At 40.8% G+C, this 144179-nt stretch overlaps 1 protein-coding gene across 6 annotated transcripts; it reads left to right on the top strand.

Moving 5' to 3' along the window:
- Nucleotides 1-63583: 63583 nt before the first annotated feature.
- FLNC (filamin C) lies at nt 63584-143874 on the top strand. 6 transcript variants are annotated; one of them, XM_077472862.1, is made up of 49 exons: nt 63585-64524; nt 103023-103271; nt 111551-111648; nt 112382-112532; nt 115087-115205; nt 115724-115801; nt 116840-117002; nt 117194-117394; nt 119210-119335; nt 121365-121502; nt 122329-122455; nt 122782-122918; nt 123026-123219; nt 124274-124387; nt 124601-124744; nt 124947-125070; nt 125154-125314; nt 125676-125766; nt 126368-126537; nt 126696-126813; nt 126971-127233; nt 128904-129501; nt 129958-130131; nt 130645-130807; nt 130926-131086; nt 131198-131365; nt 131453-131576; nt 131674-131830; nt 133814-134003; nt 134115-134138; nt 134310-134557; nt 134665-134760; nt 135424-135523; nt 136073-136213; nt 137020-137148; nt 137259-137432; nt 137686-137847; nt 138051-138254; nt 138353-138505; nt 139138-139260; nt 139483-139722; nt 139810-140079; nt 140179-140316; nt 140533-140648; nt 140920-141052; nt 141140-141316; nt 141710-141928; nt 142084-142293; nt 143564-143874. In XM_077472862.1, the coding sequence occupies exons 1-49, from the start codon at nt 64173-64175 to the stop codon at nt 143749-143751; spliced, it is 8298 nt and encodes a 2765-aa protein (XP_077328988.1). In that variant the 5' UTR covers nt 63585-64172; the 3' UTR covers nt 143752-143874. The 6 variants fall into 6 exon arrangements, with proteins under 6 accessions (XP_077328992.1, XP_077328988.1, XP_077328991.1 ...); XM_077472866.1 differs by lacking the exon at nt 141710-141928 and having other exon boundaries at nt 63584-64524; XM_077472865.1 differs by lacking the exon at nt 119210-119335.
- The last annotated feature ends 305 nt before the right edge of the window (nt 143875-144179 follow it).

Raw genomic sequence — 144179 nt, 5'->3', positions numbered from 1 at the left:
AGAGAGGGGGAATACAGTATACAGAGAGGGGGAATACAGTATACACAGACAGGGGGGTTACAGTATACAGAGGGGGGTGTTAAAATATACAGAGAGGGGGTTATAGTATACAGAGGGGGGTTGCGGTATATATAGAGAGAGGGGGGTACAGTATATACTGAAAGAGAGAGAGGGGTACAGTATATACAGAGAGAGGAGGTACAGTATATACAGAGAGAGAGAGGGGGGGGTACAATATGTACAGACAGAGGGGTTACAGAATGTACAGAGAGGGGGGTACAGTATATACAGAGAGGGGGTACAGTATATACAGAGAGAGAGGGGGTACAGTATATACAGAAAGAGAGTTAGAGAGAAGGGGTACAGTATATACAGAGAGAGGGGGTAAAGTATGTACAGAGAGGGGGTACAGTATATACAGAGAGAGAGATGGGGTACAGTATATAAAGAGAGAGGGGGGTTACAGTGTATACAGAGAGATAGAGGGGGTACAGTATATACCGAGAGAGAGGGGTTCAGTATATACACAGAGAGGGGGGTACAGTATATACAGAGAGAGAGGGGATACAGTATATAAAGACAGAGGGGGGTTACAGTGTATACAGAGAGAGAGGGGGTACAGTATATACAGAGAGAGGGGGTTACAGTATATACAGAGAGCGAGAGAGGGGGAGATACAGTATATACAGAGAGAGAAGATACAGTATACAGAGAGGGGGAATAGAGTATATACATAGAGAGGGGGAGATACAGTATATACAGAGCGAGAGGATACAGTATATACAGAGAGATGGGTTACAGTATATACAGTGAGAGAGGGGTACAGTATATACAGAGAGAGGGGGCTACAGTATATACACAGATAGAGAGAGAGGGGGTACAGTATATAAAGAGAGAGGGGGGTTACAGTATATACAGAGAGAGGGGGGGGGTACAGTATATACAGAGAGAGGAGGTACAGTATATACAGAGAGAGATGGGGTACAGTATATACAGAGAGAGAGGGTACAGTATATACAGGGAGAGATATGGGGTACAGTATATACAGAGAGAGAAGGGGTACAGTATATACAGCGAGGGGGGTACAGTATATACAGAGAGAGGGGGTTCAGTATATACACATAGAGGGGGTACAGTATATACAGAAAGAGAGAGAGGGGGTACAGTATATAAAGAGAGAGAGAGAGAGGAGTTACGGTATATACAGAGAGAGAGGGGTACAGTATATACAGAAAGAGGGGGTACAGTATATACAGAGAGAGAGGGGGTACAGTATATAAAGAGAGAGGGGGTTACAGTATATACAGAGAGAGAGAGAGGGGGGTACAGTATATATAGAGAGAGGGGGTACAGTATATGCAGAGAGAGAGAGGGTACAGTATATACAGAGAGCAAGAGAGGGGGTACAATATATACAGAGTGAGGTGGGTACAGTATATAAAGAGAGAGAGAGAGAGGGTACAGTTTATAAAGAGAGAGGGGGTTACAGTATATACAGTGAGAGAGAGAGAGAGGGTACAGTATATACAGAGAGCAAGAGAGGGTACAGTTTATAAAGAGAGAGGGGGGTTACACTATATACAGCGAGAGAGAGAGAGAGGGTACAGTATATACAGAGAGATGAGGGTACAGTATATACACAGAGAGAGGGGGTACAGTATGTACAGATATGGGGTACAGTATATACAGAAAGGGGGTACAGTATATACAGAGGGAGAGAGATGGGGCACAGTATATACAGAGAGAGAGGGTACAGTATATACAGGGAGAGAGATGGGGTACAGTATATACAGAGAGAGAGGGGGTACAGTATATACAGCAAGAGGGGGGTATAGTATATAGAGAGAGAGGGGGTTCAGTATATACATAGAGAGGGGGGTACAGTATATACACAGATAGAGAGAGGGGGGGTACAGTATATAAAGAGAGAGGGGGTTACAGTATATACAGAGAGAGGGGGTACAGTATATACAGAGAGAGAGAGAGGGGGTACAGTATATAAAGAGAGAGGGGGTTACAGTATATACAGAGAGAGATGGGGTACAGTATATGCAGAGAGAGAGGGTACAGTATATACAGAGAGAGATGGGGTACAGTATATACAAAGAGAGAGGGTACAGTATATACAGGGAGAGAGATGGGGTACAGTATATACAGAGAGAAAGGGTATAGTATATGCAGGGAGAGAGATGGGGGTACAGTATATACAGAGAGAGAGGGGGTACAGTATATACAGCGAGGGGGGTACAGAATATACAGAGAGAGGGGGTTCAGTATATACACAGAGAGGGGGTACAGTATATACAGAAAGAGAGAGAGGGGGTACAGTATATAAAGAGAGAGAGAGGAGTTACGGTATATATACAGAGAGAGAGGGGTACAGTATACACAGAGAGAGGGGGTACAGTATATACAGAGAGAGAGGGGGTACAGTATATAAAGAGAGAGGGGTTGCAGTATATACAGAGAGAGAGAGAGAGAAGGGGTCCAGTATATAGAGAGAGAGGGGGTACAGTATATGCAGAGAGAGAGGGTACAGTATATACAGAGAGCGAGAGAGGGGGTACAGTATATACAGAGAGAGGTGGGTACAGTATATAAAGAGAGAGAGAGGGTACAGTTTATAAAGAGAGAGGGGGGTTACAGTATATACAGTGAGAGAGAGAGGGTACAGTATATACAGAGAGCAAGAGAGGGTACAGTTTATAAAGAGAGAGGGGGGTTACACTATATACAGCGAGAGAGAGAGAGAGAGGGTACAGTATATACAGAGAGATGAGGGTACAGTATATACACAGAGAGAGGGGGTACAGTATGTACAGATAGGGGGTACAGTATATACAGAGAGGGGGTGCAGTATATACAGAGGGAGAGAGATGGGGGTACAGTATATACAGAGATAGAGGGTACAGTATATACAGGGAGAGAGATGGGGTACAGTATATACAGAGATAGAGGGGGTACAGTATATACAGCAAGAGGGGGTATAGTATATACAGAGAGAGGGGGTTCAGTATATACACAGAGAGGGGGTACAGTATATACACAGAGAGAGAGAGGGGGGTACAGTATATAAAGAGAGAGGGGGGTTACAGTATATACAGAGAGAGAGGGGATACAGTATATAAAGAGAGGGAGGGTTACAGTATATGCAGAGAGAGGGTACAGTATATACAGAGAGATGGGGGTACAGTATATATACAGATGGGTACAGTATATAAAGAGAGCAAGATAGGGGGTACAGTATATACAGAGAGAGAGGGTACAGTATATACAGAGAGAGAGGGTACAGTATATACAGAGGGAGAGAGATGGGGTACAGTATATACAGAGAGAGAGGGTACAGTATATACAGGGAGAGAGATGGGGTACAGTATATACAGAGAGAGAGGGGGTACAGTATATACAGCAAGAGGGAGCACAGTATATACAGAGAGAGGGGGTTCAGTATATACACAGAGAGGGGGTACAGTATAAACAGAGAGATAGGGGGTACAGTATATAAACAGAGAGGGGGGTTACAGTATATACAGAGAGAGAGGGGGTACAGTATATACAGAAAGAGGGGGTGCAGTATATACATAGAGAGAGAGGGGGGGAAGTATATAAAGAGAGAGAGAGAGGGGGTCCAGTATATATAGAGAGAGGAGATACAGTATATGCAGAGAGAGGGGGGTACAGTATATAAAGAGAGAGAGAAAGGGTACAGTTTATTAAGAGAGAGGGGGTACAGTATATACAGAGAGCGAGAGAGAGAGGGCACAGAATATACAGAGAGATGGGGGTACAGTATATACACAGAGAGAGGGGGTACAGTATCGTCTTAACATTTGGTAGTCATATCCCAAAAAATTCTAAAAAGTATTTTTTTTTTTTAAATCTCATGGACAAAATGTGAGAAATGTATATATCATACAATCATTCCATAAACATATACCACATACAATGCATATATAATTTGAGGAAAATATGCTTATAAAATAGTTTACCATTTGCCAATAAAAATTTTTTAAAAATATGTCGCCAATCATTGCCACCTATGAATGCCCATTATTGCTGCATTTCAGTGCCGCCTATCAGTGCCCATCATTGCCGCATATTAGTACTGCCTATTAGTGCCCATCTTTGCCGCATATTAGTGCCCATCATTTCCACCTATTTCCACCTATCAGTGCCCATTAGTGCCGCCTATCAGTGCCCATAATTGCCGCATATCAGTGCTGCCTATCGGTGCCCATCATTGCTGTCTATCAGTGCCCATCATTGCCACATATCAGTGCTGCCTATTAGTGCCCATCATTGCCTCCTATCAGTGCCCATTATTGCCACTTATCAGTGCGGCCTATCAGTGCCCATCTTTGCTGCCTGCCAATGCCCATAAATGCCATCTATCAATGCCAATCAGTGCCACATATTAGTGTTGCCTATCAGTGCCCATCATTGCCGGCTATCAGTTACCATAATTGCAGCATAGATATCAGTGCTGCCTATCAGTGCCAATCATTGCCACCTATCGGTGCCCATCATTGCCACATATCAGTGCTGCTTATCAGTTCCCATCATTGCCGCCTATCAGTGCCCATTATTGTCGCATATCAGTGCCGCCTATCAATCCCCATCGTTGCCGCATATCAGCGCCACCTATCAGTCCCCATCATTGCCGCATATTAGTGCTGCCCATCATTGCCGCCTATCTGTGCCCATCATTGGCACATATCAGTGCCCATCATTGCCACCTATCTGGGCCCATCATTGGCACCTATCAGTGCCCATCATTGCCGCATATCAGTGCAGCCTCATCAGCGCAGATCAGTGAAGGAGAAAATGACTCATTTACAAAAAAATTTAACAGAAACGAAGAAAAACGTTTTTCTTCTTACATTTTTGGTCTTTTTTTGTTTGTTTAGCAAAAAATAAAAAACCCAGTGGCAATTAAATACCACCAAAAGAAAGCTCTGTTTGTGTGAAAAAAAATGTAAAAATGTCATATGGGTACGTGTTGTTGTTGCAATCTTTTACTTTTCTGAATTGTTATTTTATATTGTTATTGTTGAAACAAAATACTTTGTTAAGAATAAAATATAAAATATGCATTGAATTTTTTTTTCTCTATCTTATCTTCTTAACATCTGGTAGTCATATACTAAAAAAATTCTAAGAAATATCTTCTTTTTTTTTAATCTCATGGAAGAAATGTGAGAAATATCATATATATCATACAATCATTCCATAAACACATACCATATACACTGCATATATAATTTAGGAAAATATACTTATAAAAATAGTTTACCATTTGCCAATAATAAAAAAAAAAATATGTCCTCGGTTTTTATTTTAAAAATCTGGTCATCTTATCTTAGGGCCCTTATAAAAGGGACAAGACAAATAGCAGAAAAAAATTGTAGTGGATTACACGCCATGGAAAGCGAGCCTCAACTGTGCCTCTTCTGTCTCTGCCTCGAACTGACCCTGGTCACTAGAAAAAATATAGAGGGTGAATCTATTCATCAAGGACATACTGTACAATAGGTGTTTCAACCCTCTCCCACTTTATCCATAATTAGAAAAAACGTTTTACTTTTAAATATACTGTAACAGCTTAATTATCAATCTAACCCTCTGTACAGTAGTTTACACCCTTATAGACTTCTACAAAATTTCTTCCATAAAAAATGAATACTTATTTTAATATATTACAATACATGTTAAAGCTGGATAGATGCAGCAAAGTGATCCCTCACTAGTCAGTGATTAAGATACATACACTTTTAGATTTCTACATTCATGCTAACAGCATTGATGGATGCATCCCTCCTGCTGGGCTATTGTATTTTGGCACTGGGTGCCAACGGGCAAACCTGAAGTTTGTTTTACATTTAGAGTTGATATAATAATGAAAGCTCACTGCCAAACGTAATTTATATTCTACATTATTTTACACCAAAAGTAGACATGTGCACTACCAAAAAATGTTTTTAGTTTCTTTTTTGTTTCATTCACATTCGTAAACTTCGGATGCATTTATATTCGTTCCGTTCCATTTGTTTAAATGCGGCATTCGTTACTTCAGATGATTTATAACTTCGGATGCATTAGTATTCGTTTTATTCCATTCGTTTAGATGCGGCATTTGTCACTTTGGATGATTTGTAACTTAGGATGCATTCATATTCGTTACTTTCACTAACTTTAGCCAAATTTGAAAGGAAATTTCAATGAAAATTTAAATCTAATCTATCCCAAATCAACCGCTATAGAGCAGAGACCTGAATAGAAGAATTACTGACTTCAGCTATTTTACCTATAATTGAATCGTTTATAATAAATAATAATAATAATAAAAAAAAACTATAATAACAGTTAATAATTTAATATATAATAGAAAATATGAAAGCCCAAATTGTCCAAATGTATTCGTTAAACTCGTAGGTTGAATAATTTTTCGTTCTTTCGGGTTTTTGTATTTTCATTCTTTTGGATTTTCACTCTTTCGGATTTTTGTTCTTTATTATATTTTGTTTCATATGCATTCATCAAAACAGTCTTTCGTTCCTTCGGATGCTTCCAAATGAACGAATATGCCGGATTTTGTCCAAAAATGAATTAGTGACTAAACGAAATTACAATATCTAACCAAAAGTACTCCAAGGTCATGTGGCACAAATTCATAGGTCTGGGAAAAACAAAATCTGCCCTGACTAGATATATGTTCCAGAGTTATACTTGGCATCCAAACGTTATCACTTCCTGAACTACTAACACCCCATAACCCTTCTATCTAGTTGGATTACAAAGTTTCTGGTATTGTGGAAAAATCTGGACGATAAATTGCTGGGCTACTAGATTGCACAAGGATAGTGAAGGATAGTGAATCTGCACATTCCGTCTGAGTCTACAGCCCTCCATTTTCCGAGCATGATTATTTTCCTGGCACTTCCCTTCCTCTGAAATACGAGCTGTATGACCTAATGACACTGATATGTTTAATGAGTTAAAAGGTCTGTCCCTCTGGGGACTAAAGTGACGTCATGAAGCACTAGCTTAATGTGTGAAAGGGTCAGTCCCATGTGGCGGTGAAGTGATGTAATAACAGTGGCATTTCTCGAGTACTGTAAATCATTCTTTATGACTTGCTTGCAAAGGAACAGTGTGCATAATATAAAACAAGGATCCAACTCCAATGAAACTTTCTCTTTCTTAGCCTTGACTGTACAGCCATTGTGACTGGAAATAAAAAGGAGAGAGATAACACTGAAAGAAAACAATAACTCATGTGATTGATGTTTACATTTCTGTTCCATTGGGTAGCTGAGCTATGATGGCTTCCCTCATTTAGAACATTTCCAATATCTCAAGTACAGAACAACAAGACATCCACAGCCAGGATAAAACTTTAGACAAATACAAAAATCTCTATCAGCACAAATATTCTTGATAATTTCCCTTTTGGTTTAGCCAGCAGTGGAAGTAAAACATTTTTATTTCTTAGGCCCAACAATGCTACTTTTTTGTTGTGGTATTCTCCACCAGAGGCCATGTTGAATAAATTTTTTTCTTTATCATAAATGGGTTTACAAAAAATGACAGACTATGCTACAAACCAAAATACTTTCAGGATCAGCATTGGGGCATAGTGCTTAGCAACGTCAATGATTTGAGTCAGTCTACTGCTCTTTATACTACTATAGAAATATATAACACTTAATTCTAAGAATTGGGAGAAATTGAGAATGTGTTTCCCATAAATCTTGGAAAAAATAAGAGGATTTAAAGAGAGGCTCCTTCAGATAAAATTATAAGTCAGTAGCTAGAAATACTGTAGCTGCTTTTAAGAATCGGACACTTACCTGTCGAGGAATCCAGCGGTGTCTTCATCTGAGTCAGTTTTTCAATCGGCTATCTGGTGCTTCCGCTGCCAACTCCACCAGAAACCAGCATTGAAGCCTTGCGTCCCTTACTGGGCATGCGCAAAGCACGCTGCGCTCTGTGCATGGGCCAGCTGCCAAGGAAGGAGGAGAGGGGGGCAGATTTTAGCTTCAGTTTGCTGAGTCAAAACTAGGCAACTGCTCCCCCTCCCCCCCCCCCCAAAAGGTGGCAAATGTGGCAGCGGATGGGGGAAGGAGGTAGACAAGCGGAGCTTCCCCTTTTGTTAGATGTCAACCATTTTTGGTAAAACATATTCGAGTCAATGCGGAATGTGAAATGAAGGTGGTTTTTGATAGTTTTGAAGTTAGCAATGGGCCTTATATGGCTCATGAGAGTTATAGAAGCTCATTTCAATTATTCTGGACTTTAAAAAAAAAATTCACAGAAAGTAAAAAATACACAGTAAGAAAGGTCAAATAAAAACTTAAAACTGACAATACACAAGTGTACACAAAAAAAGGAATAAAACACAATTACAAAGAACATTAAAGTAAATAAAATAAACAACCTAACTCAACCTAAACTACCCTAAATACCCCCCAACCAAAAAAAAAAAAAAAAAACACAAAAAAACACACCCCCAAATAAAGAAAAAAAAGGGGGCTCGTGGGAGAAATTTATAGTTTCCACAGTGAAATGTAGTACTTTTGCGGTAAAATATATTCCACCAAAATCAGTCAGCTCATCCTTCCTCATCTCTGTTGATTGAAATATACTGTAATCTCACATGTATATAATCAAGTTATAACATAATACGTGAACATGTTTCTAAAAGTTACTGTTTTATGCATTTTGGTCTGCAGATGTCTGACTACATAGAAGAATATTCCTAGAAGAAGATACACAGAATACCAGAAGATATATAGAAGATAAAGGTACTCACACCTTTCTTACTCAGTCATAAAAATTATGACAGAATAAAAAATCGGAAGTGATGTCATGTGTTGTAATGCATTTGTATTGCATTTTTGAACGACAGCTGTACTGATTAAATGGAAATCGCATGATCTGGCATCGTACGGAAAAAATTTCTGCGCATGTCCAATAGAATAATATCGGATGAACTGTCCTGATCGGCTCTCGAAAGCTCTGTACTAACGATCCAATTATCGTATTATCGATTCGAAAGCGGAATTTTCGGACCGTGTGTACGGGGCTTAAGGCTTTGTTCACATTTCTACGCTGATGATTTAAAAAGATCTAATTTCAACAATAAGGTATCCTAGCAGCTCACATTGAACTCTATCTAAAGCAAAATTAAACTTCTTAGGGAAGGATATGGGTGCACATTGTCATACTGCATAAATAACCACAGGTGTCTGAATAGTACCATTCCCTACAATGGGCTAAACAGCCCCCTACAATGTTATAATGTTAAAGAATAGTGGCCACCAAATTGTGGGTCAGATTCAGTCTTTTGCTTGCCTTTATCTAGCCCTTGGGACACTATTCCTCCCACTGACACCAACAACGAGGCACCATTCCTCCTACTGACACCAATATCGAGGCACTATTCCTTACACTGGCATCAATGATGAGCAGTATTTTCTCCCACTGATATTCAGGAACCTAATGGGGCTGGTTTACTAAAAATGGAAAGTGCAAATCTGGAGCAGCTGTGTATGGTAGCTAATCAGCTTCTAACTTTAGCTTGTTCAAATAAGCTTTGACAAAAAACCTGGAAGCTGATCGGTTTTTTGGCAGAGCTGCACCAGATTTTGGACTCTCCAGTTTTAGAAGATCAACTGCACAAGGGGCAGTAGTTTCAATATGAAACCAAAATCAAGAACACGGGACATGACCTCAAACTAACTGGAGGAAAGTTTAAAACTAATCTTAGAAAGTATTATTAAAGGGTAGTTGGTGCTTGGAATAGACTTCCAGCAGATTTAGTGAGTCAGTCAACAGGAAGTGGTTTCAAACATGTTTGGGACAAATATAGATCTAAAAAAAAGAAAAAGCAGGCAGACTCAATGGACCACTAGGTCTTTTTTCTGCCGTCACCTTTCTATTCTTTCTTTTCTATTTTCTATACAAATGATAAAACACTATTCCTCCCGCTGACTGACTTTAAAGATGGGGCATGATTCATGTCACTGATACCACCGATGGTGCACTCTATTTTTCACTGACACCAACGTGGAGCACTATTTAATCCACTGACACCAACGTGGAGCACTATTTAATCCACTGACACCAACGTGGAGCACTATTTAATCCACTGATACCAACGTCGGGCCACTATTCCTTCCACTGACAGCAATGATAAGCAATATTCCTTTCACTGATTCCAGCAATGAAACACTATTCCTCTCACTGATATAAATAATAGAACAATATTCCTCCCACTAACACCAATGATAGGGTACTATTTGTGCCACTGGCACCAACAATGAGGCACTATTCATCCCACTGATACCAATGGAGGGCACTATGCCTCCCACTTATACCACACGATGAGGCACTATGCCTCCCACTGACAACAGCAACTATTTCTTCTGCTGACACCAATGATGGGGCACTATTTCTTCCACTAATACCAATATGATGGGACACTATTCACCCTCCAACTGACCACAGGCATTATGTCATTTTTTACCCCCACTGATCACCAAACCTGAAGCATTATTTAATTACACTTAGTATTTTCTATTCCAATTGGTCGCAGTTCAGCCCTCTTAAAATCGAAAGGTCCAGAAGCTCGCTCTTTGTTTACAAAGTTTGGAGAGCCTTGCATAGAATAATGCTCCCGATATGAGAGCGGACAATCCTTTTTTTTTCCTCATGCTTCAAATGAAATGTCTTCATGCAATAACCAATTCTACCGTGGAGTTCTGTTGACTTTCTAAACAAGCACATTCAATACTGCCAGATTAGCTACTTTCCTTGGAGGGGACAATGCCACAAGAAAAGTATGGGGGTTGCCATTGCTGCCATGGTTCTGAACTAGATCTAGATGCCGGCTGTGTTTATGTAAAGAGTTTTTCGATCACAGACTCAGAGCAAGCACACTGTAAATGAATGTCAGCAGTACCTTAGTGCTTGTTCCAGGCCAGGGACTCAGCACTGAAGTCAAAGCATCAGAATGGAAGCCAGGGAACTAGCAATTTCAAAAGGACAATTCAGGAATTGCAGCTCCCATCGATCTCTCATGTCAGGTTGCCTTTTAACCACTTCAGCCCCGGACCAATAAACACCTTAAGGACCAGAGGTCTTTTTCCAATTTCGCACTGCGCTGCTTTAACTGGTAATTGCGTGGTTATGCAATATTGCACCGAAACGAAATTTGCGTCCTTTTCTTCCCACAAATAGAGCTTTCTTTTGATGGTATTTGATTGCCTCTGCGATTTTTATTTTTTGCGATATAAATGGGAAAAGAGCGAAAATTTGGAAAAAAAAAAGATATTTTCTTCTTTTTGTTATAAGAAAAATCGAATAAACTAAATTTTAGTCATACATTGAGGGCAAAATTTATTCAGCCATATGTTTTTAGTAAAAAAAATGTCAATAAGGGTATATTTTTTGGTTTGCGCAAAAGTTATAGAGTCTACAAACTAGAGTACATTTTCTGGAATTTACACAGCTTTTAATTTATGACTGCCTATCTCATTTCTTGAGGTGCTAAAATGGCAGGGCAGTACAAACCCCCCCCAAATGACCCCATTTTGGAAAGTAGACACCCCAAGCTATTTGCTGAGGGCCATGTTGAGACCATTGAATTTTTTTTTTTTGTCCCAAGGGATTGAATAATGACAAAAAACAACAAAAAGTTGTCACTAAATGATATATTGCTCACACATGCCATGGTTATATGTGGAATTGCACCCCAAAATATATTCCGCTACTTCTCCCGAGTATGGGGATACCACATGTGGGGGACTTTTTGGGAGTCTAGTCACGCACGGCACCCCGAAAACCAATCACCATCTTCAGGATTTCTAAGGGTGCATATTTTTGATTTCACTCCTCACTACCTATCACAGTTTCGAAGGCCATAAAATGCCAAAATAGCACAAAACCCCCCAAAATGACCCCATTTTGGAAAGTAGACACCCCAAGCTATTTACTGAGAGGCATGTTGAGTCCATGGAATATTTTATATTTTGCCACAAGTTGCGGGAATATTACAAACTTTTTTTTTTTTGCACAAAGTTGTCACTAAATGATATATTGCTCACACATGCTATGGGCATATGTAAAATGACACCCCAAAATACATTCTGCAGCTTCTCCTGAGTACAGGGATACCACATGTGTGGGACTTTTTGGGAGCCTAGCCGCGTACGGGACCCCGAAATCCAAGCACCGCCTTCAGGATTTCTAAGGGCATACATTTTTTATTTTACTCCTTACTACCTATCACTACCTATCACAGTTTTGAAGGCCATAAAATGCCAAGATGGCACAAAACCCCCCCAAATGACCCCATTTTGGAAAGTAGACACCCCAAGCTATTTGCTGAGGGGCACGTTGAGACCATTGAATATTTTTTTTTTGTCCCAAGGGATTGAATAATGACAAAAAAAAAAAAAATTTTTTTTACAAAAAGTTGTCACTAAATGATATATTGCTCACACATGCCATCGTTATATGTGGAATTGCACCCCAAAATATATTCCGCTGCTTCTCCCGAGTATGGGGATACCACATGTGTGGGACTTTTTGGGAGTCTAGTCGCGCACGGCACCCCGAAAACCAAACACCACCTTCAGGATTTCTAAGGGTGCAAATTTTTGATTTCACTCCTCACTACCTATCACAGTTTCGAAGGCCATAAAATGCCAAAATAGCACAAAACCCCCCAAAATGACCCCATTTTGGAAAGTAGACACGCCAAGCTATTTACTGAGAGGCATGTTGAGTCCATGGAATATTTTATATTTTGCCACAAGTTGCGGGAATATTACAAACTTTTTTTTTTTGCACAAAGTTGTCAGTAAATGATATATTGCTCACACATGCTAAGGGCATAAGTCAAATTACACCCCAAAATAAATTTTGCTGCTTCTCCCGAGTACGGGGATACCACATGTGGGGGACTTTTTGGGAGCCTAGCCACATACGGCACCCCGAAAACCAAGCACTGCCTTCCGGATTTAAATATAAAATGCTACCAAAAAAACTGTTAGCGATCGCAGGGATCAGGCCTGACTCTGCGATCGCTGCAGTTATGTGTTTAGTGTTTTGTAAGTGACAGTGATCGATCGATACTGCACTTGGGTGGGCTGGGCAGAGGGGCAAAACGCAGGTGCTAGCAGGTATCTGGGCTGATCCCGCTAACAATGCGTTTTTTGGAACCCTAAACTGCTGGGGACGCTAGTATAGATCTGATCAGATAAGATATTGATCTGTTCAGATTCTATACCACTACGGGAGGTTTATGCTTTGCGTGTGGGTGTTAGCGGTACTGGCACTAACCTAGCGCTGCCTGGGGCGACGCAGACCCTGACCCTAAAACCTAATTGATATCACCCGCCGGGTGATCAGGGGGTTAAACCTTTATTGGGTAATAAATGGTGGGTGCCCTGATGCTATAAAAAGCAAACTAACCAGAGTCACCCGTAACACTTATACGGTGATCAGTGGTGAAAGGGTTAACTAGGGGCAATCAGGGGGTTTACATTTTTATTAGGTAGTATATGGGGGTCCCTGGCGCTATATAAAAACCTGACGGGGAACCTAAATAACTAACTGGCTAACCAGCGTCACCAGTGACACTTATACTGTGATCGCTGGTGAAAGGGTTAACTAGGGGCAATCAGGGGGTTAAAACCATTATTGGGTAGTATATGGGGGTACCTAACGCTATAAAAACCTGGCGGTGAACCTAAAAAAATAACTAGCTACCTAACGACACTAGTGACACTAATGCAGCGATCAGAAAAACGATTGCTTAGTGACACTGGCAAAAGGGGGTGAAAGAGTTAACTAGGGGCAATCAGGGGGTTAAAACCATTATTGGGTAGTATATCGGGGTACCTAGCGCTATAAAAACCTGGCGGTGAACCTAAAAAAAACTAGCTACCTAGCGGCACTAGCGACACTAATGCAGCGATCAGAAAAACGATCGCTTAGTGACACTGGCAAAAGGGGGTGAAAGGGTTAACTAGGGGCAATCAGGGGGTTAAAACCATTATTGGGTAGTATATCGGGGTACCTAGCGCTATAAAAACCAGGCGGTGAACCTAAAAAAATAACTAGCTACCTAGCGACAATAGCGACACTAATGCAGCGATCAGAAAAATTATCGCTTAGTGACACTGGCAAAAGGGGGTGAAAGGGTTAACTAGGGGCAATCAGGGGGTTAAAACCATTATTGGGTAGTATATCGGGGTACCTAGCACTATAAAAACCTGGCGGTGAACCTAAAAAAATAACTAGCTACCTAGCGACAGTAGCGACACTAATGCAGCGATCAGAAAAATGATCGCTTAGTGACACTGGCAAAAGGGGGTGAAAGGGTTAACTAGGGGCAATCAGGGGGTTAAAATCATTATTGGGTAGTATATCGGGGTACCTAGCGATATAAAAACCTGGCGGTGAACCTAAAAAAATAACTAGCTACCTAGCGACACTAGCGACACTACTGCAGCGATCAGAAAAATTATCGCTTAGTGACACTGGCAAAAGGGGGTGAAAGGGTTAACTCTAGGGGCAATCAGGGGGTTAAATCTTTATTGGGGGGTGATAGGGGGCTATCCTGGACCTAACACTAACTGCCCTGACAGTTTTTACTTTTACAACTGACACTGAATGCAGTGATCAGTAAAGAAATGATCAATGCAATCAGTGACACTGTCACTGGGGGGGGAGGGGGGGCGGGGGGGGAATCGGGGGGCGATCGGGGGGGATCGGGGGGGTGGGTTTGTGTGCCTGTGTGTACCTACATGTCAGTGTAGTGTTGGTGCACACTTACTTTGTGTCTTCTCCTCGTAGTCCGGTCAAAAAGACCGCCCCGAGGAGAATGACATCACTTCCTCCTTCCTGTGTAAACAATACACAGTGGGAGGAAGCTTGTCATTGGCTAGGAGCGATCTAGAGGGGGTGGCCAGAAACCAACGGCCATCCCCTCATCACGGATCGCTCCTGGAGCGAACCGGACCGCCGTATCCAGCAGGAGAGGGTCTGATCGGATCCCCCACCCGCTGGAAGGCAGGCACGTACATGTACGTGCTTGTGCCTGCCTGTGCCATTGTGATGACGTACAATGGCAATACGGCGGTCCTTAAGTGGTTAAAAAGTGTCAGTAAAATATTTTGTTTATTAGGTTCTTGTTTAGACGATCTTTCTTATTGGTACAGTAATATAATTATCAAGTGGAATGATACTTTATTATGATTTATAATTATACGATAAAATCAGTTTTACTGTTGTACAAAACATGCAAGGTGAGTATGCTGAATGGAAATCTTTCTTTATTTATTTGTAATACACAAAATGATTACTATAAGGAGGATTATTTAGTCACAATGCAACCATTAGGAAACAAATTATTTTTCTTAGTACATATGCCATGAATAGATATTAACTCAGCAGCCTTTCCAGATTCTTCCTATGAATATGATATGTCCGCCTGAGTCAGAGAGTATGAAAGAACCACATATGAATATATCTGGTTACAATCCTGACACAACATCTTACCAAATATTTACCCCATGATGGATCTAAGGCAGCCTGCATTTGTAGGTAGAATTCTAACATTACTTATAAAATAAACATATATACTTATAATTATAAAAATAATACATAATCATCTGTATGTGAAATGTATCCCCTACTCTATTCCCTACTCTTGCTATCTTCAGGCGATCCCTGAAAATCATCTCTTCAGGAAAGCCTATCACGTCTCCAACTAATCTTCTACCACTTTCATCAGCTCATTCCCCAGTTACAACCTTTTGTACCACCTGCTCCACCCTGTTAGATTGTAAGCTCTTCTGAGCAGGGCCCTCTTAATCCTCTTGTATTTTATTGTATTATAACTGTATTGTCTCTTTTTATATTGTAAAGCTCTGCGTAAACTGTTGGCGCTATATAAATCCTGTATAATAATAATAATAAAATGTATCTAAACTTACAAGTCCTCAGATGTTGTGACTACATTAGGCTTCTACATTTTCAATGATCCTGTAAGTAAAACACTTTGGAGACCCTGCTAAGATATTGCTCTGTAGGTGCAGGGCTGATAACACTGCTTGAAATAACACTGTTGAGTGCACAGAATGGCACTGGATTTATGGCAGGATTGAAATTTTTTTCACATTAATTGATAAGAAATCACAAAATGATTTAAATAATATATTTAATAGACCAAAGGAAATGAATAAACAAGGTGGCATTTACTGAACATGCAGGCACAGCGGTCGAGCCTCTTCAGTGACACAGAGACTGTTAAAAGTGCAGTATCATTTTTAGCACATGCATGCACATGGCGAAAGACAGAGATATCTGAAAACAGAGCTATAAGGTCCCTTTCTCAATTATCCACTGCCCTTTCCCCATGCAGGTGCAGCGCAGGGTACCCATGGTTTTCGTGCGGGTTGGTGCATACCAATACCACCCAATCTAATGGAAGTCTATGGCAAAGTGCTGGTAACCCTCACAAAAAACGCGGGGAAACCGCAGCAGATCAGTGTGAAAGGGCCTAAATCAATTTGTGCAAATTTGGGATTGTGTTTCTTTAGGACTAGACTAGACTTAACTAGATTGAAAAAGACAAATGTGAATTACCGTATATACTCGAGTATAGGTCGATCCGAATATAAGCCGAGGCCCCTAATTTACCACAAAAAACTGGGAAAACTTATTGACTCGTGTATAAGCCGAGGGTGAGACATGCAGCAGCTACTGTTACATCCCTGTGTCCCGTCCATCCCTGTGTCCCGTCCATGCCTGTGTCCCGTCCATGCGTCCATGCCTGTGTCCCGTCCATGCCTGTGTCCCGTCCATGCGTCCATGCCTGTGTCCCGTCCTAGCCTGTGTCCCGTCCATGCCTGTGTCCTGTCCATGCGTCCATGCCTGTGTCCCGTCCATGCCTGTGTCCGGTCCATGCCTGTGTCCCGTCCATGCCTGTGTCCCGTCCATGCGTCCATGCCTGTGTCCCGTCCATGCCTGTGTCCCGTCCATGCCTGTGTCCCGTCCATGCGTCCATGCCTGTGTCCCGTCCATGCGTCCATGCCTGTGTCCTGTCCATGCCTGTGTCCCGTCCATGCCTGTGTCCTGTCCATGCCTGTGTCCCGTCCATGCCTGTGTCCCGTCCATGCCTGTGTCCCGTCCCTCCCTGTGTCCATCGCAGCCTACCTGTCTCTTTGCCTTCTGCAGCCTCTGTGTGCCATGCCGCGCCGCACCTCTCCTCCTCGTCTGACAGACGGCGGCCATTCCACTGTTCAAAAGCCGCGCCTCTCTGTCTGTGATAGGCAGAACACTCAATTTCCCAGCAGTCAGTGTTCCGCCTATCACGGACATCCTCTCATCCTCGTCCATAGTATGAGAATGAGCGGATGTCCGTGATAGGCGGAACACTGACTGCTGGGAAATTGAGTGTTCCGCCTATCACAGACAGGGAGGCGCGGCTTTTGAATAGTGGAATGGTCGCCGATCTGCGTGACTCGAGTATAAGCCGAGGGGGGCACTTTCAGCCTAAAAAAAGGGGCTGAAAATCTCGGCTTATACTCGAGTATATACGGTATGTCTTTTTTTGTCTAATATTGTTTAGTGCAGGGGTCTTCAAACTTTCTAAACAGAGGACCAGTTTATTGCCCTTCAGACATTCGGGGGGCCTAGACTATGGTCATTGGGAATAGAAAAGGTCCTGATGTCAGTAGGAACAAACAATGCACAATCTTTGGTGTCATTGGTAGGAATGTTGCCTCAATGTTGGTGTCATTTGGAAAAATTGTGTCCCATCACTGGGGTCAGTGCAGGGGTAATTATGCCGCATTGTTGGTATCAGTGGATAAAATAGTTCCCCAAGGGCAAGATAAAAGCAAGCAAAGGCCCAGATCTGGCCCACGGCCACAGTTTGGACACCACTGGTTTAGCTGTGATTAGTCAGTGATCAGTCTTTGTTTTAAATCCTGTTATGATTTTGTTATTAGGCAGTCATGCGGTAGGGCATTCCACAGACTAACCACAAAATTGCTTTTTTTTTATATATATATTCTATAAATAGGTATAAGAGATCCATTAGAAGGAGGAATCATGCTTTGGTCATGACACTTAGCACTATTTATGTTTGGGTATATATTCAGTGAATTCTCATTAACTCAGAAGCCTTTCCAGATTTTTCTTATGAGTTTGCAATTGCTTAAATCCGAAAGCATGTAAGAACTGTACATGAATACATCCGATTAGGATGCTTACCTAACATGAAACCAAGCACTTACCTCATTATAGAGCCAAACTCCTATTAATTTCTGTAAACAACCCCCATTTACAATAATTGTAATCCTCATTCCTCATATACTAATGTTCCCCTAACCTTAGTACAGTAATTTGAATAATATGTCCATCTGTCAAATGCTTATATATTAAGTTTTGATATATTTATAACTATTCAGTGGATCTATATTACATTTTTTTAAATCAAATTAAATAAGCCCAGTTTTTAGGTCTGACCTCCAATTTCTCTTGTTAATTTAGCTGCCTGCCTGGGAGCCCTGTCCAAAAAACATCCGTTCCTCGTTTTTATGGTGCTGAAAAAATTCACAAAACTGTTTAAGATGTGGCCATACAAGAGATTAAGCGAAGAGCAATACTATCTTTGTATTGTATGTTTTTACCTTGCTTTAAAAATTGAAATGTGTATAAGAATCTAAATGGGGGACCAGGGGATGTAGGTAGGTAGGTAGGTAGGTAGGAAGGTTGGAAATAGGGAGAAAGGGGAAGAGGGAATAGGTAAGGATGCAGCTTTCCTGATATCGTGCTTAATATTCTTAAACTCTCCATAGGATTCTATAGAGAGAGCGACATGCATGTATCAGCCTGGCAGAAGAATTTTTAAAAAGAGGTGTTGTCCCGACCCGGCCACACAGCACATATCTTGCCCAATCAGGGACAGGTCAGAATAAGACTGGGCTGGGGGATAGTCAATTAAAGTTTAGCTGCACTAAGCTTCTTCTTAATGTGCATGTAAACCCAAAAATAAAAAATTATTTTAATGCAGTTTGCCAGTCCTTCAATGAGGTAGCTGCACTAGTTTTCTTTTTCCAGGCTTTTTTTAACCTTTATTTTTAAATGTTCATGATAGGAATAACACACTTCATCTCCCTGCAGGGCTATGCTCACACCTTCACTCTATCTATATAGGGAGCAATAGTTATCAGGCTAGGTTTCAGGCGTGTTAGCTTTTGTTAATTTTCATTATATGAGGATGATAGGATTAGGGGGGTATGAGCAACATGTATAAATACATAAGTGGTCCATATAGTGAACTTGGTGGTGAGTTATTCACTTTAAGGTCATCACAGAGGACAATGGGGCACTCTTTATGTTGGGAGGAAAAGAGATTTCATCTACAAATACAGAAAGGGTCTTCACAGTTAGCCCTTGTACACATGGTCGGAGATTCCGATAACCAAATCCGTCTGAGTAATTCCGACGGATTAACTCCGGAAGAGGTCCGGAAGTGATGTTGCATACACACAGTCAGATTAAGTTGTCGGAAAATCCAATTGTACATAACGTGATGATGTTATTTCGTTACGACGGGACTACGTTCAGGCTAGTAGCCAATAGCTTTGGTCTAGGAATTTGATCTGAGCATGCGTGGCACTTTGTCCGTCGGAGTAGGCTACACATGATCGGAGTATGTCCGATCGGAGCATTTTGTCGGAAAATTTTACCGGCAAGTTGGAAAAGTTGGTCCGTCAGATATTCCGACGGAAACAATCCCATGGAGACCACACACAGTCGGAATATCCGACAAAACGGTCCGATAGGACACATTCCGTCGGAATCTCCGACCGTGTGTACAAGGGCTAAGAGATGTGAAAATGTGGAATAGATTCCCTCAAGGGCTGGTTCTGGCCAGCTCAGTAGGTTGTTTTAAGAGAGGCCTGGATTCTTTCCTAGGTACACATAAAATAACTGGATAATAATATTTATAAGTAGATCCAGGAAATATCTGCCTCTTGGGGGATCAGGAAGGATTTTTTTCCCCTGCTGGAGCAAACTGGATCATGCTTTATAGGGGGGTTTTGCTTTTCTCTGTATCAACAGTGGGTATCTATCTATCTATCTATCTATCTATCTATCTATCTATCTATCTCTCTCTCTCTCTATATATATATATATATACAGTGGTGTGAAAAAGTGTTTGCCCCCTTCCTCATTTCCTGTTCCTTTGCATGTTTGTCACACTTAAGTGTTTCGGAACATCAAACCAATTTAAACAATAGTCAAGGACAACACAAGTAAACACAAAATGCAATTTGTAAATGAAGGTGTTTATTATTAAAGGTGAAAAAAAATCCAAACCATCATGGCCCTGTGTGAAAAAGTGATTGCCCCCTAAACCTAATAACTGGTTGGGCCACCCTTAGCAGCAACAACTGCAACCAAGCGTTTGCGATAACGTGCAATGAGGCTTTTACAGCATCCTGGAGAAATTTTGGCCCACTCATCTTTGCAGAATTGTCCTAATTCAGTTACATTAGAGGGTTTTCGAGCATGAACGGCCTTTTTAAGGTCATACCACAACATCTTAATAGGATTCAGGTCAGGACTTTGGCTAGGCCACTCCAAAGTCTTCATTTTGTTTTTCTTCAGCCATTCGGTGGTGGACTTGCTGGTGTGTTTAGGATCATTGTCCTGCTGCAGAACCCAAGTTCGTTTCAGCTTGAGTACACGAACAGATGGTCGGACATTCTCCTTCAGGATCTCTTGGTAGACAGCAGAATTCATAGTTCCTTTTATCACGGCAAGTCTTCCAGGTCCTGAAGCAGCAAAACAGCCCCAGACCATCACACTACCACCACCATATTTTACTGTTGGTATAATGTTCTTTTTATGAAATGCAGTGTTCCTTCTACGCCAGATATACTTGGACACACACCTTCCAAAGAGTTCCACTTTTGTCTCATCGGTCCACAGAATGTTGTCCCAAAAGTCTTGGGGATCATCAAGATGTGTTGTGGAGAAATTGAGACGAGCTTTGATGTTCTTTTTGCTCAGCAGTGGTTTTCTCCTTGGAACTCTGCCATGCAGGCCATTTTTGCCCAGTCTTTTCCTGATGGTGGAGGCATGAACGCTGACCTTAACTGAGGCAAGTGAGCCCTGCAGTTCCTTGGACGTTGTTGTGGGGTCTTTTGTGACCTCTTGGATGAGTCGTCGCTGCGCTCTTGGGGTAATTTTGGGCGGCCGGCCACTCCTGGGAAGGTTCACCACTGTTCCATGTCTTCGCCATTTGTGGATAATGGCTCTCACTGTGGTTCGCTGGATTCCCAAAGCTTTGGAAATGGCTTTATAACCCTTTCCAGACTGATAGATCTCAATTACTTTCTTTCTCAATTGTTCCTGAATTTCTTGGGGTCTCGGCATGATGTGTAGCTTTTAAGGATCTTCTGGTGGACCTTACTGTGTCAAGCAGCTCCTATTTAAGTGATGCCTTGATTGTGAACAGGTGTGGCAATAATCAGGCCTGGGTGTGGCTAGAGAAATTGAACTCAGGTGTGGACAACCACAGTTATAGTATGTTTTAACAAGGGGGGCAATCACTTTTTCACACAGGGCCATGATGGTTTGGATTTTTTTTCACCTTTAATAATAAACACCTTCATTTACAAATTGCATTTTGTGTTTACTTGTGTTGTCCTTGACTATTGTTTAAATTGGTTTGATGTTCCGAAACACTTAAGTGTGCCAAACATGCAAAGGAACAGGAAATGAGGAAGGGGGCAAACACTTTTTCACACCACTGTATATATATATATATATATATATATATATATGCAGTGGGAGTTATTTATGAAAGGCAAATCCACTAACTAACTACAAGTGCAAAGTGCACTTCAAATTTCACTGAAAGTGCACTTGGAAGTGCAGTTGCTGTAGATCAGAGGGGGGCATGCAAGGAAGATAAAAAACAGCATTTTAGCTTGCACATGATTGGATGATAAAATCAGCAGAGCTTCCCCTCATTTCAGATCTACCCCTCAGATTTACAGCAACTGCACTTCCAAGTACACTTTCAGTGCAATTTCAAGTGCACTTTGCACTTGTAGTTTGCATTTGTAGTGCAAAGTGGATTTGCCTTTTGCAAATAACCCCCAGTATCTCACAAAAGTGAGTACACCCCTCACATTTTTGTAAATATTTTATTATATCTTTTCATGTGACAACACTGAAGAAATGATACTTTGCTACAATGTAAAGTAGTGAGTGTACAGCTTGTATAACAGTGTAAATTTGCTGTCCCCTTAAAATAACTCAACACACAGCCATTAATGTCTAAATCGCTTGCAACAAAAGTGAATACACCTCTAAGTGTAAATTAACAAATTGGACTGAGTTAGCCATTTTCCCTCCCCGGTGTCATGTGACTCGTTAGTGTTACAGGGTCTCAGGTGTGAATGGGGAGCAGGTGTGTTAAATTTGGTGTCATCGCTCCTACTCTCTCATACTGGTCACTGGAAGTTCAACATGGCACCTCATGGCAAAGAAAAAATAATTGTGGCTCTACATAAAGATGGCATAGGCTATAGGAAGATTTCCAAGACCCTGAAACTGAGCTGCAGCATGGTGGCCAAGACCATATAGCTATTTAACAGAACAGGCTCCACTCAGAACAGGCCTCGCCATGGTCCACCAAAGAAGTTGAGTGCACGTGCTCAGCGTCATATCCAGAGGTTGTCTTTGGGAAATAGACGTATGAGTGCTGCCTGCATTGCTGCAGAGGTTGAAGGGGTGGGGGGTCAGCCTGTCAGTGCTCAGACCATACGCCGCACACTGCATCAAATTGGTCTGCATGGCTGTCATCCCAGAAGGAAGCCTCTTCTAAAAATGATGCACAAGAAAGGCCGCAAACAATTTGCTGAAGACAAGCGGACTAAGGACATGTATTACTGGAACCATGTTCTGTGGTCTGATAAGACCAAGAAAAATGTATTTGGTTCAGATGATGTCAAGCTTGTGTGCTGGAAACCAGATGAGGAGTACAAAGACAAGTGTGTCTTGCCTACAGTCAAGCATGGTGGTGGGAGTGTCATGGTCTGGGGCTGCATGAGTGCTGCCGGCACTGGGGAGCTAAAGTTCATTGAGGGAACCATGAATGCCAATATGTACTGTGACATACTGAAGCAGAGCATGATTCTCTCCCTTCAGAGACTGGACCACAAGGCAGTATTGCAACATAATAACGACCCCAAACACACCTCCAAGACCACCACTGCCTTGCTAAAGAAGATGAGGGTAAAGGTGACGGACTGGCCAAGCATGTCTCCAGACCTAAACCCTATTGAGCATCTGTGGGGCATCCTGAAACTGAAGGTGGAGGAGCGCAAGGTCTCTAACATCCACCAGCTCTGTGATGTCTTCATGGAGGAGTGGAAGAGGACTCCAGTGGCAACCTGTGAAGCTCTGGTGAACTCCATGCCCACGAGGGTTAAGGCAGTGCTGGAAAATAATGGTGGCCACACAAAATATTGACACTTTGGGCCCAATTTGGACATTTTAACTGAGGGGTGTACTCATTTTTGTTGCCAGCGGTTCAGACATTAATGGCTATGCGTTGAGTTATTTTGAGGGGAAAGCAAAGGGGTGTACACATGGGATGGATATCAGACGGTTGGTTGGTTAAAAAAAAACTGGCCGACATTTGGCCCGTGTGAAAGGTAGCTGGTCCGTTCAGATGAGTCCTGACCTCAACCCGATAGAATACCTAGATAGATGAATTTGAGCAGAGACTGCAAGCCAAGCCTTCCCATCCAACATCAGTGTCTGACCTCACAAATTTGCTTCTGGAAGAATGGCCATAGACACATTCCTAAGGAAAGTCTTCCCAGAAGAGTTGAAGCTGTTATAGCTGCAAAGGGTGGGCAAACTCAATATTGAACCCCATGGACTAAGACTGGGATTAAAGTTCATGTGTGTAAATGCATGTGTCCCAATACTTTTGACAATATAGTGTATGAGTTTACCTTTCAATCACACTTGTTTGCAGAAATGTCTACCTCCTTATTAAAATGGAACTGGAACAAGAAAAAGGTTATTTTCCCTCTGTTCTCCACATTTGACACCGGACAATGGCTTTATGTTTTTTATTTGCACAGCAACACTATTCTGCCACTGTTACAGAGGACAAAAAAAATGGTAGATCCATCTCTAAACAAGTGCACCCAGCAAACTGTTACTACATCAATTTCTAGTTTTAACCGGAGATTGTTTGTTTGAGCTACAGAATGTAATCAATATTTTGAAAAATTCCTAAATGTATACCAACCAATAGTTTGATCCCTGCTCTGATCATAACTAATTTATGAAGCACTGACCTAAAACACAGAACACAAAGATCCATTGAAATCACTATGCATCAAAGGAGCTTGAAGTCTAATATTATCAAAAAAGGAGCAGTGTGGGAGAATGCCAGCAAACCTGCCACTTGGCTTGTGGGAGAAAATACAAACTCATTGCATATAATGTGCCAAGTGGGATTCAAAACTGAGACCCAGAGCAACAGCAAGCAGTACTAACTTCCATGCTATGTGCCTAGCCAAATACCGGAGCACATAACCTATCTATTATTAGTTTTCTATTTTTATTTATAACTGTATGACATTAAAGTAATACTAAAGTCTCATTTTTTTTTCATTTAAAAATAATAAACGTTATACTTACCTGCTCTGTGTAATATTTTTTCACACAGTAGCCCAGATCCTCCTCTTCTCGCGTCCCCCACCGGCGGTCCTGGCTTTTCCGTCCTGCCAAGTGCCTCCGCAGTAAGCAGCTTGCTATGGGGGCTCCATTGAGACACAGAGCAGCAGCTTGGGCCCGCTCCCTCTCTCTCCTCATTGACTCACTGACTTTGATTGACAGCAGCGGGAGCCAATGGCGCCCGGCTACTGTCTCAGCCAATGAGGAGGGAGAGCTTCCCAGACAGCCGAGACTCTTGTGCAACATCGCTGGATTGAGATGGGGCTCAAGTAAGTATTAGGGGGCTGAGGGGGGCTGCTGCACACAGAATGCATAAAGATATATTCTGTTCCAAGGACTTAACAGAATACATGTAACAAAATACATTTGACCTAAGTTTATTTTAGAAATTAGAAGTGTGATTTTATTGGATATGTTTTATAACAGAAAGTAGAAAGTATTGTTTTGTTTTTTTTAAAGATTTTGGTCTTTTTTCGTCCTTATAATAAAAAAAAGAAAAAAAAAAGAAAACAGTCAAAAAAATTATCAATTTAATTTGTGTACAGTGTCTCACAACTGAGCAATTTCCAGTTAACGTAGCACAGTGCTAAATGGCAAAAAAATTACATATAGTTGCATCCCCGCTGATACCACTGCTTGTGTAAGAGAATTCCACACACCGCTCTCACTGTAAAGAACCCTCTACGCAGTTTAAGGTTAAACTGCTTCTCTTCTAATTTTAGTGAATGGCTGCGTGTCTTTTTAAATTCCCTTTCAGTAAAAAAAAAGTTTTCCCTATGTTAGGGTCACCAGTATGGTATTTGTACATTGATATCATATCCCCTCTCAAGCATCTCCTCTCCAGAGAGAATAAGTTCAATGCTTGTAGTCTTTCCCCATAGCTGAGATCCATCAGTCCCTTAAAGTGGTTGTATACTCAATTTATTAACTTTTACCTACAGGAAAGCCTATAATAAGGCTTACCTGTAGGTAAAAAAAAATCTCCTAAACCTGTACGGTTTAGGAGATATTCCCCTCGGTATGCGCCGCTGACTGCAGTGGCGCATGCGCACAAGGAGATTCTCGGCCTGAAAATCCGGCAGTGGCCGGCCGGCCGGAATGAAATCTCCCGCGCGCATGCGCGGGAGTGACGATATCGCGGCTCCGGCCACTCACAGCGCCGGAGCCGCGATACCCGGAAGAAACGCCGAGGGAGCATGTCAGCTCCCTCGGCGTGGATCGGGCCAGATGTCGGGGCCTCGTTCTAAGGTAAGTATTTCATAATGAGCTAGTATGCGGGGCATACTAGCTCATTATGCCTTTTGCTTTGCAGGTTTAAAAAAATAAATAAAAAATGTGCGGGTTTACTACCGCTTTAATTAGTTTTGTTGCCCTTCTCTGGACCCTCTCCAGTTCCAGCACATCTCTCCTGAGGACTTGTGCCCAGAACAGGATGGCATACTCCAGATGCGGCCGGACCAAAGTCTTGTAGAGCAGGAGAATTATCTTTTTATCTCTGGAGTTAATCCCCTTTTTAATGCCAATATTCTGTTGGCTTTGCTTGCAGCAGGTTGGTCGGATGTCTAAAGCTCTATTGAATGTGCATGCGATAATGCCATCACTGTATCAATACTTGTTACCAAATTATCGACATATTATTGATCGATAACAACATAATTGGTACATTTTTCGTTGATCAATAACACAACTTGGGGTTACATTTTAACACACCCATGTGCTGTAGATTTTTTTCTGTTTTCAATCAATTCCACAAGTAATGTTTAGAAAATTGATCATTTAGGCTCAAAAAATCTGCCATAAAACGTTGCACTTCAATATTCGAAATAAGCCCACTAACATTTAAAAAGTTAAAAGATCGAGCGCATCAAAAACTTTTTTGAACGATTTTCTAAACGTTTATGGCCAGCATAACTCATGCAGCAGCTGTCAGTGCTGTACACTATTTCTTTTCATAATACTTACCTGCATATAATAAAATGCAGAGCCCAAATTATTTTTCTCTATAATACATTACATGACTCAATACATTGCAACAAAATAAAGTGCAGCATGGAGCATGGAGCATGGACCTAACAATATCTGTGAGTGAAGATGAAATCTATACAAAAACGCATGTGAAAGACACTGACAGGAACAGTTTTTTGCCCAAAAATAGATGTCACCACCTGAAAAGGGTGGAAAACATTGCTAAGGGGCAAATAATTAGAATGATGAGGAACTGTAACCTGGAAAAAGATTTTGATGAACAAAGCAATAAAGTGATCAAAAGGTTCACTAAGAAGGGATATAAAAAGAATAGATTAATGCAAATGAATCACTTGCGGTCCGCCCTATAGCACTTTTACTGCTACAGGGCATCATCTGTGTGTCGGATTATGTATATATACGTAATTCTGGACTTCCTCCTGCAGGGGGCGCTGCCGGCGGGCCCCTTCTGCTGTGATAATGATGTCTTCCGGCACCCAGCGGTCATCGGTAAGACACAGAGAACTTTGATATATAAACAAGGCCTATCACAGTTCGGACAGGGGGTGAAGGGATCAATTCTGTGTTCCTGCTTTGACTAGAATCAATCTCTTCCTCTAGTGAAAACATCACACTGTGTACACAAAAATACTGGTTAGGCACACATTGAACACTTTGCTTGCCCTAGATGTTTAACCCTTTCCCAGCCAGTGTCATTAGTACAGTAACAGTGCATATTTTTAGCACTGATCACTGTATTAGTGTTACTGGTTCCCGCAAACTGTCAATAGTGTCATTTTGTGTCCGATTGTCCGCTGCAAAATTACGGTAGTCGCTGATGAGCACCATTACTAATATATAAAAAATAAAACTAAATGTGTAAATATATCCTAGAATTTGTAGATGCTATAACATTTGCGTAAACCCAATCAATATATGCATATTGGGATTTTTGTTTATCAAAAACATGTAGCAGAATACATATTGGCCATGTTTTATAGCAGAAAGTAAAAAATATTGTTTTTTTTTCTAAAATTGGCGGTCTTGTTTTGTTTATAGTACAAAAAAATAAAAAAAACTGTGGTGATCAAATACCACCAAAAGAAAGAAAAACTTGTGGGGAAAAAATGACATAAATTGAATTTATGTACAGTGACACACGACCGCGCAATTGTCAGTTAAAGTAACGCAGTGCCGTATCGCAAAAAAACGGCCTGGTCATGAAGGGGGGTAAATTTTCTGGAGGTCAAGTGGGAAACTCTAATGCCCCGTCGGATTTTCCGACGGGTATATGTTTGATGGGAGCTTTTTGACGTAAATTTCCGACGGTGTGTTGGCTCCATCGGACATTTTCCATCGGAATTTCCGTCACACAAAATTTGAGATCTGGTTCTCAAATTTTCCGCAAACAAAATCCGTTGTGGGAAATACCGATCGTGTGTACACAATTCCGATGCACAAACTTCCATGCATGCTCGGAATCAAGCAGAAGAGCAGCACTGGCTATTAAATTTCATTTTTCTCAGCTCGTCGTATGTGTTGTACGTCACCACGTTCTTGACATTCGCAATTTCCGACCAACTTTGTGTGACCGTGTGTATGCAAGACAAGTTTGAGCCAACATCCGTTGGAAAAAAAATCCATGAATTTTGTTTGTCGGAATGTCCGATCAATGTCAGATCGTGTGTACGCTGCATAACTCTAAGCTAAAAAGCAAAGGTTAAGCTTGAAAGATGAAATCCAAGATGTATTTTCATACGAAGAAGCAGTATGCTATAATTGCAAATGTGATGGAGAGGGCATAACATCAATGAGCAGATCACGGTATGACAGTGACGCTAAAGCTATGATTGGGAAGAGGGAATTCTGGGAGAATTGAGTACAGAGGGCGGTTAGCTTGGAGGTAGTGTCCCAGACATGATGAGCTGCATGCTTCCTGCTCAGTGACCACACACATCATCTGCTATTCTAGGAGCAGCATCACAGGAGAAATATGAGACTCCCCTCCCCACTTTGTTTCTCTCTCTTTCTAGTTCTTTATTAGTCTGTCCTTTTCTTTCCAGCCCTTTGGCCTTCTATCTATCAGTCTATTCTAATAAACACCAACATGTACAGTAACCATACACTGTATCACCACCATGATCTGTATTATAAAGTTGCCAATGACCTATTTCTTACAGGCACCCTATCAGTGCCCATTGTATACATTCACTCTTTTTATTTGGGGTACTTATTTTTCTGTGTTTATGGTGTTTTAAAAAATAACTGCATGATTCTTTTAGTCATACAAGGGTTGATTTACTAAAACTGGAGCAATCAGAATCTGGTGCAGCTGGTAGCCAATCAGCTTCTAACTTTAGCTTGTTCAGTTAGGCTTTGACAATAACCTGGAAGCTGATTGGTTTCTGTACAGAGCTGTACCAGATTTGACACTCCAGTTTTAGTAAATCTCCTCCATTGAATGTAGAAGCTATTGGATTAACAAAGGTTTTTGGTCGAGGTTCATTTCAATGCATATAAATGCTCACCAAAGCATACAATACGAGTAATATCAAATCAGTAGCAGTCAAGTTGAACTATTTGAAGAAATATTCCAACTCACTTGATTTACTTTTGTTAGCATTTTTGGTTTTAGTAAATCTTTTTCGTTTTCATGTTTTTCTCCTCTGTGATATTTGTGATGTTTGTAGAGATTATGTGTTTGCTGTATAGGTCGGCTAGTTATATGTAAGGACTGTTGTTTTTTCCTAAAATGTAGTATTATTTGTACATTTTACCTGGTTACTGCTACACTTGGGAGAATATTTAAAAAGCAGTGAATTTGACATTCACCAAACATTCACTGCAGGTAAATCTTCCTGATGCATGTTTTTAAATCACATTGATTAATCTAGCAAATGTTTGGTGAAAATCTAATTGACTGCTTTTATAAATATACCCCTTGAAATTCAAGTTTACTTTTATGTTTAAAAACCTATATGGGTTGGCCCATCTGCCATTCATGTAATATGCGCCCCCCCGTGAACCATACCAGGCGTTTGCCCTCAACATGGGAGGGTGCTTTGATGATGGGGACAAGGGCCTTTTCCCGACAACTCTAGCCCCAGATCCCCCCCCCCCCCCCCATGTGAATGGGTATCGGGTACATCATACCACAATTTTTGACAAATCTTTTATTAGAAAAAAAAAGAAGTGTCCCGCATGTAAATCCACCCTCAATCGCACTGCCCGACAGATCCAAAAAATTGCGAAAATGAAAACGCTCCGCCTCCATGGGAGGCCCCCCACCGACTGCTGTCGCTTCGCTTTGACAGCTCTTAAATAGGCAAGGGCAGGGCCACCTGGTGACGTAACTGGGTGACCCCATCCCCTACGGACGTCATGTGATGTCACATGATGTCAGAAGGGCGGGGTCACCTGGTTCCATCACAGAGTGGCCCCGCCCTTGCCTACTTAAGAGCTGTCAAAGCGAAGGGACAGCAGTTGGCGGAATGCCACCCATTGAGGCGAAGCATTTTCATTTTTGCTATTTTTCGGGTCCGTCCGGTGGTGTGATGGATGATGGATTTATATCGCGGGACACTTTTTTTTTTTCTTCTTTAAAAAAGGATTTGTCAAAACTGTCTCTTGCGGTTTTTACTTTTTTGGTGAATGGGTAGGGGTATGATGTACTGGATACCCATTCACATGGGGAGGGTGCGGGATCTGGGGGCCCCCTTTAACAAGGTTAAATCAGATTTGGATAAGCCCCCCCCCGCCCACAGACCCTGACAATCACTGGCCAGGGTTGTGGGGAAGATGCCCTTGCTCACTCAACCCTCCCCCTTTTTTGGCCTGCCAGGCTGTTTGCTCGGATAAGGGTCTGGTATTGATTTGGGGGAGGACCTATGCCAATTTTTTTTTACATTTTGGTGTGGCGTTACTCTTAATATCTATACCAGACCCAAAGGGCTCGGTGTGGATTTTGGGGGGACCCCATGCCGCTTTTTTCTTAACTCTGTCATAGGGTTCGCCTTAACCACTTCAATACACTGTATTATATAATCTGCACTGCACTATATACCCTGCACTGCGCTATATACAATACACTTACTGCACCATATATACTCTGCACTGTATTATATATACTACACTGACTGCACCAGATGCTCTGCACTGCGTTATATACACTACACTGACTGCACTATAAACTCTGCACTGCGTTATATTCACTACACTGACTGCTTTATATACTCAGCATGGCATTATGTACACTACACTGACTGCACTATATACTCTACACTGTATGATTATTTACACTACACTGACTGCACGCTCCAGTAACTAACCTGCCTAATCTCTCTCCATTCATAAACACTATACATGGCCACTGTGTAGGCAGTCATATATAGCGTGGGCCCCTGAGCCATGATTGGCCAAAGGCACCCTGCCTTTGGTCAATCATGGCTCTCATGGCACATCGTGCTGTTATTGGCCAAAGCATACAGGTCATGTGCATGGTTTGGCCAATCAGCAGCAGGGCCGATCCTAGAGTCACAGACGCCTGGGTGCAGAAATATTTTGGGCACCCCACATGGGCGTGGTCATCTTACTAACTCCTCCCCTTTGCAAATGTTTCTATGGCAATGACTCAAACACAGATATGCTCCTATAAGGAATCTTTGTTAACCTGGGATCTTCCCATGATCTCGTAACAATAAAGAGAACGAGATGGTCAGAGACTGCAAACATAGTACAAGAGATGGTCAGAGACTGCAGACATGATATAAGAAATGGTCAGAGACTGCAAACATAATACAAGAGATGGTCAGAGCCTGAAGACTTAATACAAGAGATGGTCAGAGACTGCAGACATAGTACAAGAGATGGTGTGAGACTGCAGACATAGTAGAGAGATGGTGTGAGACTGCAAACATAGTACAAGAGATGGTGTGAGACTGCAGACATAGAGAGATGGTGTGAGACTGCAAACATAGTACAAGAGATGGTCAAATACTGCAGACGTAGTACAAGAGATGGTCAGAGACTGCAAACATACTACATAAGATGGTCAGAGACTGCAGATATGATACAATAAATTCTCAGAGACTGCAGACATAGTACAAGAGATGGTCAGAGACTGCAAACATAGAACAAGAGCTGGTCAGAGATTGCGGACATACTACAGAAGATGGTCATAGACTGCAGATATGATACAAGAGATGGTCAGAGACTGCAGACATACTACAGAAGATGGTCAGAGACTGCAGACATGATATAAGAGATGGTCAGAGACTGCAGATATGATACATAAGATGGTCAGAGGCTGCAGTTATGATACAAAAAATTATCTGAGACTGCAGACATAGTACAAGAGATGGTCAGAGACTGAAGACATAGTACAAGAGATGGTCAGAGACTGCATACATAGTACAATAGATTGTCAGAGATAGCATCCATAGTACATAGTACAGAAGATGGTCAGAGGCTGCAGTTATGATACAAAAAATGGTCAGAGACTGCAGAGATGATACAATAAATGGTCAGAGACTGCAGACATAATACAAGAGATGATCAGAGACTGCAGACATAGTACAAGAGATGATCAAAGACTGCAGAAATACTACAGGAGATGGTCAGAGACTGCAAACATACTATAGGAGATGGTCAAAGACTGCAAACATGATACAAGAGTTGGTCAGAGACTGCAGACATGATACAGGAAATGGTGGGAGCCTGCCCGATCAGTGCCCATTAGTGCCACCTCACTAGTGCCCATCAATGCAGACTGATGTGGGGGGTCAGCTGTGTCAGGGTGTCTCACCTCAGCGATGTCAGCTCAGCAGGTCCTTGCACAGCCTCCTGGGGGGGCTGATGCTCCTGGTCCTGGGGTCAAGTTGTTACAAACCAGCATTTAGCCCCACAAACTGAGACAGTCACGTGCCCTGCCTCTGCCTGCCTCCAAGACTCTGGGAGTTTCCTCTGTGCTGATTTCAGTTCTCCACCCCCTCCCATTCTGCACAACTCCCCCTAGTCAGTTCAATCCCTCTTACCACCCAGTCTGCACCCCCCCATCTGCCCAATCCCCCGTACCCCTAGTCTGCACAAGCCCACCTCCCCCAGTCTGCACAATTACCCCCCTCCGCTAGTCTGCACAATCCCCCCTTCCGCCAGTCTGCACAATCCCCCCACCCCCCAGTTTGCACAATCCCCCCTTCCCTAATCTGCTCAATTACCCCCCCAGTCTGCACAATCCCCCCTTCCCCAGCCTGCACAATTACCCCCTCCCCCATCTGCTCAACCCCCCCTTCCTCCAGTCTGCACAATTACCCCCCAGTCTGCACAACCCCCCTTCCCCCATTCTGCATAATTACCCCCCCCCCCAGTCTGCACAATCCCCCCTTCCCCCAGTCTGCACAACCCACCTTACCCCAGTCTGCACAATTACCCACCTTACCCCAGTCTGCACAATTACCCCCCCAGTCTGCACAATTACCCCCCCCCCCCCAGTCAGCACCCCCCCAGTTTGCACATAGGGAGTAATAAATGAGAGAGAAGTAGAAGCAAAGCAAATAGAATTCAGGGGAGAGAGGGAGTTGTGCAGATAGCTCACGTAGCTTCCCATTGAGGCTAGTCTCCACAGTTGCCCATGCAAAAGGCTGGAGTGTGGGCTGGGTTTGACGGAAACAAATGGGAGGAGGAATGTCGGATTGGACAGGCGGCCGGGTGGGGGAGGAGCTAGGAAGACAGTGGTGACGGGTGACAAGCAGATACAGCCCGACTCGTGTGTTTGTGTGTGAAACAAACAAGGAGAGGGAGGATGGAAGGGAGCATTCTGGCACTTTGGCGCCCCCACTTCTGCAGCGTTGGGGTGCACTGCACCCCATTCCCCCCGCCTCGGACCGGCCCTGATCAGCAGCCTTCAATGCACTGCGATGGAAAAAAATGAAAGAACATGGATGTCTATATCTTTACACATAATTAGAAAAATAAGCTAAGAAAAACCATACATCCTTCCTGGTTTATTACAACCAACACTAACTATAAAAAAATAATAAGACAGTAACCTTATTTTAACTGTGCTTGACTTTGACATCTTGAAAAGCCCCTTTCCAATGGTAGCTGGACACATAAAGTCCCTTTCTACAAAACATCAATACTATATACATATGTGCAATGTGTGCTTTCTAAATAAACCAAGCAAATTGCTTTAACTAGAAATGGTAGCCTTTTGCCTTGCAGTTTTATAATATTAGTATGTTATTTTATCTTTTTTTTTTGGTTGTAGTGGAACCACTGACAGCCTCACCTGTTAATACTGTGCAATTAATACAATAACATTTTTAATAGATGCGGATGAGCCATAGTACCATGCAAGGTACATATAGGGGTTGATTTACTTAAACTGGTGAGTGCAAAATCTGCTGCAGCTGCCCATGGTGGCCAATCAGCTTCTAAGTTCAGCTTGTTTAATTAAGCTTTGAAAAAAAAAAAAAAAAAAAATTGAAGGCTGATTGGATTCTATGCAGAGCTGCACCAGATTTTGCACTCTCCAGATTTAGAGGTCTAGGAAGCTGTTCTTCGAAACACTGCTTTTCCATGCTTGATCATGCTTTAACCTTCCTAGCGGTAATCCCGAGTCTGGCTCGGGTTGGGATTTTACTAACACGAGTGGTAACCCCGAACCAGACTCGGGATCGCACCGCTGGATGCAGGGAGGACACAGGGAGAGTTACTTACCTTGTCCCCTGGATCCAGCGATGTCCTTCGCGCTGTGTGATCGAGCTGTCCTCCACTCAGTTCACAGTGCTGAATGCCGCCGAGCTCCGTTCCCTGCGACGTTACGGCACACGGGAGCGGAGATCGACGGCAAATTCAAAAAAGTAAAAAGACACAAAACACACACAGTACTGTAATCTTACAGATTACAGTACTGTATAAAAAAATTACACACCCCCTTTGTCCCTTGTGGTCTGTGCAGTGCTCTGCATGCACTTTTATATTATAAATACTGTTTTTTCTGCCTGAAATTTGGAGCTTGTCCATAGCAACCAAAAAGTGTCCCTTTTTCAGTGTTTTAGGATTTGATTACATTATTGAATAATTTTTATTATTCTTTATTATATTATAAACTTTATCATACCCGGAATGTCTAAAAGACTCTGGTTTGAACAGATTTAAGAGAGTTATTCCTAAGAATTACAGGACTACAATATAAAACACCAAATTTCCATGCAAAATAATTGCTTTCAGCACCTAAAACCAGAATGAATCATACCGCCAGGGAGGTTAAAGCACTTTGAGAATCTATTTAGTGACCTTTTGAAAAACACAATTTACAGAAATGTATGGAATACATTTTCACATCTGTCTTGTTTTCTTAACAGAAACATATGTTTTGTATGTGTGTATGTGGTCGTACATATGAATTAACAAGATAACTCAGAAACATCTTTATAAAGATTAAAGACAAGTCCGTTTGTAGATTTTTTGCTAAAGCATTTTTTCTACAGGCAAAAACTTTTCATTTAATATAGTTCCTTGTAAAAAGAGAAACAGCTGTACTTTCTGTGCTTTTATTTGAATGGTTTTATTCTCCTCCTCCTGATGTGATCTCATGCACTCTTCCTCATCAGCCTTCAGTAAGTGTCTTTCTGTGCCAAGAAACATCCGAGCCAGATCAGTCTCTTGGAGATCACTTGTGTCCTAGAAATGATGGAAGCACTTGGTGATTTTTCATCTGACTATAACGAAGACATAATTTGGTGTGGAAACATTTAGTAAATCGCAATATTCAGTTACAGCACAGTGTGTTTACAAAAAGCATGTCATTTTTTTATTATCTGATGATAAATCAAGACTTCTACATCATGTTTGCTATGTTCCAGAACTTTAAAAAGAGAATGCATACTTAAAGCAAACCTCCAAACGATGTATTTATAAAAGAGAATCTAGCATAGTGACAGAGTCTCTTGCTAGCCCACCTACCTGACCCACATATTTGCACCATTCCTGTGCTCTCCCTATGCGCTGCTGAAACATCTACAAATACCCGGAGCTTCCTGATATGTAAGAGCTCATGATCTCCTCCCAGGATGCTGTGCTCAGGTCTGAGTGGCCAATTTCTAGACCCAAACTCCATTGTCTGAGGAGGAGGACAATTTCATCTACCTTGTGCATGCTCCCAAACTATCCAACATGTTTATAGACGTTGACTCCTGGAGTCAAGACAGGGAATACTGTAACTGTTCCTTTGTCTGCCGCTTGCCTTTTTTGGGCACAGCTTCCATAGCACAAGCCCTCTTGTAGGAAGGTTTGCGATTGTACAAACTCAACAGGGATTCTCATAATATGACCTGTTTGTATGTACAGTATATGCTCCAAATTCCAGATTGTCTAGGACGGACCAGAAATTGGCAGATATCTCTCAAAGAATGAGCTTAGGAAATCAGAGGAAGCTCTGCCAATTTCCATTATCCAATCATGTGCAAAAAAGGAGATTGAGTATTTTTTGCAAAGTGAAGCTTTACCTCATTTACTAACCTCTGGAGCAACTGTACTTGCAGAGTTTGTCTTTGTTAGTAAATTACTCTCATAGTGTCTGCCCATTCTTGAATCACTGGGACCTGCTGGAATCCTTACCCTACATGGGACATTGCCTACTGGTACTTTGATTCAGTCATAGCATAACACATACTAGATCCTCTCTCATAACACATTACTCAATGTTTGATCCATATATGACCGGCCACCCTAATAAATAAAATGAATGAAATTAAGATAAAAAATTTAAATAAGCCAATTTCCATATTTACTAAATACTTTGCTTGCTATTGCTTACCCCTTTATTTGATAAGGACAATGCCAACTCTATAGATATATTTATTTACGAAAATGTCATTTATAGTTCAACCCAAGGTCAGACACACGGAAAAAAATTTTTTTTTCACAAAAAGATTTTGATGTTTGTTCTATAATGAAGTAGTAAATGTAGTAGAAAATACAGCACCATTAAATTGTTCAGCATACATATATTCAGCAAAGCTAATCATATAACAGAAGGCAGCTGGAAAAACAGCCATGATACAACCACTCACATTTTTTATTCTGAATATAACAAAAAATGTGTATTGTTTCAACATAAATTTTTATGGCTATAGGAGAAGTGGGTGGCACAGAAAGACATCTCTGGCATTGAGTTACCTTGGGAAAAGTAATAGTGACTCTCTGAAGAAATTCGACATGGTCTATTTTACTCCAAAAATAGACAACTTAATATGCTGTGGAAGTCTGCTAGTACCCATAGACATGAGGATTGTTACTCGGTGAAGCCAAAACCAACCAAATTGGCTGGTAATAATCTCATATTTACAAACCTGATTCAAAAAATTTTTTACATCTAGATAAAAACTGAATACATTGATTGATCTCATAAACCCATATTTTATTAGTGTAGGGATATCCCCTAAAGAAGCTGCTTTGTTTCTTCAGTCTGTTACTCTGCCTCTTAACCCTAATAACAGCTTCAGCCCCCTCTGGCACACCTGGCAATAGTGTAAGTGCAATGACCAATGAGAAACCCATGTGTTATGATAAAACACAGAAATTTTCTTTACTGCAATATTTCTGTGGAAGAATAACAATATAAATTCAAGTAATCAACTAGAGAGCAATAACTGAGATTTAAGAGCAATATAGCTCTCAATCCTATATTAAAGCTGCTTTCAGGGGATTCCAAACCTGAGAATGTCCCCAAGAGCAGAGGCACACTTAAATGGTAAATAAAGCACAATATGACACTTTGAATTGGATTGGTTACCTTTACTCAGGTTGGCTCTATGAGTCCAGGCAGGAGGAGAGCAGAGGAACGACTTCCTTTGTGTCAGGCCACTCTCTTCTGTCCCCTGACACCACAGGCCCAACTTTAAGCACTTTATTCAAATCAACATGCAATGGCTTAACCTCCTAGATAAGCTGTCCCACACACCCACTGCATATAGAGAGCCCTGAATATGTGTGTGCGGATCCGTATGGAACTAGTAGCTTCTGTCCTTTTGAAAAAAATATAAGATTTGGTGTCTTCAGCTCCTGGATAGCAAGGCCAAACAACAACAGGCAGAATCTTTCTCAGCAAGGTGAGAGGACAATGATGTATGTATACAGTGTCCCAGAAATGGATAGTCTTATTCTTTATCCCAGTGGAACTACAAATGGTAGCAAGATAACTACCAGCAACGATGTCTGTATACAGTGTTCATACTCCTTCTACGATGCTGTGTCTCTGTTTCCTGAAAATTGGCAAAAAGCCCCCTCACTCAATCCTGCGATCAAGGCCCAAGCAAACGTCCTGGAACAGGCAGGATTTCCTGGTGACCCAACTGGTCACCTCACACTGCAACGCTTCACCGTCGGTGCAGGTGCGTCTGGATGTGCACCTGGCATCCCCCTCTCTCAGGCTGGATATCCTGACTAGTGACGGAGGCCTGAATTGCATGGTGAAGTCATCTGAGAGACAACATTTCTCCCTCAGGTCTGATCTCTATCACTGCCTCATGCTGACTGACTCTTCAGGAATTAAAATGGAATCTTTTACTTTTCTGCCCATAGAGAGTGCTGGTCTTGGTAGTTTCTGTCGCTATACAAGGCTATGGGGCCGCTCTGTGTTGAAACATCATATTCCAGAGTCCTTTGCAGCTACTTCCTGCGGCTTGTTAAAGCCCCTTTGATTGGCTCCTGTAACTGCTCCTTTAATTGGCTTTCTTCCTCCTGCCAATAGAGACACAGAGGAGGCTGCAGAATGAACAGCAGTTCTATGTAAGTCATCTCATATTACATTAGATTCAGTCAGTGAAACAGAAAGAAGGAGGGAGGAGGGAAGAAATTCCCTGTAGACATGGTAGGCAGCTCTCTCCCTCTTTCAGGCTGGAAAGCCTCTGTACATCGTTCCAGCCAGCGTGACGGGATCACAGGAGAAATGAGACACCTGCTACATTCACAATAGAAAATAAAGAACATACCAAATGTAAATACAGTATATCATCATCTACAGTACATGATATCATTAAAAGATTAAGAGAATCTGGATAAATCTCTGTGCATAAGGTATGAGGCTGAAACGCAATATTGGATGCCCATGATATTCGGACCCTTGGATGGGCCTGAATTAAAAAACATGATTCTGTGATGGACATCACTGCATGGGCCTAGGAATACTCCCAAAAATCACTGTGAACCCAGTTCACTGTGATATCCATAACTGCAAGGCAAAGCTCTATCATGCAAAGAAGCCATATCTCAACATGATCCAGAAACAATGTCATCTTCTCTGAGCCAAAGCTCATTTAAAATGGTATTTTGCAAAGTGGAAAACTGTTCTGTAGTCAAATGAATCAAAGTTTGACATTCTTTTTGACAACCATGGGTGCTGCTTCTCTTGGACTAAAGAGGGGAGGGACCTTTCGGCTTGTTATCATTGCTCAGTTCAAAAGCCTGCATCTCTGATGGTATGGGGGTGCATTAGTGTGTAGGGAATGGGCAGCTTGCACATCGGGAAAGGCACCATCAATGCCGAAAGGTATATCCAGGTTTTAGAGCAGCTACACCATGGTAAACATAGCCCTGTTACAACTTTTTTGAGAGGTGTTGCTGCTATCAGTTTTACTTAAATTACCTTATTTATTTTTCTAAAATGGTACATTTTCTCATTTTAAGCAGTTGATATATTTTCTATTGTGAATACAATATGGGTTTATGAGATTTGCAAATCATTGATTTCTGTTTTTATGTAGATCTACACAGCATCCTAACTTTTTGGGAATTGGAGTTGTATAAGCACCTTGCCTTTTGGAGAAGCACTGCCTAACTTATAACAACTCTCTTTTGCATGCTTTACAGCTTAGTTTGGTAAGAGATATTTTATAAGGCTAAGACCCTAGTAAGGTCTCTGTAGCATCCTGTTTTCATTTGCCATTTATGTCCCTTTTTGCTTGCATGCCAATACATGTATCAGAGCTTAAACAAATATCTTTTCCAGAGGTTTGTGTTCCAGGAAAATGCAGAATAATAAAAAAAGGAAGTGCAAAAGGTGTATGGCTGCTTCCAAAACCAAAGACTGTTCCAAACGTTACACGTGGTCAGTCAATGTTCTTTACTCTATACTGTAATAAACATGCATACATCAATCATTCAGTGTTATGGCTACAAATGGCTGTCACCTAATAGTGATAAGCAAATTGGCTTGTATGTTTTATTGCTTTTTTTTCCTAATGGGTTATTAATAGAATATTAATATAGCCAACTCTAAGCTTCAGTTGGAGGCAGAGTTGATAAACAAATATTCACAGTAGCTCAAAAAAGTGAGTACATCCCTTACATTTTTGTAAATATTTTATTACGAATTTTCATGTGAAGAAATTACACTTTGCTATAATGTAAAGTAGTGAGTGTACAGCTTATATAACAGTGTAAATTTGCTGTCCCCTCAAAATAACTCAACACACAGCCATTAATGTCTAAACCACTGGCAACAAAAGTGAGTACACCCCTAAGTGAAAATTTCCAAATTGGGCCCAAAGTGTCAATATTTTGTGGGGCCACCATTTTTTTTACAGCACTGCCTTAACCTTCTAGGACATGGAGTTCACCAGAGCTTCACTGGTTGCCACTGGAGTCCTCTTCCATGCCTCTATGATGACATCACGTTGCTGGTGGAAGTTAGAGACCTTGCGCTACTCCACCTTCCTTGTGAGGATGCCCCACAGATGCTCAATAGTGTTTAGGTCTGGAGACACGCTTGATCTTTAGCTTATTTAGCAAGTCAGTGGTCATCTTGGATGTGTGTTTAGGGTCTCTGATGGGAGGGGATCATGCTCTGCTTCAGTATGTCACAGTGCATGTTGGCATTCATGCTTCCCTCAATGAACTGTAGCTCCCCAGTGCTGGCGGCACTCATGCAGCCCTAAACCATGACACTCCCACCACCATGCTTGACTGTAGGCAAGACACACTTGCCTTTGTACTCCTAACCTGGTTGCCGCCACACACGCTTAACACCATCTGAACCAAATAAGTTTATCTTGGTCTCATCAGACCACAGGACATGGTTCCAGTAATCCATGTCCTTAGTCAGCTTGTCTTCAGCAAAATTTTTGCGGCCTTTCTTGTGCATCATCTTTAGAAGAGGATTCCTTCTTGGATGAAAGCAATGCAGACCAATTTGATGCAGTATATGACTTATGGTCTGAGCACTGACAGGCTGACCCCCCCATGCCTTCAACCTCTGCAGCAATGCTGGCAGCACTCATACGTCTATTTCTCAAAGACAATGTCTGGATATGACTCTGAGCATGTGCACTCAACTTGTTTAGTCGACCATGGCAAGGCCTGTTCTGAGTGGAACCTGTCCTGTTAAACTGTTGTATGGTCTTGGCCCCCCTGCTGCAGCTCAGTTTCAGGGTCTTGGCAATCTTCTTTTAGCCTTGACCAGCCCTCAAAAATTCCACTTGCCTGCTTGCATTCTGCAAGTGGATTTTGAGGGATGGCGAGGAAGCGCTGCCTTGGAGCGGGGGGGGGGGGTGAGCACTGCTGGCAGGCGGGTTGTATGGGGGAGTCCTTCTCCCACTGCTCGCGGTAGAGAAGAGATAAGAGCAGACAGCCGGATCACCAGAGTGTGGGGAGCATCACTAACGGCTTTCATTTCAATAGCAGAGTGTTTCCCACACTCACTATCACACACAGCCTTGCCCCCTGGTCCTGGGACTTTGATAGACAGATCACTCGGGATGAGGGACGTGTATCAAAGTTCCCCGCCCATGGGGTGGGGCTGTATGTGATGCCGAATGGCGGGAACACACTGCTATTGAAATGAAAGCTGTTCCAGCAGTGTTCCTCGATGCTCTGATCACCCAGTTGGCAATCCTCTCCTCTGTTCTCCTGCATGGGGGGCAAAGGGAGGCTGCATTAGTGGACATGGGCTGGCTACATTGGTGGACACAGGCAGGCTGCATTGGTGGACAGGGGCAGGCTGCATTGGTGGACAGGGGCAGGCTGCATTGGTGAACAAAGGCTGCATTGGTGAACACAGGCAGGCTGCATTGTTGACATGGGCAGGCTGCATTGGTGGACAAGAGCAGGCTGCATTGATGAGCACAGGTGAGGCTGCACTGATGGGCACGCATAAAGTTGTTGTTAATATTTATGTAGCACTTACCCCCGAAGGAGCGGCTGAATTTTTCTGGGCTTACAGATTACCTCCACCAGCTCGTACTCTTGTCCTTGTCTAGGGGTTCCCAGGGTTAATAACCCAGTAATTGTAAAGACCGACACTTGAATTCCTTGTTAGGATTTTTATTTTGCATAAGACAGTTGAGCAAACTCAGTCTCTAAGTTGGGAATAGAGGGCATCAGGATAAAGTTTAGCTCAAGTGCTCGAAACTGCTGACTTCAATAAAAGTCTCTCTCTGTACATAATCCAGGGAATAGCTACTCGCAACTGGACTCTTTAACTGTTGGATAAATCCTTGAGCTTGGATTTTGCAGCCAACAGGTAATTCTAGCTTTGCAAAGTCTCTTACACAGACTTGGTTGAAAAATCTAGTTGTAACCGGGAAGGATAGAAGTAGGAACTTTTCTTACTGTACCAGAATCTTTCAGCCGGTCTGGGGATACCGTACGAATTGTGGATTCAATCAATGTCAATGGCAGCTCAGCTTCCAGACCCTTACTGAGCAGCCAGCCTTGTGCGTGGCTCTCTTACTGAAGAGTCTTCCCCTGGTTGCATGTAGAGTTTCTGGGCCTCTCCAAACCCGAGACAGCACCGGAACACCTTAGAATCCTCCTTCCGGTTACTGCACCTCAGACTAGCCAGTTCTGAGGCTCAGAAACAGATGGATCTGCACCCCAGCCCATGAGGGCCCCAGGGGGCTGGTCAGGAGGACCAGGACCACGGAGTCAGCAACAACTTCTGGATCGGAACCCAGAACCATGTGACTTCAGCACCTTAAGTACTTAAATACACAGCGAGACAAACTCCCACTGATTGGCTCAGAGAGAGAGAGATTGGTACCTAATGCGTCCAACCAGACTGCGTTGTAAGGCCTCTCACAGGTGCGAACCCCACCTATGATCAGGCAGAACCTTAATACAGCCCAGCCAAACTGATGCCAAAGCACAATTTAGGACAATTAACCCCAAAACTCAACTACAGTTTTGGGAAAAAAATAGATTTGCAGACGTAGCGCTACATTTATTTTTATAACTTAATTCTGCATAAAACCTTTAAGTGTAATTTCGTAAGATAATTTATGAGGGCGTGTTTAGGGGCAGAATTAAGGGTAGGGCAGAGTAGGGGTTGGGTGGGGCAACTGGTGGCGAGTAACCCTTGAGGCCCTTGTAGCGCAAATTAGGTGCATTTCTCGCTTGAGCGTTAACTTCAATGCCAAGAATAAATGATTATTCTGCCCAATGAGAGGAATTAATGCTCAAGTGTTTGATGTGCATAAACATGGCTAAATGCAACTAAATGTGTCCACAAAAATGTGGGTTTAGGTGTGTTTTTGACATTGCTTTTTTGCTGTCAGGAGAAAGGTTTTCAGAAGAGCTGAGCAAATGCCCGGTGTGCATGGGGCCTTATACATATGGCCCTCACATTTGATGTAACTTATTATATAAACAAAACTATGGATGATGTGTGGAAATGTAATAACTAGATATACACCAGAGATGTGTTAAGATACTAAGAACAAAAACTGCTTAGGATCTCAGAAATCCAACTAACATACTTCTTCAATGTCACTCATCTGTAAAACTGATGCTTCACTTCAGAGAGATGCCTAGAACATGCATCAATAATTCACATATCCTTATTCGGTTGTATCACCATCTGAGAGGAGTATTGACTTACTTTAGTTGTTAGCTCTTCCTGATTTGTAGAAACTGTCCCAAGTTTTGATCCAGATCATCTCTTGTCCAGTATTCCCTATTATTATTATCAGGGCTTTTTTTTCTCAATGGGTGCTGGAACTCAACCACAACCCCCCTAAAACACCTCCCCCCCTCACACACCCCAAATCACATCAAATAGTGGGTGTGTTCATATTTCACAAACAGTCGAAGGGTCTTAAAGGGGGCATTAAATATCAAGATTGCATTACATACAGAGTGCAGAGTGCACAGGGGTTACACATAGAGTGCAGAGCTGTCACTTGTAAACACAGAAACCAGACTTCTGTGTTTATAAGTGATTGTGGTGAGCAGGCACCAAAGGGTCTGAGCCAGAGGTGGTGGAACTGAGTTCCACCAAGTTCCCCCTGAAAAAAAGCCCTGATTATTATTATTATTATTGTAACGTCAACAGTTTGCACAACACTTTACAACGTTAGGGCAAACAGTACAGTTACTACACAATTCAATACAGGAGGAATCAGAGGGCCCTTCTCACTATAGCAATATATTTTTGGGTATTTGAATGCAAGTTTTTGCTTTATTCCATACATTCATAATGTATATTTTTTTCTTACATTTTGGATAAAATAGGGAATGACTAAATCCCTGTTATCTTTTTTTTTTTTTTTGCCATCTGTGCCCCATTGAGTATATTTCCCTTCATTTGCTCCCAGCATTGTTTGCAAGGAAAATAGAGAAACAGCAAACCTCCCTAACAGGAAGAGAGACAGAAATACTGTATAAATCTGACAAAGATTCTAAGGCTAGCTATAGACATTACTTTAGTAAAACAGTCCTAAACAATGTGGATAGAGGAATCTGACCTGCCAGTCACTGTATTCTGACAGCCACTCTTCTTGAGTCCTTCGGCTGTCAGAATACCCAAACAGTGACTCATTTGATTGGCTGAAGTCACTGAGTCAGTGTTCGGCTGAGCATTTTCCACCTGACTCCTTCAAAGTCTGTTGAACCAAGTAGTGGTCAGCATGTGGGTGGGTGCAGCATGGTGCAGCGGTAGAAAATCACTCTAGGGTTGATTTCTAAAGGCAAATTTTCAAGTGCAGTTGCTACAGAGCTTAGTAACTGAAGTTTGCCAATACAGAACAGGCCCAGTGGGAAGGCAACCTGGCCAGGAGCACTCACAGCATGAAACAGCAATTTGTCAGTAGAGGTAGGCCTCAAGTGTGCCCACAACATCTGTTACAAGGAGTAGAATGAGGCCTAGCCAGTTTGGAGGCTTCCAGATAAATTGGTGTGTCCTTGCACTTTCCCAACTCCTTAGGAACCTCTTCCTGATTCTGATGCCAAGCACTTTCCCTGCCAGACACATGACCTTTCCCTACTCTAGCCACACGTGAAATGTGTGCCAAGACTGGGAGCCAGGGTTTTAAATAGTCTCTGCCGTATCGAAGGCCTCCAAGAGTCACATGGGGCTCAGGAAACCATAGAGGAATTAAGTTCCTCTAGACTTCCTCTCCCTCTGCAATGCTGCTGCAGTTGAGTGCCACCTGTAGTGGAGAAAGCAGACTGCATCTGCCTACATGTATAACCATTTTCCACCAAACGAAACAACACATTTTGGCTTTAGATACCTACAAAGTTAACCTAAAAGTGTTTAGATATACATATAAAGCAAAAGCTATGTAAATTTGCAAAATATATAGCCATACACAACCAGATATAATCAAGTTCAATGCCCCAAATCAATGGGGCATTTTATGTGTTTGTGTTGACCTGGTCATGTAGGGGTTCACTCCCAAGAGGTAACTGCAGCTACAAGCTTGAGATGAATTCACCCTTACAGAGTTTCCCAGTACAGTGTAAAATATTCATGAGGTTGTTTGTCAGTTTTTGCCATTCTTATGGAGAAAAGGGAAATTAAGTGTTTACTGAGTGTTCACCATAAAATACATTGGATGAGTTGAGTAGAAGTGGGTCCTAGTGGTGGAGTATTCACTGTGATTTAAAATGAGAAATCTCTGAATGGAGGGGACAGAGCTATCAATCATCCACCTATCCCCCTTTCAGAGATGCTGTGTCATTCACAGAAACTGTAGTATGACTTATGGGAATAGTAAATATGGCAGGATAGTCAGGCACTCTTGATAAGAGCCTGTGATAGCCTTTTAGCTGCATTAACTAGTAAGCAGCTATGCCGGTGACCATAGACTGGGTCACTTGCCCTGCACATGGGGTACCTTTACTCGTGTTGTGCTCATCAATGCCCTGGGAAAAGGTGGAGGCTGCTCTTGGAGATAACTCAACCCTATGGTGAACATCTTAGAGATGGTCGTATACTGTGTACACTTAAACAAATAAACTGGACTCCATGCATGCACTTAGTTAACTCTTCCTTTTACCGTACCTGTGCACAGGCTGGGGACCTCTGTGACACTGATCTGCTCCCGTTGCTACGGAAGATGGACCTGCTCATGGAGAGAGTGCAATAACAACTCCTCCTGCAAGAGGCTATCCCACCTGCCAGATGTACACACTTGCGACAAACTGTTACAGAAACCTTTGTTACCTTTGGTAATCTCTTGTGTCTTCACCTAGAGGCGATTCAGTTCGCATTGTGCGCTATATAAGTATTTCATTCATTCATTCATTCATTCATTCATTCACACCATATTAACTCCTACACTGTTGACTTCATACTCCAATGTGCTAAACTATGTGTGCCAGTTACTTGCATTACACTCCTTGAGTAACTTGAGACCAGGCAAGTACAAAGTTTCTAAAGCTTTACTGGAAACTGGATAACAGTTTTAAAACAAAATGCAGTCTTTTCTCTAAACAAATGCCTAACGCAGGCTTGTGGCTGCCTCAGCAATCAGTACGGAAAAGAAGAAAGGTAACAGCGCTCTCTGCAGAGACAACTCAATCCATACACCAGGTCCACTCACAGGTGCCGAGGCTCAATGTGTCCCAACACACTCCAATGCAACAGTAGTAAGACGAGCCAGCAACACTGTAATCTTTGAAGTGTCGTTTATTGGTACATTAGAGTGACAGAAAAACAATAAACTGACGCGTTTTGGCAATACCAGCTACGACTAAGGCTATTGCCAAAACGCGTCAGTTTTTTGTTTTACTGTCACTCTGATGTACGAATAAACGACACTTCAAGGTTTACAGTGTTGCCGGCTCTTCTTACTACTCAGCAATCAGTATACCTGCACAGGCAAGAGTGCTCACAAAGCAGGGTCCACAGTGGCAGATCTCCAGAACTAGTGGATGTGACAGCAGGCAGGCTTGCTCTCTGAGGTGGAACTGCCCCCCCCCTGTTCTCTTCTCAGTAAGCAGCCGAAGGTTACATGCTGTGGCTTATCTGTGTCTTACCTACCCATGCAGACTGTGTGACTGGGCAGAGCCCTCACCCCTTATATTATCAGCACAAGGAAAGAGCAGAAATTTAATTAACTAGCATTTCAACCTGCCTTCAAACTGCCGCTGCAACAGCAGATTACAGCGTCTGGGTGGGAGGGGTAGGATAGGGGAAGGTTTCTACTAAAAGGATCGACACAAGGACCACATCATACTGACTGTAAGTTATGCCCCTTGTGCTGATTTTTCAGTTTTTATATTTTATATTAACTTAGACTTGATTTTTTTTTTCTCAAATAAAGTTTTTATTGTAACAAAAACAAATAAAAATTGTACAGTTTACATAGAAAAAAACAGTAACTGTCCTTACATTCAATACAGAAATATATCATCAATCGACTTGAAATCAAGGCATATGTGGTTCCATACTGCAATCCGTGTCACTCAGTGTTCATTAGGATTGGTTACAGGTCACTGTTTGCCCCAAACGTCTCCATTGCCCTATCACTACTCATGAGGTCTGCCTCCCACACCCCAAGCAGCACAGCACCCCTCCTAATGCCTGCCTTCACTTCTAGGTTGCTTAAACAAATTATAACAACATCCTGTCCATTACCAGGTCAATAGGTGAAATATCGGGGGTGTCCAACCAGGGCAACCATAGTTTATCAAATTTATTTGGGCGTCCCCTATGTTGATGTATGTATTTCGCCAGCCAGAGTGTGTCCCCCATCTGTGTCAGCCTTTCCTTCAACGCTGGAGGGTCAGACGCCCTCCAGTGCCTAAGGATCAGTTTGCGGGCCTGAAACAATGCTCTGGCAATAGCCTGCCTCTGGTCGTCTCCTGTAGGGATGTCGTCCACAATCCCCAGCAGACAGGCTTTTGGGTCTAACGGTACTGTGACCTGGAAGGCATTATTTTTCGTGGACACAACCCCTGTCCTAAACCTATGTAGTCTGGGACAACGCCATAGCAGATGTATAAGGTAAGCGTGGTCACTCACACATCTGGAGCAGAGTGAGTCCGTCCTCATCCCCATTTTAAACAGTCTGGCCTGTATATAGTGAACTCTAAGGACAATATACAGCTGGGACAGTTTTTGGGCGACATTGAGGAGCACAGTTGTACTGCCTATAGAGCCTCCTCCCACTGTTGCTCCTCGAAGGTGGCCACATCCCTTTCGCACCTGCTCGCCGCCCCCCTGGGGGAAGCCCTCCAGGGGTGTGAAGGATCATGGCATAGTATCTGGATATGAAGCCCCTGAATAACGACACCTCTGTCATGTAGTGGAATACAGATGTTGAAGAAAGAACCCACGGAGCCCCGACAGGCTGCGCCCGCACTGTGTGTTGCAGCTGCATGTAATAAAAAAGCATTGGGGAGGCCAAACTGCTCCCTCAATGCAGAATATGGCCGCAACTTCCCATTAGTAAAAATATGCTTTAGGAGCATGACCCCATGACCCCTCCACCGACCAGACTTTAATTATTTAAAAATGATTGAGCTAAGGTTTATTTGTGCCTGTGAGAGTCTCCCCTGTAGCAGAAAAAATAAAGCAGATTTTTCAGGTACAGCTACTGTGGGAAATGTATGTAGGAACCTTTGAAATTACTTTTAGGTCTTAGGGAACCTCTGGCAATAATTACTAAATACACATGTCAGGGCACATTAGTGTGGTGGTCAGTGGGAAGAATGGCCCTTAATTTGGTGGTCTGTGGGGAGAATGTTTTTTTTTCATTAATGGTCATTGTAAAGAATGCTCCTTACATTGGTGGTCAATGGGAAAATTCTTCTTTCATTGGTGGTCATTGGAAAGAACACCCCTTACAATGATGGTCTGTGGAAAGAATAGCCTTCATGTTTGAAATGGAGAAATTTCTCATTGGTCAAGGAACCCCTATCAACCTCTGGGGAATCCCTGGTTACATATATATAGTAGGTAAGGTTGAATAAAGACAATAGTTCATTAAGTTCAACCTGTGTAGGTGCATGTGTCAGTGGCTATACTTATTTCACCATATGCCTGTATGTTTTGTTCTTTAAGATGCACATCCAAGAGTGTCTTAAAAATATCCCTACTCCATGCAGCCACCATCAATTGTGGAAGAGAGTTCCACATGCTTATTGCCCTGACAGTGAAAAACCCCCTGCACAGTTTAAGGTTAACTTCTCCTCCATTGTGTGTCCTCATTTTGTGTCCCTGTGTCCTCTTACACTGAGTATTTTTTTCCTATGCTGGGATCGCCATTGAGGTATTTGTAAATCGCTATCCTATCTCCTCTCAAGCGTTGTTCCTCCAGCGAGAATAGATTTAGTGTTTGCAGTCTTTCCTCGTAATCAAGGTCCTCCAGTCACCTTATTCGTTTTCTTGCCCTTCTTTAGACTCTCTCCAGTTCCAGCACATCCCATCTAAGTACTGGTGACCAGAACTGGATGGAATACTCCACATGTTGCCTAGCCAGCGTTTTATAAATTGGGGGGATTATAGTTTTATCCCTGGTGTATATCCCCTTTTTTATGCATGCTAATATTCTGCCTGCTTTCATAGCTGCAGCTTGACATTGCACGCTATTGCTCAATCTGTCATCTACTAGGACCCCCAGATGTTTCTCCATCCTTGATTTCCCCAGCGGTTCTCCCCCTACTGAGTAGTTTACATTAATGTTTTTTGGCCCCCAGGTGCATTACTTTTTATTTTTCCACATTAAACCTCATTTGCCATGTATTTGCCCACTCCATTATTTTGTTCAGGTCTTTCTGTAAAATTTCTATATCCTAGCTATTTATCCCATGCCCTATATCATTTATTAATAAATTGAATAGAATTGGTCTCAAGGCAGAATCATGGGGCACCCCACTAACCACTCCAGACTAGTCTGAGTACATGTTATTTATCACCACCATTTGGACACGCCCCTATAACCAATTTTTTACCCAAGGACAAACCTTATGGTCCACGCCTGCGGATCTCAGCTTGTAGATTAAGTGCTTATGGGGGACTTTATTGAATGCTTTTGCAAAATCTAGGTACACTAAATCAACAGGCTTTCCCCTGTCTAGATGGCAGCCTACTTCCTCTTAGAATGTTAAGATTGGTCTGGCAAGAACAACCTTTGGTAAACCCATGCGGATTACTACTAATGATATTATTTGGATATAGTCCCTTATCATCCCCACCAATAATTTACCAATGATTGATGTTAGGCTGACTGGCCTGTAGTTTTCAGGGATTTGTCTCTGTCCTTTTTGAATATTGGTACCACATTGGCTTTTCTCCAATCAGCTGGCACAAATCCTGTCAGTGTGCTGTCCACAAAGATTATGAACAATGGCCTAGCTATAACCTGAATAAGTTCTCTGAGGACTCTCAGGTGTAAGCCATTACCTGGTCCTGATGATTTATTTGTATTAAGTTTATCTAGTCTTTCCTTCACTTTGGCCTTTGTTAGCCACAAGGGTATGCCCTGTGATGTGTCACCAACAGTACACTCGTGGTCGGTATACCCCTCCTTTTCCTGTGTAAAAACTGAGGAGAAGAAGGCATTTAGTACATTTGCCTTCTCTGTGTCATCCGTAACCACCCTCTTATCCTTGTCTTTTATGTGGGCAATGTGCTCTGATTTTGTCTTTTTACTGTTAATGTATCTAAAAAATGTCATTGGCTTTTTTTTACTCTCCTCCGCTATATGTTTCTCATAGTCTTTTTTGGCCGCCCTGATTGCGTTCTTACATTTCTTATTGTATTCCTTGTCGTTTTGGAATGCTGACCTGTGACCCATCCCCATTATATTGTTTAAAGGCCATTTTTTTCTCTTTAATTTGGCTTTTTACATTATGGTTTAGTCACCCAGGTTTTACTTTCACTCTTCTATAATTATTGCCAATTGGAATGCTCTGTGTGATACCTTTGTTTAATATGCTCCTAAAGTATTCCCATACTTCTTTTATGTTCAATGTATCTAGGATTTGGTCCCAATTAATGTCATGTAGTAATGACCGCAGAAAAATTGGCTCGTTTGAAATCTAGTGTTCTCGTGCTACCCTCGTGCCTCCTTTTTCTATGTTTTACGTTAAATGTTATCATCCTATGATCGCTAGATCCCAAGTTGTCCCATATTTACACATCTGAGATCAGCCTAGGATAGTTCATAATTCATAAATCTAGCAGGATCTTCTTTCTAGTTAGGGAATCCACCAATTGGGACATGAAGTTGACATTCAAGAAATGACGGGCCTTTAATAAAAGCGCTGTCCTCTCTGCCCAGTCAATATAGGGGTAAATGAAGTTCCCCATTATGATGGCAATTCCCTGCCTCACTGCCATTTCTATCTGTGATAGTAGGTCCTCCTCTTCACTATTCATTTACCCACTTATTTCCACTCTTTGAAGTTCTACCCATACTGATTCCATCCCCCCTCGTCCCATTTACAATGTTGCTCCTCTCTACCACCCTTGCATCATGTTTTACATTTAGACACACCCCTCCCCCTCTTTTACCTTCCCTGTCTTTCCAATACATGGAATATCCATGGATATTTGCCAGTCAATCGCGTGAGCTGTCAAACCAAGTTTCAGTTATTTCCACAAAGTCTAAAGCCCCGTACACACGAGCGGACTTTTCAACATCCAAAATCTGACGGAATGATTCCGTCAGACTATTCGATCGTGTGTGGGCTGCAACGGACTTTTGATTTGCAAAAGTCTGACAGACTTTAGAAAATGGAACATGCTTCAAATTTTTCCACCGGAACTCCGCCGGACCCAGTTCCTACCGAAAAATTTGCTCGTGTGTATGCTATTCCGACGGACTAAAACCTACGCTAGGGCAGCTATTGGCTACTGGCTATGAACTTCCTTATTCGAGTCCAGTCGTACGTCATCACGTTCGAATCCGTCGGAGTTTGGTGTGATTGTGTGTGGCCAAGTCCGCTCATTCGAAAAGTCCGTCAGAACTCTGTCGGAACTCCGGCAGAACTCCGGCAGAACTCCTTCGGAAGTCTGTCGGACATAAGTCTGGTCGTGTGTACGCGGCATAAGTCTTTAAGTCTTCTTCATGTAAAAGCAGCTCCAGTTCTTCCATTTTGTTAACTAGGCTCCTAGCATTTCTGTATGGCCCTCTCAGCATTGTATGGGTGCATATTAACTTCCCCTTAGTTTTACTCAGGCTTTGTTTTCGAATTGCCCTTGCATTCACCCCAGAATTAGAAGTTACAGCTGTATTATCCCTACTGACTTTGCTACCCTCTGTCCTATACTCACTGTCGGCTATTGCTTCCTCTGACCCCCCCCCCCCCCCCAATACCTAGTTTAAAAGCCCCTTCAACTTTGTTGTACCATCCCAATTAAGGTGCAGCCCATCCTCACTAAAGAGCCGGTAAACGACCGACCCAGTTCTCCAGGAACACAAACCCCCCTTTCCTACACCAATTTTTCAGACACTTGTTCAGTTCCCTAAGCTCCTGTTGCCTCTCTGGTGTGGCTCTAGGTACAGGTAGTATTTAGGAGAAAACTACCTTGGAGATCATTTTCCTCAATCTATTCCCTATGTCCCTGAAATCATTTTTTGGGATTCTCCACCTTCCACTTACTTTGTCATTGGTGCCAACATATACTATGACCACTGGCTCCTCCTCAGCCCATCCCAATAATCTGTCCACCTGATCTGCGATGTGCAGAACACAAGCACCAGGTAAAAAAACATACTGTTCGGCGACCACCATCTTTCTGACAGATTGCCCTCTCTGTCCTTCTACTAATTGAGTCCCTTACATCCAGCACTTGTCTAGCCTTCCCTGCATCTCTGTCCCCTCCTCATTGGAGCCTTCACTCCCCTGGCAGCTAGGGGAGGTCACCTGCTCCAGCACTGCCACCGCTGAGCTTATATCCCCAGCATCATGCAACCTGGCATATTTGTTGGGGTGTACCAGCTCAGGACTGGCCTCCCTAGTGCTCTTCCCCCACCTCTCCTTCTAGTTGTCACTCAGCTACCTACCTCTGGCTACTGTGCCTTCATGTCTCCAACTTCCTAGTCACTGGCCTCTGCCAGCACCTGCTGGGCATTGTCCAAGCTCCTTTTCAGATTGCCCAGGATTCTCAGTGTTGCCACCTGACTCTCCAGGACCAGGATCTGGGCTTCCAGAGAAACAACCCGCTCACATCTTGCACAGCATTATCCATCCTCGATTGACTCATCAAGGAACACATACATGGAGCAGGATGTGCGCTGAGTGACATCACCAATCCTGTTGGGCATTTTACCCTCTATTCTAGTGGGGATAATAAGACTTACTATTGGTATCCTATACTGCCAGGCACTAAATTCCTCCGGGGTGTCAAGTTCCTCAAGGGTACTAAGTTCCTCCTGGGTACTAAGTTCCTCCCAGGTATTAAGTTAAGTTACTCCCAAATATTCATTTACTCCTAGGTGTTAAGTTATTCCCAGGTACTAAGTTACTCCCTGGGAGTACCTGGTGTATATAGTGAGTATGCTTCAGTTTAATTTAAAGTGTTGCTAAACCCAGGACCCTGCATTCACTATATCTGGTCTCCCACAGTACACAGAACATGGAAATGCAATAGTTTACTAAATATAAACTGCTAAATACCTTTTCTCATCAGTAGTTAGTGCAGGCACATGACTTCTATCAGTGTTCAGCCAAGCACTGGCTAAAGCTTGTAGGAGGAGTTTTCTGACTGTACTATGAGACTGCAAGAGCCCTGACCCTCTGTCTGCACAGTGGATTGGTCCTGTGCTGATCACATGCACTTTCCCAAGAAAAATTAAACCTCTCTAGCAATACACACCAAACTGAGCATGTGTAGCCTGACTCCATAGACTCTGTGCTATCAGGAAATTATCAGGGGACAGTGGAAGAAGGATAGGATCTGTGCATACAGGATCAAACAACCTTTTTACACAATGCGGAGGATTAACCCCTTAGTTTCCATATTTTAACGTTGTGGGTTTAGCAACACTTTAAGCTAGGCATGTTAAGGTGCTCCAGGTTTTCTTTCACAATCCTAGCAAAGCCTTTGCTTCGACCAATATGCAAACTTTTGTGAAAACAATGTGATAAGTGGTGGTGACTTACAAATCCCTTGCTGTGTTTCTCAACGTAGCCTCCCTGGCGGTATTCCTGAGTCTGGCTCGAGGTGAGATTTAAGTACCATAAGCGGTATTCCCGAGCCAGACTCGGGATCGCATCGCTGGATCCATGTAGGGGGTTACTTACCTTGTCCCCTAGATCCACCGATGTCTCCCAGTTGAAAAGAAGGAGGATTGTTTTAGGGACTTTAAGGAAGCCAAGACCTGGTAAGGTCACGTATTTCCATCCCTATGGGACTTTATATGAAACCATGAGCTGGTAAGGTCATGCATTTCCATCCCTTATAAGATCAATGGAGAGGAGAACAAGGAAGGTGGGACTTTATACGAGGCACATGATAGCAAAACAATACCAGTTGAACAAAGGAATTTTATTCACATAGCAATATAATACATAGTTCTTATCGAATAAGATGTATAACATGATAACAAAAAATAAAAATAGCAAAGATGACACCAGGGACATCAAAGGACATAACCACTGATATTCATGGTAAATAAATAAACATAAAATAGTAGACATTCAGCAATTTAATAGCAGTGGTATCCCAAAGAAATAATCATTGTGAAATTCCATAGTTCAACATGGGCAAGCTTGGATAAAATCAATATTGCACATTAATATCTGCAGGACCTATGGCCTCACTGAGCCAGATGAGGTAGGAATCAAATAATAATTGTACAAATATAAAGTTGGATAAACGCACGGCAACAAATAGCTCAAATAGCTTATTCGATAAGAACTATGTATTATATTGCTATGTGAATAAAATTCCTTTGTTCAACTGGTATTATGTTTTGCTATCGTGTGCCTCATATATATATCCCACCTTCCTTGTTCTCCTCTCCATTAATGTCTCCCAGTTGTCATCAGCGAGCCGCCGTGTCTCGCTCGATCTGTGACAGCACAGATTTTCATTCCCTGCGAGCGTTGCGACGCACCGGGATGGAGTTCGGCGCCAAATTCAAAAAGTAAAAAACACAGTATAGATACAGTATACTGTAATCTTACAGATTACAGTACTGTATCAAATAATTACAATCCCCTTTGTCCCTAGTGGTCTGCCCGGTGTCCTGCATGCAGTTTTATATTATAAATACTGTTCTGTATGCCAAGAAACTGGAGATTGTCCATAGCAACCAAAAAATGGCCGTTTACATCAAATTGGTAATAGAACAGCTAGAAAACAGCGATAATAAATTAGAATCACTCGCAGAATTGAGCGATAGTAATTTGTGGGGAAATTCGTCATCAAACACTAAAAGTAATGACAGCGGCAATTCTGCAACTCAGCACATTTCAGTGTTTTTGATTTGATTACATTATTGAATAATTTTTATTATTATTATATTATTATTTGTTATAATTATTTATAGTTATTTATTTTATTATTTTTATATATATATATATATATATATATATATATATATATATATATATAAATTATAATTTATGATTTCAAATTTTATCATACCCAGGATGTCTATTGGACGGATTTAAGTGAATTATTTCTAAGAATTACAGGCCTACAATATAAAACGCCAAATTTCCATGCAAAATAATGGTACCGCTTTTAGAACCTAAAATATGAAATAATCATACCGCCAGGGAGGTTAACATGGTAACATAATTTTCAGTTAAAAAACAACATAGAGTGAAATACTCCCAACTGCCATCTTGATGTAGTAAGGGGTATATTACTGTATATGGGTCTAAATTGAAAGGATAAAGGGAATATCAACAGCTTTGATTATTTATAAGAAGGCAATGCCAAGCTGCCGCTAACAAGGCAAACAGAATTTTGGCATGCATTAAGAAGGGGATTAACTCAAGAAATAAAGCGATAATTCTCCCACTCTAAAAGACTCTGGTCCGGCCTCACCTAGAGTGTGCTGTCCAGTTCTGGGCACCAGTCCTCAGGAAGGATTTACAGGAAATGGAGCGAGTACAAAGAAGGGCAACTAAGCTAATAAAGGGAATGGAGGACATTGGTTCAAGAAAGGTTAGGAGCACTGAAACTATTCTCTCTGCAGAAGAGATGCTTGAGAGGGGATATGATTTCAATTTACAAATACCGTACTGGTGACCCCACAAAAGGGATAAAACTTTTCCGCAAAAATGAGTTTAATAAGACGCATGGCCACTCATTAAAATGAGAAGAAACAAGGTTTAGCCTTAAAAAACGTAGAGGGTTCTTTACTGTAAGAGCGGCAAGGATGTGGAATTCCCTTCCACAGGCGGTGGTTTCAGCGGGGAGCATCGATAGTTACAAAAAACTATTAGCTAAGAACCTGAACGACTGCCAAACACACAGGGATATACAATGTAAATGTAATACTGACATATAATAACACACATAGGTTGGATTTGAAAATGACATCACCCTAGACATGACATAATCCATTCTTTACAAAAGTGTTTTTTTTTTTTTGTTTTATTAGGTCACGTTAATTCTGTTTGCCACTGTGTCAAATTTAAAAAAAATGTAAAGCTACACTTCAGCCTCATTTTCCAGGAGCACACTTTGGGGTGGATTTACTAAAACTGTAGAGTTCGAAATCTGGTGCAGCTCTGCAGAGAAACCAACCAGCTTCCAGGTTTTTTTGTTGATACTCAATTGAACAAGCTGAAGTTAGAATCGGATTGGTTACCATGCACAGCTGCACCAGGTTTAGCACTCTCCAGTTTTGGTAAATCAACCCCAATATGTTTCAGGAGTTATGAAGGGTGAACATCAAAAGTGCTCTTAATGGGAAATGGAAGAAAAAGGTGGAAGTAATTTTGTTGATGGATATCCTAAGTGGAAGCCCAAAGGAAATCCCTGATTCCGTGGGTCACCGTTAACGAGCATTCCCAGACAGTTTATGAATGATACTGACCTACATTAACTTCTTCCTTGCCTGTAGCATTCTACTGGGTACAGTCACAAAAACATGGCATGAGTCAGAGTTTTGACCTCTGACCTGGACTCTGCATGGTGTCATCAGTGGTACCTCAGAAGCCCTAAATAGCTTGCTTGTCTTTCTAACTGAAGAATAGTTATACAGAGAACATGCTGGAAACTACTCAAGTACAGTGACGGGATGGATGACACACACCCCACTCCTGCATTTAGAAGTTGTTGTTTTTCCTCCAGAATGACAGGACGGATTTGTGTGGTGACAAGACAATGTGCTTCACAGGGTATTACAAGCAAGGGGTGCCCCAGATCGGAATCATGTTACTATTTATCCGTAATGGAGCTATTTGCAGTAATATTCTGCCTGAGGTGATTGTAGCCATATTAGTACACTTGCAATAACACAGTTGAGTATTTTTTTGTGATACTTTCTTTATTTGCACTAACGATTATATTTTCAGGACAAGCTTATAGGGGAACCCCCCTTTCTTCTAAGGTCCAAGCAGTACTTATAGACCTTAGAAGAATGGGGTATATCCTCAAAAGCGCGTCCTGAAAATGCAACTCATCTGTGCTCTTCTATTATTCTGTATTTTATTAACCCCTTTAGGACCGCCGCATGTAAAAATACATTGGCACAATGGCACAGACAGGTACAAGCACGTAAACCCGTACGTGCCTGCCTTCCAGTGGTTGGGTGGTCCGATCGAACCCCTTCCCGCTGGCTGCGGTGGTCCGTTTCGCTTCAAGAGCGATCCAGAATGAGGGGATGGCCCTTGGTTTCTGGCCATCCCCTCTCGATCACTCCTGGCGAATGAGAAGCTTCCCCTGCCTATGTAGTGTAAACACAGGCAGGAGGAAGTGATGTCACTCTCCTCGGGTGGTCTTTTTGACCGGACGGCAAGGAGAGAAGACATCCTAATAAGTGCACCAACACTACACTGACATGTAGGTACACATAGGCACACTTTAACCCCCAGTCACCCCCGATCACCCCCGCCGATATCCCCCCCCCCCCAGTCACAGTGTCACTGATTGCAGTGATCATTTATTTACTGATCACTGCATTTAGTGTCAGTTGTAACTGTAGAAAGTGTCAGGGCAGTTAGTGTTAGGTCCAGGGTAGCCCCCTACCCCCCTAATAAAGGTTTAACCCCTTGATTGCCCCCCAGGTAACCCTTTCACCCCCTTTTGCCAGTGTCACTACGCAATCGTTTTTATGATGGCTGCATTAGTGTCACTGGTGCCGCTAGGTAGATTATTATTATTTTTTAGGTTCACCGCCAGGTTTTTATAGCATTAGGTACCCCCATATACAACCTAATAAAGATTTTAACCCCCTGATTGCCCCTAGAGTTAACCCTTTTTACCAGCGATCACCGTATAAGTGTCACTGGTGACGCTGGTTAGCCAGTTAGTTATTTTGTTATTTAGGTTCCCCGTCAGGTTTTTATATAGCGTCAGGGACCCCCATATACTACCTAATAAAGGTTTTAACCCCCTGATTGCCCCCAGGTAACCCTTTCACCCCCTTTTGCCAGAGTCACCAAGCGATCGTTTTTCTGATCGATGCATTAGTGTCACTGGTGCCGCTAGGTAGCTAGTTATTTTTTAGATTCACCGCCAGGTTTTTATAGTGTTAGGTACCCCCATATACTACCTAATAAAGGTTTTAACCCCCTGATTGCCCCAAGAGTTAACCCTTTCACCAGTGATCACCATATAAGTGTCACTGGTGACGCTGGTTAGCCAGTTATATTATTTAGGTTCCCCGTCAGGTTTTTATATAACGTCAGGGACCCCCATATACTACCTAATAAAGGTTTTAACCCCCTGATTGCCCCTAGTTAACCCTTTCACCAGTGATCACCGTATAAGTGTTACGGGTGACGCTGGTTAGTTAGTTTGCTTTTTATAGCATCAGGGCACCCACCATTTATTACTCAATAAAGGTTTAACCCCCTGATCACCCGGCGGGTGATATCAATTAGGTTTTAGGGTCAGATAGGGTCTGCGTCGCCCCCAGCGCTAGGTTAGTGCCAGTACCGCTAACACCCATGCGCAAAGCATACACCTCCCGTAGTGGTATAGTATCTGAACAGATCAATATCTGAGCTGATCAGATCTATACTAGCGTCCCCAGCAGTTTAGGGTTCCAAAAAAACGCATTGTTAGCCCAGATACCTGCTAGCCCCTGTGTTTTGCCCCCCTGCCCAGCCCACCCAAGTGCAGTATCGATCGATCACTGTCACTTACAAAACACTAAACACATAACTGCAGCGTTCGCAGAGTCAGGCCTAACAGTTTTTTTTTGGTAGCGTTTTATATTTAAATCCTGAAGGCGGTGCTTGGTTTTCGGGGTCCCGTATGCGGCTAGGCTCCCAAAAAGTCCCCCACATGTGGTATCCCCGTACTCAGGAGAAGCAGCAGAATGTATTTTGGGGTGTAATTTCACATATGCCCATAGCATGTGTGAGCAATATATCATTTAGTGACAACTTTGTGCAAAAAAAAAAAGTTTGTAATATTCCCGCAACTTGTGGCAAAATATAAAATATTCCATGGACTCAACATGCCTCTCAGTAAATAGCTTGGGGTGTCTACTTTCCAAAATGGGGTTAATTGGGGGGGGGTTGTGTTATTTTGGCATTTTATGGCCTTCCAAACTGTGATAGGTAGTGAGAAGTGAAATCAAAAATTTGCACCCTTAGAAATCCTGAAGGCGGTGATTGGTTTTCGGGGTGCTGTACACGGCTAGACTCCCAAAAAGTCCCACACATGTGGTATCCCTGTACTCAGGAGAAGCAGCAGAATATATTTTGGGGTGCAATTCCACATATAACTATGGCATGTGTGAGCAATATATCATTTAGTGACAACTTTTTGTAAACTTTTTTTTTTTGGTCATTATTTAATCACTTGGGCAAAAAAAAAAAAATATTCAATGGGCTCAACATGCCTCTCAGCAATTTCCTTGGGGTGTCTACTTTCCAAAATGGGGTCATTTGGGAGGGGGGTTTGTAGTGCCCTGCCATTTTAGCACCTCAAGAAATGAGATAGGCAGTCATAAATTAAAAAAGCTGTGTAAATTCCAGAAAATGTACTCTAGTTTGTAGACGCTATAACTTTTGCGTAAACCAATAAATATACGCTTATTGACATTTTTTTTACTAAAGATATGCGGCTGATTACATTTTGGTCTAAATGTATGACTAAAATTGAGTTTATTCGATTTTTCTTATAACAAAAAGTAGAAAATAACCATTTTTTTCAAAATTTTCAGTCTTTTTCCATTTATATCGTAAAAAAATAAAAATCGCAGAGGCAATCAAATACCATCAAAAGAAAGCTCTATTTGTGGGAAGAAAAGGACGCAAATTTCGCATGGGTACAACATTACATGACCGCGCAATTACCAGTTAAAGCAGTGCAGTGCCAAATTTTAAAAAGACCTCTGGTCCTTAGGCTGACAATTGGTCCGGGGCTTAAGTGGTTAAAAACTGACATCAGAACACAGTTTCTGTACACTGAACTCACCAGCCTCATGTTTCTTTAAGTTGTGCCTGTAGGAAAATGTTAATGCTTGCAGCACCGATGAATGAATGAGATGAAAAGGTGCTTGTCAGCTGTCTACATGAGTTTGCTGTCTCTAAAATAAATAGCAAGTACTGATTAGAATGACCATTTTCATATTAATTATGGACAAATGTTTTTATTAACCGCTTGCCCACCAGCCGCCACAGTTACACTGCGACAGGTTGGCTCGGCTGTGCAAATCACCGCAGCTGAACGTCGGTTCCTTTAACAGCTAAAGCAGGCGCGTGCCCGTGTCGCCGGGGCCTATGCGTGTGGCCCACAGCCGCGATGTCCGCCGGCCACCCGCGATTGATCCACAGAGAGCCAGAACAGGGCAAATCGCTGTAGCTGTACGTCGGTTCCTTTAACAGCTTTAGAAGACGCACGCCCGTGTCGCCAGGGCCTATGCGTGTGGCCCACAGCCACAATGTCCGCCGGCCACCTGCGATCGCTCCACAGAGAGCCAGAACAGGGATCTGTCAATGTAAACAAACAGATCCCCATTCTGACAGGGGAGTACAGAGTGATCGTCTGTTCCTAGTGATCAGGAACAGCGATCTCTCTCTAATCCCTGTCAGTCCACTCCCTCCACAGTTAGAAACACCTGCCTATGGAACACATTTAACCCCTTGATCGCACCCTAGTGTTAACCCCTTCCCTGCCAGTGCCATTTATACAGTAATCAGTGGCTATTTTTAGCTCTAATCCCTGTAATAATGTCACTGGTCCCAAAAAGATGTCAAAAGTATCCGATTTGTCCGCTGTAATGTCGCAGACAGGCAAAAAATCGCTGATCACTGCCATTACTAGTAAAAAAAAAAAAAATTATAATAAAAATGCCATAAATATATCCCCTATTTTGTAGACGCTGTAACATTTGTGCAAACAAATCTATATACGCCTATTGCGATATTTTTTTACCAAAAATATGTAGAACACATATTGGCCTAAACTGAAGAAGAAATTTGTTTTTGTTTTGTTTTGTTTGTTGGGATATTTATTATAGCAAAAAGTAAGGGCGGCACAGTGGTGTAGTGGGTAGCACTCTTGCCTAGCAGTAAAAATGGTCACTGGTTCCAATCCCAACCATGACACTACCTGCCTGGAGTTTTGTTCTCACTGTGTCTGCGTGGGTTTCCTCCGGGTACTCCGGTTTCCTCCAACACTCCAAAGACATGCTGGTAGGTTAATTGGCTTGTATAAATTGGCCCCAGTATATGAATGTGAGTTAGGGACCTTAGATTGTAAGCTCCTTGAGGGTAGGGACTGATGTGAATGTACAATGTATATGTAAATCGCTGCATAAATTGACAGCACTATATACAGGCATACTCCACTTTTAAGTACACATTGGGGTTTATTTACTAAAGCTGGGAAGTGCAGAATCAGGCTCACTTCTGAAAGAAACCAATGAGCTTCCAGATTTTATTACCAAAGCTCAATTGAACAAGCTGGGGTTAGAAGCTCATTGGTTTCTATGCAGAAGTGAGCCTGATTTTGCACTTTCCAACGTTAGTAAATAATACCCATTGCGTACTTAAAAGTGGGGTTTGCCTGTAAGTACCTAAAATAATAATAGCAAAAAGTAAAAAATATATAGTTTATAACGAAAAAATACAAACTGCAGAGTTGATCAAATACCACCAAAAGAAAGCTCTATTTGTGGGGGGGGAGACATCAATTTTGTTTGTGTACTGCGTCACATTATTTTATTTATTTCAGTTACTTATATAGCGCTATCAATTTACGCAGCGCTTTACATATACATTGTACATTCACATCAGTCCCTACCCTATAGGAGCTTACAATCTAAGGTCCCTAAGGCCCCTTTCACATTGGGCGGATCAGTAATGATCCGACCCGTGATGATCCGCTCGCTCAGCGGGGATTGCTCCGTTGTCCCCGCTGAGCCAGCGGCAGACAGGGCGGTCTCCGCACACTGTGCAGGGACCACCCTGTCAGTTCTACGCTCTCCTCTATGGGGATCGGATGAGCATGGACCGTCTGTCCGTGTTCATCCGATCCGCTCTGCAGACGGATAGAAAAATAGGATTTTCCTCCATCTGCAGAATCGGACAGTAGCGGAAGCGGACAATAGTGGGAGTCTGCGGATGTTCATCCGCAGACACCCGCTATCCCATAGGGATGCATGTATGTCCATATTTCATCCGCAAACGGATGGATGAAACACGGACATACTGTCCGCATGTGTGAAAGGGGCCTAACTCACATTCATACATACTAGGGACAATTTAGACAGGATCCAATTAACCTACCTGCATGTCTTTGGAGTGTGGGAGGAAACCGGAGTACCCGGAGGAAACCCACGCAGACACAGGGAGAACATGCAAACTCCAGGCAGGTAGTGTCGCATGACCACGCAATTGTCAGTTAAAGTGACGCAGTGCGGCATTGCAAAAAATGGCCTGGTCATTAAGAGGGTATATCCTTCCGGGGCTGAAGTGGTTAAAAAGCATCCTAAAAAAAGGGCTTTAAGGTTCACAGAATTAAAAACGTAAACTGACCTACCAGATTAAAAATAGTTAGGTTGTTATGTCCTATACCGAAATACAAAGCTTATATAGGGATGACAGTATGTTTTTGGGAGGTGATTAATAGAGGGGTGGTGGTGGTGGTCTCCTTTGCATTACATCTGCTGCTTTTGTTAACTTGTGTTGTAAGATCCCCTTCCCTCTGCCCCCCTCTCCCTTTCCAGACAGACCTCCCTGACATGGGGTGTCTAAAAATACTGAGATGTTACAAGTCGTTGAAGCATGGTAAATGTAAACCAATCCCAGGCCACGCTATGCATAGCACCCAATCCAGCTCTTGCTCACTATCTCACTGGGGATTAGAAAATACTCATCTTAGTTGTATATGGTCATGGCTAAGGCATTCCTGGGAGTCCATGCCTCTGACGTTGGGGGGAGGGAAGAGGAGAGGAGAACAAGGAGGGAGGGGGATCAGTTTTCTTTAAAACCAACACCATCCTGGTCTCCACACTTTCAAACAAGTTTGCTAAAAGCCCTTTGCTTTCAGCTGTCAGCTGCCTCTTCATTTACTTTCCACCTACTCTCTGGGACTTGTACATCTCTGGATCAGAACTTCTTCTACATCAGTTTATATTATCTGAAGCTTTTCTTTTTTTTTCCTAACTGTTCTCTGACAAAACCTCTTTATCACAAAGCAGCCCTGCTGTATTTATCTGTGCACCTCTGCTCCCTACAAAGCAAGGATTGATTGAAAGGAAACAGAAGACAGGAAGAGTAAGAGAAAGGTGGAAGTGGATTACACTGGGATAACCCACACACCCCTCCCGCTTCTCTCTGAGCCTGAAAGCCTGCTGAAAGAGTTAACCGTAACTTGCCAAGAAACATCTCACAGTTTCCAACAAGAGGACAAATAATAAGGGAACTAATTTGATTGTTGAGGTCTGTTTCAGCAGCTTGAACTCAATTTCACAGTGTGGGTTTGGATCCAGCCGTCCCTACACCCCCTATTTTCTTTTTTGTTCTCCTCCCTTTTTTTCCTCTCGTTGATCCTCTTATAAAAAGCGGAAAGCTCCAAAACTAAAGTCATCATGAGCACTAACGACTACTACGACCAACACCAGTTTTATCAAGGCGAAGAAGTGGACGAGATGCCAGCTACAGAGAAGGACCTGGCAGAAGATGCCCCCTGGAAGAAAATCCAACAGAACACATTCACCAGGTGGTGCAATGAGCATCTCAAATGTATGAACAAACGCATAGGGGACCTGCAGAAAGATCTGACCGATGGCCTCAAGCTCATAGGCCTGCTAGAGGTGCTGAGTCAGAAGAAGATGTATAGAAAGTACCACTCCAGACCCAACTTCAGGCAGATGAAGCTGGAGAATGTGTCTGTGGCGCTGGAATTCTTGGACAGAGAACACATCAAGCTGGTGTCCATAGGTACATACCTTCACACTTTTTATTTCATAATAATATGAAAATATAATAACATTTTATCACGTATTTCAAAAAAACATATCATAGATGTATTGATTTCTGGGTAGAAAGGATGGCATGCATCAGTTAAATACATACTTTCATGCATATAGTACACAAAATACACATACCTATAGATGAAGCAGATACATGCACACATATGCACACACACACACACACATATATATATATATATATATATATATATATATATATATATACACACACAGCACATAAACACCTACACCAACAGTGATAGAAGTACATACACAACACACAAGTTACGAGCAGTAGCAACTATGTTTGACCACCTAGGTACACGTAGATCCTCTAGAAAGGCTAAAATTAGGAGAGATTCGGAATATAAGAGGCAGTACTTGAGATTTCTATCATTGTGATCACTGGCTGCAGTTCATAAGTGGGCTTGTTTTCCCACACTGGGAATATTGTGTGAAAGTAAAGATTAATTCTAGCCTTACATATCTTCCACTAGTGTATATATCTATACATGCTCACACAGTCTGTTGGAAGCTGCAATTATGCCCTGCTGTAAATCAATGACAACGCAATGACAATTATGCCCTGCTGTAAATCAATGACTCGCCTCCTCTATATCTCCTATTATATATATATATATATATATATATATATATATATATATATATATATATATATATATATATATATATATATTAGTCCATACAAAGAGTTGTAGTCGTTTATTCAGCCCAGGAAACTAACAGGCAACAGTTGTTACCTGTTTTTTATTATTATTATTACTATTTAAAGCAAACGCAGAACCACAAATTTATTGCAAAGCTTTGATTCTCTCTGAATGTTCATATCACTTATTCTGCAACAGAATGTATTACTAGAGTGTTCCGTTCTGTAGAAAGGATGGAGCTGTAAAATAATGATTTAAAAAGTCTTTTATATGTTTAATTCTGCCAGATCTTTTTTTATGTAGAAATGCATATGTGGATCAGATTGGGTGTTTGTACCTTGACAGAATCAGTATAAGAAAAACTTGCGGATACAGAACTTTAGTATCGCACTTATATATCCCAAACTTGTAACTAATGGCATAATAAGTTACTGAAAAAATGACAATTATTAGCCAACTGGTAGTGAATATGTATAAAGGCAAGCCAAGCAAAGACAATATTATAAAGGTATAATATAATGTATATATTACATAATAACATATATAATGAGATAGTAATGACTGGTAAGGTGCTGTGGTTGAAGGTTTATACTGTAGGTAGGCAAAGGAAACACATTTTGGTTACCTATCATTTCCCTGAGGAAAACCCACTAAAGGCTTTTGATTGAAGAAGTTGGTGGTGCCCAAACAGTAGGGATGAGCCGAGCACCCCCCAACCCCCCCCCCCCCCCACGCTTCTGTTTGCACCAGAACTTGCGAACAGACAAAAAATGTGTGCGAACATGCAAACACTGTTAAAATCTATGGGACACGAATATGAAAAATCAAAAGTCCTCATTTTAAAGGCATATATGCAAGATATTGCATATCCCAGATACTGCCCCAGGGGACATGTATCAAAGCAAAAAAAAGGTTTTAAAATGGCCGTTTTTTTCAGGAGCAGTGATTTTATTAATGCTAAAAGTGAACCAATAAAAATTAAATATTCCTTTAAAGCGGTAGTAAACCCACTAATTCATTTATTTTTTTTACCACCTGCAAAGCAAAAGGCATAATGAGCTAGTATGCACTGCATACTAGCTTATTATGAAATACTTACCTTAGAACGAGGCCCCGACATTTGGCCCGATCCACGCCGGGTATCGCGGCTCCGGCGCTGTGAGTGGTCGGAGCCGCGATATCGTCACTCCCGCGCATGCGCGCGGGAGATTTCATCCCGGCCGGGTCCGGCCACTGCTGGACTTTCAGCCGAGAATCCTCTTGTGCGCATGCGCCTCTGCAGTTACCGAGGGGAATATCTCCTAAACCGTACAGGTTTAGGAGATATTTTTTTTACCTACAGGTAAGCCTTATTATAGGCTTTCCTGTAGGTAAAAGTAAAAAAAAAATGAGTATACAACCGCTTTAAATATTGTGCCTGGGGGGTCCCCTTAGTCTGCCTGAAAAGTAGCACATTTTTCCCATGTATAGAAAAGTACCGCAGCAAAATGACATTTCTAAAGGAAAACATTTCATCCAAAATTGCTCACAGCTGTAATGTATTGCTAGACCCCGGCAATATACATAAAAAATCATTTAAAAAAAAAAGCGTGGGTTTCCCCTCCCAGTCCATATAAGGCTCTTAGGGTCTGGTATGGATATTAAGGTGAACTCCATGACATTTTTTTTTTAAATGGCATGGCCCCCTCCCCCCAAAATCCATACCAGACCCAAAGGCCCCAAAGGACCTGGTATGGACAGGGGGAACCCATGCCATTTTTTTCTTAATTCTATGCATTAAGGTGAAAAAACACCTGGCAGTGACCGGCTCCCCAGCCGCCCCGTTTTACTTACCTGAGCCCTGGAACTTGACCAGGTAGGGACACGCTGTCTCTTTGCCCAGGGTTCTTGGCTCAGTCATTGGCTCCTGCTGCTGTCAATCAAATCCAATGATGCGGATGCCAGGGGGTGGGGCCGAGTCCTACATTCGGTGTCTATGGATGCCGACTGCTGGACTCAGGAGCGTGCCCGCAAGTTAACCCCCTTGGGAGAACGCTTCTCCTAGGAGCCACGAAAGCTGTCGGGAGACTCCAGGAGATGAGGATTGGGGCCACTCGGGGGCCACTCAGTGCAAATGAGCTGCACAGTGGAGGTAAGTATATGCTTGTTATTTATGTCCTTCCAGACATAATGGGTATTTTTTTTAACACTGCGCTACACGGTAATATATACTGTGTACGCCGCCTGAAGTGTATTTGAAACTGTACACACTGTATTGTATACTGTGTACACCATCTGCACTGTATTAGAAACTGTACACTGCCGAATGCACTGTATAATAGGCTACGCTGAATTCAGAGTATAGATATATATATATATACTAGTCTGTATCAAATACACTGCCTGTACTGACTGAATATAGATTTTACACTGTATATATATAGAACCAGTCTAGGCTCTGCAGGGATCCCAACAATAATGGTGGGATCAGCCCAGATTCCTGACTGGCAGCTGGCCCAGCACCATTGAGAGCCTGAGCCAGCCGTTCCTGTCTCCTCCATAGCCCAGTGCTCCAATGAGCACTGGAGCGGCAGAGCACAGAGTCGGTGTCTGACAGTCACTGCTCTGTGCTCAGAGTGGACTGAAGAACTGAACGATCAGTGGTCTTTGATCGCTCAGGTCTTGGTGTAGAGCCAGCGTGGGACAGCTGCAGCTCAGATCAATGCTGCAGCCATCTAGGTGAGTATGCAGAGTATTTTTTTTTTTAATTCTACCATGAATACGATGAAGACATGTTCACATCAATCTTTCAATCAAGTGCAAGTAAAAGTCCTTTAACCTCCCTAGTGGTAATCCCGAGTCTGGCTCGGGTTGGGATTTTACTAACAGGAGCGGTAACCCTGAGCCAGACTCGGGATTGCATCGCTAGATACAGGGGAGGACACAGGGAGAGTTACTTATCTTGTCCCCTGAATCCAGCTATGTCCTCCACGCTGTGTGATCGAGCTGTCCTCCACTCGATTCACACAGTGCCCGAGTGCCACCGAGCTCCGTTCCCTGCGACGTTACGGCGCACGGGAGCGGAGAACGGCGGCAAATTCAAAAAAGTAAAAAGACCCAAAACACACACAGTACTGTAATCTTACAGATTACAGAACTGTATTAAAAAATACACACCCCCTTTGTCCCTAGTGGTCTGTCCAGTGCCCTGCATGCACTTTTATATTATAAATACTGTTTTTTCTGCCTGAAATTTGGAGATTGTCCATAGCAACCAGAAAGTGTCCCTTTTTCAGTGTTTTAGGATTTAATTACATTATTGAATAATTTTTATTATTATTTATTATATTATAAACTTTATCATACCCGGGATGTCTACTAGACTCTGGTTTGAACAAATTTAAGAGCGTTATTCCTAAGAATTACCGGACTACAATATAAAACGCCAAATCTCCATGCAAAATAATTGTACCTCTTTCAGCACCTAAAACCAGACTGAATCATACCACCAGGGAGGTTAAAAACGATTTCCAGGTTTGGAAATTGTATACATAGTTACATTAGTCCAGCTTTGACCAATGTAACTAAGTATATGCCATATCTGGCTGATGCCCCTGGAAGCTGTAAATTACTGAAGTAGACACCACTACTCCAGTGATCTCTGTTTGCTCCCGGGTTCTGTGTTGAGTGGCTGGCTATATTCTGAACACAGGAGGTCGGCTGACTGGCACTGGTGCCTTTCAGAGAATAATTTGCATTCTCTAATCAGATGAGATGGAGAGTGTAATATCGCTCCCTACCTCTCCACCTTAACCAATCAGAGAATGCTTTGCATTCATTCAGATGATGCAACACATTCTTTTCTACATGGCGCCCAACCTCCTGTGTTCAGAATACATCAGGCCAGCCACTCAGCACAGACCCCGGAAGTCTACTTCACTTGCTCCTTTGCTCCTGTATTCAGTATCCAAGAGCAAAGAAAAATAGGCCTGCATTTATACAAGATAGATTTGCCAGGTGCATTGGTAAGCTTAAGCGATGATAATGCTGCCTGTGCATGCGTGTTCTTGCTTCCACACACACATAGGCAGTCAGCCCAGTGACCCACCATTGTGGGTTTTACCTTGCTCAGCCTTACCAAACAGTCCTGAGACCAGAGTGCCCATGTAAAGGAACAGAAAAACTCTGGATAGCCGCACTCCCGATCAGGTAAAATAAGTAATGCCTTTATTGTTCCCACTCAAAAGCTATGAATAAGCGCTAATTTTAGCCTGAAACGCGTCAGTATTTTTTGCTCTATTTTCCTTATCCGTTTTCTGTTGTGATCTGTATGATGTGAAGATTTTTTGAGTGGGAACAATAAAGGCATTACTTATTTTACCTGATCTGGAGTGCGGCTATCCAGAGTTTTTCTGTTCCTTTACATTTGGTTTGATTAGTGCAATTAGCCTGCACCTGGGACCCCTATCTAGCCTGGAGCGGTGGATTTTCTCTCTACCAGAGTGCCCATGTAGTCAGTGTCTCCTCAGTGCTGCTTCCTTCCATGGGAGCCACCTTAGGCAGTCAACTTGGGATGTTTTTTTTTTTTTTAAAAGAATCATACTTACCTAGGTGGATGCAGCACCAGTCTGATGCTGCATCTGTTCCCCGCTGGCTTTAAGACTGAAAACCGAGCAATCAAACACCGCTGATCGCCTAGATCTCAGAGCTCCGTGAGCAGAGAGCTGGTGACTATCAGTCACTGCTGTCTGCTTTGCCCCTCCCCCACACTCAATGGAGTGCTGGGCTGTGGAGAGGGTGCGAGCGGCTGGCCCGGTCTCTCATCAGCTGGCTGAGAGGCAGAGCCAGGTGCTGGTCCAGGGTTCTGGGTGGATCCTGACCATATGATCACGATCTTTTCCCAGCCTGGACCGGCTCTGTGACATCGGCCGACAGCGGGGTTCAGCCGTCTGGCTGCTGAAAATGGGTCACAGGAGTGCAGAACAAACTGCACTCCCGTGATCCACAGGAGAAGTACAGCCAAACGAGCTCTGGCTGTACTTCTCCTTTAAAAAGTACTATTTTAATACTGCACTCAGCTTCATTGATCTAACGTTTTGTAATGAGGTACTAAGTGAAGGATATGTTTAATGTTTTTAGTTGACATCATTGTTTAGGAGCAAGGGGTAGAACAATAAGTCAGAAAAACACTGACTGACATCCATTGCTTGGAGTACAACAGGTGTAGAACAGGGTTGTATGGCCCAGTCAGTACATGCCACATTCATACAATATTAAAGAAGATAATATGTGAGGGTGATGTCATCATAATGAGGTAATTGATGGATCTAATAGAAGACTGACACTAATATACAACTAAGTATAATCATTCTGGTATAGTTTGCAACATCTGGTTGAGTTATGTTTGCATGCTACGCTTACGATTATATAACCATAGTATTAACAAACAAAGTGTAAACATTCAGTGACAATTTTTCTTTCTTATTATGAATTAAAATGGACATTCTAAAGTAATTACAGTAATACCTCAGATTGCGAGTAATACGACCTATTGCCTTTAAAAAATCCAGATTCTGTTTGCAAATGTTGTCTCGCAAAATGAGTAGGATTCAAGCCTCTGCGGTGTGCAGTGCCACATTTGGCCAGTGTGGCAGGGGCATCGGTGACACTCTGAGCCGTTCGGATGCACTCGGAAATACTCTGTTCTGTGTTTCCAAACCTCTCTGAGGGTTTCTGAGTGCATCCAAGAGTCTCTCCGGTGCCCCACACTCCCACCTCTGGCCAAATGCAGTACTGCATACGATAGAAGTCAATGTGAAATTAATTATTTTCATTTCCATTGACTTCTATGGGGAAGTTTGCTTTGATATGTGAGTGCTTTGGATTACAAGCATTTTCCAGGAATGGGTTATGCTTGTAATCCAAGGTTCCACTGTATCATATTACCCATGCCAGCAATCTGGGTATATATAGGTTGCCGTTGCTGACCTCCTAATTTGAAAATGCTAGTTGTCTGAATGTCATTACTGACCAAGGAAAACAAAATAAAACAAAAAAAATACACTCTTTCAATGGAGCCCCCCACTTAATCTGGGGGATGCAGGGTTATAGAGTAATACTTAACCTATTTCTATCTCTGACATGTTTTCTCCATGCATGCGATTGGACTGGTGCTGACACTCTCAGCCACCATTGCATGCTTGCCTCCTCCTTGTACAATGCACAGGTAATAGCCCTGCACTGTACACAATGATGCAGAGGGGTAGCTCACAGCCTGGAGTTTTGGGCAGAGAAGAAAAGTGCAGAAACCTGCTGGACGGAGAGATAGGCTAAGGAACACACCTTATCCCTGCACCCCACACTAGATGAACATTAACCAATGCAGGTCAAGGGGACCCACTGCAAGGATGTATTTTGTCTAATTTTCAGTGTTCAGCTTTACAGTCTGTCACCAGCACTGACACAACCGTTTTCTTTCTCTGTGTTTCCCTTATAACATTGTTTTATTACCTGTTGATCCTGCCATCAGATCTATTGATTTTTCACTTCCTGTAATAGGGTGACACAACTATTCTTTCTGCAGTGAAATCACAAACAAACAGTTATGTATTATAGAAGGATTTAAGATCCAAGCCTTTTTGACATGATTTTTGTTTAAAAAGATTTATTTATCTGTTGTCTTAGGAACATTTCAGATGTAAAGATCAGCTACATGTTTTTAGTTAATTTTTTTCTGATTTGAAGTAGACTTTTCTGTAATTTCAGATAATTTTAAAGTTATTGTAGACACATGGGGCGAACATAATGCAAATAAGCAACAACATGCATTTCACATTATTTTTAAGGCAGAAATATGAGCTAAACAAATATGGTCTAAATAGAAGAGGCATGTGTATTATTATTTGAATTTTGGTCTCCTTTGTGTATTTCCTCCAGATCTGTGCAGTCATCCAGAATGAAACAATTCCTGTACTTTGCCTCTGTGCAGTTTAGGGCCGGTTCACACTGCGAGCCGCGGCGAGGCGTCTCCGACTTCCTCGCCGCGACTTGCAGGGGGGGTCAGCGGCGACTTGCAGAGGACTTCTGCATAGAAGTCAATGCAAGTCGCCCCCGAAGTCGCCCCGAAGTAGTACAGGAACCTTTTTTCTGAGTCGGAGCGACTCGAGTCGCTCCTCTCAGAACGGTTCCATTGTACTCAATGGGGACGACTTGCGGGAGCGAGGCGAGGCGAGCCGTGTCGCCTCGCCTCGCGCCGCAGTGTGAACCGGCCCTTACTATCATTGTTGCTTTCTCCCTGCTTGTGCAGGGTGTCTAGTCTTGTATCCGCCCCCTCCTGTCGTTTTCTGCAGGTTTTCTGAACAGGTTATGCACAGCACAATGATAATGTCACCACTGTTTCTGCAAAGTAAAAGTGGGGTTAAAAAGCTGTTTAGTGCACACAACGTTGATTTATATCTTTTGTGGCTATTTAGAAACTTTTTTTATTTTTTGCTGTCTGAATTTCAGTTTTAAACTGTTATGATATCTGGCAAATGGTATGGACTTATTATATGAACTGAACTGAATTTCAGGCAAGCGATTAAATAGGTAAAATAATTTGTTTTATCCATTAAAAGATTTGAAATTCGATCATAGGTTCTCCTCATGAAAGCCCGACTATGCGTACCCTTTCCGCCCAGCTCCTCTATTCACAGAAGATGAACTACAGCTTCTATAAATAAAATGGGATCCTTTCAATCATCCGTTCATCCTCCATTCATAGATCCTGAATTTAAGTTACCGTATTTATTGGCGTATAACACGCACACAGTTTAGGAGGGAATTTTAAGGAAAAAAACTTTTAGGAGGGAAATTTAAGGAAAAAAACCTTACATTTAAATGCCCATCAATGCAGCCTTATCAGTGTCCATCTGAAGCCTTGTCAGTGTCATTTGCAGCCTTGTCATGCAGCCTGTCCATCATTGCAGCCTTGTCATGCAGCCTGTCCTCATTGCAGCCTTGTCATGCAGCCTGTCCTCATTGCAGTCTGTCCTCATTGCAGCCTGTCCTCATTGTAGCCTGTCCTCATTGCAGCCTTGTCATGCAGCCTGTGCATCGTTGTCCCCTCAGTGTTAGGTTCTATTTTTAGTAGTTCTCGGCTTTCGACCGCCTTAGGCCGTACTCAACGGCTTTCGGCCGCCTTCAGCCGTACTCTGAGGTTTTCGGCCACTCTTGGCCCTTCTCGGCAGTTTTTGGCTGCCGAGAAGGGCCGGAGGCGGCCGAAAGCCGCCGAGAAAGGCTGAAGGCCGCCGAAAGCCGCGAGAAGGGCCAAAGGCGACCGAAGGCGGCCAAAAGCCGCGAGAAGGGCCGAGGCCGGCTGAAAGCCACCCAGAGCCCAGAAATCACGGAGGATCGGCGTATAACACGCACCCGCGATTTTCCCCTGATTTTAAGGGGAAAAAGTGTGTGTTATACGCCGATAAATGCGGTATGTTCCTTGTGCTGATTTTTCAGTTTTTTATTTTGGTTGAACTTAAGCTCCAATGGTTAAAGCACGAGCACACTTCAAATACAGTCAGCTTAGGTTTGGAGATCTCCAATGAAAAAAATAGAAGACATGAAGAGTAAAGATATCAACCATAGTACCAAATCAGACGTTTCATTTCTGATCTGCACCAGAAATATTACAATAAAAATCTGACTGGTTGCTTTGAGAAAGACATTTAGCCCCCATTCACACCAGTGCAACTTGTCATGTGATTTGACAAGCCCAAATCACATGACAAGGTAGACCCTATTGTCAGCAATGAAACTGTTCAAATAGGTGCAACAACTTTGCAGATGCCGCATCGATTTGAAAAAAAGGTTCCTGTACTATTTCAGATGAGATTTGCATAGACATCTGTGCACGAAGTCGCACAGATGTCAGCCAAAACACACTTAAAGTCACACTGACTTGATGCTTTGAAATTGTGCAACTTCAAGTGAAGTCATGTGAAAGTTGGATTCAGTGTGACCGGGGCTTAAAGAAGTTTGGGGTGTATGAAAAAATAAACATACGCACTTTCCTCTATGCGGCAGCATTCCCAGCCCGAGAACTGAGCAACCACGTGATCGCTGGTCACTCAGTTCTCAGTCTGCTAGGAGCAGTCACCTCTCTCTGCTCTTTCATCGATCGCTGGAGTGCTGGGCAAGGAGTGGGAGGGGCGGTCTGCGGCTCTCAGCCATGCACTGAGAGGTGCATCCAGCTGTTAGTCAGTGCCAGGAACAGCTCTGCCATGTCAACTGATAATCGGTTGCCCACTATCGCCTGATTCTGGGTTTAAAGGAGAGCAAAAGTAAGTGCACTCCCGTGAAATGTATGACCAAAAAAAGCATACTTTTAATTGTATTTCCTTGAATAAATACATTGTAACTTGGTGTCACTTTTAGTTATGTTTAAACTAGTATATAACAAATGTGAAAAGCAAGGTTTGAGCATTACTTAGACCAAGATCATTGCTTATAACAGTTCTTCCATACAAAGTATATAAAACTACATAGTTAGAATGTTTCACTTATGTGTAATTACTTAGCTCCTGGGACCTGGAAAGTCACAAAGTGAAAGTATACTGGAGTAGCAATTTAACTGCCACTGACATTTTATGACCATCCATCCAGTTACTATATTTTACAGTTAATCCAGGTGATTGGCTGCTATTCGTTGCTGCCAGTAAATTGCTCATTTCCAGTAAAATAATCAGAAAAAAAAACTATAATCAGCAACAGCATACAAGGACCTGGGGATATGTGCTTATCACAAAGTGACACTCATCTGGCCAAAGGATGCATTGCATGAAGGTTTTAACAGACCATCTAATCTGTTGATGACATAAACATAGGTATTAAATACATTTGGACCACTTTTAAATACTTGCTATTTTTGTACTCATAGCATTCTTCCATGTGAGAACAAAAGTCAGTAATGGTAAATTAACATTAATCACATTTTTTTGTTTATGCCTGGGGCAACATAATCCCATCTGATGCCATGGATGTTGCTTATTTGTCTAGCAATGCCAGTTGGTAAAAGATTCCTAAAATTCCACCCTCTTGGAGTGCTTGTCGGGTGGAAGTATCCACATACCACCTCTCTTATCCCTGCAGGCTTTGCTCTTAGGAATATTGGCAACAGAAAAAAATATAAAAGAGTCTGTAAGGCATCATGTACACTGCTGCTGGTAAACGGACATTCAGATGCAGTTGGCTGCTTCTTTCAATGTTCTCTTATGTGTACATATACACAGGTTCATTTAATGTAGTTTTTAGGCAGTTGCATCTATATTCTTTTCTTTGAAGGCAACAAAATTAGTTCAGACGCCGAAGCTTCTGACGCTTCAGGCGCGAAGCGCCGATAAATGCTGCTAAACGCAGCCAAACGTGGTACCGGCATTTAGCTGCGTTTTGTTTACAATCGTTTTTCATTTTTGGCTATTTTGAAAAAAATATTTTTTTTTCAAATGCTTCTACATGCAAACGTGTCAAAATGCGGTAAAACACCGCTAAACGCAGCATGCAAATACACAATCATCTACTGGTTTGATTAATCATTCACTTCATGCTGTTGTCACCTATAGTCTACATACACTCTCATGGGTTTTTTGTGTTGAAGAAATATTTGATTAGCATTCCTCTAGATCTTGAGTCTCCAAACTTTCCAAACAAAGGGCCAGTTTACCATCGTTCAGAAAATGTTCCAGTAAAAATGAGATTACAAAATGCCCCATCTTTGGTGTCAGTGAGAGAAATTTTGCTGCATAATTGGTCATTGGGAGGAACTGTGCCCCATCATTGGTGTCATTGGGCCCCATTGTTGGTGTAATTCGGGGGAATTGTACGTCGTCATTGGGGTCATTGGGAGGAATAGTGCACCTTTTTTTGCTCTCAGATGGGGGGTGGGGGGGATTGTGCTCCATTGTTTGTGCCAGTGGATGAAATGGTGGCCCAAGGGTCGAATAAAAGTAAGCAAAAGGCCACAGTTTGGAGACCACTTCTCTAGATCCATAGTATTAACTTCCTACAGTAACACATATACTTTTTAAGTCTTCCCCATAGTGAGAGAGTAATAAAGGGCTAGTACATGTACATGGAAAGATGTGTGTATACACAAGCTCAGAACTCAAGGGGTTATTTTTGGGTATTCCTAGGGCAAGAGAGAGGCAGCTCACTGCAAAGCTTATACCAACCCATATGTCCTTCAGAACGTTGAACTTTTTTTCAGAGGAATTCCTAAAAAGTATGTTTTGGTGAGCAATTGTGCTATGACTATTTATGCATATTTCAGTGGTAAAGGACATTTCTTTACAGGTTTTAAATAGTTTGAAGTGTGGTATTTGTGGGAGTCATCTCTCTCTTATATAGGCATTTAAAACAAATAAACTTTAGTTTAAATTTGAAGTTGCTATCTAGCAATTAGCTGTCATATGTTTGTGTGTGCATGGTGCCGAGCAGATAAGCCATGACGAGACATGACAGGTGTGGGTGACATTGAGCAGGGCTCTCATCACTGATACAACTGATATGTCATGTGTGGGGTTTGTATACCCTCAGTATATAATCTCTTGTATGTCTTCTAACTTATCTGTAGTTTTAACAATGCAAACCTGAAAACAAGCTACTCATAATACTGTAAACTGGGATGGTTGTGCCTACTATTAAAGTACATCTGAAGCCCACACTTTTCTTATTGGCTATAGGGAGAGGTATAACTGAAGTAATTTTTTTCTTTTTTTTTTACATCTGTGTCTCATTAGGGATATTTCCCTTCTTCCTGTCCCGTAGACTCAACTCAAGTGAGAGGATGTCTTTCCAATGTGAGGAAAATCCTCTTTTAGCCCTTGTACACACGGTCGGACATTCCGATGGACAATGTCCGATAGGACCGTGTTGTCGGATAATCCGACTGTGTGTGGTCTCCATCGGACTGTTTCCGTCGGAGTATCCGACGGACCAAGTTTTCCAGCTGGGCTATAAAATTTTCCGACAACATGATCCAATCGGACTTTGTCCGATCATGTGTAGAGAATTCCGATCGGACAAAGTGCCACACATGCTCAGATCAAATTACGAGACCAAAGCTATTGGCTACTAGCCTGAACGTAATCTTGTCCTAACGAAATAACGTCATCACGTTAAGTACGATCGGATTTTCTGACAACTTTGTCCGACTAGGTGTATGCAACAGTTTCGGACAAAATCCGACGGATTTGGTTGTCGGAATGTCCAACTGTGTGTACAAGGGCCTAGACAGTTGTCCAATGTCCCCCATTGGAAGATTTCCCCTCTATTCCTGTTTCGGTGGCAACTTACGAATTAAAATTTACCCTCACGTATTATTCCTGGTAACATTGGTGATCAAGATAATTAGAGTGTGAATCCCTCTATCAGGGACACAGACAGCAATACAAACCTGAAAGCGGTTTAACCCTCTCACTACTCTAACCAAATCTAAAAAAATTGGATAGTTTACCTTTAGTTTTACTTTATCTATTGGCTAAATGAAAAAAATTAACTCACGCTAACTGCCAGGACTGGATTACCTGTACTTGATGTAAAGGCTCCCATTCAGGTGATATAATGTATGATGCTTCCACTTAGTTTCCCCAGTTATTGGTAGATTGGTAGACCTTAGCATGGTCCTCCCATAATAGCAGCATCATTATAGCTAGTGAGTATATTTTGGGCCTACAATACTAAAATAATTATTGCATAGGCCCATGGGCACCCCCATAACATAGCCAAGACTGTAACAGATTATGCAAAAACATCTAACAAATAATTAGATCCCCATCACTCCTGATCACAGGATGTAGAGGTAGCTAGCAGCCTTTAAAATGCATTATTCTCTCATCACCTAATTTGTCTGTCCCTTCTCCATTGCGTTACAGGAAACAAACTTTCATTAAAACTATGCTTCCGCCAACTTGACTTTCCTGATAATGTTTACTGTCACTTTAAATTATACCACTTCTTAATAATGGAAAAATAAACACTGAAGCTAAATAAGCTATCAGATCATAATCTTTAAAGAATCAACAGATTTATGGGGCCAATGGAAACTAATCTTAACCAGTTCTTGACTGTGTTATAGCCAAAAGACAGCAACAGCATGGTTGTCCAATTCTGGGAAAGCATCCATGGACATCCTGCCAAAACCAGGGGCCCTGAACGCCCAACTTCATGCAAAGCTGATCACAGATTGGGGTAAAGGCCTAAACACAGTGGCCCTTTACCATGTGATTAGCTGTGTCCAATCACAGCTGATCACAATGTAAACAAGCTTGAGGAAAGGAGAGCTATGTGACAGGGGACATCTACACTAATAATCAGGGCACTGATCATCAGTGTCAATGTCCTGATTATCAGTGCAGCCCCAACAGTGCCAATTAGTGCCCATCAGTGCTGCCTATCAGTGCCCATCGGTACTGCCAATTAGTGCTGCCAATCAGTGCCCATCAGTGCAGCCTATTAGTGCCTCCTCATCAGTGCCATCTATCAGTGCCACCTATCAGTGCTGCCTATCAGTTCCGGCTATCAGTGCTTATCAGTGCCGCATATTAGTGCAGCCTCATCGGTGCCAATCAGTGCAGCCTCATCAGCGCATATCAGTCAAGGAGAAACATTACTTGTTTGAAAAATTTTATAACAGAAACTAAGAAAAAGGTTTTTTTTCCCAAAAGGTTTTTTTTTTGTTTAGCAAAAAAGCCAATGGTGATTTAATACCACCAAAAAAAAGTTATATTTGTGGGGGAAAAAAATATAATAAAAATTTCATATGGGTACAGTGTTGCATGATCACGCAAATTGTCATTCAAAGTGTGACAGCTCTGAAAATTGGCCAAGGCAAGAAGGAGGTGAAAGTGCCCAATATTGACGTGGTTAAATGCCATGAATGAGCATTTCTTCCTGGCAGCAACATTTAAGCAAATAAAAAAAGCCCAACGCCTGTAAAAGTGTGTAACGAATTTAGCCGCCTTTACCGGCATCAAGCAATTGGGAGTTAATTCATTTTATTGACCAAAAAAATACTTTATTCTGGCCATTAAAATAAATTAATACTCAAGTGCTAAACACACCTAATGTTTAGACGCTTTTACAAACGTCAACCAATTTTCTCTGCTGCTCCTGGATGCATTGGCAAAGGGTTTTTTCCCCTGCCTCTAAACTTTGCTGTCATTCTTCCTGTCCCGTCCTACTGTTGTAAAGCGCTGCGCAAACTGTCAGCGCTATATAAATCCTGTATAATAATAATAATGAAATGCTGCTAAAACTGTGCATGGGCACATAGACTAACATGTAGGAGAGTTTAAAAAAAACACCAGATGCCCCTAGAAGCAGCTGAAAAAATGTTCAGTGTGCATGAGGCCTAAGGTTTATAAATGGACTGCGTTTTCCCCACTACATGAAATGTTATGTATCCATTTACAAAAAATATACCCCTGGCATTTATATCGACAACTGTATATTTATACACAACGCACCAACTGAAAAGTTTATTTATACTCGTTAAACATACTGTATACAAAGAATGCATTCCATTCCAACTTTAAAGACAGATGGCAATATGTTATATATATAGAGAAATTGCTGAAAGAACATGCATAGAAAGGCTTGATAGTTGCAATATATAGAAGTCAATCTATCAAGCAGTAAAAATATGAGCAGATAAAAAGAAACACATGGTCCTTAAAAGGGAAGTGCTTTTTATTCCAAAATGATATGCTTACCATTTATTAAAAACAGCTGACTTGGCACATGATTTAAGTGGACCAAGGCTTTATTTTTTCCCTATAATCCCAAAGTTTTAAACTATTTTATAAATGCATTCCCTACAATGGGCTTCATTAATAGGAGCATCGTAAATAGAACTGCTGCCACCGTAAATAAGGACTGCAATATAGCATAATTTTGTTCTTAGGTATAGATACTCTTTAGTAAACTGCATTATCAGCATTGAAGGAAGAAGTAGCTTCATACACTTGTATATATGATACTTAGGTACCACAAATTAAGGATATTTTAAGTAATTGATTTTTGTGAAAACATATTGGGAAACTTTTCTAAAAGTGCCATTTGGGTTTCCTAAAATATTACAGAAATTTCTGGTGTGTTGAGGCATGCTGGGCCTTTGCATTGCCTGTACTATGGTCTGTAACGCATAGGGAGAATGGCTGATGAGTTGCTAGCAGTCTATCAATTTTCTATAACCCTTTGACGGAATGGTGTGCCACTTAGGCTCAGCTGGTTCGGGGAGTGATATGGGAAATGAAAGCATCCACTGCCACGGGAGTGCTGGTGGGGGAGCGGAGCTCATTCTGGCTCCGGTGGGGACTGGAGAGAGAGAGAGGAAGAAATCCCAGATGCCGCCCCTCCACGTAGGTCTTCAGTAGTGAAATGACAACCTCAGTCTGGACTCCCGAAAGGCCATGCCTGGCGGGAGTCCAGGCTGAGGTTGTTATTCCACTACTGAACACCTACGTGGATGTGCGGCATTGGGGATTTCCTCCTATCTCTATCAATTTTCTTAAGCTTAGGCAGGCCATACATGGATTGTTTTTTTTTTAGATCGGCCAATAGACATGTGCAATTTTGTCCGAAAAATACATTTATTTAGTTACTCCTGAAATTCGTTTTTATTCATTTTGTTTCGTTAAAAAATGCATTCGTCCGAAAATCTGAAATAATTAAAGTCGAACCTGTTATTGAAGACTTATGGTATTTGTCGAATGTTCTAAGAAGATTTGACGGAGCAGCTAAACTGTATGACGCCGCAATCGTACATTTCCGATCGAATGTTCCGCCTACAAGCTATAGTAGAATTCTAATGTTGTATGACACTAGTAATAATTATATTTATTAATTATTATTACTAGTCAACCAACATTAGAATTCTTCTATAGCCTGTGGGCGGAGCATTTGACCATAAATGTCCACTCCCAGGCGACTGCTTCGTCGAATCTTCATGTCGAATCTTTTCTCTCTATGTTGAATAATCTTAGCCCTTGTACACACGGTCGGACATTCTGATGGAAAATGTCCGATCGGACCGTGTTGTCGGATAATCCAACCCTGTGTGGGCTCCATCGGACTGTTTCCGTCGGAATATCCGACGGACCAAGTTTTTCAGCTTGGCTATAAAACTTTCCGACAACATGATCCGATCGGACCTTGTCCGATCATGTGTAGAGAATTCCGATCGGACAAAGTGGCACACATGCTCAGATTAAATTCCTACACTAAAGCTATTGGCTACTAGCCTGAACATAGTCCCGTCGTAATGAAATAACGTCATCACGTTCAGAACGATCAGATTTTCCGACAACTTTGTCCGACCATGTGTATGCAACAGTTTCGGACAAAATCTTTTAGTTGTCGGAATGTTTGACCGTGTGTACAAGGGCTTAGACTAATAGCGTTAGGTTAGGCACATTCAAGCTTTTTTGCTATTGTCTCTATAATGTCAAATCTTTTTCTCTCTATGTCAAATCTTTTCTCTCTATGTCAAATCTTTTCTCTCTATATAGAATAATCTTGGACTAATAGAGCTAAGGTTAGGCACATTCGACCACAGGTTCGATGGACACAGATTGCTATTGTCAGCTTCATGTTGAATCTCCTATCAATATCGATTTGTTGTCACAACGAAAACGAAAATAAAGCATTTGTTTATGTTGGATCTTTCAGTTTTTGGATTCTGCACGTTTGTTATCGTTTGTTAAAATGATAACGAAAATACCAGAATTTCGGATGAAAATGCATTCGGATGAAAACAAATGCACATGTCTATTGGCCACACATGAAAGGTGGAAGGAGGAATCCTCTCTGCTGTGCCATTGTATTCTGACAGCAGGGAATCCTCCACTGTCAGAATACACTGATCAGCCCTGCAGCCAATTGGCTTTGGCTGCAGGTGCTGATCAAATTAAAGTTTTCCAATAATCCTCTTGGGTAGAAGTCAATCATTAGGTCAACTTCTGTTGAGCAGGAATGGCCATAGATGGATCAAAATTTGTTTACTTTCTGCTGAACTGGCTAAATTTAGCTTCATCGATGGCCAGCATAAATGGCATAAAATATAAATGTTTGTTCATGCCCAAGGACCAGTGATATACTGCTATAGGCAACATTTACTGTATTGCACTTATGACTACACATTTTTCTGTCCACAAAGTTCATGCATCTTGAGAGAAAACCGTAAATTTCCAGTGTGATTATTCCAGCATTGTTCACCCCATAGGTGGGGAAACAGTGTCACGTGATATGTCCTACTACCTGGATAAGCAGCATATTTCTACAGGTTCACTTTAAAGTAGCATGTTAAATAGTTGGAAAGCTCATGGCAGGATTCACAGTTTATGTTTGCTGTGATAAAGCAAGTTTTAATTATCCACATTATGAGCAACATATGTCTATTTTGGCAAACTCTGATAACAGTATTATGAACGTCATTGTTTTAATCAGGCAAGCTGTAACCTGAGAACAATCCAACACTATAATATCCTGGTTCATGCAAGCTGGAAAAGAGCTACAAAGAGAAAAATCTGTTATTATGTCTTCCACCACTTTGCAAAGAATACCCAATCACGTGCAAGGGAGATAAAAAAAAAAATTGCATTTTTGCTTGCACATGATTGGATGATGGAAGTCAGCAAAGCATCACTTCATTCAATAAACTCTAAGGCAAATTCCCTTGCAAAGTGGAGAGTCTATTTGCCTTTAGTAAATAAACCCCAATGCATCAATAATTTTTTGCATCTGTGGTATGTGATGTACCCTGTCTACAGACAGTTTAGGTTGCAGAGGATAGACCCCATAGTTATTATAATATTATAACCATAATAATATCTGCTCTTTGCTGGGTTCTGAAATATTAAGGCAACTTTGATTGCCTCATTATTTTGTGCCAACAATGACATAATTCCAATTAAAATTGGGTGTCCATAGCCTTTTCTCATACTGAGAGTAATGAAAAAAAAAAGGAAGTCATAACTCTGACACCATCCAGCATAGAAACTCTATGGTATTGGTAACTGCACTAGTTCATAGCAAGTAAATATACTAGTCTATTGCATAAGAACATAGAAATATTACAGATCATTTTCATAATTCAAAGTTTTATAAAATAATATATTTTGTAAAAAAAAAAAAAAAATTATATACACACACGCACACACACACACACACACACACACACACACACACACACACACACACACACACACACACACACACACACACACACACACACACACACACACACACACACACACATATATATATTTACACTATATACAAGGATTATTCAAAATGTTTTCGCACTTTTTTCTAACTCTTTTTATTAAGAATTTTAAAAACAAATTAAATCCCTTTTCTACATAGTCCCTTTTCCCTTGCTGCATTTTTACCAACGTTCTAATGCCATCAGCAAACTTCTCCGTCCAGCACCGTTTCCAATGAAAATAAAAGTAAAGCAATTTTTTGAAGACTATATATATATATATATATATATATATATATATATATATATATATATATATATATTATTACTAAGGAGAAAATTACAGTTATTGTACCTATAATAGGGAAGTTTAAAGGCCACTGGAAATAAGCCACCAATGACTTAAACCCGCAGACACCAAAATGTCATTACAAAACACTAGTGATTCTTGCCTGGCAGCTCAACAGTAGATAACTACAAAAACATATAACACTTTTCAGAAATAAATTAAAATTAATTTAAAGAAAATGTTTTTGTGTGCATAAAAAAACTGCAAACACCTCATAATAAGTATACTATTTACATAAAACCACAGGGTCCACAATTGTTAGCAATCACAATTCAAATAATATAGTTGATTTTAATGTATGAAGAGCAGTGCCAAAAACACAGTTTTGTCATATCTTTTTTGATGATATTAGCTTTCTGTATTATTACTGTTGTCAAGAAATAATAATTAGCAAATAAAATGTATGACTAAGAAAGAAGGTGTAAGGTTGCAGATTTCTCCCCCACGTGGTGGTAGAAGGTTTAGTAGGCTACTTTTGGCACTGATTCCTTCTTCCGTCCTGGAATCCTGGGACACAGCTGTCACTGCTTTCTCCTGTCCTGCTCATGAGGCTGCCGTTGGGGACAGAAAAAGTCTCTGTCAGTGACACAGCAAATAGTAGAGATCGTTCCAGAAAGTCAGACTCAAAAAGATCCTGAAGACACATGTCCTGGATACAGTATTGACAACTGATACCGCCATTTTATTTATTTATTATCACTTATTTATTACAGATATTTACATAGCACATACAATAATGCAGTGCTTTCCTGAACTATATTGAATATGAGTAACCAAATGGAACATTTAGAATTTTTAAAAATGATAAGATGAGATTATTAGGAAAAGTTACCTTGTTAGCTCTGATTTGCTCCTGTCAACCAGTTTATTTGGTTTGGATTGGCCAATTTTCAGTTTTTTTGATTGTTTTTTGTTTTTGTTCAACAATTTTCAGTTTTTCCTCATTAAACCAACCACCAAAACATACCTGCCTGCTAATCCAGTGCTGACAATCTCAGAAAAGTCAAGCCAATATGGCATTCATGCAACATAGGAAGTGCACTTCAACATGGGGTCCCAAATAGAAATACACCATCCCCTCTAAGAACACAAGCCCATTGCTGATTAGCACTAATCCCCCTAGCTCTTCTAATTTCCTAGATGTGTGTGTGTGGTGGTGGTAGTGTTTTGAGGGAAGTGGGGGGTAAACCTGCTACCCCCTGCTGCCATGACCCGGTAAAGAAGTCCAATGGAATCTTACTAACCACACCATAACAAGAACAAACGTAACACAGTAAAAATGTTTTTAATTAAATAATCCAATGCCCATCCACAATCAGGATTCAACTGCCATCCACTTCCCACACTATGTCTCTTATTCATTTACAAACTCTCTCGTTTTAAATTTGGAGAAACAAAGCCCCCATATACAGTATCTTTGATCTGTGTTTCATCCACAGTACTAAACAGGCTCCTAAATATACATCATAGCAACTGCAGTTTCCTAAATTTGATTGGCTTAGTTCAATTTTGTTTCACGTAAAATGTTCTAACAGACTTTTAGATCAAATCAATTGTATCTCTACAAATCACTGACTTTATTCATGCATAGATGGATTTTGCCCATATAGTAGATGTTTTAGATAATGTTATTTAAATTGAGGTGGCGAGTATCAGCTAATGTTTACAGGGTAATGCACCTTTGTCTGATATTAGACAAGTGACTGCTGCTGGCGATGCGGCTGTTGGTGATTGTTGAAATCATCTGTGGCAGGATCGCTAAGAGGCTGCCTATTTGTCCTTGTTGTGGCTCCCTCTGTAGCTGAAGCAGTCACATGATCGCTAGTGACTGTTATTCAGCAGCATTCGGGCCACAACGAAATCTTGCTGCATCTGTCTACAAGGCGAATGATTTTATAGGGACAGACAGGCAGCTTCTTTAATCATCCTGCCACTGGCGATTTGTGTCTAGCAGCAGAATTGCCCATTTGACACCAGCCTTAAGCCGGCTGTAGACAGTTATTTTTTATTTTTTGTTCACCCAGTGGGCTGAAAGAAATAAAAACGAACCGTTTCCTCCATCCACGTGAACAAGGTGGATTGAGGAATTCCCATTGCTAGGATATTGTATTCTGACGGCGGGACCCACTGCTATCAGAATACATTGATCAGCAGTTTATTGGCCACAGCCCCTGATTAAGAAAATGTCCCTTTGACAGAAGCTAATCAAACAATAAACTTCTGTCGATTAGGGATGGCCACACACTGATCAAAATTCCCAGTTGAACCATCAAAATTTTGATCAGTGTATGGCTAGCTGTACTCCAAACAATGATGTAAGTGTCTATAAAGATCCCAGTGCTGGTCATTAGTCTTTAGCAGCAGAATTCCCCATCTGACATCAGCCTTACTCCTATCCATGATGTAGATGAACATATACTGAAGATATACAGATGATATTTTCATGGTCCATTCAATTTTCTGAACATAGTGCCATCTTACTCTTTCTGACTGTGTCCCTGGGTTGCCCCAGAGAGAATAAATATAACTAGATAACTCAGCTGCCAAGCACCGGGTAAGCTGACAGCTGTCATTACTGGACAGTGACAGGTTTAACGTCTGTCCAAACATTTTTTTTTCAATGCAGAAAATATCACCTGTGCATTTCTGAAACAAAGAAGATCATTAACAGGATGTTATGCTGAAGTTTCCATCAAAGAATAGCTTTGATACCCTAGTGCAAGAATGAGAATTTCCATTTTTAGTTCCTTTTTATGAGCATACATTATCTTTGCCATATTGAAACTGACAGTTTTTTGGTGTCAAATTGTAGCCATCATTCCGAAAATTAACCAAAATGAATACCCTCCAAAGTAGTAAAGGGACTATTATGGGCTACCTTAGGACAAATCTATATTAAAAAATATATTTTTATTATACAAAAATATAAAATGCAGCTAGAGTATAAAGCGTAGCACATAAGTTTATTATACAATACCATGCCATTGATTGATAATAGAAGGTCACTCTTTGCCATACACAACCCTAATCCTAAAATCAGTTGTTTTCAAGTAAACCGCTAATACATAATACACTAAATTGCTGAATTTACCGCCCGCCTCTCCACCTCATCCACTCACAGAACACAAAGCATCCTCTGAATGGTGCCTGTGCCAAGCAGCCAACATCAAGTGTTCAGAATGCATGGAACCCAGAAGAAATTGGAGCATCATCTGCTTCAGTGATTTCCAATTCCTGGGGCATGAGCCAATTATGCTATATAGTCTTACAGTAGTTACATTGGTCCAAGCTGGACCAATGTAACAATGCATAAACTATCCATACCTGGAATCCATTTATAAGGTCTGCTTAAAAGTAATAGTGGTATTGCAAAATATTTTCTATTTATGTGTAGATTGGAAAAAGGTATATAACTGTCAGGTATTTATTACTGTCTGTGGCTTCATTGTAGAGATTTCTCATCACTTCCTGTCCTAGCGACAAAACAGGAAGTGAATAAAAATATTCCCAATACGAAATTAATTCCCAGACATTTCCATTGGGAGATTCCCCTTGCATTCTTTCTTCAGCTTAAAAAAAATTCATAAAAAATAACAGTTTTTGATGAAGTTCCACTTTAGGTTGTTCTTTTGGATGGTGTGGATGGTGATGGGGATGTAATTATAGTTACCTTTGATGCCTTGCTCTGTTTAAGCTGAGTACTGTGGAGTTCCTTTAGGGCAGGGTTTCTCTACCTTTTTCAGTCAAGGCAACCTTTAAAATTCTGCAAAATCACAAGGCACCCCATTCTAAAATGTAAAAAACAAAACCAATAGTTTTACATATCACATGAATATCCACACACGTAGGACAGCCAACATTAGAGGTGACTTATTCTTCCAAAGCAAAACACACCTTTGCACACTGGTGTTTTTCTTTTCCCTCACTCAGCTAATGTGAACCCAGTACTGATAGAGTGGGGTACAGGAGTACAGGTGCCCAATGCCCTCCTTATCAACTGATGATGCCTTTGGTTGTTAGGACACCAGTGGCTGGAAATTTTTGGCTTGTTTACAATTTTTTGAGCAATTTGGGGCAATTTCTAGGCATTTTGCCAAGGCACCCCTGAAGTAACCTTAGGACACCCCAGGGTGCCTGGGCACCCTGGTTGAAAATGGCTACCTAGTGTAATATTGCACTACTGCAGTGTGCAAGAAATTGCTGTCAGACCCCTTAGCTGTGGATCAAGGCCACTGAAGGACCTTTGTACAATCAAAGTGATAGTTCTGCAGAAATAAGTATTGTTTATACTCAACCTTCACTTAATGAAGTCAGTTGTTTCAAGTGAACATATTTTAAAATATTTTTTATTTAATATTTAAAGAAGAAGTAAAGGCAAAAAAAATAAAAAAAATAAAAACACCCTGTAAGGCAAAGGCATAATGAGCTAGTATGCATAGCATACTAGCTCATTATGAATAACTTGCCTGAGAACGAAGCCCCCGAAGCGGTCCTCCGTCTTCCTCTTCGCCGCTGCCATGTATCCCGGAGCAACTTCCGGGTCTCGCTGCTCCGGCACTGTGATTCGCCGGAGCCGCGATGACGTCACTCCCACGCATGCGCACGGGAGTCGACACTCGCGGCATGTCGCCGCGATCAGCGGCCTGCTCAGTGCGCCTGCGCGCCGCTGTCTATTTTTTGGACCTACAGGTAAGCCTTAATCTAGGCTTACCTGTAGGTCAAAGTTGGTTGTAAGGGTTTACAACCACTTTAACATCTTTCATTATGTTCTGTGATTGCCAGCAGTATTAACCCATCCCCCATTGGTGACAAATTCCCTGCATTGTTGTAGTATGCTTTGTCTATGGTATGGTATGGTTTGCTAACTAGAAGGCAGATGGAAAAGGCATTGCGGCCTCTAAGGGAGTTAGATTAGAGCGTTGCTGGTTTGGGGCAGGTGGTGGTTTGCTGGCTCAGTGACAGGTGTCACACACTTGGTCCAACCGCTTGAGCAGTTGGTCCTGATCCTCCAGGAGGAAACAGCTGAGAACACCAAAGCCTGAATGATTTGGAGTCACAACAGCATTCTTGAACATGACAGCTGTCTCCACATTACTACTGACCATAGTCAGTACCTCTCCCACTACTAAGGATACTACGAAATCCTAGAATTTGTTCCTGCCCCTTTGGTTTTAGTGGTGTCTACCAGTGTTCTGAACATTACAGCTTTCCATGACATGGAATTAGCAATTTTTTGGTGGAGGAGGACAAAAAACTGTAATGTTGCAAAATTATGAATTTGATTACTAAAAAATATATATATATACATAGACTTTTTTTTTTACCGCAGCGTGTTATGTAGCTTACAGAAAATACCTAAATATAGGTTCAGCACCCCACACCCGTCATTCACAGAACAAGTAGATTTTCTTATTAAAGGATAAGTTCACCTTTACAAAAATATAAAAAAATAAATAGACTTTTTTTGCAGGTATTAAAACATACATTTATAATTTTTTTGTTAGGGACCTGTAAAGCATTGCACCTACAATTTGCTGATCTCGGGTGTAATGCCACTGTCCTGCAGACTGTCTGTGTATATGTCTGCTCATACCTCACCCCCATCAAATCATTCTCTGCAGCTATTACCTTTTGTACCACCCCTCCCATTAGAATGTAAGCTCTACAAGCAGGGCCCTCCTGTACCTTTTGTATTGAACTGTACTGCAATTGTGTTGTCCCCCCTATACATTGTAAAGAGCTGCATAAACTGTTGGCGCTATAGAAATCATGTATTATAATAATAATAATAATACCTCTTGGCAAACAGTTAAACTGGGGATGATTTACTAAAACTGGAGAGTGCAAAAGCTAGTGCATCTCTGCATAGAAACCAATCAGTATCCAGGTTTTTTGTCAAAGTTTAATTGAACAAGCTGAAGTTAGAAGCTGAGGCTTCCACACACAGGTACACCAGATTTTGCACTCTCTGGTTTTAGTAAATCAGCTTAACTGTGGCAGAAAGTTCAATGAACTAGCAGAGTGCTCAACAGCGCCAAGGAAGTTCATTGAGAACTACAAGCTGATAGCCACAAAGGCTGTCAGCCCTTGTAGTTTCCCCATTCACAGAACACTGTGCATGAATGACATGGCCAGACAGGTATTTTTTAAATTTGTGATTGCTAGCAAGGGGAGAAGATCTCCCACCCAGTAGGAGATCAGGGGGAGCAGGGGGACGGTGCATATGTAACATGTCACATGTTACACCCCTGAATAAGGATGTAACATGTTACAAAAGGTGAACCTATCCTTTAGATACGAGGCATTCTCTAATTGAACAAGCGGAGAGGGGGGCTGTGATGTCATCTCTACCTTATCCAATCAGAGAACATTGTGTATTTATTGAAGAAAATGCAAGGCATTCCAAGAATTGTGGCGATGCTGAATAAGGGAATCCCTGTGGTCAGTGTACACTAAGGCAACAACTCTTATAGAACTTGAGCAGAACCCGGAAGACCTACCTCCCAACTTTTTAAAATGGGAATGAGGGGCACCTATTAGCAAAAGTATGTAGTCATAGGACACACCCCTCTGCCATGTCCCCTTAAAGGAGCATTATAAAAAAAAAAAGATTAGTTAACCACTTGCCACCCGCCATATAGCAGAATGATGGTGGCATGGCAAAGTGGTTGTGATATCCTGAGCGGATGTCATATGTCCAAAGACATGCTGGTAGGTTGATTGGCTTCTGTCTAAATTGGCCCTAGTATATGAATGTGAGTTAGGGACCTTAGATTGTAAGCTCATTGAGGGTAGGGGCCGATGTGAATGTACAATGTATATGTAAAGCTCTGCGTAAATTGACAGCGTTATATAAGTACATTAAATAATAATAATGATGAGATCAGGCTAACACAGCCAGCGTGCACCTGGGAGTCAGTCTGAGACAGCGCAACTCCGATCGTGGTATGAAGCCTCTGGCAGAGGCTTCTTACCAAGTGATCAGCTGTGACCAATCACAGCTGATCATCATGTGAACAAGGAAGTGCCGGTAAACGGCTTTTCTCGGTTCACGCTGACAGGGAAAGCCGATCGGCGGCTGTCCCTGTCAGAGGGGGAGAGAAGAGAACACTTAATGGCCGCACACCATGGAAGGCATCTTTATTAATATAAAATGATAAAATCCAAATACAGTCACCTCATATATAGGGAAATAACAGGGCAGATAGCTAACGCATTTCACGCCCTATCATGCCACTTATCCATAGCGGGGGGGGGGTCTGTGCTGATTATCAGCACATTGATTATCAGCACAGACCCCATCAAAATGTGCCCATCAGCTGCCAATCAGTGCCCAACACCTGCCAGCCTGTCCCCATAATAAACATCTGTCAGTGCCCACAACAGGAAGGGGGGAAGTGCCTGGTATGGAAGTGGATAAACCCACAAGTACATTTTTTTACCACTACTGTTCATTTATACTGGCATTTGAAATTAATACATGCAGCAATTAAAAGATCGGATGAAAGGTTTAGCACTGGAAACACTTTTTGAAAGATAAAAAGTGCATTTTATATACAACTATATACAGTGGTGTGAAAAAGTGTTTGCCCCCTTCCTCATTTCCTGTTCCTTTGCATGTTTGTCACACTTAAGTGTTTCGGAACATCAAACCAATTTAAACAATAGTCAAGGACAACACAAGTAAACACAAAATGCAATTTGTAAATGAAGGTGTTTATTATTAAAGGTGAAAAAAAATCCAAACCATCATGGCCCTGTGTGAAAAAGTGATTGCCCCCTAAACCTAATAACTGGTTGGGCCACCCTTAGCAGCAACAACTGCAACCAAGCGTTTGCGATAACGTGCAATGAGGCTTTTACAGCGTCCTGGAGGAATTTTGGCCCACTCATCTTTGCAGAATTGTCCTAATTCAGTTACATTAGAGGGTTTTCGAGCATGAATGGCCTTTTTAAGGTCATACCACAACATCTCAATAGGATTCAGGTCAGGACTTTGGCTAGGCCACTCCAAAGTCTTCATTTTGTTTTTCTTCAGCCATTCGGTGGTGGACTTGCTGGTGTGTTTAGGATCATTGTCCTGCTGCAGAACCCAAGTTCGTTTCAGCTTGAGTACACGAACAGATGGTCGGACATTCTCCTTCAGGATCTCTTGGTAGACAGCAGAATTCATAGTTCCTTTTATCACGGCAAGTCTTCCAGGTCCTGAAGCAGCAAAACAGCCCCAGACCATCACACTACCACCACCATATTTTACTGTTGGTATAATGTTCTTTTTATGAAATGCAGTGTTCCTTCTACGCCAGATATACTTGGACACACACCTTCCAAAGAGTTCCACTTTTGTCTCATCGGTCCACAGAATGTTGTCCCAAAAGTCTTGGGGATCATCAAGATGTGTTGTGGAGAAATTGAGACGAGCTTTGATGTTCTTTTTGCTCAGCAGTGGTTTTCTCCTTGGAACTCTGCCATGCAGGCCATTTTTGCCCAGTCTTTTCCTGATGGTGGAGGCATGAACGCTGACCTTAACTGAGGCAAGTGAGGCCTGCAGTTCCTTGGACGTTGTTGTGGGGTCTTTTGTGACCTCTTGGATGAGTCGTCGCTGCGCTCTTGGGGTAATTTTGGGCGGCTGGCCACTCCTGGGAAGGTTCACCACTGTTCCATGTCTTCGCCATTTGTGGATAATGGCTCTCACTGTGGTTCGCTGGATTCCCAAAGCTTTGGAAATGGCTTTATAACCCTTTCCAGACTGATAGATCTCAATTACTTTCTTTCTCAATTGTTCCTGAATTTCTTTGGGTCTCGGCATGATGTGTAGCTTTTAGGCTGGGTTCACACTGCTGCGGGGGGAGATCCGGATGTGATTCGCACCGCAAATCACATCCGATCTCCGTAGCGCTGCGAGTTCAGCCATACAGATAGTATGGCTGAACTCGCAGCGGTCCCGCAGCAAACTCGCACGGGACCCTTTTTTTCGTCCGCAACAGAATCGGATCGCATGGGCGTTCACACCATGCGATCCGATTCTTGTGCGAGTCGGCAGATCGCACTGCGATATGCGATCGGATCTGGGGGTGTCATTAACATATCATTGACACTCCCAGCCGTTCGCATAGGGCAGTGTGAACTGCCGGCGGGAGTCGTGCGATGCGGGAAAACGCCGCGGATTCGCGGCGTTCCCGCATCGCAGCGGTGTGAACCCGGCCTTAAGGATCTTCTGGTGGACCTTACTGTGTCAAGCAGCTCCTATTTAAGTTATGCCTTGATTGTGAACAGGTGTGGCAATAATCAGGCCTGGGTGTGGCTAGAGAAATTGAACTCAGGTGTGGACAACCACAGTTATAGTATGTTTTAACAAGGGGGGCAATCACTTTTTCACACAGGGCCATGATGGTTTGGATTTTTTTTCACCTTTAATAATAAACACCTTCATTTACAAATTGCATTTTGTGTTTACTTGTGTTGTCCTTGACTATTGTTTAAATTGGTTTGATGTTCCGACACACTTAAGTGTGACAAACATGCAAAGGAACAGGAAATGAGGAAGGGGGCAAACACTTTTTCACACCACTGTAGATCAGAACAAAATTAGGGACGAATGAGGAGGAAAGAGGGACTTTGTTCCAAACCAGGGACAGTCCCTTGAAATCAGGGACACTTGGGATCTATGCAGAATATCGCATCGATCACTGTAGTAGTAGCACTGACTACTATAATGATTTTCAGCTCCCCCAGTGGTCCTTCAGGTCTAAGACATGTATACTGCTCCAAGCTGGACAAATGTAAGTATTCAATTCAAATAATTCCAGAGTTCAGCTTTAAGGTATTATAACATTTGCTCTAGCTGAACAGTAAACCAAAAATCCGCAAGGCCATGTCACTACATATTCACTGTATATCAATCACAGGCACTTACATTAATAACAGATAATTGTAACTTATAGCCAGAACAGGTTCCATTTGTCATGACTGTGAGAGAGGTAAAAATGAAGGGTGTGAAGAAGCAGAGCCAGAGAATAAGGCAAAGGAATTTGTGATGACATTATCTCAGCTGTCATTTGTTCCGCCAATCTTGTAATTCCCTTCTGTTTCACACCCTCCTTCCAGATGACTGCAGGGTGTACTGCCTCCAACACCCCCCACATCCCCGTCCCCACCCTGATATTCCTGGACATTCTCTCTCCGCTTTTGTTCTTTGCTTTTATGGAAAGATTGAGAAGATATTGGAATGCAGAGGATACATGACTCATGTGGTGCTTGTGGCAGTATGTTTTGTGTATGAGTGTGAGGTGCTTGCAGGACAGTGGGAGAGATTTACTAAAACTGGTGCACACCATAGGGGGTTATTTACTAAAGGCAAATCCACTTTGCATTACAAGTGCAAACTACACGTGCAAAGTGCACTTGAAATTGCACTGAAAGTGCACTTGGAAGTGCAGTAGCTGTCAATGGGTGCGAGATATGCAAGGAAAATAAAAAACAACATTTTAGCTTGCACATGATTGGATAATAAAATCGTCAGAGCTTCCCCTCATTTCAGATCTACCCCCTTAGATTTACAGTGACTGCACTTCCAGTACTGCACTTTTCAGTGCAATTTCAAGTGCACTTTGCACTTGCAGTTTGCACTTGTGGTGTAAAGTGGATTTGCCTTTTGTAAATAACCCCCATAGAATCTGGTGCAGCTGTGCATAGAAGCCAATCAGCTTCTAACTTCAGTTTGTTCAATTAAGCTTTGAAAATAAAACCTAGAAGCTGATTGGTCTCTATGGAGAGCTGCACCAGTTTTTGCACATTCCAGTTAAAGGTAAACCCCCCCCCCCCCCCCCTTGTCTCTTATGCCGCATACACAGGACCAGACCTTCCGGAAGACTAGGTCTGCCGGAATTAGTCCATCAGACAATCCGATCATGTGTGGGCTAATCCGATCATTTTTCATTTAAAAAAATCAGACGGACCTAGAAATAGAACAGGTTTCAAATCTGTCCGACGGACTCAATTCTTAACAAGAAAATCGTTTGTCTGTATGCTGGTCCGACGGACCAAATACGACACAAGGGAAGCTATTGGCTACTGGCTATTGAACTTCCTCTTTTAGTCCCGTATTACGTCATCACGTTCAAAACAAACGGACTTTCGAACGGACTTAGTCCGTACATGTGTGGCCAAGTCCATTTGCTCGGAAAGTAAGTCGGAACTCCGCCGAAAGTCCATCGGAAAGACAGTCAGACCTAGTCTGCCGGAAAGTCCAGTCGTGTGTACGTGGCATTACATGAAACAGGAATACCTGCTATTGCCAAACTTCTTCTTAAAATGCTATTTTTCTGGCTATCTCTGGCTTCAGTACTTTGAATCACTGACCTGGAACATACATGCAGTTAGCAAATGCATACTTTTCTTAGAGAGTATGGATGCGAAATGATCGGCACGGCAACCAAGCGACTAAGCATGATTTGCTGCACTGAACCACACAGTAGAACTTTTATGCTTCTTTTAATGTGTTTGCAGTGCAAAGGAAAAGAAAAAAAGATTTAATTGAAAGCAAACCTGAGCTGTGAGATATAAAGACTCTCCTCCTAACAATACTAGTTGCCTGGCTGCCCGGCTGTCTAGCCGCAATAGTTTCTGAGTCACTGATAAAGTCAGCCATTTGAGCTATATGACAGCCAGGGAACTAGCACTTTCAGCTGTGACAGCTGCCAACTGTAAGTTTTCTTCCCACGGGGAGATTTTCATTTACTTTCTGTGGTGTCCAGGGCTGCTTTTAGAAATCACAGGGGGACCTATACAGCCTACCTGACAGCCCCCCCGGTTGAAAGTAACTGAGAACATAGATTTATTAGTCCCTTTCGCTACATCCTCAGCAGCACAGATGAATGAATAGGAAGCCCTCTGAGGCACCCTGCTCATTCACAAACTGTAGCAAAGGAACACACAGTTTATGATGAATGGACACAGGAGGGATTGGTACTGATTGCTCACTGTGTTCATTCCAGAAAGGAAAGGACCAGTAAATTACATCCCCCTCTGTGCCCACAGCAGCTGCCGGCAGGAGAGGAGGGAAGCTAGCAGCTCTGCGGGGGAAAGGGGTACATGGTGGGCACGGACAGCAGATGGAAGGGGTGTATGTGCTAGAACTAAGCTCCTTGCAATGCAGCCGGAGGGAGGGAGAGAAGGAGAAGTTGGCAGCACTGCAGTGGGAGACAGAAGAGGATCGCTGGCTGTAATAGGACAGTACAGCTGTACTGCCTTATCAGCTGCCCTGGCTGTGTCTCTTGGACAGTGGGTGAGGGGGGATCTTTTTCTATATGGCACAGACTGCAAAAGAAAACTGAAAGAGGTTCAAATCCTCCCTCATTTATAATAATATCAATTAAAATAATATATATATTTATTTTGGCTTGAATGGTACTGTAAGGATTTAGGCTGGGTTCACACCACAGAATGGAGCGGCTCATACTAGGTGGTACGGTTTGTTTTGGCTGAATTCAGACCTGAAACGGACCTGAAACGGACCAGAAGATGCACAGGGCTCCTGTGAAATTTTCACCGAAGATGTGTGAACAATCTCCTGACATGCAAATTGGATGCGGTGAAACCCACAACCAATTCACAATAGTGTGAACCCAGTCTAAAGGTTATCCAAGGGCCCCATTTACTACTTTGTAGTGCATTAACACTTGTGAAATTGCATGTTGATGTGTGTTAAGTTAAGGCAGCCCATTGAAAATTATTGGCTGTCAAAACACATGACCAATTGTTGTACTGTGATGACCCGCTTCAATGCCAGTGCGTTTCCTTAGCACCTGACGCCGAAGTTAAAAAACGCTCGTTGTCGCGCGACAAAACGCCGGTAAAAACGTTCAAACGCGCTACGCTCAGGTGTGAATGTCAGGTCAAGTGAAGTGAATATGTCGTGAGCAATATGTAGATGCCACTGCTGACCTTCTTTTGTAAACGTTAGTTGACTCTCTTGTGCTGCCCTACTGGCTTCAAAACTACTCACTGAGCTGGAACAACTTGGTAGGTCTGGCAACTTCTTAACTGCAAAGATTTTCTGGGCAGACTCATTTTCAGAAAGTGAATTCAGCAAAATTAATAGTACAGAGCATTTGTAAGACCTTCTCTGGAAGATAACCTCCTCTGGATCCTCACAGAAGATAACCTCCTCTGGATAGTCTGGATTCTCACAGAAGATAACCACCTCTGGATCCTCACAGAAGATAACCTCCTCTGGATCCTCACAGAAGATAACCTCCTCTGGATCCTCACAGAAGATAACCTCCTCTGGATCCTCACAGAAGATAACCTCCTCTGGATCCTCACAGAAGATAACCTCCTCTGGATCCTCACAGAAGATAACCTCCTCTGGATCCTCACAGAAGATAACCTCCTCTGGATCCTCACAAAAGATAACCTCCTCTGGATCCTCATAGAAGATAACCTCCTCTGGATCCTCATAGAAGATAACCTCCTCTGGATCCTCACAGAAGATAACCTCCTCTGGATCCTCACAGAAGATAACCTCCTCTGGATCCTCACAGAAGATAACCTCTTCTGGATCCTCACAGAAGATAACCTCCTCTGAATCCTCACAGAAGATAACCTCCTCTGGATCCTCACAGAAGATAACCTCCTCTGGATCCTCACAAAAGATAACCTCCTCTGGATCCTCATAGAAGATAACCTCCTCTGGATCCTCATAGAAGATAACCTCCTCTGGATCCTCATAGAAGATAACCTCCTCTGGATCCTCATAGAAGATAACCTCCTCTGGATCCTCACAGAAGATAACCGTCTTGGGCTCCTGGCACTAAAAAGTGAGTCCTCAGGATCCGTCATAGAAAAGTTCCAGCAACTTTGAAATCATTTTGGGAGTGAACTTGCAGTCTTTGCTATCATAGCTCAGGAAGACATCATATCTTTAATTGCATATAAAACATATTAAATGGTGCTAGACTGGGTTCATTCATATTCACAGCAAGCCTTGCTCTTTACTCTTCCTGTACTTACTCCCTTTGTCTGGTGAAGGGCACACTTGCTCAGAGTTTGAATGGAAAATGTTTGCTGCCAGACGATTGCTCTGAACACCTTTATAATCTACCAGACATTGTGCTATAATGGTAATGGTATGCATTACTGTCTGATCCTCAGTGTGAGAATAAACATTCTATAACCTGCCCTGGAATAAAACTTTTTTACATCTACAGACGCAATTAAAGAAGACTGTTTCATACATAGAACCTTATTAAAGTAAAATGCAGCAACCCATAGCAACCAATAAAATATATGTATAGATACAGTATATAGGGTGAAAAAATACACAAGTTCATATAGTTTAACCAATGGAAAAAAAACAAAATAATCAAAACCTCAAAATACACAATTCCATACCCCCAGAAGAAGGAAAAAACAGTAAAGTAGGATCTTATTTGCTCCAGCGGGGAACAAATTCCTTCCTGACCTACCAGAAGGCAATCAGATTATTATTATTATACAGGATTTATATAGCGCGAACAGTTTGCGCAGCGCTTTACAATGTAGATTCCCTGGATGAACTACCATTGATGTTATTGCCTATAAATGTTAGTATCCAGTTATATTTTGTGAGTTTAGGAATGCATCTAGCTCTTTCTTAAAACAATCTGCTGAGCAGGCTAGAACTAGTTCTTGAGGGAGTCTATTTCACATTTTCACAGCTCTTACAGTGAAGAAGCCTTTCCATATGTAGAGGTTACATTTATGGTGCTCCCAAAGGCAAGGGTGCCTCCTTGTCCACTGTAATGATCTGAAAGTGAATAACTCAAGTTCACTATATGGACCACTTGTGTATTTATACATGGTGATCATACCCCCCCCCCCCCCCTTTAATTCCCTCTTCTCAAGAGAGAATAAATTCAGTTCCTCTAATCTTCCGTCATAGCCTCTTATTAGTTTGGTTGCCCTTCTCTGCACTTTCTCCAGTTCTCTGATATCCTTTTTGAGAACTGGTGACCAAAACTGAACTGCATATTCCAGATGAGGTCTTACTAATGATTTGAATATATGTAATGACTCATAAATACATACTACAGTATATACAATTTTTGGAAATAAAGTGCTGTTCTCTTCTTTTCCTCTGTGTAATATTTTATCTACCATTGTTTCTGGTCAGGTCCTTTATTCATCTCACCATAAGAGTACATATTCCTAGCCGTCTTTCTGTAAGCGTTCAGATTCTAATATCTCCATCTAGTTGGCTACTTTTATCTGGTCATGAAGCTGCCAGCCTTCCATTCATAGCAGCGGCTATTGAGAGTGCTGCTGAATGTTTCCTTAAATAGTTTGTAATTTCTGTTGTACGATTAAGCCTTCAGTGCTATATATCTGCAGCTGGTCTGATGTCAGAAAAGGATTTGTATGTGAATCTTTTCCTATTTTACATGCAGCTAGGATTAGTGTGTGCAGATCGGTGTTATTTGTGTCTGTACTTCTGTAAGGAAAAAATTTTGGGTAAGAATGTGCGAGAAAAAATAAACCCCATTATTAGGTCTTTGTACGCTTGTCTGTGCCAGGGACTGAAATGAGATCGTATACTAAAGTGTGAGATAAAAAGCAAGCTTGATCATCTCTCAGTACTGCCCAACATAAATCATCTACCTGCCAATGAAATATTATTAATATACTTATTTTAATATATTAACCACTTCAGCCCCAGAAGAATTTGCCCCCTTAATGACCAGGCCATTTTTTGCAATATGGCACTGTGTCACTTTAACTGACAATTGCGTGGTCTTGCGCGTTGTACACAAAGAAAATGTATGTCCATTTCCCCCCAGCACTCTGATCCCTCTACACACCAGATAACCACCCCCCAGCACTCTGACACCTTTACACCTCAGATATCCCCCCCCCCAGGACTCTGACCCCTCTACACCCCAGATATTCCCCTCAATACTCTGATCCCTCTACACCCCAGATACCCCCCTAGCACTTTGACCCCTCTACATCCCAGATACCCCCCCAGCACTCTGACCCCTCTACACCCCAGATACCCCCCCAGCACTCTGATCTCTCTACACACCAAATACCCCCCCCAGCACTCTGACCCCTCTACACCCCAGATATCACCCCCAGCACTCTGACACATCTACACCTCAGATATACCCCCCAGCACTCTGACCCCTCTACACCCTAGATATCCCTCCAGCACTCTGACCCCTCTACACCTTAGATATCCCCCCAGCACTCTGACCCCTCTACATCCCAGATACCCCCCCCAGCACTCTGACCCCTCTACATCCCAGATACCCCCTAGCACTCTGACCCCTCTACACCCTAGATATCCCCCAGCATTCTGACCCCTCTACACACAATATATATCCCCAGCACTGCTACCATATACCATAAGATATCTCTTGGATTGTGACCCCACTACATCCCTTATACCCCTACACTGTGTCCTCTCTACATCCCTGATACCTCTAGCACTATAGCCACCCAAGCTACCCCAAGCATTGCTACCCCCTATATACCCCAGATTCCCCCCTCAGCATTGTTTCCCTCCATACACCCTTGATATCCCCCAGCACCATTATTCCATCCATGTAGTACCCCGTTTTCCAGTGGAGATACAGTGCATGTGAACTTTTGGCTATGTGCTCACCTCCAGCACTGGACTCACCTATACCAATCAAGCAGGCAGAAGGGGGGGGGGGGCGGAGGAGGGAGCATCCCTCCGGGCATTCCAAGTCCTTTGGTGCAAACAGTGCTGGACAGCTGGGCTCACCATGACACCATCCACAATGCTACTTCTGCAGGTGGGCTCTCAGTGCTGCCGACTCAGCAGCTCCAACTCCTACCCCACGGCCTCTGAGTCCCGAGTATTCAGGCTGCATGGGGCGGGGTCAGAGCATCACTGTTGCTGTGGCCCTGCCCCTCCCTGCTGGCTGCGAAATAATAATATATAAATAAGTATCGTTCTGCACAGCACAGCGCACCGCTGCCAGCCTGCCTCCCCTGTGTATCCATCACTCTCAGTGCCATCATGGGGCCCACAATTTTGGGGCAACGTGGGCTCAAGGACAAGCTGCTTCGTGGAAAGTGCAGGGGCCCTCCCATGCAGCTGGGGTCCCTGAGCAGTGCCCAGGTGTGCCCACTCATTAAGACAGCCCTGCTCCTCACAACATTGTACCTGTGGTTCAATCGCTTATCCCCACACACAGTGTCATTCTCAGGGAAATTCAGGATAGCACTCGTAACACAGGCAAACAGTTGGAGGTAGCCAAGGCTCAAGGACACCAGGGGGCACCCTATTTGAGCTGGAGTACCCTGGTACCAATTGGGGAGGGGCTCTCCACAGTAGCTGGGTTTGAAAAGCTCATGAAAAGCTGTGTGCCATTTGGCTAGAGACTTGCTGCCCACACACTGATTCTGACAGTGGAAGGTCTCTAACCTGGCCCCATATTACTTGCCCAGCTACCTCTGCAGCATCAGGTGTGGTCTCTACCTTAAGCCTCGAATATCAGACGAATGATCGTCCGTTTATTTTGCATGCTAGTCTCATATCAAAAACAAATAGGTTACTAAAGTTACGAAAAATCTTGTGAGACAGAATACAACTTCAGAAGTGATGTAATGTATTATATTAAATTGGAATGTATTCTTTCATTTCCGAGCATGTATGGTCTTGGTCACTCGATTCTTTTCATAAAAATAGCACACTCATTATATGAAAATCATTCATTCTGTAATCTTACGAGAAACATTTTTGTACTTGTCCCTTTGGATATTTTCACATGAACTGTCGTGATCGACTCTCGAAAGCTGTGTACTAATGAATAGATTATCATACGATCGCTCCGAATGCATTTTATTTTTTTAGCGCGATTTTCTCATCGTGTGTACTAGGCATTAGCTGTTGAAGGAGGAAAACCATTACAATAGCTAATTAGCCAGGAAAATCTTGGTTGATTAATTTTGTCAGTCAGTGTTGAACCTAAACCTTTGTGTTCTCTTAGCGGGGCAGGGGAAGAAGTCTCCGCCGGAATAACACAGTAACACAATAATTTCATGTAAAATCCGGTAGGCTAGTTGTACCCAAATTGATTGATCGATCAACTTAGGTGCAATCAGCCTACCCATATATGATTCAAATCTCGGCTGGTCCAAAGACATGCAGGTAGGTTAATTGGCTTCTGTCCAAAATTGGCCCTAGTATATGAATGGGGACCTTGGATTGTGGGCTCCTTGAGGATAGGGACAGATGTGAGTGTGCAATGTACAGGGATAGGGACAATTGTAGACACTCACTCAGGTTGAACTCGATGGACTGGTGTCTTTATTCAACCTTACTAACTATAACTATAACTGCTGAACCTCTATGGCCGGCTTTAGCCTCGGAGCAACAACATTTTACTGGGGAATACAAACACATCAATGTTTTCTAATGTCAGTATGTTTTTCACCAAGAATCCCAAGCTTGTTAACAATGTCAGTTGTAGATTACAGTTGACATAATCCATTGTTAATGCAGATACTACTAAGAAAAATTTTATCAGTGTGACAGCAGCGTTTGATAAATTTGAGGAGCCAAAGTATCTAAAGTTTGTTGCCACCTATAGCTGGCCATAGACGAATCTCGGCAAATTCAGCAGGAACAGGGCAGGCTGAATATACCCAAGTTGATCGATCGATCAACTTGGGTACAACCAGCCTTCCTGATTTTACACGTAATTATTGATATTGGCTATTATAGCCCCGCCCCCCTCCTCCGCTGGGAGAAAACAATGGCTCAGTGGGAGAGATTCCACTTTCAACACTGTCTGTGGTTGCAGGAAAGAAATTCACTCTGTCTATGACCAGCTTTACTCTTTTGTGCATATCTTCAAAAAAGTAATGAACAGCCTTTTGTTTATATTGTGAATAATTGCCGAAAATATTATTGTATGATGTTCAAAATTCATTGTTTGGCTCTAAATATGCTCTATTGCACATACCATGGGGTGTCTTATCTCACTTTGGCTTGTCGGGAGAGCAGCGGTTAGGTATGTTGGTATGGTAGGTTGTTCAGATGTATGCAGTGAAATGCTTTCTAGGCTAAAGTGGATGAGTTTCCTCTCCTGCTTGAGCGGTGCACAAAAATTCATACCTACATGCTCTATTGAACATGTTCGTAATTTTTGAATAATGCAAAAATTATTCCAATAATTGATTCGATTTTTTAACCAATATGTACAATGATTCTTTATTTTCAGATTCAAAAGCCATTGTAGATGGAAACCTTAAGCTGATCCTGGGTCTGATCTGGACTCTCATTCTACACTACTCCATTTCTATGCCTATGTGGGAAGATGAGGATGAAGAAGATGCAAAAAAGCAAACTCCTAAACAAAGACTTCTGGGATGGATTCAGAACAAGATTCCACAGCTTCCTATCACCAACTTTCACCGGGACTGGCAAGATGGCAAAGCACTGGGTGCCCTGGTTGACAACTGTGCTCCAGGTATGTCAGTTTTATGAGGGTCAACAAGGAACTTACATCAGGTTGGGTTGGATGGGTTAGAGCAGAGGTCTCCAAACTGTGGCCCACAAGCTGAATGTGGCCCTTTGCTTGCCTTCATCTGGCTCTCAGGGCACTATTCCTTGCACTGACACCATCAATAGGGTACTATTCCTCCCACTAAGACCAGAGATGGGGCACTAGTCCTCACACTGACACCAATGACATAATTTCTTTACTCCTACTGACCACCAAGGCTATGGCTTTGTTTACTCCCACCGATGCCAGGACATTTTCTACATCCACTAGCCACAGTCCAGCCCTCCTAAAGTTTGGAGGGCAGTAAACATTGTGTTGAACGTTTGGAGACCCCTGGGTTAGAGAGACACCCTTATTAACACATTTTATGCAGGCAAAGGACACACCCCATCCCACTCACTTATGTGGTCCATGAAGAATTATTAAGCAAAAGATGATTTAAAACAATAATCTGATAATAAAACGATTTGAGTGAAAGGCTTAGTGTAGTGTAACACTTTTGGATAGTTAAGTATCGCATTTATTATAGAGGCCTACACATCTGTCCAAAATGAGAAGGAAAGAGGGACAGAGGGATTTAGTTCCAAAAGAGGAACAGTCCCTCCAAATAAGGAACAGTGGAAAGGTATGGAAAAATGTGCATACAGTATGCTGATATAGCACAGAATTTTCAAAGCTCTTTGTTTGACTAAGAGCCAGTGTCGAAAGAATTTTATTTGCTTCAAATGGGTTTTGCATTCTCATACTAATCTATAGGGATGCAAAAGCGATTTGAAGTAAGTAAAATGCGGCTTCCTATTCTTCCTATTTTTTTGCTACCTTTGAAGACATTTTTAGCTAAGTTATAACCTAGATGTTTTTACAGCTTCCCTTTCTAATAGTCTAGTTAAGTTTTAATAACCAACTTTAAGGGCTCATGTGGAATGGCAAACTCATCACAAGAAAAGACTGATTTGACCTGCTTTGCTTGCAGTTGAAAAGTACCTAAGTAGGATACGACACATTCAAAGAAATACAACATGATGCAAAGGAGATCACAAGTGGCCTCAAAAGTGTACTGCTTAATTAAATTCAATGGAATTTTGATGACCTGTGTTTCACGTGCTTTAGAACATTCCTCATGGATTTTGAGGGTAATCCCCACGCCATTTAAAAAAGAAATGGCGTGGGGTTCCCCTTAATATCCATACCAGACATGAAGGGCCTGTTATGGAATTTGGGGGGCCCCCACGCAATTTTGTTTTTAAATTTTGGTTTGGGGTTCCCCTTAATATTCATAGCAAATCCGAAGGGTCTGGTAATTGACTGTGGGGGAATCCCATGCTGTTTTTTTCAATGACTTTTAGGTGTATTGCCGGGACCGACAATTCATTATAGCCGCGAGTACTTTTAAATTACTTTTTTTCCTTTAGAAATGTAATTTTGCTCTCGGACTGTTCTAAACACAGGAAACATGCACAACTTTACAGGCATACTATAGACACCCCCCAGGTACAAAATTTAAAGGAATATTGCACTATTATTGTTTCACTTTAAGCATTATTAAAATCACTGCTGCTGAAAAAACTGCAGTTTTTAAAACTTTTGTTTGCATTGATACATGTCCCCTGGGGCAGGACCCAGGTCCCCAAACACTTTTTATGACAATAACTTGCCTTTAAAATTAGCACTTTTGATTTTTCATGTTCGTGTCCCATAGACTTTAACGGTATTCGAGTGTTCGAGCACATTTTTTTGCCTGTTCGCATGTTCTGCTGCGAACCGAACCGGGGGGTGTTTCGGCTCATCCCTATATATATATCTCAAAGATTTTAATCATATCTTGAGGGTATCCTTTAGCACTTAAGGAGTTAAAAAGTATAACATAAAGAGCATATTCCAACCCACGGGTGATGTTCATGCCTGTGATCAATGTCCAAGTATTAGGTCATAGACAGAAATATTCCTAGATATCTCTGGGACATTTCCCCCTTTCCCATGATTTGGGAAAGCAAACACTGGGCAGCCCTAAGGCTGCTGCTGGTTTTTCTCAATATCTGCCTTGCTTAGAAGCATATAGCACTTTAAAGCTGAACTCCGGGCACAAAAACTTTAGTTTATATATAGATTTCTTAATAGAGACAAAGTTTATAAATCCACTTTGTCTACACCAAATGCCTTTGGAAATTAAGTTATTACCTTGAAAATGTAAGAGTAATATCAGTACTGTGCTGCAAATAGTCTGTGCAGAGATCAAAGCTGTCGGGGGGGGGGGGGGGGGTGTAGTGGGCCCATCAGGTCCACCCATTACAGGGTACCTGCTTAAAACTACAGGAGGGATGGATACAAGACCAGTCACCCTGCACAAGGAGAAAAAGCAGCAGAGACTGGTCTTTATTACAGGAAGTTCCTGAATTGAGTAAAGTTTCACACTGGAGATTACTGTACAGATCTGTTAGAAATATGCAAAGTAATAGATTCAAGTAAGAATACACAGGCCTCTTGTGTCTGAACAATATATTCTTATTTCGGAGACCAGCTTTAAAATGTGTACTCAAACCGTGTAAAACGTGACCCTTTGAGTAGCACTGTTGTAGCACCACACCCCATGAATTGTTGTACGGACTCTTAAAAGAGACAGAGACTGATATATTATGATATATTAATATGTAACCGAATTTTCACAAATCTCTTCTTGTTAGTTAGAACATAGCAAGGAGATCAGCCAACCCTATTTTAGGACATAGGCATGCGCAGGGGGTGTGCCAGGTGTGCCTGGGCACACCCTAATTACTATGTAAGGTGCAGAATCCCCATACTGCCCGGGATTCCACCTGTGTTGGCTCCCCCACTCTGCAGTGCTTTTGGTTTCCCTTCTCTCCTACTGGCTGCTGCAGGGGGATATTTCAGGATGGAGGTGGGGGCAGGGGCTAGTAAATATGTAATTTACACTCCCCTTCCTTTTCTAAATGAACACAGTGAACCCACTCACTTACTCTGTTCATTCATAACGGAAGCATAGTAAACTGTGTTTGCTATGCCTCCATTTGTGAATGAAGATGAAGCTGCTCACAGAGCACTTCCCATTAATTCGCTGTCCAGTGCAGCTGAGGCTGCACAGAAAGGCACATGTGTTTGAGCTTTGGGGTGCACACCCTAATGCAATAAGCTGTGCACACCTATGTTTTAGAAGCATTTCTTCTGCTGTTTAGTTAGAAACCCACACATGCATTCCACTTACTTCTTGATTCCTGTGTGCGGACTGGCAAGGCAGCTATGGTCACATAAATATTCTCACTATGGTAATACGAAAGAAACTGCAAAGAATACACAGAGTCAATTTCTGGAGGTTATCTGTACACATATATCATACAGAACACCCCAGCTGCTATTGATTCAAAGATTCTATTTCATATTTTTTAGCTGTAATGGATGAGCAAGATAAAGTTGGTCAGAGAAAGTTTTAAAGGCACCCCATCCCAAAGTAATACAAAACAGGCACTTGGTAATGCTCTTATATAAGAGCTGGGATTTTTTAGGTGCCAATAATACAAGTCATAATCACATACAGTAAAACCTTGGATTGTAAGCATAATTCGTTCCAGAAACATGCTTGTAATCCAAAGCACTCGTATATCAAAACAAATTTCCCCATAAGAAATAATGGAAACTCGAATGATTCGTTCCACAACCATTTATTCATAGGTCTTTAAGTTTATTATCCATATAAAAAGATTATAGCAATGTGATAGGTTGTGTAAACATAAAATGTCCATCCACAAATGGAAGCCTCCGCAAGGCCATTAGAAGCAAAATCCAGAAGGAGCTAGTGTATAAAAAAGAAGAGAGATGCCTCTAAGTGTAGCAATATGGTTACATTTAATGAAGGTACAACATTTAGCAACTCACATGGTTGATGATTAAAACAGGAACATCTAAGTATGCAGGCATCCGGGTAAAGCTGTCCACATAGACCATCCCCCACCGACACCACCGACTCTCACCACTGTCAGTCTGCAATCGTGATCTGGAAGACTAACCTGCAGTAGAGCGATCTGAAAGCGAGGCTTGAATTGCTCGTGGAGCGCAGAGTGGAAGAGATGACACTGAAAGCGGCGTGGGGGATGGTCTATGTGGACAGCTTTACCCCAGATACCTGCATACTTCGATGTGCCTCTTTTATTCATCAACCATGTGAGTTTCTAAATGTTGTACCTTCATTAAATGTAACCATATTGCTACACTTAGAGGCACTTTTCTTCTCTTTTATACTCAGTTGTGATATGACACTACTTGTATATCAAGATATTGCTTGTATATCAAGCCAAAATTTATGAAAAAATGTTGCTTGTCTTGCAAAACGCTCTCAAACCAAGTTACTCTCATACTGTATTAAAATTCAATCAGTTTATTTATGTATCTCATGTTAAAAAAAAGAGAAAAAAATATAGACATATTAAAAACATAGACATAATTCATGTTTGATATTCATCTAGTGAATTCATTGCAGTTGCTTATTATGGTGTAGCAACCCCGACAGATTTCACTGTTTTCTCAGGGGATGTATGCCAAAGTAGGCAATTGGTTGCATTAACACTGAATCCATTGGGATTGTTCAAACAAGGGTTAAAATCCAAATTTTACACCAGGGAAGAGGGAAGAGAGGCCTCCCAGGAGGCCAGGGTAAACGGGATAATCAAACAGGCAGGATAGCTATAAATATGGACTACTCACAGAACAAACAGAACACCAAAGCATTGAGATGCCCTTCAGTTGGAGAGTCCCATCCACAGGATACCTCCAAAGGGAATAGAGCAGCTTGAATTAATATTCATCAATATCACAAACTCCACTAGCCAAGAACCTGCCTGCCGCGGCCTCCCACCGAACAACTGTTTTAGGAAGGATCATTTCTGATAGCAATAAATGACTTAATACCTTGTGCTGCATTTATTTATCTTATACAAACTGTTATTTAACAAAAGCCAAGTTGCCCTTTATTCCCTAACCTGCTGTCCCCTATAATAAGTCTATCATGAAAGAAATGTGGAGCCTGCCACTACTGACCTCTCCTTTGGAGAATGTTAATTCCCTGGCTGCCATGCTGATGCTTTGGCTTCTAGGTGTTCTGAGTCACCTGGAACAAATATAGAGTTGGGCCATTCCAACACTTTTCTCACACATTTATAGTAGACTTGTTTTAGGCAGTTTCTAAAAGCAGCCAAGGGAACTCACATTTTCATCAGGAGGTCAGCAACGGCAGTCCCCATATTTCTTTTAGGACAGATGCACTTTCAGCCTCCAATTTCTTCTGAATGTCAAGTGATATTTGCAGCAAACACAGGCTTGGTTACATATGACTTCTTTTGTACATTGGCACATTCTACCTGTAAAAAGACAGCTTCTTGCTGGATTAGTAATAGTCCAGATTTATATCAAAGCATAGGTTTAGTTAAAAAAAAAGGGGGGGATATTACTTGTCCCTTGTATTGCTGGCTCTTTTTTTTTCTTGATTTCTTGAAATCTTCCTCCTCCAATGTCCCATTCACCACCTCCATAATCTTCTTGATGTAGAAGGGGTTAATAGAATCAAGAATGCCAGAATATGCTCGTCCCTTTTTCATACTCCTACCCAACTTTTTGAGATGGGAACAAGGGACATCTATTAGCAAAAGTGTTTTCCCCCCCGAAAAATTTCCAACATGTCCGATTACTCAAATTCGATGGCCGCCCAAAAATTGGCTGTTGCTGCAGCCCACTAATGGTGAAAAATGCGAACGAAAATTCTTTGATAAGATTTTCGAAAGGAAAAACTTTTTCGAAAATTCGACCCATGTATGGCCTGCCTAAATTAGAAAATACCCCAAAATGTCAAAGGACTCCTTGAGAACCGACTTGGACCATACTATTTTACAACAATCCAAAAGTATTTCTTTATGACCGCTAGCAGACTACCAGAACTGAAAGTGTATGACTTACTCTGTCCCTATTCTTGTCCCGTAAGGGTATTAATAGTATTTGAAAGGGACAGGTCATGTTATTGGAGGAGGGATCTAATGTTCATTTATATGTAGGCATGAAACAATTTTCAATGTAACCATACACTTTTGCTCGTTCTCTTCCATGACAAGTGAGAAATGCGGTTGTAACATTATCCAGTATAGCTGTCTGTCTGCCTGCCAGAGAATGAGAGGGTGGGGAGAGAAGTGTGTAATCTCATATAAGGCAAGAGGCAGAGAGCAAGCTTGCACAATCGCATCATGCAACATCAAATAAAACAGCACAATGACACAAGCACACTTAGACTTCAGTTTAGTCATTCCTTTTGCTAATATATTAGGTGATAAGTGTTATTTGCAAGCTTAGAGGATTAGATCTGGTCTCTAGGAATATTGTGATTTATTATGTTAATCATATAGAATTAATTGTTTTCAGTCTAGCGGGCTTTAGTAAGGAGGTGCTCAACTTTTGTATGTTACAACATGGTATAATTTTCTAGACTGTGAGTTTACCATTATATTCAGCTCCTCAAATTTATGATTGTTGATTAAATAAAGTAACCAAGTCAATAATTAATGACTAGTAGGCACTTTTCACACGGGCGTTCCGTTTTTGTCCGTTTTTCATCCATCATCTCTATGGAAAAACAGATGTAAACGGATGATCATGCATATACATTCGTTTACATACGCTTCCGTCAGCATCTGTTTTATGCAACGGATCAAAGTCCTATTTTTCTTCCATTAACAAAACGTAACGGTTGAAAAACAGATGAAAATGGACAAACGGTCTGTTTTGCATCTGCTTTTGCATTGATAGTGGATGTAAAAAAAAAAACTGATGAGAAACTGATTCAAAGTGATCCATCTTTTCTTTGAACAAATGTGACTGAACTGATGAAACAAATGAAATGCTTGTGTGACATGACCCTTAGGGCCCTATCACAGGGTCTGTCTGATCGGTCCACCTGTTTTTCAGGCGTACCTGATTGGACCCTCCATTCACCCCTATGGAGCGGCGGATGTCAGCAATGACATGTCCGCTGACATCCGTCCCAATCCGATCCTGTCCGCAAAATCCAGACAGATATGATTGGATGAAAACGGACAGGCGTTTGTCCGTTTTCACCTGATTTTCCCATAGGGGAGAGCAGGACTGTGTCCATCTCCGTTCTGCACAGTGAGTGGAGATGGACCTGTCATCCGCCTGCTCAGGGGGGATAAGCAGATTCCGTCCCATAGAGGAGCCCGTTTGAAAGGGGCCTTAGGCATATATCCAGTCACACATCTGATCTGTCATGTAACCTTACTCTATAACAGCTCAGTTGGTTGCTCAGTAAGAAAGTTTCAGTATTTAATATGATATTCCCCCACACATTTTTCACTAGTAGTAATACTTGGTCGTTGAGTGAATGTGTTTTTTTTAGGTGCTCAATTGAGTTTTATCAAAATCTGAAGAAAAGAGAATATGAAAAAACCTTTTCATATTTATTCATACAATTTTACACATCTATCAACTTTGCAAATGAATATTGCATAATACATATAAAAATAATATTATATACAATCCTTTCCCTAATGGATATTATCAAATGAGCACTTTGACTTTCTTACAAAAAGTATAGTGCTTAATCCAAAAAAAAATAGGGTTCATTAGGTTATCGCAGATATCTCCTGTCTCAACGCGTTTCACATATTAAGCTTCATCGGGAGAACAGGGAGATGTTTACTAGTAACATCAACAATTGTACTAAATATTTTTTTTGGATCATGCACTACACTTCCCATTTTCTTGGTATTTTGGTTAAACTCAATTGAACACCTAAAAAGCCACAGTCCGCCTATAATGCATCATTAGTTGGTTTGTGTCTAGATGGGGAGGTGGTGCTATACCAAATCTTTTGATACCATATTAGAACTTCTGATGTAACTTAATCATTGCTAGCAATGGTTGGTTTGAATTCAGGTGCCACTGAATTCATGACTACAGGCAGTCAAAAAAACTTCATAGATGGCTGAAACATGATTTTTTTTATTTTTATGTGCAAACATAATTCACAAGTCAATAGAGATTATTCTGTCACCCTTCATTTCAAGATTGGGTGGATTTCGTAGTCACTATGGAGATTGTATGTATGTATGTATGTATTACGGCCTGATTAATGGAATGAGCCACTTACATGCATTTTCATCATGTAGCAGTGAATGTATTTTAATAGATCTACAAAGACTGGTAACAAAGGATAATGCTTTGTGTCGCTATAGGTCTGTGTCCGGATTGGGAGGCCTGGGACCCCAACCAGCCTGTGGAGAACGCAAGAGAGGCAATGCAACAAGCTGATGACTGGCTAGGTGTGCCTCAGGTAAGTGAACATTGCAGCTATGGGCATATGAAGCTTTCTGCACATACATCATTACCATAACTGATAGCCACATCTAATTGTTAAACATTTTAAGGAGTAAATGGTGACTATGTAGACAGACAGATCTTAAAGTACAGCTAAAGCCAAAACTTTTTGGATAAAATGAAGGGCTGCAGTTTAAACAATTTCATCTATTGAACATTTGGTAAAAATCCATGGTCATGAGGAAAATAAATGAAAATTGCACTAGTTCTGCATTCTTTAACACATGTCTTAATGGGATAAAAAATAGTGCATCATGATGATTTTTGTCTGCGTGGCTCATAGGCCATAAATCTAGAATTTACAATATTAAACAGAGCTAGCTCAACTGGACATTAATGGAATAGTCTGGTTATGAGCTCACTGCCTTCCATGTGCACAACAACATATTAAACCCCTGACAATATATTTATGTCATTGCTTCTGAACTATAAACTTCACTGTCTGCAGCAAGTCATTCGCTAAGTCTGTTTTTATAGTCCACCAAATGACTGGCTATAAAAAAAGCAGCTTTCAAGTAGCCTGATATTTCCCATCTTGTATTTCTGATATTGTATGTTTGATGTCCAACCACTGTCCAAAACTTTTAGCAAGAATTTGTACCAAATCTTAATTATGTGCATGTGGCATAGATATTGGTTTTAATACAGTAACTAACCTATGATTTCTCTCATCTTTGCTACTTCTGTAGGTCATTGCTCCTGAAGAAATTGTTGACCCCAACGTAGATGAGCATTCAGTCATGACCTACCTTTCCCAGTTCCCCAAGGCCAAGCTGAAGCCAGGTGCTCCTCTAAGATCAAAGCAGCTGCATCCCAAGAAAGCCATTGCCTATGGGCCAGGTATGAGAAATTTCAGCACTGCTAATTAAACTTTTTTTTTGTTCATAGAAGTTTCAAAATATATTGTTTATATATGGACATAGACTATCATCTCTAGATGTCCATATACTGTCCACGATGCTGTGTCATAGGACCTTAGCTATGGGGGTGTCACTGAGAGTGCACAGAAGTGTGCTTTGCCTCATTGTCTTTCCCTGGCTTTCTGTGATATCTGTGATCAAAAGAAATAGGTTTGGAGAGGAAGGACAATACTAAAGCTATTTTTTCATCCGTTTTTTTTTCTGTATGCTTGTCTCATATCGAAAATTAAGAGGTTGCTCAATTCACGAAAATTCTCGTATGACAGAATACAATTTCGGAAATTATGCAATGTATTGTATTGTAATGTATTCTTTAATTTCCGAGCATACGTAGTCTTGCTCTTCCGATTTCCAAAAATCGTATGATCTGGTATTGTACGAGAAAAAAATATGTTTTTGTCCCTTTAGATAATTTCAGATGAACTGTTGTGATTGGCTCTCGGTGAACAAATTATTATATGATTGCTTCGAAAGCAGTGTTTTTCATCCCATTTTTTTTTTTTTACTAGGCTTTAGTTACTTTTTTTGCTTATTCATGTCATACTGCAGAGAGGCTGACTGCTGTGTTTGAGCACTGCTACAGAAAAGATGGATATTGGCACATTGACATATTCCAAAGCAACTTCTTCAATGATTCATAAGATCAAATACACAAGAGGTGAGCAGAGGCTTCTAACATTTTTCACATACACTAAGCACCTGTGTGCATGAAACATGTTAGACGCCTCTGCACATCTACTGTGTATTTGATTTTATGAATCAATGAGGAAGCTGCTTTGAAATATGTTGGTGTGATCTTAGCCATCTTTTCAGCAACAGTGATTGCCAGACCTGACTGTGGCAGCCAAGCATTGACAGGCTTGAGCACTCTTCAGTGACAAAAAATTATGAAAAAAAGTAAAACATCTGAGCTGAAATTCTTTCAATCAAAGGCACCTAAATGATGACTATGCATTTCATTGAATTATTAATTAATCAATTAAAAAACATAAAGGTAAATGTAAAGTGCTTTAACCCATAGCAATCAATTATTAGTCACTTAATTAAGACTTAAACCAGTTTAAGGTTGATTCTGATTATATACTACTGTGCTTTGCACTTAGAGAATTGCTCCTTGTACTGTTTTATTGAATAGGCCTGTGTAATTTTTAGAATTAACTCTCTTGTGTTGGTAGTAGAGGGTTAAAATGGGAGACCAGGTAGCCCCCGCAGTTCCCTTCCTGCTGGCTCTGTCAGTGTAACACGATGTCTGGGTGAGCTCATGCTCTCAATCCGCTGTGCTCCATCTCTACTTGGCAGCATCGGGATTGTTACAATATGTTGATCCGAAGCAGTTAGATCATCTGCTGCCAAAACTCCCAAATGTGGACAATTAAGAAACAGCCAGAACCAAAACACACACTTTAGTGGGGCCTTTTACATTCCCATCAGCCTTGGACATATCTTGAGATGCAGCAGTGAGAACACCAACGCAGCCAAATCTGCAGTGTGTCCTCTTTTTACAGCTTCTGAGTTGTTCTCATGATAAAGGGAATATTAATTTAGAGAAAGTATGTCTTCCACGAGAATAGATTGTGGTAACTGGTGGCTGTAGTATTTTAGTCCATACGTAAGTGTATGCGTTTTTTACCTGTCGTGTAAGAAATTAGAAAAATTATGTTGCAGAGCATGAAACAATATTTTACATAGGACTCTACAAACGATTTGATACATTATGTAAAAGTGTGGTTTTCACTAACACTATGGGGTTGATTTACTAAAACTGGAGAGTGCAAAATCTGGTGCAGCTGTGCATGGTAGCAAATCAGCTTCTAGCTTCAACTCTTTCAATTAGGCTTTGAAATTAAAACCTGGAATCTGATTGGTTTCTATGCAGAGCTGCACCAGATTTTGCACTCTCCAGTTTTAGTAAATCAACTCCTATATGTCAGTTTCTCATATTTTGATAATACATGAAATCCAGCTTCTTATTTTTTTAAATTAAATAATACATTTTAACATTAAGGCTTTATTCACACCTGGGCAAAGCATATTACTGATTATTTTGAAGCTTTTTATCAGGCATTTTATAGGCATTTTACAGGTGTTTTCTAAGCGTTTCACAAGTTTAGCATTTGTTTCCTGGGCAGGGCAAGGGGGGGAGAGGTGATTGAGAGGAGGGGAAGTGTTCACCAGGCCACAAAACATGCACAAAAATGTTTAAAAACACTCCCACTGAAATCTATGTGGTCAAATAAATGCTTGAATATGCTAAAAAAAAGTAATGTATTTTTTTGAGCATAGAGCACAAGGCAACAATTAGAAAGAATGGCATAAGGAAGATGAAAAAAAATTCAAGTGTAAATGGGGGCATGTAGACACACACACACACACATATATATATATTGTATATATAATAATTTTTTTGGTATTAGATATATAGATATTGTTTGGATTGGATTGGTATTGATTGCTGTGCTGTGTTATCGTTTCAGGAATTGAGCCTCAAGGAAACACAGTTTTGAAGCCCGCCTTCTTTACAGTAGAAACTATTGAGGCAGGACTGGGAGAAGTGCTGGTATTCATAGAAGATCCTGAAGGACATACTGAAGAGGTAAAAAATGACATGCAATAAAGTTAACAAAATATAAGTATATATTATATATATTTTAAAATATACACCATTTATAAGGTGGACCACTTTGGCAATCTAGCCCAGGCAAGCAGACACAATCAGCCAGCATGATAGCTTTCATTATCGGTCTGTCATTATTCTAAACCCCCAAATGATGGCTTTCTTTGGAGTTTAGTATTATAAACAGAATACCTAGTAATGAGAATTCCAGGACCTGATTATGTAACCATAAACTCTCTGATTTAGGAAAATATGAGTACAATGTTGCCAAATGAATAACTGGATCAACACATAAATATTTCATAAATCCAAGCAGAGACAACTCTGTTTATCATTGAATATCATTTGACTAAATAAATACTAACTATTGATTATGATTTGAAAATGTAGAATTATAAAATTTGACGGAATTTTTTTAGTAGTATACTCAGGTTAACCATTAATTTACTTTGATGCTGAGTTTGGGCTAGGTCACCTACACAATATTTCTTTTGAAGGCAAAAGTTATCCCCAACAATGACAAGAAAAGAACCTACTCAGTCAGCTACGTGCCAAAGGTGGCAGGTCTTCACAAGGTAAGAAACATAAATGTGTTTACTTTTCTTGTTCTTAACAAATTCAATGAAAATGGCACATGTAAAAATAGTGAAGCTTTTGGTCATTGCAACCTTCCTTTAGTGTGGCATATTTTTTTTCTGATGTGTAGGGAGTTATCTGCCCATCCTCAAATGAGTCATCTGAGCAAAAGGACCTGCTATTATTATTGCCTTACAATGACAACCTCATATGCATACATACAATCTAATGAGCACACCAAACAAATGTCCAATAATCCATGGTAATTTAATGATAACATTAATCCATAGCATAATCTGCTATGACCCTTGGACATTTGTTTGGTGCTGTCATTGGGTTGCATGTAAAGTATGTGGATTCTGAACTCTGGATCCTTTCCTTTCCCTATAGGTGGCCCCCGTTTTGTGGAATGTTGCTGAACCAGAGCCTGTGTGCCCAGGGACAATTTCAGTAACCTTTAAAAAATCTGAATCAAGCGCCCTGTTTGTTCTTAGGTTTTAACCTCATATGCTTAGTACTTTGATCCTTTGCTGTGCCCTGCAGAAGAGGAGGCAGAAGCCTTGCATGTAGGAATTTTCCAACTTCCAATAATGATTGTTTCTGGCCATCGGAGGTTCCTTTTATTGTCCCCATGGAGGTCAGAAGCAACCCCAACATTTTTTGAATACAGGGCATAGGTTGTAATCATTGGACCAGTTGTGCCACCCTAGGATACCAGTTGTAATATTTTAGTGCAGGTTAGGAAATTAAAGAAAACTTTTAAATGATTGTTGCTAGAAATACAACTTTTTGTTGTTGCTTCTTTTATCATACTACTTAGATAGATTTGCAATTATTTCCTTCTGTATGAAAGAGAATATTTTTTTAAACAGAAGAGTATTTACTTGATTGATGGTGTATAATACATTATTTTTATTTGTATGAGTAAAACTGAAATATGCATGCATTTGGTATATGCACACATCTTATGTGTCACGAAATGAGACTCCTACCAGAATTAAAAGTTATAACCTTTATTTGAACTTGTTCTCACATAGGTCACAGTTTTATTTGCTGGACAGAACATCAATAAAAGTCCATTTGATGTCAATGTTGCAATGGCAGTTGGAGATGCCAACAAAGTGACAGCAAGGGGACCTGGTCTTGAACCAGTGGGGAATGTTGCAAACAAGCCAACCTACTTTGATATTTACACAGCAGGTGAATATACCTTAACAGTTTTATGAAATTATAGAGAGAGAGTGCATTCAAATCTTTCCAAAACATTATTATTAACCAAAATATTATCAGTTTAAAGGGTATAACCCATTTGTACTGTGCTGTCCATAGGTGATGATCTAACATTTGGTGGTTCACTACTTGAAAAATATTTTTCTGTAATATGTCCATAGGTGCTGGTTCAGGTGATGTTGGGGTGGTCATAGTTGATCCTCAGAATCATCAAGACACAGTGGAGGTAATCTTGGAAGACAAAGGTGATAGCATCTATCGCTGCACATACAGACCCAACATGGAGGGACCTCACAAGATCTACATTACCTTTGCTGGCGCCCAGATTCCAAAATGTCCTTATGTTGTTAATATCTCAGAAGGTAGGAATTCCAGAGTTAATATGAATCCAAGTGCATTGCATTTACACATCATCACTATTTTTTAGTCTTCATATTTCACTTTCATCCTATCATGTTTTTAACCGCTTCTGTCATTACCCATTCTATATTCTTGTTCATTGTGTTTTGTTCTCTCACAAGAAGCCATTGGTTTCTCATTATAGTGAAATATTGTACAGTCTTTCAAAAAAAAAAAAAACAAACAAACAAAAAACTTAAGCCATTGTACATAAGTTTGACTTTATAGGTACCAGAAAAGGAATACAAAATATTATGAAAAAAGAAATTAATTTATTAAACATAGATATAAAAAATTACAATATAGCATTAAAAATAAATGGTATTGGCTTCCAATTGAACAAGCCACACATAATATGTGTATATGGTCCCTGTTGCTGCTTGAATGTGGCAGGTCGACGTTTCGCTTTTGTTTCCTCAGGACCTATGTGCCTGACAACAAGCAAAGATATTCTGTATAAGAAAGGGGAAATAATCATATTTCAAATATGTACAAATGGACATAGATATACATATCAAAGGTGGACTGTCTGCTAAGCAGACATACATAGGTGATGCATAGAGGAAGCCACTCACATAGAACAACAAAGCTCTCATACATATGACATGCCCCATGCCATCCCGGGGTGCCTAGGTTGCACCAAGAATTACTGGGGTACCTAGATAAATTAATCAGGAATCTACATAATATAAAATTGCATACTACAGAATCCAAAAACCTTGGGATGGGATTAGAGTAAAAAAATTATAATAATAAATAACCCTTAATTCAGCATATACTCACTTGGCTATGGAGAAGTGAAGTTTCGATATCAAGCCTAGCAGATTAGAAACACAGAATGATCTTAATCTAGTGGGATTTGTGAACAAAATTTATCTTTCTTTTGAATAGGTATATAGGTTTAATTGTATTACTAAATGAAAATTAGAAACTACAAACATATACACACACTAAACATTATTTTTTTATACCGAAGCTAAATTAAAAATTTAGAGGTGACTTGGAATCTGGGATCATGTCATCAGGTTTAGTAATGCACTCCTGCATATTGTTATTATGCTTGTTCGAGAATGATTTTGGTCAGAATGACCAAATATTAGTCAACTTTTGGTAGAAATCTCTGGTCATAAGGAAAATAAATAAAAACTATAATGGTTCTACATTCCTTAAGATATTTCTTAATGGAACAAAAAATGCATTCACATCTCTTAAAACCTGAACAGTAAAATAGAGCTATAAGGCCAAGACCAAAGTAACATTGGGTTAACCTGGTAATTCGGTGCATATAAGATTGTTATATTATTTTTCTAAAAGCTATTTAGTTGGTAGAATTAGGGATAGTATAACTGAAAGCTTCATAAAGTGATCTTGTTTCATTGTATCGGCTAGTTAGGGCATCTTCTCATTTTTGTTAGGAAGAAAAAACACAGAATAGTGTTTGCATTGCCTCTTTGGCTAAAAGGTGAAAAATAGACTCCAATATATGACTAGTTACTCTAGACCACTCTGACATGGTCAGTGGTCTATAGACCACTCTGACACTTTCATTCAATTCTTATAAATCATATTCACAGACTATCAATATTTTTTTTACAAGTATATTTTTCTTCTGCATGGTTTACTGCATGAAAAAAAGTGAGGAGGTGTAAAATTCATTGTCTTTCACTGTGTAGATGTGTATGTCTTCCTGTGCTTGTGAGTTGCCACTTTGTATGATTGTCTACATGTATAACGTCTTTGCTGAACTTCTCTCCCCATGTTTTTTGCATTCCCCATAGCTATTGCCTTGGCTCCCAGCACCCCTCCCCTGCAAGTCACCCCTCAGGCCATTTCTACCCCACCTCCTGAAAAAGCAAAGAAAGTGGCTCCCCCACCTCCACCTAAACCTAAGCCACGCAAATCAAGTTAGTATGGCCTGAGCATGGCCTGACAAGTGTGAGAGAACACAGCCTCAGGATGGCTTGCCCATGTAGGGTAGACTCAGCCTGTGCATGGCCATATTTTTGTGAACAGGCTGCTTCACATGTATAAACCTGCACGCTCTAAGCATGGCCTGTCCTCTGACAATGCCTTGCATATGTTTTATAAACTTCAATACTTTTTTTAACTAGTAATTTGTAGAACCCGTTGAGCAGATAACTGTTTATATGATCAACGTTCCCTATTGCATGTACCATTGCAAATCCATAGCTACTTATTTTGAGAAAAAAAGTGTTTGCGTTTAGTCCCCCGGTATGAATAATGATTACCGGTACTCAATTTTCTTCTCTTTATAAACAATCATTATTCAATTCTCTTTCCTGTGGCATTTTCCTGTACTACAAATCTTTGTTTTGTCTTAGCACCTTCCTTGCATGCAATGCCTGGTTGTCCTCTGCCTTTCACATGGGAACCACTGACATTTTTCCTATGCCTTGTCCTGTTAAATACATGACCACTTTTAAGATATCCAATTTTTTGGGGATATTTTTCTTTTAGTAAAGAGTTACATATATTGAGTTTTAATTATACAATTATTTGCTATAAAAGAAATATTTGTTAACATGATTTGCCCTATTCTGCATGGACTGGAACAGGTTTGATCCTATGCTAGAGTTGTTTCCCTTCCCAAAAAGAGGTTCCTGATAGATCACCATTATACTGTGTCACCTGCCCCTGCATTGTTTCTGTAGGAATATTTGGGGACTCAAGCAAAGACAATTGGCTAAAAACTGAACAGGTTCTGTCTTGGCCTCAACATCAATAATAAGATCTTCTGAAACCCCTTAACCGTCTCTAGTTTAACCAAAACAACTGTTTATTGAGGTGGAATATGGATGTAGGTTAAATGCACTGCTTAGAGTACATTTTCCAAACTGAAGACTAATCTTATCATTAATAAAACAATACTCAAGCATGGGTTCTCCTATATAATATCTTGAAATATCGGAAGGCATAACAATAAATTGTTGTTGCACTCTTGTCAAAATAGCTAAATTGTATGCATGATCAACGAAAAACTGCAATACTGTGTGGAGTGCTGCTTATGAATTTAATAAGGATAGAAGCACTGGATCATTTTGTAAACTGTATTTCATTTTAGGCATGGTAAATCTAATTACAAAAACAACCACCCATCTAGAAACATTTGGCACTACTATATTAACATGCTATACATAGGTGCAATTAGCTATATTCTAGAAACTTGCTAAATTCTATCTCTGGTAAATGGAATGTTAGAAGATTATAATCAGGGGGATAATTTTCCCAAGGCCAGTGCAGATATCATAGCTACACTAGGGCATTTTCCTGAGTACCAAGGAGTTCAAGACATGTCGATCCCATTACCAGTTTATGAGAAGAATTATAAGCAGTCCCTACACCACATGTGACTGGGAAGAGGGGACTTAATCATATATTTCCACTAAAGCCCTCTACTGTGGATGTCCTCTATTGCTATTATTCTTCTTAATCTTGTAAATTCCTCATCAGAGATTTCCATTTAATAACGTGTTAATAATGCTTTCACTAGGTACTAAGTATATTCACATTTTTAAAGAATTATCACATAAAAGATTTTGTTTGACATCATAATAAGCCCATGTCTTTAACGTGCATTTGAAAATGAACAAAAATAAATAAATTTTAGGATTACAAATGCATCTGGTGTATCCATCCTTAGGACATACAAGGAGAGGTGTGTGCACAATTTGTATGTCTGTTTGTTAATGCATGTTGCTTTTTGTCCTGGACAAAACTGAAGCAAATACCTGTGACATGACATACCATTTGCATGGTATGTGATAGGATTTTAATGAAAATCAGATGCATTTTTTTTTACTTGCAGTCCTGTGTTCTATCAGTGGGTACATTGTGTTATTTATGGCTCAGTCTATGTCAGTTTCTTTTCTCATTGTATTCTCCTATGACTAGAACATGCTATGTCTATTTCAGCTTGTAACCCCAATGCCTGCAGAGCTTCTGGCCGAGGACTACAGCCTAAAGGAATACGAGTTAAGGAAGTGGCTGACTTCAAAGTGTTCACCAAGGGTGCAGGAAGTGGAGAGCTGAAAGTCACCGTTAAAGGGCCCAGTAAGTAGCCATTAAAATTGTACTACTTTACATTAATTTAAAGGTATACACTATTCCACAAAACTAGATTAATATAGATATATAGATTTAAACTTAATATTAATGGCTACCACCAAGAGATTATTGCAAAGTGTTAATTGGGTCTTAAAGTATAACTCCAGGCTGGCTACAAAAAAATTAAACATATCCAATTCCTTTCCAGCATATCATGAATTCGCTGCCCATTCTTTTTAGAATATGACCCGATAGAGAATATTACTTAACTCAGGAGCCAATCTTCAGTAATTTTCTCATCATCACATACAAAGGAGGATCAGCAGGGGCTTGTATTTTGTGTGATGATGTCTATGAGTGGGGTGGCAACAAGATAGAGCAGCTTTGGTGGACAGGTCATCTCACCCCAAACTGGTGTGGAGAAAGATAATAGATAGTCACTTATACAAAATGAGCACTATATTCCGTTAGATTGTCCTGAAGGTAAAATTTAATAGACATCTAAAAATGTGGGTACAGATAAAAGGGTATAAAGCAGGTTTCTCTGCTCTTTGCCTAAACCAAAGCTAGTATCTATTACTAAAGACAGAATAAACGTTCAACCCTTAGCTAATACATCACCTCAAAGGGAGGCATGCTGACTAATTTAGTAAAGACGCATAGAGACATTGCTGCATCCTGTATTCACTACCCCTTACCATAATATCTTTACCAATGTGTTGGAGTAGTCAAGTTTTTAAAGGAATTAACAATTTCTCACAGAAGGTAAAAAAGCTACATAAAATAAGAGTGACGTTCATGACAATCTCCAAAATATTTTTCTGACCACCAGAGGGTACAGAGGAGCCAGTGAAAATCCGAGATGTTGGAGACGGAGTGTATGAGTGTGACTATTACCCAATACTGCCAGGAAAATATGTTGTGACCATCACTTGGGGCGGAATTGCCATTCCTAGAAGGTGAGCATGAAAACTGAATATTTGCTCTACTTATGCACCATCCTTAAGACAGCGCTCAAGAATTTCGATTTATAGATCAAGTCAAAAAAAAATTTGTGTGTAACCTACTAACAGCTCTCAACAATCTTTTTCAAATCGTTACCTTATTTTTACATTTAGCACACATTCGAATACTTAGTTATACATTTCATTAAATATTGACCCAAGATCTACTTTTCTTCGACTAAGACATAAATAAATAACGTCAGTTATATCCACAATGCATTTCTACAAACAAATACTTTTTCTTTATCGTTTAATATATTTTTTCTTTTGTTTATATACAGCCCATTTGAGGTTCTTGTCAGTCCTGAGGTCGGAATACAGAAAGTTAGAGCATGGGGTCCTGGCCTGGAGACTGGCATGGTGGGCAAATCTGCTGATTTTGTGGTGGAAGCCATAGGCACAGAGGTCGGAACACTTGGTAAGAGATACCATAGACAACACTAACAGAAATGTACCTTTTGAAAACTGTTTTCATTTTCTGTGCAATGCCATTATTGCAAACACTGTCTTTAATGTTATCTCTAGGTTTCTCCATTGAGGGTCCCTCACAGGCAAAGATCGAGTGTGATGACAAGGGAGATGGCTCATGTGATGTGCGCTACTGGCCCACTGAGCCTGGCGAGTATGCAGTGCATGTAATCTGTGATGATGAGGACATCAAGGACAGCCCTTTCATTGCTCATATTCTACCAGCCAGCATCAAAGGCTTCCCAGAGAAGGTAAAAAGAAAATAATGGACTGTTTTATGCAGAGGTTTACATTTTATTCAGTTAGGAAGGATCATGTGGGGCTACCCTAAGACAAACTTTAGGTTGGATAAAGTTGAAGTTTGTCTGTTCAAAGGTCCTAATAGTACATGCAGGCCTTAGGGATATACCATACTAAAATCTGATGTGGAGTTTTAACTTCTGTTAAACGGCGCATTCAATAGTTTACTTATTATTTTTATACAGGATTTATTTAGAGCCAACAGTTTGCGCAGCTCTTTCCAAGGTAAAGGAAGACAATACGACTACAATACAATTTATTACAGGAGAACCAGGAGGGCACTGCTCCTGAGAGAATAATTATTTTAGCATCTGAGCCTCAGGGTGCCCCTAAATCAGGACATATGATAAAATCCTTCTGTGTAATAGATAGAATCAATAACCTTAATAATATAAAGCAATGTGAGCATTTAAACATTTTCTACCAACAAAGATAGCTCTTTTTTTAAGCTATCAACAAATATAAGAGATCATTTTAAAAGAGGATCAGGCTATGTAAATGCTGTTTCTATTTCAGCTCTCAGTCAACCTCCCTTTTCCCTCCCCTGTCTACCACCTGTTATTTTACAAGTTCAAGAGAGAGGGTTGGGGATACGCATTTGTCTAACTGGGATCTGACCTTTGCAGGCTCATCTTCTAATCCCCCCCCCCCCCCACCTCCTTCTAAACATAATTTATATGACTGGGAAACTATTACTAGCATCAAAGAGAGAAACCTCTCTTGTTCAAGACTTGTGACTTTGGGCTTAGTGGAGAGGGATCCTATTAGAGGGAGAGAGACATAGTCCTTAACTGGGTTATTGAAGGCTAAAAAATTATTGAATACACAGGAGTCCGCATCAAAGTAATTCTGACGTATAAGATCAATTAAAATCTGTTATTATGTCAAACAAATTAAATAAATAATTACATAAAGAAAGCAGTTCAATTACATACAAAATAACTGAAACTGTATAACTCGTCTTGGTGATGGTGCTTATATTGGCTATTTCTCATCATTTTTCAGGTTAAGGCATTTGGTCCAGGTCTTGAACCTACTGGCTGCATAGTAGAACACCCTGCTGAATTTACTATTGATGCCCGTGCGGCTGGCACAGCTGAACTGAAGATCTATGCACAGGTACATGAATGTATGGATAGATTTTTAGCTGAATTGTACCAAGTTGTGAGTTATCATTGTTACCTTTGTCATTATTGGATTGATTTTGAGTTTGGATGTTCATAAAATCGTTTAACATAAAGGTATATGAAACCTGTATAATGCTTCAGCATTGACAAGTTTTACTATATATTAATACACTCGTCTGTAATTTAATTTTATGTTTTCTTTCAGGATGCCGAGGGAACACCAATTGACATCAAGATTAAGGACAATGGAGATAATACTTATGTATGTGTTTATGTACCAATGAAAGCAATCAAACACACTATCATCATCTCATGGGGAGGAGTTAATATCCCCAATAGCCCTTACCGGGTGAGTTACAATTGCAATCAACAGAATGCTGAGCTAGTGGTGCTGCTCGCATTTTCTACAGAAACAGTATTGACTGACTACCAAATGCTGGCATAATTTTTTATGTAGTACTCTATATGTATGTTAGTGTATAATTTATTATATGAGCATATGTTCTAAAGGAATGTGTAGATGCACTTATATTGCTTATTACTGATTTTAGGTGTCAGTGGGTGAGGGTAGTCACCCTAACAAAGTTAAAGTTTATGGACCTGGAGTAGAAAAGACAGGCCTAAAAGCTAATGAGCCAACTTACTTCACAGTGGATTGCAGTGAGGCAGGACAAGGTAAGACTGGCTTCTTGGAAAAATGTAGTTTCTTGAAATCAGTATTGACATTATTTAGACTGTTTAATCTCCATTTTTCACAGGTGATGTCAGCATCGGCATTAAGTGTGCACCTGGTGTGGTGGGACCAGCTGAAGCAGATATTGACTTTGACATAATCAAAAATGATAATGACACTTTCACTGTGAAATACACACCCCCTGGGGCTGGGAGATATACCATAATGGTCTTATTCGCTGACCAGGTATGAAAAAACTACATATCACTGGACTAAAAATGTTAATATTGATTGTTTATCTACTAGGTTTACAAAACTGGAGCACACAGTTACCAATCATCTTCTAGGTTTTATTTTCAAAGCTTAATTAAACAAATTGAAGTTAGAAGCTGATTGGTTAATTAGCACAGCTGCACCAGATTCTCCAGTTTTAGTAAGTCATCCCTTATGTATTTTAAGAACCTTCCCATATAAACAGATACTGTATGTATGAATGCTTTCCTGTATGAACACAGATGTATGAAGATAAATGTTCTCTTCCTCCTGAAAATTATGTTCTTTATTTATTAAATTTATTATAAATACCCTTTATCTTTCTTTTTATTAGGAAATACCAATCAGTCCCTTCCGGGTTAAGGTAGATCCATCTCATGATGCCAGCAAGGTACGAGCAGAAGGCCCTGGACTCAATCGCACAGGTGAGACTGCTGTGATTCCTAAGGAATTAGTCAATTGAAAAGATTGTAGGAAAACCAGGTCTAAATTTATGCCTAGCAAACTGTATTTTCAAAATTTGTATCCTTTTGCCACTGCCATTTTTTCTTGCTTGTTTTGATTAATTGTTAAGCCATTAGTGGGGGTTATTTACTAAAGGCAAATCCACTTGGTACTGCAAGTGCACTTGGAAGTAAAGTCACTGTAGATCCGAGGTGGACATGCAAGGAAAATAAAGAACAGCATTTTAGCTTGCACATGATTGGATGATAAAATCAGCAGAGCTTCCACTCATTTCAGATCTACCCCTTAGATTTAGAGTGGCTGCACTTCCAAGTGCACTTTTAGTGCAAAGTGTATTTGACTTTCGTAAATAACCGCCAATGCGTTCCTTTTGTTTCACATAATAAGAACGTTTAAAACATGAAAAGGATCAATTCATATTTTTATGTTTTAAAAACAATGTCAGCTCAGGCATTATAATTCCATTAAGGTATTTTTCAGGTATGCTGCTTAGTTAGTGATATCAATTGTAAAAGAAGTAATGACTACTAATAACTATTACCTTCATTTGATATTATACAGGAGTGGAAGTTGGAAAGCCCACACACTTCACTGTATATACTAAAGGTGCTGGAAAAGCAAAGCTGGATGTTCAGTTTAGTGGTACCTTAAAGGGTGAAGTTGTTCAAGATTTTGAAATTATTGATAACCATGACTATTCATACACTGTGAAGTATACAGCTGTGCAACAGGTATGTTTATCATATATCATTTAAATTCTTATGGTTCCCAGGTTTCCTGCATTACCTGTTTTCTGTTGTTTAAGTCAACAGTATGCTTATTTTACGTATGTTGCACATTATAGTCTTAAACTCTGGACAACACATTTAAGCTCTCTACTGTTTAACAGGGTAATATAACTGTATCAGTCACCTATGGAGGAGATCCCATTCCTAAGAGTCCATTTATTGTCACTGTGGCACCTCCTCTGGACCTGGGCAAAGTTAAAGTTCAGGGGCTCAACAACAGTGAGTATAACCTCATATTTTGCAGTTCATATCTTGTTACATCTGTAGGCTGTTGATAATATCTTGATTCATTACTGTGAGAGCTTTGTCATGTTGTTAAGTTTTAAAGTTATTTTTCTACCTGTTTCCTGAACATTAAATATATTTGCTTATGCAGAGGTGGATGTTGGGAAGGACCAAGAGTTCACCATTAATACCAGTGGAGCAGGAGGTCAAGGAAAGGTTGATGTGAAGATTACATCTCCATCACGGCGTCCAATTCCTTGCAAGGTGGAAACTGGTGTCACTAGTGAGATTCACACCGTGAAATACATGCCTCCTGAGGAGGGACCATACAAGGTGGACATTAGCTATGATGGTCATCCTGTGCCAGGAAGCCCATTCACAGTGGAAGCTGTCATGCCTCCCGATCCTTCCAAAGTAAGTAACAGAAATTCTTCACTCGTAGGCTTTGTTCCTTTATTATCTTCTATTGTTTGATTATCCATTGGTTTTTATTGAAAAGAGATTTAGACAAACAGTAAAAAACGAATAATTGTCAAACAACTGTGATGCAATGGGGATTATCAGCAGCCATCATATTCCAATCATACCAACTAAACAATATTGACTGTCCACAAACTTCTCCACCTGGAAGGGCAAGATGGAGACATGTGAAGAGGATGACGTGCAGTGGTTGAGATGGTCCATTTACTATAGACATAATAATGATAATACTAGCACATATGTCAATTCAGGACTATCATTCCTTTATGGATTCAAGATGAAAATAAAATAAAAAAGGGAGAGGGAATCCCATAAAAGGCTGCTGTGAGATTGAACTAGAGTAACCAATGCTAAACCAAAGAACACTGCATTTCTGCTGTTGCTTTCTTTCTTTCTTTCTTACATGTTTAAACCATTTATGTGTGTTTTTTCACATTGTAATCAAAGCATTGATTTTCTATTTCTTAGTTTATTCCAGTTCTGCTATTTTTCACATTATATCTGCTATATTTCTTCTTTACATCTTTGCATTACCTAAGAGCATTATTCAGATTCTGTCTATAGTCTTCTACCCCTGTTCTATGTCTTCTTTAGACCTGGCAAACCAGTGATTTTTATCCATGTGTTTCTCATTGTTGTTTGAGCAGGATGAGGGGTTAATGTCAGGCCAGAGCAGTCAGAGAGGAGGGGGATACATATCCCTGTTTACATAAGCCTATAGCTTAAAGTTGCAAACAGGCCAGGGAGGAAAAAAAATGCATTAAGCAATAAAGGGTATACATCTCAGCATATCGAATTCACAGCTTTTTTTTTTATATATGATGCATTTTGCATGAACAGTGAAAATGAGCAAAACAGCAGAATTGGGACAACTGCCAAGTGTCAGTTGCTGTGGGATGGGAGTGAGCTGTCCAGTCCTACTAATGCACAGGTGACCTCACTTATCTATGTGGGAAGTTAACAGGCGTAAGGAGCTGTAGTACAATCTGATGTTCACAGACATCCCTTATCATTTAGAAGTGGAATGAAAAATCACAAACTAGTTATTTTCTCTCTAACAATAGAAACAAAAAAGAGGTAAAGTCTGTAAGAAATATGATGCACATGATGCAATGCTGACTTTTGTCAAAAATAAATACACATGGCTTGAAATGGGAATCAGTCTGTTTTATTAGCTTACCATACGTATTCTCGTGTGTCTGGGGAGTTTCATTGTCTTAAGTGAAGAGAGTAACATATCCCTTTTAGTCTTACTATTATTTTTAAGATGTGGCTGCTATATTAATTATGCTCGCAGGTTTGCATTTTGGAAGACACAATGTACATGTTTGCTAATTTATTCAACTTATGCCCACATTATGGACATTTAAAAGATTCCTGTATTAGTTACATAACATTTACAGAATCCTGTGAAAATTTACAAAAATAACTTTTGTAACATATTTCTTCAATTTCTAATCATGCACCAAATTTAAAAAATGTATTGTAATCTCCACAAAGGTCCTACTAGTTAGAGTGTTGTATAGTACTGCTAAATGTAGTGCTTGTGTTAACAATTTAAAGGTTTATTATGTTATGTAAAATGTATTTTATGTCTTTCACAGGTCCGTGCCTATGGCCCAGGCCTTAAAGGTGGGTTTGTGGGCAAGCCAGCACCATTTGCAATTGACACCAAAGGAGCTGGTACTGGAGGTCTTGGTCTTACAGTTGAAGGACCATGTGAAGCCAAAATTGAATGCCAAGATAATGGAGACGGTTCCTGTTCAGTATCCTACCTCCCTACAGAACCAGGGGAATATTCCATCAATATTTTGTTTGCAGATGCCCACATTCCTGGTTCTCCTTTCAAGGCTGACATTCGACCTGTGTTTGATCCTAGCAAAGTGACAGCCAGTGGACCAGGTTTAGAAAGAGGGAAAGCAGGAGAAGTGGCCACCTTCACTGTCGACTGCTCAAAAGCTGGTGAGGCTGAGCTTACCATTGAGATTCTTTCAGATTCAGGTGCAAAAGCTGAAGTACTGATTCAAAACAACAGCGATGGAACCTATAGTATCACCTACATCCCATCATGCCCTGGGGCTTACACAATCACCATTAAATATGGAGGACATGCCGTGCCTAAATTCCCTGTCCGTGTAAACGTTGAACCAGCAGTGGATACCAGTGGAGTAAAGGTGTTTGGTCCAGGAGTAGAACCCAGAGGTAAGTGATGAGAGGAAGATTAACAGTAAATAGTGTTTTTAGTAAAGTGTTTATGCTGATCTTCCCTAAACATTTGTGTTTGCTGTATTCATTGTGAGCTGCAGCTTTCAAGAAAAACATAACATTTATAGGTTTGTCCAGAATTTCCTTGAAAGCTATGTGACCTAGCACAATTTGTACATTCCAACCAGTATCAATACACAGTTAAAAAACTGGAAAATATAGTAAATTTATATGTTCCACATTTTTATATAATACAATTAATAGAATACACAGGGATGGTTTGACTACTGTTTAACTACTAGTAACCCATTTTAGGTATTTATCTTTTTTAAGCCTAGCAAATTCTGATGAAACAAATTTAATACATATAGTAATGTGAACAGTAGTCTTCAATTTCTACAAGATGTATACATGGTAAATATAATATCATTTTTATCCCTTTCCCTGTTTTAGGTGTTCTGCGTGAAGTTGTCACAGAATTTACTGTTGATGCTCGCTCTCTAACCAAAACAGGTGGCAGCCATGTCACCACCCGTATCATTAGTCCTTCAAATGCTGTCACTGAAAGCTTTATAACGGACAAAGGAGATGGAACCTATCATGTGCAGTATACAGCGTATGAGGATGGTAAGATCCAAGCAAATTTATCACTAGTTTCATATTGCTATACAAAACATCACCCTGAGCCCAACTCTTATACAGTTACAAACAAGGCACTAAGATCAATCCATTGGGAATACAGTTTACAAATGTAACTTTCAATTTCATGTGAAAGTTAGTCATGTGCTTCAGTGAAAAATACGTTATATTCCTTATTTACATATTTATTTTAATTGTTTGGGTTGTTTCTATTAAACAGTAGTTAACTCTGATAAAAGACAAATTAATGCAGTTTATTAACTGCTGGTAATAAATGTATAGTAAACAAACACCTTTAGCATATTGGAGGTAAACTGGGATCAAGCCAAACTGTCTGTTTATGTTACTGCAAATTATTTACTACACTTTATTTCTCTGTCCTCCCCTAGTAAATGCTTAAAATGTGCATGCATAGTGCTGAAACCATGAATGTGTTTTTCATTAAAGTACTATCAGTTTTCCTGAGTGGGCATTTTCTTACAGTCTTCTTTTTTATGACAGGGATTCATTTGGTAGAAGTCCTGTATGATGATGTTCCTGTGCCTAAAAGCCCATTCCGTGTTGGTGTCACGGAGGGTTGTGATCCAACCCGCGTGCGAGCATATGGCCCAGGGCTAGAAGGTGGACTGCTTAACAAATCCAATCGCTTCACAGTTGAGACCAGGTGAGATTAAAACATTTTCACTTACACTGTGTAATGGATGTTTTCATGACATTTTCCCTTCATTTTGACTTATTTTCTGTAGACTTCCCTGTTAAATATACTTTTCTTGAATTTTTAGGGGTGCTGGCACTGGTGGTCTTGGCCTTGCAATTGAAGGTCCATCTGAAGCAAAAATGTCATGTAAGGACAATAAGGATGGTAGCTGTAGTGTAGAGTACATCCCTTTCACACCAGGAGAGTATGATGTCAACATTACATTTGGTGGGCGCCCAATTCCAGGTACTGTAAATTGCTTGCTTCCATTGCATATATTTGTAACTTGTCATTTGTATGAACACACAGATGGCACAATATGGACTTAAGTAATTGTCAGTCTTTTGACCCTTGCAGGAAGCCCATTCCGTGTGCCTGTCAAAGAAGTTGTGGATCCTAGCAAAGTGAAGTGTTCAGGTCCCGGTTTGGGGGCTGGTGTGAGAGCACTTGTCCCACAGACCTTCACTGTAGACTGTAGCAAGGCTGGTCTTGCACCATTGGAGGTGTTGGTACAAGGACCATCAGGTAAAGAAAAAAAAAACATGAAAAGTGCAAAAGTAAAAAAATATGTTTTTGCAGAGACAAAATTTGAATTAATCTCTCTTGTTGTAGGTCTTACAGAGCCAGTTGATGTAAGAGATAATGGTGATGGAACTCACACAGTCAAATACACCCCAGCTACAGATGGACCATACACTGTATCTGTTAGATATGCCGACCAGGAAGTACCAAGGAGGTAAGATTGGCACAATTCCTGAGCAAAGCTTGTGGTTATTAATACTGTAAAAAATAAAATAGTGCAAAGCTACAAATAAATCCTTTGCCATTTATAGCCCCTTTAAGATCAAAGTGCTGCCAACCCATGATGCAAGCAAAGTACGTGCTAGCGGCCCAGGTCTTAACTCAGCTGGCATACCAGCCAGCTTGCCTGTAGAATTTACAATTGATGCCCGGGACGCAGGCGAAGGGCTACTTACTGTTCAGATTCTGGTAAGTGCATCTTACTTCTTTGTGTACAACACTTCCTAAATGCATAACATGATTACTTCACCAAAAGGGGTTTTCCACTTACCAAAACTATAAGAAATGTATGCTTGCAGATCATTATCTATTTACACTTTGCCATGAGCAGGTTAAAAGCTTTGCTTATATAGAAACTTTAGCCTTGTTCATATGGTATATTTATAAAAACAAGTGACCGCTAGTATGCTTATAGAGCAGCTGAAAGATTTGTACATCCCGTTAGAATGAGCTCATTCATATTTAGAGTTTGCTGAGAACTGGAAGAAAATCACCATCTAGTGGTAGAATGGAGACATTAGGGACAAGGCAAATAGACTGTTCACTTTGTGAGGGAAGTTGCACTTAGCAAAGAGATTTTCCCCAGAGCTTAGTGAATGACTTCTGACTTCCATCATCCAATCATATGAGGCTAATATGCAGTTTTAAAAAAAAATCCTTGCACATGAGTGGGTACTTATTGCAAAATTTTATTTCTCCACATTACCTAAGCTCTGGGGAAAATTCCCATTCAAAGTACAACTTCCCTTGCAAAGTGAACAGTGAACTATTTGCCTTTAGAAAACCAACCCTATTGCTCACTGAGTTATGTATAAGTATCACTTTAAACACGCATACTGTAGATGTAAAATAAATATACAATAAGTGTTATTTTATTAGACAATGTAATACATTTTAGCCATATCCATCTGAGTGTGTAAAATATTATTGTTTCAATGCAAAGGTCACTCTGGATGCAGCCATGTAAAATACATTTCTCCATCATTAGGCAATGAAAAGCATTAATGCTGTAACATAATACTGCTTCAAATAAGCAGGCATTTTGAAAGGATTTGGTGATGTCATATCTGATATACACAAGTAAATCAGAGAAATACTGATAGCCTAAATTTAATTAAATAGGAGGGGATGTAATGGAGAAGTTGGAACTCAGTATAAGCATTAATCCTCAGCAAACTGTCACCATCTGGCAGGGGTAAAATATTCACACAGACCATTAATGAGTCACACAGTTCTGTCATATGATATTCCACTGACAGAAAGCGTACCTTTCCATCTTTAGGACATGACTGGAAAAGTTAGAGAGCCACTGACTTGTTTTATTCAGTAAGACAAAGAGCAATAAGCAATGTGCAGTAACCCAGAACAACCAAATAGCAATATGCTTTTATTTAATTCAATTTCACTAAACTGGAATCTGGTGCTTGCAATGGGTAACTGCACTCCACATAGTACCTTTGCCATTCATACTACTTTGCTGAATATTGCTGAAGTTTTGGTAACTGTGGTTGGGAAAGTTAAGAATTATTAAATGTAAAAAGATAACTGATAAATTACAACATTGGTAATATTCAATTTAGTTTTATTAGTGTTGTTGCAAACTGTATGCACTTGTTAGATTTTCACATCACTGGGCGTTTTTTGAAGAATAAGATAAAGCGCGGAACTGCTAATCAAGACTCCATAGGTTGATTTACTAAGGGGAAACAGACTGTGCACTTTCTGCAAGTGCAATTGCTTCAGAGCTTAGTAAATGAGGTAAAGGTTCACTTTGCAAAGATATCCAATCACATGCAAGGAACATTTAAAAAAAATGATTTTTTGCTTGCACATGATTGGATGATAGAAATCAGCAGTAGACAGTAATGGCAGTCAGCAGAGCGTCTGCTCATTTACTAAGCTCTGGAGCAACTGTACTTGCAGAGTGCAACTGAAGTCTATTTGCCTTTACTAAATCAACCCCTGTGGTTCACTTTTACAGAAATAATAAAAGAATAAAATAAATATTCCGTGACTGCAATTTGCAATGGTTATATTTTCCCTGCGCTGCAGGGTTTATAAATCAGAAATTAGCTCTATAAAGACCAGTAAGGGTATATAAATCAAATATTATTCAGAAAATATGTCCAGCTTTGACCACAGTAATATCATGACCAATTCTATTTCTTTTAGGACCCAGAAGGAAAGCCAAAGAAAGCCAATATTCGTGGAAATGGTGATGGTACCTACACAGTATCCTATGTACCAGACATGGCAGGAAGATACACTATTACGATCAAGTATGGCGGAGATGAAATTCCCTACTCTCCTTTCCGTATTCTTGCAGTACCTACTGGAGATGCCAGCAAGTGTTTAGTGACAGGTCAGTGGTAGTACAACATTTTTTTTTTTTTTTACAGTTTTGAGAACTCAGGATTTAATTTTAACATTTGCAATGCCTAATATAATTGTTGCATTTTCTTTCTTTTTACAGTGTCTATTGGAGGACATGGATCAGGTGAGCCAATTAATATGAGTGTTTATTAACTCTGAGAATATCTATAACCTAAGTAATAGCCATTTTTAATGTATTTGTTTGCCTAAAATCAGACTGAAGGTTTGATAATTTTGCATATGAACAGTTCAGTAGTTCCTGACTTGCAAATAACACCCTCCTCCTGCCCATTAGGAGCCTGTCTTGGACCCACCATTCAGATCGGGGAAGAAACTGTCATTACAGTAGATGCTAAAGCTGCAGGAAAGGGAAAAGTGACCTGCAAGGTGTCCACACCTGATGGGGCAGAGCTTGATGTGGATGTAGTGGAAAACCAAGATGGCACTTTTGATATCTACTACACAGCACCTGAACCTGGGAAATATGTCATCACCATCCGCTTTGGTGGGGAACAGATTCCCAACAGTCCCTTCCATGTGGTGGTAAGTTTCCAATACAAAGCAAGAAACATTCTGCGATACAGCACTCCCCATGTAATAATCAGGCATTTACCTTTCATGTATTTAATGTCTTCCCTCCCTTCTGCCAGGCTTGCGATACCATTCCAATCATAGAGGAACCATGTGACACTGTGCAGCTACAACAGCCCTATGCTGCACACCTTCCTGGCTATCCAACTCACTGGGTATAAAACAGAGATATCTCTGCAATTATACTGCCCTGTCACTCTAGAACTCTGAAATCTTCACTTTATTTCATTTCTTCTATGCAGCTCATCTCACTGCTTCTTCCTCTGCCCTATTAAAACCCAGAATTCCTATATCTCATACATTTAGCCTCTGTATAGAGTAAACGTATAAGAAACTATAAAATAAACGTAGTTCTCATAAAAGTTTACCTTTTTCCACAGCAATGCAAAATTAGCCAACAATTCAAAGCACAGTTGGCTGAACCATCTGCAGTTTTATTTGCCTAATCCTGTTCGGTACAGGGAGCTTATGATATCCCCAACCTGTTTAGCACTGGATGTCCCACACCAAAGATCTAGGGGGATTAGGACACAGGAAGGGATGTAACTTCCTAATGTAATATGAAGTTTACAGACAGCATTACTCCTTACTTTACATTGCTCTTTTACTAATCTTTTTGTGTTCATTATCAGAATACTGCTTACTTTTATTATTCAGTCTTTTTTTTCCAGCATATGTTTTCCTCTGTCAAGATTAAACGATAAATTAGATATCTTTGTTATCCTTTTGCATTTACTCACGCCTTTATACATTGGCATTGCTTCACTTTTGGGTTTTTATTGTTTGGTTAAATTCTAGTATTTTTCTGATCTCTGTAGGCTACCGAAGAGCCAGTTGTTCCAGTAGATAATTTGGACACCAGGCTTAGGCCATTCAACCTGGTCATTCCTTTCACTGTGCAGAAAGGAGAAATTACAGGTATAGTCCTATCAATGCAGCACATTCTGGACTGTTTTACACCAACCGTTTTCTCAACTGTTATACCACTTAGAAAAGCAAATTTATACTACTACTTACGTTTAGCAATAGGTTCTTCACAACTAAGCTTTGGTGCCATGGTGCATGCAGTAGTGTGCTCTAAAACCCATGTACTATATACAGCATTATACACTCACATATGGTGTAGTTTCACCATACTAAAACTGCACATTGACCTGGAGAATTAGGCACAAAACAAGTCCACACTCAAATTACTCTTAAAAATTACACACTAAACACCATTTACAATTTCTTTACAAACAGTTCGTAGATGATGAAATTATGGTTGAACTTGTGAATTTTAATGCAGCCAAATTATAAACCGTATTATGTTTAAATTAGCACAAAAGACCATTTTTTCATGATACATACATACATATGATACATACATACTCTGGTCTCTTTTTTACACATCACATGTCAGTTGTTCTTAGGCGCTATTTGTTCTACTATACTAATTGCTTGTCTTCCTTTGCTTTCTGAATTTAGGGGAAGTCCGTATGCCTTCTGGCAAGACTGCTCGGCCCAATATTACTGATAACAAGGATGGAACCGTTACTGTTAAGTTTGCTCCAGTGGAAAAAGGATTACATGAAATGGACATAAAGTATGATGGAAATCACATTCCAGGTAACCTATTTCATGTATAACCAGTAGAATATCTGTGTGAGCCTGAGTTACAGATGTAAGGAAATGTTTTATCATTTTTAAGTGGAGATGTTTTAGATTGTAAGCTCTTTATAATAGAGTTCTAATTTTTAGTCATGTATTTGTATATTTTTGTAATGTTAATGATATAGCTTCTGTAGGTTCGCACTCTCTTTGATACTGCAGAAAAAGTTAAAACTAGATTTCATTAATAATTGTAACATTGCTTATAAAATATTTCAGTAGGACCCTTAAATAATGTACATCTACATATGGTAAATATTACTGGGCTAATTTAATAAAGGAGTTGATGATGTTTACATACGGTGTATACGTTGTATTTAATTATCCAATGAAATAAAAAGTCAATTCCTGTTCACTTTAATTATCCAATTATTTGCGGATGAAATAAGTAAACAAAAATTTGATTGGATAAATAAAGTGAATACTCACACAATGTATTGTTTAAAAATTCTCAACTCATTAGCAAATCAGTGTTTAAGTCTAACAAAAATAAAATCCAATGTTGATGATACTAATGCCATATTTGGAACATTGCGGTTGATATACTAATACTGCAGAGTGAAAAATCAGGTACAGCTGTGCATGGTAGCAAATCGGCTTCTAACTTCAGATTGTTCAATTAAGCTTTGACAAAAAAAAAAACTTGAGCTGATTTGTTTCTATGCACCAGATTTTGCACTCTCTAGTTTTAGTAAATCAACTACCTTTTGTCAAACTGGGTATGATAGTGATGTTATAAACATAAACTGTCATTCTGCTTTCAGGCAGCCCACTGCAGTTTTATGTAGATGCCATTAACAGCAGACATGTGAGTGCCTATGGACCAGGGCTTAGTCATGGAATGGTAAACAAGCCAGCCACTTTCACTATCATCACCAAGGATGCTGGAGAAGGTATATTTGTATATTAGTGCCTGCTATTTTTTTCTTGAATTTAGTGAACTTTTCTTAACAGGACTTGGCCTTTGAAATCTAAAAAAATTATTAAAACTCTTTTAACATAGGTGGCTTATCACTGGCTGTGGAGGGTCCCTCAAAGGCTGAAATAACCTGCAAAGACAATAAGGATGGTACCTGCACTGTGTCTTACTTGCCAACAGCTCCTGGAGACTACAACATAATTGTACGCTTTGATGACAAGCATATTGCAGGAAGTCCTTTCACAGCTAAGATAACCGGTGAGTTTAATAATGAGATTGGTGAACTTTTAAAAAAGATTGTAGGCATTAGAGAAATTGTAGGCATTAGAGAAAAACGTATTCAAAACTCTTTGTCACATGGCAAAAATAAAAGTAAAATCCTTATCATTGATTGTTTTAACATTTTTAGTTTTTAATAACATAAAACATAGTATATCAGTAGACACAGAGTGGTTAGTGGGGAATTTCTAAATATTTCAGGAAACATACTGACCTTTTTCCTCCTTACCAGGTGATGATTCCATGAGGACTTCTCAACTCAATGTGGGGACTTCAACAGATGTGTCCCTCAAAATCACAGAATCAGATCTGAGCCAGTTGACTGCCAGTATTAGGGCTCCATCTGGTATGGAAGAGCCCTGTTTACTTAAGAGGCTGCCAAACAGGCACATTGGTATGTGACCATGAAGGGAATTTGAGAAGAAAATTTCAGTTATGTTACTTAAGGAATTGCATTTGTTCCACTGGAATCACACATTGGCCTTGCCTTGTTTTTTGAAACCACAAAGAAATACTTTAAGTAACATTAAAAATGCATCTTAGTGCATTTTATTTATCAGGTAATCCCATTTAACTACTGTTTCTCTCATACTACAGGAATCTCCTTCACTCCAAAAGAAGTGGGAGAACATGTGGTGAGTGTGAAGAAAAATGGAAAACATGTCAGTAACAGCCCATTTAAGATAATGGTTGGACCATCTGAGATTGGGGATGCAAGTAGAGTGAAAGTGTCAGGAAAAGGATTGCTGGAGGGTATCACTTTTGAGGTGTCTGAGTTCATAGTGGACACCAGGAATGCAGGTACACATATATTTGTATAAATACCTATTTCATTTTTTTACTACCTCATTTCTATTACTCATCTGCTTCTGGTGACTACATTTGACTCTTATTCCTAGGATATGGAGGATTAGGGTTATCCATTGAAGGTCCAAGCAAAGTGGATATAAACTGTGAGGATGTGGAAGATGGAACATGTAAAGTGTCTTATTGTCCAACTGAGCCTGGCACATATATTATAAATATCAAGTTTGCAGACAAGCATGTACCAGGTAAGTGCGCAGTGGTACATACATTTTTCATATCATTTTATTTATCTCAGTAACCTTTTAAAGTGAAGCCAAATCCCTCCTTGCCTTAAATGTGAACATGCACCATGACATAATTTCATCAATAATGCTTCACATGTTATGTAAAATCAGGAGCATTAGATGCAATTAGATGAATTACGTTATATTATAGTTATATATTATCTTTTTTTGTGGTATTTTGCATCTTAATAGTCAATTGACAAAGATTTTTGCACAAGTTTTGACACCTTAAAATACTTCCTTTTGGCTGATATTAACTTTGAGGTTCATTAGGTATCTATTGCAGAGAGCATAAAAAGTATTCATTCCATTCAAGAAATAAAGACTTGTAGTGGTAAAATAACTGTCAATTGTTATAACAGAAAATACCCCACACCTAGTCTATATTCTTGAAAGCAGATTTATAATTTTGATAAGAAAATTAGCATATCATAAAATAAGTAAGGTACCTTAAATAATCCATACAGTAAACTGGCCCTACTGTGTATAATAAAACTATTTATAAAGGGCATCTAGTCCTAAATTCTTTTTTTTATATATATATATATATTAAAAATATATGGACTTACACTGGATTGTTGTGTGATTTACAGGAAGCCCATTTATGGTAAAGGTTACAGGGGAAGGACGTATAAAAGAAAGCATTACAAGAAGACGCCAGGCCCCATCCATTGCAAGCATTGGCAGCACATGTGACCTCAATTTGAAGATTCCAGGTATATAGACATGGAACCCATGAAACCAGTTACCAGTAGGGCAGATCTCATTTGTTGCGTGTCTCTAAACTCTTTGACTATATGAAAAAAGTGCATATGTGATGTAGCACACAAACAGTTAAAAAAGATCATGCTAATTCAAATTGTAATTTATACTTAAAAGCAAATGAATAAAGTGTGTTCATATATAATAATCTTTTTGATTAATAAATCTTTCTAAAGGTAACTGGTTCCAGATGGTCTCAGCCCAAGAACGCCTTACTCGAACATTCACCCGCAGCAGTCACACGTACACGCGCACTGAACGTACAGAGATCAGTAAAACTCGTGGAGGTGAAACAAAGAGAGAAGTACGTGTGGAAGAGTCTACACAGGTTGGCGGTGATCCTTTCCACAATGTCTTTGGTGACTTCCTGGGCCGGGAGAGTCTGGGCTCTTTTGGAAGCATTACACGACAAGAAGGTAAAAGCAGCATTCTTTAGTACAACACTCTTCTTTTAACTTTTATTAAAGAAGGACTTCTTAGTCAAATTTTATTTTCCCTTCCAGGTGAACCAGGAGCCCAGGATATGACAGCACAAGTGACTAGTCCTTCTGGAAAGACAGCAGATGCAGAGATTATTGATGGTGAAGATAGCACATACAGTGTGCGCTTTGTCCCACAGGAGATGGGAGCTCACACCGTTAGTGTCAAGTATAGAGGCCAGCATGTCCCAGGCAGTCCTTTCCAGTTTACAGTTGGACCCATGGGTGAAGGTGGTGCTCACAAGGTCAGGGCTGGAGGCACTGGTTTGGAAAGGGGAGTCGCAGGTGTTCCAGGTAAGAAGTAATGATATTAAACACAGACATAAACATAATAAACTAAGCTCTCAAATATTTTGCATGTTCCTGGTGATTTAACGCTTTTAATCCCCACAGCTGAATTCAGCATATGGACTCGAGAAGCTGGTGCTGGTGGTTTGTCAATTGCAGTAGAAGGTCCAAGTAAAGCAGAGATCTCTTTTGAAGATCGCAAAGATGGATCTTGTGGAGTGTCCTACATTGTGCAGGAAGCTGGTGAGTGCATTCATTTTAATATTAAATTGAGTACATTTAAGGTTCTGGGATTGTAAAAGCATTTACTAACTACATTGTGGGAAAATGTCCCTTAAACCTGCCCAAATGTGTAATTCATTTTTTAGTCCTTGCAGTGGTTGTATTTACCAATGCAAATTCCATAAGCAATAAAGTTTCATGCTATAATTGACTATTATTCCTTATATGGTTGCCCAGGTGACTACGAGGTGTGCATTAAATTTAATGATGAACACATCCCTGACAGCCCCTTTGTGGTACCAGTGGCCTCACGTTCTGATGATGCTCGCAGATTGACTGTCACCAGTCTACAGGTAAAAATCTTAAAACATGCTTTGTTTGTGACTGTTAATTTACACAGTTAATACTTTGTGCAATATTTATTTTTCAAAAGAATAATTTTAGTTCAAATTTTTATTACTTGCCTTTGATAACATAATATATTTGATAGAAAAACTGTCCTGTAATGTTCTATTTAAATGCTAGAATTGTTTTAAAAACTATCTCTATGCACTGTATATATTAACATAGTTGAACTGTGCTGCACATATTCCTCTAGATTCAATAAACTGTGTTATTCTACAGGAGACAGGACTGAAGGTAAACCAACCAGCTTCATTTGCAGTGCAGTTGAATGGAGCTCGTGGAGTGATTGAAGGCAAAGTGCACACACCATCTGGGGTGGTAGAAGAGTGCTATGTGTCCGAAGTGGATAGTGGTAATTAAAGAAACTCAAAAATACAATAGTAACTTTTTTAAATATTTTGAATTGTATGACCACAATGTGTCTTCTGTTCTGCCTTAGATAAATACTCAATCCGTTTCATTCCTCATGAAAATGGGGTGCACTCCATTGATGTAAAATTTAATGGGCGCCATATACCTGGAAGTCCTTTTAAGATCCGTGTAGGAGAACAGAGTCAGGCTGGTGATCCAGGTCTAGTTACAGCATATGGACCAGGTCTTGAAGGTGGAGTCACAGGTGAGAGCCACAAGTCCATCTATAAAACTAACTCATGTTAAAGTCCTTTGTGTGTGTAATAACCATGGCTTATTCATCCAAATCACAAAGTCATTCAATTTTCTACTAAATAAGAAATCATGCTAAAGATGTAACATGCATTTTTGTAGCTGCGCTCTAACAAGAAAGCCTCTTTATTTCTGTGCCAATTCTGCCTTATAACTTTCATGTGTAGATTAGTGGCTAACAAAAGCCCTCTTCTAACCCTCCTCTTTAACAACGTTGAAAGCTACACATCATAACATCATGCATTCAATGACAACTATAACATAAGTGGTGAATGACACACCATAAAATGTTCTTTGCTGCCAATACAGACAGGAGCCCTAACTATGTCTTCCCTACCTTACACAGGGAGACCCTCTGAATTTGTAGTCAGCACCCTGAACGCTGGGGCTGGCTCTTTGTCAATGACAATTGATGGGCCTTCCAAGGTGAAGTTGGATTGCCAAGATTCTCCTGAGGGCTATAAAGTCTCATATACTCCCATGGCACCTGGAAACTACCTAATCTCCATCAAGTATGGAGGACCCCAACATATAGTGGGAAGTCCTTTCAAGGCCAGGGTGACTGGTGAGTTAGAGAACACCAAAGTACAATGTGATAAAATACAATTCAAATAAAACTGGTTCATGCAAGTTTAGATGAAATATTTATTTAAATGAAGAGGAGTAGCCTTTTCTACATCTCTCAGTGTTTAATTTAACATTTCATCTTTCCTTCAACAGGTACTCGGCTATCAGGTGGTCACAGTCTCCATGAAACATCTACAGTGCTGGTGGAAACAGTCACCAAATCCTCAGCTTCTGTAGGAGGTTATGGAATGGCAGTACCTAAATTTGCATCTGATGCCTCCAAAGTAGTGTCCCGGGGCCCTGGACTTTCAAAGGCATTTGTAGGTCAGAAGAACACTTTTACTGTAGACTGCAGTACAGCAGGTAAGGGAGAAACACAATGCAATGGTGTATAAAATTGTCATTATAATCATATTACTTGAATGTATATGTATCTTTCTTCTTTTGTAATGCATAAAGTTACTTGTATCAAACCAGTAAACGCCGAAATGAACAGTTTTATCTAAAAGTGAATATTATTTTAAAATACACACTTTTTACTATTTTGTGATATAAAGTATTAAACATTTTTATTTCTTAAAAATAGATCTTAAAAGCTCATTTATTTTGGCCTGTAATAGTCTTAGCCCTTGTACACACGGTCGGAGATTGTCGGAATGTGTCCGATCGGACCGTATTGTCGGATAATCCGACTGTGTGTGGTCTCCATCGGACTGTTTCCGTCGGATACGGACCAAGTTTTCCAACTTGTCTATAAAATTTTCCAACAACATGCTCCGATCGGACATACTCCGTCATGTGTAGCCTACTCCGATGGACAAAGTGCCACGCATGCTCAGATCAAATTCCTAGACCAAAGCTATTGGCTACTAGCCTGAACGTAGTCCTGTCATAACGAAATAACGTCATCACGTTATGTACAATCGGATTTTCCGACAACTTTGTCCGACCGTGTGTATGCAACAGTTTCGGACAAAATCCGTCGGACAAAATCCAACGGATTTGGTTGTCAGAATGTCCGACCGTGTGTACAAGGGCTTACAGTTTCTCCATATTATGTTCACAGTTTCTAAAGAAACTATATCTGTCAATATTATAAATTATCTGTAATTTAGCTGTGTGTCACAATAATGAAGAAGTGTAATAAGTTCGTTGACAGTGGACTGTATGTTCAGAAGTGTGCATAGCGTATGACTGCAGGCTAAATATACAGGAGAGGTGTACAGAGGTTATATCGACAGGCTGTATGTACAGGAGAGGCAACTGGAGGGTATGACAGAGGGTAATATATGTATAAGAGGGTATGACAAGGAGCTACATATATAGGAGAGAAGTGTTTAGGATAAGACATTGGGCAGAATGGGCAGAAGAGGAGTATGGAGGGTATGACAGTGGACAATATATGCATAAGGGGTGGTACAGAGGGTATGACAGGGGGCTATATATAAGTGAAGTGTTGAGGATATGACATTGGCAGTATATGTAGAAGAGGAGTGTGGAAGATATAACAGTGGACAGAATGTGCAGGAGAAGAGTGTCGGAGAGTAGAATGGCAATTTGCTTTTTGATTGTATTGGAGTACTCACATACAGTTGAATTATTTCCTAAAATGTTTATTATTGATATCACACAGGTACCAACATGCTAATGGTTGGTGTCCATGGGCCAAAGACACCATGCGAGGAAGTTTATGTGAAGCACATGGGAAATCGATTGTACAATGTGACCTATACAGTAAAGGACAAAGGAGACTACATCCTCATTGTCAAGTGGGGAGACCAGAATGTTCCAGGAAGTCCTTTCCAAGTTTCAGTCCCTTGAGAGACTGCACTACAACCTATTACCCTAAAGGCCTCTTAAGAGGTCTAATTATTTGCCAATGAAGGACAGACTTTCCCCTTTTTATGAAAATGCACTGATTAAAAAAAAAAAAAAACTGTTATAGCATAAATTCACTAAGTGCCTTTGTCTGTCCAAATTAAGGACTTTCCCATAAAATGATGACATGAAAAACGCTGGGTGTAGGGAGAAGGGATGTGAGTGTGCACATCCGCCACCATGTCCTTTTTGCCTTTTACATAATGTTCCTTTATATTATGGTTGGTGTTTTATTTTCTAAAGTTGCTACCTGTTTTGTTTTATATGCGCTTTAATTGTTTTGTATTTTTATTTCAGGGGAGGGGGATTTTAGGGGTGAGAGGTATCAGAGGTCATGGGGTCAGTGTGCAGAAGTTATAGGATCAGTGTAC

The sequence above is a fragment of the Lithobates pipiens genome, unplaced genomic scaffold (assembly GCF_037356315.1).
Source record: "Lithobates pipiens isolate NorthernLeopardFrog02 unplaced genomic scaffold, aLitPip1_a1.2 Scaffold_8, whole genome shotgun sequence".
Classification (NCBI taxonomy): domain Eukaryota; kingdom Metazoa; phylum Chordata; class Amphibia; order Anura; family Ranidae; genus Lithobates; species Lithobates pipiens.
The sequence above is the reverse complement of the archived record's forward strand: the minus strand, read 5'-3'. Positions and strand labels throughout refer to the sequence as shown.

Excerpts from the sequence above, each read along its gene's own strand:
- FLNC (XM_077472862.1), top strand. The coding sequence starts at position 64,173 with ATGAGCACTAACGACTACTACGACCAACACCAGTTTTATCAAGGCGAA. Across the intron at positions 127,234-128,903 it reads TGCCTCCCGATCCTTCCAAA|GTCCGTGCCTATGGCCCAGG; the intron begins GTAAGTAACAGA and ends TGTCTTTCACAG. Across the intron at positions 134,761-135,423 it reads CTGGCTATCCAACTCACTGG|GCTACCGAAGAGCCAGTTGT; the intron begins GTATAAAACAGA and ends TGATCTCTGTAG.